This window comes from Pituophis catenifer, unplaced genomic scaffold, assembly GCF_029215685.1.
Source record: "Pituophis catenifer annectens isolate HBS135680 unplaced genomic scaffold, rPitCat1.0.hap2 SCAF_3, whole genome shotgun sequence".
NCBI lineage: Eukaryota > Metazoa > Chordata > Lepidosauria > Squamata > Colubridae > Pituophis > Pituophis catenifer.
Window position 1 is genome coordinate 47597022 of NW_027256883.1, and position 144179 is coordinate 47741200.

The window sequence follows — 144179 nt, forward strand, 5'->3', positions numbered from 1 at the left end:
TATACATCTCCACCCCAGACCACCCCAATGATGCCCTTACTGTGATGTCCTGTTGCCTGGAGGCCGTGCGGATCTGGATGGGGAGAAACAAGCTCAGACTCAACCCCTCCAAGATCGAGTGGCTGTGACTTCCGGCGTCCCGGTATAGTCGGGGATGAGACCTTACTCCCCACAGAGAGGGCTCGCAACTTGTGTGTCCTCCTAGATTCACGGCTATCTTTAGAAGAGCACATGATGGCCGTGGCCAGGGGGGCCTTTTATCAGGTTCGCCTGATCCGCCAGTTGTGTCTCTTTCTGGTTCGTTCTCACAGGGAGGGACTGCTCAGGGTACCATCAGTCAAATTATGCCGACTGGTGACTCCCAGGGGGAGGGCCTTCTCTGTGACGGCTCCAGCCCTTTGGAATGAACTGCCCCCGGAGATACGGAATATCCCTGATCTCCGTGCTTTCCACCGTGCCCTCAAGACCCTGATGTTCCAACAGGTGGGCTAAACATATGAACATGTGAATGATTTTTAAAAATGTTATCTAATTCTGGGTTTTATTTAATTGGCCAAACTAAGTAATAATTTTAATTAGCAATTTTATGATGTTTGTGTGTCTATATTTTTCTTGGCTGTACACCACCTTGAGTCCTATGGGAGAAAGGCGGTATAGAAATATAATTAATAAATAATAAATAATAAATAATAAATATGAGAAAGCTTACTATCCTGGAAGATAACTATTTTTATTGTTTGATTGCTGATTGACCTTTGTTATGATAGTAAAGTAAACATGGAATTAGCTAAAACAAGATGTACTGTACAAATAGCAAGTAAGAACATTTACAAAAGTCAGAAGGCAGACATATAATTATAATTTTATGAAAATAATTGTACAATCATATTCACTTTTCACCCCAACTGAAGACTTCAAAATAAGAGTAAACATACATGGGAAACTGCTGTAAAGCTTTGTAATCCTAGACAGATTTGCCATAAAAAAGTCACACTTGCATTAGGAAACTGGGCAGAAACTGCAGTATCTGCAGTATCAGTCACTTACATGTCCTTCTAGGTAACTGATACAGAAACAAGATCCCTCTGAAAAATAGCAATATAAAGTTTGAGGCGACGATATAAAATACTTTAGCACCATTTAATGTTGCTGTGGATGTGCATTTTTTTTCTTTTTTAAGAATTACCCTATCTTAAAATTAAAAAAAATAGTCACACTTAAAATTTGTATCTTTGACTTTATGCAAAGAAAGAATCATCAAGTTTTACTGAAAGGTGACTAATTCCAAAACAAAAAAATCCAATATCTTTATTATAATTAATTAAAATTCAGCAAATTATGAACAAGGCTTTTGCCTCAAAACTTCATCAGACTGGATGTTAAGCAAGATAGAGAGGGAGAAAGCTGGTCTGATGTTGACAATTAATTTGTTTGTTCTCATTTTGTACTATGCCATCATTGGCTTGAATTGAACTGAATTGAATCTACTGAATAAACCACAACTCAGTATTGTATATATGGGTCCATAGTAGGTCTACTATAAATAGCAATAGCACGTAGACTTATATACCGCTTCACAGTGCTTTGCAGCCCTCTCTAAGCGGTTTACAGAGTCAGCATATTGCCCCCAACAACCTGGGTCCTCATTATACTGACTTCAGGATGAAGAAAGGTTAAGTTAACCTTGATTGTTCGTGAAAAATCAAACTACCAAACTGCTGGCAGCCAGCAGTCAGCAGAAGTAGCTTGCAGTACTGCATTCTAACCACTGCCTCACCACAGCTCGTAAATCAAACATATTAGCTGATGGTTTTGTTCTGTGTTCCACTCTAGCCACTCTGATTATGCAAAAGAGTTTGAAAACCTAACTGTAATCATTATGCACTAATTGGCATATTTCTAACTGGCAGATTTCTAACTACATCAACAACAAAGACGAAAAAGCCATCCTTAACTCTCCTGTTTTCTCACTTCTTCTGCAATCAGACTGGTACTGTATACACCAAAGGATAGCTATCAGCAGATGATACCATTCTACTTTGAAGTCTGAGATTCACATCCTGTCTCCAGATTCTTGCTTCTCATGGCTATTAGAGGTCTATCTTATATGTCTAGCACCATATCTGGATACAGCTGTGACCACTGGTGAGGGCCAGTCGTCACAGCTCCTGCAGCTGCACTGGGCCAGGGCAAACAAGCAGTGGAGGAGCCCAGGCACAAAAGTTACCTGCCTCTACATCTTATAAGTGTTTCAGGGTGACATGGCTTTCAGGCTACAGGTCCACCCACAGGTTAATCCAGTTCCATGGGCAGAGCAGGCAAAGGGATTTTTGGAGGGGAAGGGACAGAAGGTCTACTACTCAATGGCTAAAATAGGTGGGGATTAGCAGACAGGAACAGACGGGTTTGATTTTACTGCCCTATTCCTCCATGTTTTGTCAATGCAAAGAACTACAGTATTTCCAAAAAAACAGACTCCTCCAGCTCATTCAACAGGATTCCACTTGCAATGATAATCTAAGGTCTGAATGTGGAGGCACCCAAAGTTGATCTTATAATTAGCTGGTAGCTCCTTTCAACTGATCGGGCAGGGAAGGCAATTGTGCACTGCACAACTTTCTTTTCTGCAGGCTGCAAACTTAGAAACTCTACCTACGTAGGCTTTCCGCCAGCCTTAAAAAAAGGGGGGGGTGGGAGAGGATCAGGCCCGGGAAGAAGACAAGGTGCGATGCAGAGAACTTTCTTGGGCGGAGAACTCAGCGCTCCTCGCGAACCGGCCGGAGACTCCTGAAAGGGAGCCGCTTGCAGAGCGGGCGGGGCAACCCATCACCACTCTGGGGAAGGAAAGGGCCGGGGCTGCCTGGCTCGCGGGTAGGTCGAGAAGTTCGCGAGGCGGGGCTCCGGCAGCCGCGCACCGAAGCAGGCAGGCTGGGGAAGTTGCACCTCGTCGCGGGAGGCGAGCGCTCCGCCACAGAAGCCTCTTTCCTGATCGGGAGTTGGGCACCTCCGCCGCGCTCCCCCTGCGAAGGAACCGCGGGGCGCCTAACCGGAGCGGGCGTGTGAGACCTGGCCCTTGCTCGCCGGTCCAAGTCCCTGCTGAAGTGCTCTTAGGATGAGGTAAAGCTGGTGGCTGCTTGGCCAACATCGCTTGCCAACAACCCATCGATTTGGGGAAACGGGGCTTCTTGGAAGACTTGGGGCGTTCGCCGGGACAGCGGCTGCTCAAGATAGGCGGTGGGCATTTTCGGCACGGTTGGCAATGCGGGACGCCTTTCCGACGGACTCTTTCGCTTCGCTCTGCTCTTGGCATGGCAATGCCCCTTCCTCTTCTACACTTACCTAGAGTTTTGTTTGCTTTGGTTTGTACTTTACAGTCAGCTTTTGGGTTCCGGGAGGCTGCCAAGACAAGTCCTTGGAGTTTTCTTGACAAGATTCCAGAAGTCGTTTGCCATTGCCAGCTTCCTAGAGCTGAGAGAGAGTGTCTGGCCCAAGCTGGCTGCGTGCCTAAGGCAACCCTAGAACTCATGGTTTTCTGGGGCCTTAAGCACTACACCAAACCGGCTCTCATTCTGTCTCGCGTTAATTCTTTTATTTATATTATTCTATCTTTTTGAATGTTAGGTTCCTACCTTCCCTCCCTCGATTTTTCACCTCAAGTGTTGGACCCTCAACTCAACCAGCTTCCTTTGAGAAGGAACCAGGGACTATAATTCGAGATTGCACCTCTGAGCCCCCCACTCCCCACCCCCGTCTGTCATTGGAGAGTATTATAATAACTTTGAATGACTTTATAGGATTACCCGACTTGCTCGAGGCTACGTCAGCAAAGCGTTTTAAATGTTGGTAACCCGCTAAATAAATTCTCTTTTTCGCTGTGAAAGTTTGAATATTAAGAAATGCTGGGTTCGTTGTTATTGACCAAGCTTTCCCCTAAATTGCCTTGACACTCTATTGCTGTTTCCCTACTCTGCAATGCAAAAGCTTCCCAAAAGCATTACCTGTGGAGCCAACTCAACACTATTCTTTATTATTTTCCTTTCATAGCATTATCTTTCCCAAGACACTTCCCCACTCCAAGAGCAGAATCCTTTAAGAAGTTGTAAAATTTCTTCATAATTATAAAAAAGCTTTTGTAGCCAAGTAAGTCACTTTTGTACTGCTTTAAAGCAAAATAACCTGAAATTGGTGGTTTTTACATATATATATAAATTTGGAGACTACCCATCTCACTCATAATGACTTTTGGTGACTTAATGGCTTTTAATGCATTTATAGTGGGTGCTTTCTAACATAGTTTGTTTTTCTATTATAAGTATGTGTGTAGCACTCATTTTATTCCAAGAGAATGCAATGATTGTGCTGTTGCCAGAAATCCATAAATTGAAGTTTTCTTTAAATGTAATAATTTTAGTCAGGAATATAAAAATTGTGAGGAAATTAAATGAAGTTTAGAATTGTTGTTAGTTGCGAAGTCGTGTCCAACCCATCCAACCCCATGGACAATGTTCCTCCAGGCCTTCCTGTCCTCTACCATCCTCTGGAGTCCATTTAAGCTCACGCCTACTGCTTCAGTGTCTCCATCCAGCCACCTCATGCTCTGTGGTCCCTTTCTTTCTTTTGCCCTCAATCTTTCCCAGCATTAGGCTCTTCTCCAGTGAGTCCTTCCTTCTCATTAAGCGCCAAAGTATTTCAGTTTCATCTTCAGGATCTGGCCTTCTAAAGAGCAGTCAGGGTTGATCTCCTCTAGGACTGACTGGTTTGATCGCCTTGCAGTCCAAGGGACTCGCAGGAGTCTTCTCCAGCACCATAGTTCAAAGGCCTCAATTCTTTGATGCTCAGCCTTCCTTATGGTCCAACTTTTACAACCATATATTGCAACTGGGAAAACCATAGCCTTGACTATATGCACTTTTGTTGGCAGAGTGATGTCTCTGCTTTTTAGTATGCTGTCTAACTTTGCCATAGCTTTCCTCCCCAGGAGCACCTTTTAATTTCTTGGCTGTAGTCCCCATGTGCGCTGATCTTGGTGCCCAGGAAAATAAAATCTGTCACTACCTCCATTTCTTCCCCATATATTTGCCAGGAATTGAGAGGGCCGGGAGCCATGATCTTAGTTTTCTTAATGTTGAGTTTCAAGCCAACTTTTGTACTCTCGTTCTTCACCAGCATCAAGAGTTCCTCTGCGCTTTCTGCCATTAGAGTGGTATCATCTGCATATCTGAGATTGTTGATATTTTTCCTGGTAACCTTAATTCCAGTTTGTGATTCATCTAGCCCTGCTTTTCTCATGATGTGCTCTGCATATAAGCTAAACAGGCAGGGTGACAGTATACAGCCTTGCTGAACAGGATAAAAACTAGATAGTCATAAAAGTAATCCCTTTGGTTCATTGTAATGGTTGCTCACTATGCAAAGATAGAAATGTAAAAAACCTTTCTTAAGGAATTGAAATATTTACATTCTATGTAAAAGTAAATTATTTTAAATATCTTATAATCCAGTTCCTTAACACTGGCTTTAATTTTTGTTTCTTTTGTGCAGATAACCTGGTTGATCTCAGTGAAGCTCATTTATAAATTGTCTGTGGCACTTCAGAGTTGCCTGAAAATTACTTTCAGAGACACTTTATTAGTCTAATGCAGCAGAAATGTGACTCTCACAAAACTTTGAAGTCTTGAAAAATTTGTTATTGTATATCCCAAAGGTGCTTTTTTCCTCCCAAATGGCAACTACACTTTTTATTTTTCTTGAAGACATTTCACTTCACCTCTGAAGAGCTTCTTCATTTCTAACTAATTTCTAACTAACTAATCATTCTAAGAAGGATTTATACTTCTTAAAAGAATTTTCGGGTCCCTTTTCCAGGACATTGCAAGCAAATAAAACTCAAGGCATAATGCTGGTAGAAAGGAGAAGATTCATTTGTTCCCAAAAGCTAAGAGGTTTGAGGGTAACTACAGAGAAAATGAGGTACAGAGAGTTTGTTCTATAGGAGGACTGGTCCTTAGTGTGAGCCTGGGAGGAGAGGGTAAGTGGTTTGTATGTGCTGGTTGTAGTGTGAGACTCTTAAAAGGTCAATCTTAATTTCCTTCCTGATACCAATTGGCTTGCCTTTTTTTGTGTAGATGGTGTTTGGGCAATCTATTTGTGGGTGTGGGGAAGTGTGACTGAACAGGTTCTTTGTCTGGTTAACTACTCTTGCTCAGGTACTTGGATTTGGTACTTGGTTTTGACTTGTTAATTGATAGCTTAGCAGAAGTGCAATTCAACAATCTATTGTGACAAGGTATTTCCAATAATTTCAATGGATCATAGATTTGTGTTAAAGGTTAAGGGACAGCTGAGACAGTGAAATAAATAAAGTTAATTTTGAATAAACAATATCCTATAGTTATTATTGATTATTAAAATAACATTCTTCTCCCAACTCTTTTCAGTCATCCAGTCATTAACACTAAGATTTGTTGACAACACCTGGGGGTTAATCTGTGTCCTCAGAGTACCTGAGTCAAAGACTGCAAACCAGTGTGGAACTATCTTGGGACTGCTGAAAGGACTGCATTGTTGACAGGAGATAAGTGGTGTGTGGTATCTCCCTGCCACCCACCCACTTATCTCCTGTTTACAATGCAATCCTTGAAACTGCTTATCTTTTAGAATAGAATAGAATAGAATAGAATAGAATAGAATAGAATAGAATAGAATAGAATAGAATAGAATAGAATAGAATTTTTTATTGGCCAAGTGTGATTGGACACACAAGGAATTTGTCTTGGTGCATATGCTCTCAGTGTACATAAAAGAAAAGATAGGTTCATCAAGAATCATAAGGTACATCACTTAATGATAGTCATAGGGTACAAATAAGCAATCAGGAAACAATATCAATATACAGTAAATCGTAAGGATACAAGCAACAATGAAGTCCTTTTAGAAGTCTCAAGACAGTTCACACTCATCTGCACTCTGATTCAGGTACTCTGAGGACACAGATTAACCCCCAGGTGGTTTCAATGACTCTCAAAGTGTTAATGACTGGCTGATTGAAAAGAGTATAAAACCTGCCTTTCCTATCAGTCAATTAGAGATGATGAAGCTTCTTGGAGGAAAAGTTAAATGTCTTCAATTTTTAAAAAAATGAAAGTCCAGTTGCTGTTTGGGGCGAAAAAAGCACCTTTGGAACAACCATAACTGAGAATCCCCATGGGCATTTATTATTGTATGTATTCAGGGGTGGGTTCTACTTACCTTTACTACTGGTTCGCAATGGGATCACATGCACAGATCGCTTCTCATGACGTTAGGGTCAGTGGGCAGAGCTCCTGCCGGTTTTACTACTGGTTCTATAGAACCAGTCCGAACTGGGGGAAACCCACCACTGTATGTATTTTAATAAATATGACAAAATGGCCTTTCTCTCTCAGTAATGTCTCTTCTGTTTCTTGTAATTTCCTTTCTCTGCCATCCAGTGTTGATTGCAATAAAGAGACATGTATTACAGAGATTTGGACCTATTTCTTGCGTAGGGATTTTGAAAGTATCCTAAGGGCTGTGTGGTAGTCTAGGACCACACACTCAACAGTTTACAAATGTCTGCATATTACCCCTGACAATCAGGGCCCTCATTTTACTGACCTTGGAAAGATGGAAGGATCAAACTCCTGGCTGTGAGCAGAGTTAGCCTGCAATACGGCATGCTATCAGCTTCGCCACCACAGCTCCTTCCTAATAGAAAGTCTAGCAGAGTCTCTTTCAGACACTATCCAGGTGAATTATAGTATTATCCAGCCATTATTGTGCTGATTTAAAGCCTGTCTTAATTCATCACAGGATTCTAAATTAGTAATGTGAAATGTTTCTTTTTCTGTCATTCAAGGTCAGTGCTTTGATCCATACTTGCACTACTCCTGAGTTTTAAGAACAGAAACCCATTTTTTATGAGTTCATCTGGATATATGAAGACTCTCTTTAAGGGAGATGTGCAAAGAGTAGAGAAGGACATTGGATATAAAACTAGAAAGTGAACAAGTTCCACTTCCTGTCATGTTTTGGTTGAACATGCCATAAGAAACCTTTTGCTAAAGATTTTATATACCAAGAGTATAAATTAAGACTAAAGCTTTCTTCTATAGCTTAAATCCAATACATTCATATAACAAAGAGAACAATTATAGGTATCTTAAATTCTACTGACATCTGCTGCAGTTGGAAACATTTACAAAAGCATATTAGGAGTTTGTTATTAGCTAAGCAGGTATTTTTCCGGTTATAAAATGGAAAGTAGTTGGTGTTCCCTTGTGAAAAGAAATGTAAACATCATTGTTTAAATATTACGCATGTGATAGTGGGAAAGGCAAATTAGGGTGTTCAGTTCTGATTGCACACTAGAATGTCTGCTCCTTAATTCCATTTGTTCATGAATGGATGGATTGGGCAATGGAACTGAACATGTGGGGTCATCCTAAATTTTCTTCCAGTGAAATGACTGTCTTCTGAAGCAGACTGGGAGGGAGGAAAGTCATTCATGTATCCTTGGTTTTAATCTAAAGAGAGAGAGGGAGAAAAGAACAGTAAACAAGCCCTTTGTCCCTTGGTCTTATCCAATCTGCCTTATTTTTCTTATCTGATTCCCCCAATCCAGCATCATTGTCTAACAAGATGAAAAAAAAACCAAACAATTTACATTATGATATATTAAATTAGAGGAACAAAGAGAAATAAAATTGTAGCAAAACAGGTTCCAGATACTTCAGTATTTGTTTACTTCAGTAAAACATTTAACATTTGAATAACAACCCCCCCCCGAAAAGGTTGTCATTTTTTATTACATTGTTTGTTATCAAATTCTTTCTTATTAGATTTATCAAAAAAAAAGGTCTTCAATTTTCTCACAATTTTAAGAGAACCAATTTTGTATATTGGTTAAGTCACTGGGGACCTGGAGGCCATGGGCTGTAGTCCAGTGGTGAGTTTCAAATTTTTTTACTACCGGTTCTGTAGGTGTGGCTTGGTGGGTGTGGCTTGGTGGGCGTGGCAGGGGAAGGTTATTGCAAAATACCCATTTCCTCCCAATCAGCTGGGACTCAGGAGGCAGAGAATAGGTGGGGGTGGGGCCAGTCAGAGGTCGTATTTACTGGTTCTCCGAACTACTCAAAATTTTGGCTACCGGTTTTCCAGAACTGGTCAGAACTTGCTGAAACGCATCTCTGCTGTAGTCCCACCTTAGGTCAGAAACCAACTAGGTGATCTTGAATTAGTCACTTTTACTAGGAAGCAGGTAATGGCAAGCCACTTACAAAATCTTGCCAAGAAAACCGCAGGGACATGTCCAAGCAGATACCAGAAATCAAGACTGACTTGAAGGCACCAAAAACAAAGGATGCACCAAAAACAAATGATGGGTGTGACATGTTGAGGCAGTCCATAGGAATGTAAACAATTCAAAATTATTAAATAAGTTACTTGAAAATCAGTTAATGACATTGTTTTAAAAAGTTGTCAGTAATTAATAATTTGATATTTTATTTCTAAGAGTTGCTTCTGAATATGTATATAGCTAATTTATTTTTATTTTATTTTGCTATTGTAAAATGTAAGAGAAACTATTCTGGATATCTGTTTTAAAAAATAATAAATGGAGCAGTTAGCAGGCTTGTTTTTGTTTCCTGCAGAATTAGAGAAGGGGTACTTAACCTTTTTATTATGCCAATTTTGCAGCTATGTTCTTCTCCCCATGTTTCTTTGCACATTTTCCAGCAAGCAGCAGTTTGAATAAATGGGAATGAGAAAACATAAGAAGCAATTTCTTATGTAATAGTAAATTTGGCCCTAAGTAATGATCAAAATCAGGGGCTATCTGAGACATCTGCATTATTGTTTTAAAGTGTTTGGAACTATAGTTTTGGGATTTGAACCCAGCTAAAATTTTAAAAATGTATCTTGACTCCAGGTTGTTCAGTTCTGATATACAAATATGGGAGTGTTGCAAGAAATATCCATCTGTGTTCAGTTCTAAGTAGGGAGAAAGACACTGGAAACATGGAGGCTGATTGGAAAGATGGTTTGTTGATGGACAAGGCCACATGGGTTTTAGGTCCTGGGCAGCTGAACACATGGAGTGGAGAGTGAGAGCTATTTATACCCTCTCTTGGGCCTTGCCCTTAACCTTCCTATTCCTGTTCCTGTGGAATTCTATTGGTTGTCAGACTCCCATGGGGCTATGCAGGGGTCATAACTAACTTTGTCTCTTTGTCAACCAAGCTCTCAGGTTTGGTTGAAAGTTGGAGGTGATGATGTAATGAAGAGGCTTGTGTTCTAAAAAGGTGTTGGCCAATTCCTATTATGGCTTAATGGCTTTGTCCTGGTTTGGATCTTGAGTGAGGACTAATCTTATCACCCTGAGGCTGAAGGTCTTTTGTTTTGTAGCTAGGATAGCTCAGTCTTTCTGGGGCTATTGACAAAGGTGGGGGCTGCTTTCCAAGAGCATGTTTCTTCTTGTTTCATCCTGGGCGATATAATAGGGCGATTTGTTAATGTTTCCTAAAATATTTCATTCTTCTAGGAGAAGGGTGGGTGCTAATTTTCTACAGGGGAAAACCGTTGAGATTTAGGATTTTTGGAGGCTGAGAAGTACATCAGGACTAAACTTTTTTGATAGTGACATATGGAAAAAGCATAACCCAGAAGTAAATAATGTGTCTTTGTCACATCAGTGTTCTATTGGTGACTACTAAGATCCTTCTGCAGCATGTGTATTCAGAAGGTTTCTTTTGCTCTACATTGCACCCAAAAGTATTCTTACTACCCATCTTTTGTTTGGAAGTCCACCCAGCTGCTCAGAAAAAAAAAGGCAAATATAAGCCAGAGCAGCATAACAGACAAATTGAAATGCAGGGAGCAACAGCACAACTTTACTTCCTAACTTAATGGTTTCTTTTAGCCAATGATAATGTGCCCATGAGCCTCATAGCATATATCGCAGCCTTCTGCCCATGGCATTTAATTTGGGAGGAAGATTAAAAATATGTGTGTTGTTACAGGTATGATCACTTTCCATTTGAGCTGCGCTGGTTACCAACTGTAATTCAAGATGTCAAGAGAAAAGCTTAGATTATGGCCTGGTTACTATGGGATCATATTTCTCCTGTTGTCTTTATTAATAAATAAGGTCTTGATGAATTGGTGAGTTCTGGGTCCCAGCTGTCAAGCAATGACATCATCTGGGACATATGATCCATTCATTCTTGGGAGCTGTGCTTGCCCTGTGGAACAGCATCTCTCTGAGACCCATATGGCTCCAAATCCAGTAGAATTTGATAAAGCTATAAAAATAATGTTTTTTCAACTGACCATAGCCTAGAATGTAGTGATAGTTTTTCTAATGGCAGTTGGTTAGGATTAGGTCTGTTCTATTTATTGTTTGCCAGTATACTTCACGTAGTGTTAATCTTATCTTCCTGTTAGCTTTTACTTTTTTAAACGTGAAACTTTAATTCTATCATGTAATTTAGAGACTCTTTCATGACTGATATGGTGTATAGGTTGATAAATAAGTAAATAAATTCTTATAAAAGTGCTTACTGTCTTAAATGCTGATGTTTTGCAAACTGAACAACAGTATCAAAAACTAATAAGATTCTAAGTAAGATTGGCAAAATCTTGTATAACTTGGCAAACTTGTGAAAAAATGGCTACTAAAATATTATGGGCAACTAACATTTACAAATAATTTATTAAAACATTTTGTTTTTCTTGTGGTAAGTGAATACTAAAATTACATCGGCATTCAGTATTAAAGGCTGCTGTGCAATGGTTTCAATTTTTTAAAACCTTCCAGTTAAAAAGAAAATAACTAAATGAAAATTACCACCAGAGAGACTAATACACACTAATTCAATTATAACCTCATAAGAAAAATCTAGGAACTATTTACGTCATTATGAAGTATCTTTATTGTTAGTTCTTTAACAGAAATTGCTAAAATAGATTTAAAAGGAATTGTATGCTATTAAAAAATTCAAGCTGCTTGATCTAAATATTCTTCCTGTATATATTTAAGGTTTTCAAGATAGCTTATTGTACAGGTCGTCCTCAACTTATGACCCCAATTGACAGTGGTGAAATCCAATTTTTTTTACTACCGGTTCTGTGAGCATGGCTTGGTAGGCATGGCAGGAGAAGGATACTGCAAAATTTCCATTCCCACCCCACTCCAGGGGAAGGATACTGCAAAATCCCCATTCTCTCCCCGCTCCAGGGGGAAGGATATTGCAAAATATCCATTCTCACCCCACTCTGGGGCCAGCCAGAGGTGGTATTTGCTGATTCTCCGAAAACTACTCAAAATTTCCACTACTGGTTCTCCAGAACCTGTCAGAATCTGCTGAATTTCACCCCTGCCAACTGAGCTCAACATTTTTGTTCCTAATTGAGACATTTGTTAAGTGAGTTTTGATCCATTTTACGACTTTTCTTACCACAGTTGTTAAGTGAATCACTGCAGTTGTTAAGTTAACAACAGAGTTGTTAATTGAATCTGGCCTCCCAAGTGATTTTGCTTGTCGAAAAGTCATAAAAGTGATCATATGAGCCCAGGACACTGTAACCATCATAAAAATGAATCAGTTGCCAAGGGTCTGAATTTTGAGCATATGACCATGGGAATATTACAACTGTTGGAAGTGTGAAAAACGATCGTAAGTCACTTATGATCTTCTTTCCAAGAATTAAAATTTCATTTGATATAGCACTTGTATTGAGATAGATTTACACTATCTTATGTTATTGGCCCTTGTCTGACCCTTTACTAAATGTTCTACTACAAAATATAATTTTTCTATTCTAATATTATTGGCCTACAATTAGTTTTCTGATTGCAAGATATGGAATTTGGAAGCTAAAAATAACATACATAGATTGAATATTGGTACAGCTATTTAAATAAATAAATAAATAAATAAAAGACCATCCTGAAGCTTTTAAGATTTCGTTTCAGTTCTCTGCTCCAAAGCATGGTTTTTGCTCTTCTCTTAAAGTCTGCAAAAATGATCACTTTTGCTGTTACCAGACCAATGCATTTCACAGAATAAAAAGAAACATGTGATACCTAATCTTTGTACTGCAATCGTGTGCATAATTGCTTAGAAGTAAGCTCCACTGATCACAAATGAGAATTTTTGCAGAAGCATGCATAACATTGGTCCTTCTTTGTTTTGTAAAACCATTTGTTTTAGCTAAACTAAGTTTGCCTATAATTGCCTCAATTAAATGAAAATTATTGTCTTAGCTGGTGGCTTTTAGATTTTGTCTCCATACTACTTTCTGCTCTATTGGTTTTACATTTTGCCAAAGGTTATAGGCTAAATCAAAGTGTGTCAATATTAACAATGTTAATAATACAGTAGTTTTCTTCTGTATATTAAAATGTTAATGGAAAGCCTTTCTTTCTGCACTGAATATTTCAACTCATACATAGTGTCTAAATAGCCAGTGTAGGAAGCTAGCATCCATCCCTTCCTAGAAGAATGAAATATTTTAGGAAATATTAAAAAAGCAGAATATTATGTTTCCCTGGATGAGAAATGGAGAAGCATGTTTTAAAGACGAAGCAGCTCCCACCTTCTTGCTCCCCCCCACCCTTTGTCAATGGGCCAGAGGCAGAAATTCAATTCCTCTCATCTTCCTCTTCCTCTCACCTCAGATGATGACCATCATCTGCAACACAATAGGACCCATCTAGCAACAGAAACTAACACAATAGGACCCATCTAGCAACAGAAACTCACCACATGGCACCTGGGAAGATTATATCAGCCAGCAAGGCTAGCTAAGACCCCCACCCCTGGGAGTCTGACAACCAATCAGGATACTCTTTCAGGGCCCCAGGAAGTTCAAAGCCACAGAGGGCAAAAAAAAACGGGGACTCGCTGCATCTCGCCCCTTTTCTGTTTAGGAGCTCAAACCATGTGATCCTGTCCACCATTAAACCATCTTTCCAAGCATTCCATGTTTCCAGTGTCTTTTTTCCCCACTTGGAACTGAACCCAGAAAGATAATTTTTCTAACACCAGTATTCTCTAATGAGATGGTATGGGAAAATAAGGAGAACAAATTCCAAAGATTGTCATGCTTTGGGAAAGCTGTCCTTAATTTTGTGTATGCTTAATACAAGTACTCCTCAACTTACAACAGTTTGCTTAGTGACTGTTCGAAATTACAATAGCACTGAAAAAAGTGAATAATGGCAGTTTTTCATACGACCGTTGCAGCATTTCCACGCTGACGTGATCAAAATTCAGGCACTTGCTAACTGACTCATATTTATGATGGTCATGTGATCCCCTTTCGTGACCTTTTGAGAAGTAAAGTCAATAGAATAGCTAGATTCATTTAACAATCATGTTACTGGTACTAACTTAACAACTGCAGTGATTCACTTAACAACCATGGCAAGAAAGGTTGTAAAATGCAGCAAAACTCACTTAACAGCTGTCTTACTTAGCAACAGAAATTTTGGGCTCAATGCTTATGGTCATAAATTGAGGACTACCTGTATGCTTAATAGAAATAATAATACCTTAAATATAGGGTTTTGTTTGCATGCTGAATTTTGGAATGGATTTTGTCAATGGTAAACAATTCTGAGATGAAGTGATTGGTTATTGGTCTACTTATTCATAAAAAGAAATCAGTGTTTTCTATAGAAGAATTTCATGCAGCTTATAAAATCCATGTCTTCAGCACAGGAGCCACCAGTGGTGAAATCTAAAATTTGTTAGGTTCTGTGGGCGTGGCTTGGTGGGGGGGGGGTAATGTGACTGGGTGGGCATGGCCAATTTTTTTTTAACTTTTAAAACCATTTTTTCTATAACCTCTTCAGCGAAGAGGTTGTAAAAAAATGCTTTCAAAAGCTCTGACAATCCCAGCTGAGTTGCCTGATCAGCAGAGGCTTTTTTTCTTTTAAATGCCTCTGACAATCCAAGCTGAATTGCCTGATTGTCAGAGGCATTTTTTTCTCTTAAAAGCCTCTGACGATCCCAGCTGAGTTGCCTGATCGTCAGAGGCATTTAAAAGAAAAAAAAGCCTCTGCCAATCAGGCAACTCAGCTGGGATCGTCAGAGCCTTTTTGAAAGCATTTTTTCTACAACCTCTGAAGATGATCCCAGTTGAGCCACGCGATCATCAGAGCCTTTTTTTTTTTTACTTTTAAAAGCATTTTTTTGGCCGAAGAGGTTGTAGAAAAAATGCTTTTAAAAGTAAAAAAAAAAGCCTCTGATGATTGTGCGGCTCAGCTGGGCATGGGGAGGGGGCAGGGATTTTTGCTACCAGTTCTCCTAACCACCCGCCTCCATCGCTACCGGATCGGGTGATCCGGTCCGAACGGGGAGCATTTCACCCCTGGGAGCCACCTCATCTAAACAGCTGACTTTCCACCTGCCTCCATCGCTACCGGATCGGGTGATCCGGTCCGAACCGGGAGCATTTCACCCCTGGGAGCAACCTCATCTAAACAGCTGACTTTCAGCTTCTTGTCATTTTGAAGTACAAAACTCAGATATTGTAATTTATACCTAAACAGGTTTAATAAATAATCAAAACCTAATGATTCTCCAAAGAATAAAATTAGAAAATCCCTGTTCTATCTATTTTGCATTCATACATAGGGTGAATCCCTGACTGATTGAACTGGAGACGATAGACATTTGAGGATTTGTGGCACAGAAAGTGATATACTTTAGTCTATTCCTAAGCAGGATGCTAAGGACATAAAAGAATTCTTACAGAGTGCTCTAATAGAAGAGTCAACCCCTGCTATGTTTGACACAGAAGGCAATGATCTATCTTGGTGTCATAGTCATGGATTTAATGAGGCTTATAAGCACAGGCTGTAGATCAGAAATCATTGCATTAACTGCTCAGATTAATCAAGATGACACTTGCTAAAATCTTATATAGAATAACAGATGCAAAACTGCATCTAATGTGCAGATAGTTTGAGCCTGAAGTGTACAACTTTTAATTAAAACTTAACAGAATAGAATTTCAAATACCACATATTTTAATTAGGATTACTGCCAAACTTCTAAAATGGAAATTGCCCTAAATTCATCACTGTTCCAAAATGACATAGTATTTTACAATAGCTGTATGTAGTAAAATCTGAATTACTTAAGTCAAAACTTTTGCTTGTTGATCTGAAAATGCTTAAGTATCACTGATTGTTTCATGCCGACAAATGTTCTGTCAGGACTAACATATCCTGAGAATAATGCTCTCTATATTGTTCTTATGGTGGCCCATTTTGGTAAGAGAATTGGAGAACAGCACCAAAAACTAGCAAAGTTGCAAAGAAGCAAGAGAAGAGTAAGCCATAAACTAGCTCTAAAAATGAAAAATTAATAAAGTAGTAAAATGAACAGCATGTTTTATAAAAACCTTACTTGGAAATGCCTAAAAACAATCCTATATAAAAAAGAAGCAAATAATAAAACAGATGGTTTATTTTCTATACATAATAGTTGCTAAATATAATTCAACATGATTTTTTTAAAATGTACCATTTGGAGGCTTTATTGATTTATGCCAAACTATTTTTACTATTGAAGTTGGTGGAGAAAACCTCTCTGCATGAGGACCAGTGGTGGGATTCAACATTTTTTACTACCGGTTCTGTGGGTGTGGCTTGGTGGGCGAGGCATGGCTTGGTGGGCGTGGCAGGAGAGGGATACTATAAAATTTCCATTCCCTCCACAGGCCAAGGGAAGGTTACTGCAAAGTCTCCATTTCTCCGATCAGCTGGGACTTGGGAGGCAGAGAATAGATGGGAGCGGGGCCAGTCAGTGGTATTTACCGGTTTTCCGAACTACTCAAAATTTCCGCTACTGGTTCTCCAGAACTGGTCAGAACCTGCTGAATACCACTTCTGATGAGGACCCATTTAACATTGTTCTATATCTCATGAAACATTGGCTAAGATGTAGAAATGTATTTGGGTGACACCTTTCTTAATTTTCAAAGAAGTTTGCCAAGCAGTATGGAGAAAATAAAGAAAGTTGCTTAAAAACAATCCAAAGGCCCGTACTTTTTGCATACTCTTTTAGATCCTGACCATTATGTAAGTGAATACAAATTAAAGTTCACACGTCATTAAAATAAAGGGTGAAATTTAGCTGATGACAATTTCCTTCAAAATCCAAAAGATTGTCAGGGCAAAGATCATCATTGATGTTACTTTAGCTTCACAAATCTATTCGAGCATCCTAACATTTCCCAGCTTTAGGGCCTGTTATGTCAAAGATAATGTCTATCATTCTAAGGAATATGGCTAAGGATAGCATGAAATCTATGCATACCTTGAGTCTAGAAGTTGGGAAAAACTGTATTAGAGAGAGAAAATAAAGATCATTTTTACCAACCTCTTTAGATATTTAGGTAATTGTAATAGAATTTTTCAGAGAAGATCCTTAAAATGGAATGCAAGAATTTTCTGTGCAAAATCACTGCCATTTCTTATATGTTATATATTTCATGGGCAGCATTTAATTATCATGCCATTTTTTCCGTGTCTCTTTACTGATGCTTAATTTATTGACCAATTTTAAAATTTTATTTTTTATTTTAATTTAAATGATGCTTATTTTTTCATCAGAAGAGGCAGCAAGTTAAATGTCAGCAACTGCAACTCTTTATTCTGGCTTCTGGCGGGCCTCAGGAATTCATCTATTGATGTTAGGCCACTGCAAAAGGCAGAATATAATTTCTTTCTGTCTTTTAAAATTATTTAGAAAGTGTTTAATAGTGAAAATGTATTCAGAAGCTTCCAAGGGGCAAACTCTTTTGATCTCCACCATTCCAAACTTCCAGACTTCCCAAAGCACTTTACACTGCCTTTGGGGGAAGCATTATTTTTTCTTACTTTTATTTTTATAAATATCTCAAGGCAGCAAGCATACCTAATATTCCTATTTTCCCCACAAAAACAACTCTATGAGGTGGGATGCACTGAGGGAGTGTGACTGGCCCAGACACCCAGCCAGCTCTCATGCCTAAGGCAGGACTAGAATTCACTGTCTCCTGCTTTCTAGCTTGGTGTCTTAACTGCTAGCTCAAGCTGGCTGTTTTGAGCAAAATTTTGGGAGTTGAGATTTTTAATGGTGAAATTGAAACTGTTTTGATTCCCAGAAGGGTTCCACTCCCATCCTTAATTTTAAAATAAAACTGTAAAAAAAAAAATCTCAACATTGTGAAATTTCAGCCGCATTATCTCAAGGTTCTGGGAAGGTGTGAATGAACAACTGGAAACTGTATTGAGTTGACAGGCCTGATAACACATTGCTTAAAAAGCTGATATTTTTGTAGATTGTATTGATCTCATGTAGTCCTAACTAATTGATTCTCAATAATGCTATAACTTGTTCACAGGCCTGTTCAATAGAAATTTCTCTATCAGGATGTCAAACAAAACAAAAAATACTTTGAAATGGTTGTTTTCAAATAGTCTCTTTATATTTTTGTTATTTTTGTCATAATCTACCAGAAAGTTCTTTAAATATAATTACTATTACACTCTGCTTCCAGAAGGGACTAAGAAGTTTAATATTCCCTCTGTAGTATAGTCAACTGAATAATAATGTGCTAGGACTGCAAACACATTGTAGTCTTAGTTTTTCATGCAGTCTACAGACCATTTTCACATTGCATTTTTGTCAGCTATAACATCCTGCTGTGTTTGATGGCAGAAGAAAGGAATTTAAATTAATAATTTCCTTCTGATGCTCTGAGTTGCAAGTAAGGTTATTCTTCAACATGCTTTCAGATTGAGCATATTTTACTTAAACCCACTGGAAAGAATCTGGCTTTTAAGAAGGTTTGTCTTAATTAGTGTCTGTGAAATTGGCTAATAGATTAATATATACTGTACACTGTATAGCTATTGATAGGAGTTACTTTTAGATTTACTTTTGGCATATAAAAGTATAGCTAAGAATGAATAACTTGTATTAGCTTCCTCTGGTATCTCCAAAAAGTTTGGTTTAGCAGTCTATCTCATTAACCTTGCAGTGCAAATTCTGTTATTTGCCTTTTCAACTAACCTAACATATGCAATCAGAGAGGTCCATAAATAAGTCCATGAAAAACTAAGCAGTGAGCCTGTGGAAAAAGTGAGTATTTAATCTGGCTGGTAGACAGGACGCAGGCACAAAATCAGATACAGGAGATTTTTTAAGATACTATTTTCAACTAAGTGGTATGTGTGAAAATAACATAATAATCATAACCAGAGTAGATGAGGATGGAATTTTCCTTGTTAGGAATCTGACTTTGATTGGATTTGTAAAACCTAAAATAAGTGTAAGAAGTTTTACATGCCTAGTTTGTTGTTTACATAGCATTTTGCTTTATTAAAAAGATACTGCTGAAATTGGCAGACTTTGAGGAGTCCAAGAGGTTTCAAAACAAGCGGCTGGGGTCTCCGAGATACCACCTGGACCAGATTTGTTCATGTTATTGTGATATATTAGGTGTTTTAGTTTTGTTTGTATTTGTACAGGCCTATAAAATGATTTATTTACTTGATATGAGGACTAAGTGGCTAACCAGCTTCTGATATTACAAGTAACTATTTTTTGATGTGATGTAGATGGAGAGCTCCAGAGAGCGCACAAAAACATCTCTTATTGTGCTATGAGCAATGGTGAAATCCTCCGTGGATTACCACCAGTTCGCCACCCATGCATGCACAGTGCACACCAAATGCAAGCTGCGTGGGCATGTGCAGTATGCACCAAACGCACACTGCATGTGCACACATGCACAGTGCATACCAAACGTGTGCTTTGCATGGGAAAAAAAAGGCTTAACAAGATAAGTAGAACAGCGAGGGGCTAACAGCTTTGCCGCACGATTTAGATTCGCTAGAAAACAGAATTTCCTGCTTTCTAGCGAATATAAATCGTACGGCACAGCTGATTGTCAGAAATACCGGTTCAGATGAACTGGTAGCTTTTTTTAACTACTGGTTCACCCGAACTGGTGAGCTTTTTTTTACTACCAGTTTGCCCAAACCGGTGGCTTTTATCATTACTGGTTCACCTGAACCGGTACAAACCGGTAGCATTTCAACCCTGGCTATGAGTAAACATGGGTACCAGTGCTCATGTTGGATCCCAAGAAGTGGGCTCTGCCTGTGTCTATAGGTGTGTTTTGCTATAAAAAAGAAAAGAAATAGGGAAGTTTCTGGGAGAAAAGCTTGAATAAGGAATAGACCACTGATAGGCTCCTGGCCTCAGCATAAACCCTCACATAGATGAGTTTTCTACTACTGTTTTACAGACTAAAATAAAAACAGAAAATATTAAAAAGACTTCATTTTTCCATAAGAGTTCATTGTTGGAGAAAGAAGGAACTAGAAGGTTGAATAATTATTGTCTTGATTAAATTTTTTGCTCACTTTTGTGTTATATTCATGCCCTTCTGAATATTTTTCCTGCTGATTCAGATGATAGCTCTTTGTTCCAGTTTCATACCTTCAATATATCTGATAAATATTGTCACAATGCTTTCAATTAAAATACTAACATAGATCTATGTGAAGTTAGTGAACATTTTATCTTACCTCCAGGCTGTATGTTGATATTGGAAGTGTGTGAAAAAAACATTTGTGGTATTGCAAATTAAACGTAATTGAAGTGGAACAAATTTCCTTTCCTTTGAAATACATATTTCTACAAAATGGCAAGTTGTTGGATACAAAGCTGTTGTTTGGTAACAGCTTCATTAAAAAATGAAGATAAATATTTTTTTTAAATCTGCCTTTGTTTTATATGTCATCCAAGCATGCACGAGCAAGCAATAGAAACTGTTGGAGCACTGTAGATTAATATGCTTCTGTGGTTCATAAATCTAAGCAATCACTCATTAGTATGTAGAGTGTTTTGATTCAGTTTCTTTTGACCTTAAGGTCCTTAAATTAAGCTTCCTAACACTGCTAGGAATATGAGAACACCTGCCTACTTTGTGAATCTTGACGTAGGAATCATAGAGGTGTTTTAAATTCTAAGGTTGATTACAGAAAGTGGTTAAAATATAATTATCTGTGCATAAAAGTTGTAGGAGAAATGGAAAATAATAGAAAATCAATTGTTTTTATTGTATCTTTCCAGATCATATTTTCTAGAAAAACCAGAGGAGAAAAAAATATGCAGAATTTCTGAAAAGTGAACTATGCCCTCTTATGGAGTTGTTCAAAAGTAGGGCCATGAATCTGAAACTAATATATGTATCTGTACTGGCGTTTGGAGTAGCAGGTCTAATTGTCTTCACATATCTGCAAAGCTGCATTGAAGATCAACGTACAGGTAAAATAAATAATACTGATATTAATAACTTTCTTAATTAAGTTACAAATGTCTGGAAATTTCTTCCACAGAGCGAAAAAAGGCATGTAGCTTTGATATTGAGGGAGGCTATATTTAAAAAAAAAAAAAAAGGTCTGGAAATACATGCTTGAATTTCAAGAAAGTTGAATTTAGTAAACTCAGATAAAATGCTAAACTATATTCTAGAAATTAAATATGTAGCAATAGAGAAAAGAATCCATAACAAGTATTGAGGAGAAATCACTGAAAATACAATAACTATTCCAAGAAAAATGAAAGACATCTAAAGTGAGTGCATCAAAAATGGGAATGGTTACAACCAAGAGGTGTTTAAGAATTTGATTGAAGGAAGACTGTTAAGCATAAGTATTGCTTAGCAATCTATGTATCCATAAAGCAGATCCAATATATTCTGGGATAACACAATTGCTACACATTCTGGGAAAAGACTCATTTGGTTGAAGAAGCTGCAAATAGATGTTATGTTTGAGCACCAAGGTATCTTTTTGCCTTTGAATCGAAAGCAGACATTTTAAAAAAAAAACCGTCACAGGCTGCAGTGGGAGTTAAACAGGGCAGTTTGTCAAAAGAGACTCAGATGAACAGCATCAATGAATGAACTCATACTATCCATCAATTCCCACTCAAAAGTTTGCATAAATCAATATCCCCCCCCCCGTCTCACCCAATCCTGTGTATTATGAAATCGTATTTTATTGGGATATACTGGAAACATGCTGAACTTCTGTGGGGAGGAAGATAACAAGGTGCCATAGATCAAATAAGAGATAATGAATAATAGACCCAATCAATAGTTATCAAACCTGGAAAAGCTGAATCTAGTCTTTAATCTCCAGAATGGAATAGTTTCCCCATTCACTATAATAATCCTTGGTTGTGTTTTTAAAGTGTCTCTTTATTTCCTGTTTCAGTGGCTTGTATCTCATGATAGAGATCCTTAGAAACATGTACATCCATATTGTACATACATGTAGCTTAAGTCTGCAGCGAGTACATAGGTGATTAAATATAAATTAGTTCATATTAAATAACATAGTCTTTTGAGAAAATCTAAATGACAACCTAGAGTATGTTCAGAAATTTAATTCACTTTCAGAGTGGAGGAAATATGCACGTTTCAGCACCATTCAGAGTGGATTGAAATCAGCAAAACGATGGACAGAGTATTGCAGCTCCTCTTTTGACCACAAATATGCAGTTGATGTTATTGGTACATTATCTCAAAATGACAGTAGAAAGACGATGAAAACCAGTAGAGACCTTTTATTATTCCAAATGATTGTTTGGAATTGGAATCTCTGTTTAATTATCTATAACTAAGAATTCATACACAGTTGAATTTCAAAGAAGTCAGATTGAATAAGTCATTTGAAATGAAATCTCTTGATTAATTAATATTTTTGTGAGCGCGCGCTCACATTTTTGGTGTTGGGCGAACCGGTAGGTAAATTATGTGAATCCCACCTCTGATCCAGATATATTTATCAAGTAAGAAGTTTAAAATTCTGAAATTTGGAACTGAGTTGCCCTATGTTCATTGGAAATAAGAGGAAAAAACTTCTGAAAGTAAAAGAGTGGGTGTTAGCTGTATTTGGGGATCTATTCAGTACATCTGATTCTTATTTATTCATTTATGCTTTTATTTATTCATTCTATTTCTATAACCACCCATCTCAGCCAAGTGACTCTGGGTGGCTTACAGCTCTAAGACTATAAAACAGTTAAGACAATTACAACATCCAAACAATAAATACATACAACAACATCAAATAAATACTAAATAGGAGAGGAGAGAAGACCAAGCCCTGAGGCACCTCACAAAGTACAGACCATATTTATTTATTTATTTATTTATTTTATCATACTTATATGCCGTCCTTCTCCCTAAGGACTTGGGGCGGCTCACAGAATTAAACGATAAGAACAATAAAATAGACTACTAAAAACAATCAATTTAAAATCTCCCAATTAAAATCACCCATCAGATCAGCAGATTTGTTGGAAAAGCCATGTCTTCAGGTCACAGCAGAAAGAGTGGAGGTCGGGGGCCGTCCGGAGCCCCGTGGGTAATCCATTCCAGAGGGTCAGTGCGCCGACAGAGAACGCCCTCATCCTAGGCACCACCAGCTGATATTGTCTGGCCGATGGCACCCAGAGGAGGGCTGTCCTATGTGAGCGCATAGGGCGGTGGGCGGCCGGCAGAAGGTGGTCCTGCAAATACCTCGGGCCCATGCCATGTAGGGCTTTATAGGTAAGTTCCAGCACCTTGAAGCTAATCCAAAGGACCACCGGTAACCAGTGCAGCTCCAGGGTCCTCTGACATTGTCACATAACCATACTGTCACCATCCTCCCCAAAAAGGAATTTTTGAACTGGATGAAAAGTGTTCAGCTTAGTTGGGTTGAGTGATAGTTCTTTGAGGAGGAGGTCTATCACCAACTCTTTAAGAGTCAGTGAGATCACTCCCTCTCTCAAGAAGGAATCATAAATCCCCTTCCACACAGCCTTAATAAGGCAGTAAGGGTATATATCAATATACAAGTGGCCAGACTAGCAGGTGAGAGGGTCCTATCCCCTTCCTCAAACTTTTCCCAGGTCATCTTGCAAGACATAGACTCCACCACCTCTGTTGATTCTGCTTTAGATCTGGAGTTCAAAGTAAAGTGAATTTAAGTGACTTTGTCCATCAGATATGGAATGTATTCTTCACAACAAGCTTAGAGGTCATCTTTGGTATTGCTCCCACCATGGAGAGACCGAAAAATAGTCACTGGATGACTATTGGTGGGTGCAATAAGGATGAAGAAATAATTGTATCTCACCACCTTACTTCTACAAGGTAGGCAATAATAGAAGCTGTAGCTGATATCTGATCATGTTCATTTAACTTGTTAACTTCTAAACTTTCTTTTCTGTTCCTGTCTCTCCCTCCTATCTCAACCTGGCTCTTTTTTCCTCCCTTTAGTTGTTCTGCTGGAAGGAGAGATATGAATGTGGCCACATTAGTATGGTTTTTTTTTTTTTTCTGTGTAAAAGAAAGCTGTTGTTACATGCAGTTAATTACTATACATGGAACAGATAGTTTAAATTTCTGCTGAGGCATCCCCCCTGTATAATTTTACAAGTTTTAATCCCAGCACCTCTTCTCTCTCTTTCTCTCTGCTCTTCCTTTGTGATCTTCCTTTTGGTTTAAATATGATAGTAGGTTTTGATACTAATTTAAGCAAGAAACTAATTCATGCTTATAGAAATGGAATCAAAACTAAATATCTTAAATTCTATACGTTGCATTATTTATCTTCTTTTGGCATGTTTTATTTCTTTGTCACTTATATATTGAAATTAATTCTATTAGATGTTTCTCTTTCTCTTTTTTGTTTTGAAATTTACTTAAAATTTATTTTGATACAATTCTCTATTTACCATTTTTTCTGTGTAATAGTATATTATTATTTTCTTTTCTTTTAATCATACAAGCTTCATTTTTATTTTCCCTTAAACTCTCTTCTTCCTTTTTTCCCCCCTTTATACAGATGGTTAAACTTGGGACAGGGATCTTAGTATTTTTTTAAAAATCTGAACAGTAGTAGACTAGAAGTAGTTTAATAAAATTATCATGAGAAGATGGAGGTTGTGGGAATATGTCCTTATAACTTTCATTTCATTTAAGAATGACTGCTGAAGCAGACCAGAGGTCCAATTTAGGCAAAGTTTATTTTTTTCAAACAGCAAGCCCTGCAGTCAGATGTCAGAGAAACCAAATTATAAGCTTTTCATAATGCCAGAGATATTGTCTGCTTGTGGGTAGAAAAACTATTGCTTTTCCTCAGGCTTCAATGTTGAAGTCAAGTGAGATTATTGCATTATCAGTCCTTTCCCACCATGTGCCTTACTATGTAAACAAGCTCTTCATTTTTCAATATGGAAGTCCCCTCCACAAGATTATTCACTTCCATCCTTAGGATCTATTTTTATTTCTTTTATTTCATTTTGCCTTTCCTGGGTGTCCCAAAGGTGCTTTTTCAAGAGTCAACTGTTGCCTTTTGAAAAAGCATCTTTGGGACAACCATGACCTGGATGACTGAGAATCTCCATAGACAATTTCCTGGGTGGATATAAGGTTAGGAATGTGAGGAAGGAGAAGGGTAGGATAAGATAATTTTTTTTACTGCTGACAATGTTGGTGTCTTACAATTTGAATTAGTTTGAACTTCTTGTAAAAATATTCATCTATTCAATATATTGTGAGGTAGCCTAAATGCATCTTTTATATACTTTCTTCCATTCATAAGAAATATTGCATTCCAGTAAAGCACCTTCTGGAATTCCTTGAATTTTTGTTCAAAGGATAAATGGTGCACAGGGAAAGCTCATATAAGATTGGAAATGCTTGCTAGTAATAATTTATATGTTATATGTTATGGCCCAATAGTGTATAACTGTTTTCTATTGGAAACAAAGATAGATGGAATATTTCTGACTATCTGCTTCAGAATCTGAGTTGCATGTGATCTTAGTATCCAGAAAAATAACAATTCACACTTTCAAGTCTTCTCCATGATCAACGTATGAGTTCATGTTAGACAAGGGAACATAATCAAAATCAGTCTTCACCGAAAGATTGTAGAGCTGTAATGGCGCTTTGATCTAGAAATAAGTTGCCAGGTACATCTGTTAAGCATTTAGCTAAAATATTCGGATCTGCTATATAATATCTGCTATCCTTGGTTATCTGAGAAGAAATGTTTTGTTGTCTAATAGAGAATTCATAATGTACTATTTCTCAGATAACATTTTATTAGCTACAGGTACTTTATTTAAAAAAAAAATAGCAGAGTATATAAATTATCATAGTTAAATTTAGTTTTCTTTGTGTGTTTCCAAAGTTCTGGGAGATTCTAAGTTGGAAACAAAAAACTTATAATCTTTGGATATCTGGAGAATTCTTTTCAGGGGAATTACTTGCAGTCAACAAGGCTTATCCAAAGATAAGATATCTTCCACTTCTTCGGTTGACATATTTTATCTTGCATGGTTGGCGTTTGATCCAAATTGCTTTAAACATGTGAAAAAGTTATTCCATATGAAAGATTACCTGAAGTATCCATATAGACTGATTTTGATAGGAGCAACATCCAAATGACAAATTCAGTGAAGGGCTGAAATGACAGTGACAAATGATAATGAATAGCCTGGATTGGGGAAAGATAATTTTGTGCCATAAAGATCATCCTTGAGTCCAACTTTTAAATGAACAATTAGCCCTTTCATTAGTGTGATAAATGAGGAAGCAAACAGTGTATTTAACACCTGTCTAAAAAAAGGGGGGGGACATAATAGCAAGAAACCTGCAAAATCTAAATCTGAAAAGACATTAACATGGGATTCGTTTCAGAAAACACATTTATAATGATATAAAATGTAAATATAACATATGAATATCAACATGTTTTCAGTACTTTACATTTATTTGCAGGAAACAGATTTATCTTAATAGTTAGAACCAAAATGCAGAACCATCTGTCTGAAAGTGGCCATTTGAGAGGCATTTCTGCATAAACAGGATTTTCCTGCCATTTAAATGATAGCAGCAGCCCATGTGTGGGTATATGTGCTTAAAGGTTAAGTTTTATTTCTAATCTTTCTTTTTACAGAATACTTTTTATAGAATACTTTTCTAAAGTATTTTGATGGCTGTTGTACCATTAATGTGTTTGCTGCATTTTAGGCTACCGTGGTTGAAAAGTCTAGTAAATCACAAAAATAATAATGTATATAGTAAGTACCAGAAGGACAGAACAGAACTGTTTAGATAAACATATTGTAGAATCAATTTTCTTCTCTGAGTGATTTATTAAACAGAAAAGGCATTTATAAATTCAGTAATTGGAAGCTTCAGTGCTATGCAGGTGCAAAATAACTTGAGTAACAGCTATGAATTCAGAATGTCTTTTGAGCTGTTGTAAGATATGAGAATCAGGATTGATTGCTATTAAAATAATGCAAGATTAAATAGATTTCTGTAAGATTTTCCATTATGAAATCCATGTATTTATCAAGCATATATTGTATGTATATAATGTATACATGTTAAAAATAATAAGAAACTTTTACTTTTCTACAATTAAAATGAAGCCATTGGAGATGAATGAACTGACCCACCATACAAATATTTATTTACTAATTGAAAATATCTGTTAAAGGAATTAATATTACACTTCCTCTCTCTCCCTGTCTTTCTCTCGCTCTCTTTATGTTATAGTAAGAATATAAGAATATAAACATATCATAATGGAACATATGCTATAGTATTGTAACCTTAGATGAATGCCTTAGCATCTGAGCGAATAAGAAGATTCTGCAATATTACATTATATGTAAGGAGGGAAAAATTTCCAGTACTTTGCAATCATGGAAAGGGGGGATTATTTGTTTTATTTTATTTTATTTTATTTTATTTTATTTTATTTTATTTTATTTTATTTTATTTTATTTATTTTAATTTTATTTTATTTTATTATTTTATTTTATTTTATTTTATTATTTTCTGGGACAATTTCAGGGGACAGAAGTTTTAAATAAAAGATACATTCATTATATAGAGTCAGACTTGTTTAATGACTAAGGCACCAGGCTAGAAATCAAGAGACTCTTGAGTTTGAATTGTCTCATAGGCACAAAGTCAGCTTAGGCCAGTTGGTTTCTCTCAGCTCTTGAAAGCACCAATGGCCAACCACTCCTGAAAAACCTTCCCAAGAAAATTGCGTGAACTTGTCCAAAAAGTTGACAAGAGTCAAGACTGACTTGAAGGCATAATAAATAAATAAATTATACTAGATAGACATTACCATTCTTTAATATCATAAAATGTTATTTTTAACTTACATATATTAATATAATTTGTAAAGTGATTTGACAAAATATTGAAAACCATTCAGGATTTTTCCCCTGGAAATGGTTTCACAAACTATCCTATGCAGAAATGAACAAAATCTATCAAGCGATAATGTTGCATACAGAGGGGAGGGAGGGAGGTTTCTGACACTCACTGCCAGCTTCCCACAAGGCTGTTCAATGGAGAAGCCAAAAGAAACTTAAAAATTGCTCCTTCCACTGGTTTTTTGCCTGTCTGTTGTTACTCTGTATTTAAGTGAAGAAATATTTGTGTTACTCTGCATTTAGGTGAAGAAATATCTCTGAAATGATGACGCAGCCCATCACAGGTTATATAATGAAAAGCAATTTAAGCCTTGGATTAGAAATTTTTTTTTGTATTCTGAAGCTTAGTTGCCAGTCACTTTCTCAGGGTCAATTGGTCATCATCTTTTAGGGTTTTGTAATGAAAAGGATTCTATCGAATCTATACAATACAAGGCTACCCATTTTAAGAACACCAGAATTAGCAGTATGAATTCACTTTTCCTGGTAGACTTGTATTAAACTGTTTAATATGTAAACCAGTTGACCACTTGGTGAAGCATACCTTTTCCTCTCTTCAACTACCCATCATATCCCATCAAGTCTCCTCTAAACATAGTGAAACAGTTTCTTTGATCCTTAGAAACACAGTTGTTATTATTGAAGTCCAACACATGCTTAGGAAAGTCTGTCATATTCATTTATATTTTATAATGTTACAATGAGCAAAATATCTTGACTAGGAAAGTATAAGCTTTCATTTTCTTGCTCACTTCAATTTTTATTTTTAAAAAAGTTTATCTTAAAAAGTTGTACAGAAAGACATAAAAACATAAGAAAAATATAATCAACAATAAGTAAGTAAAAAAAGAAAAGTAAGGGGGAATGATATATATTTCACTATATTTATTTATCAAGTTTCAAACAAGGAGATAAAACTACACTGAAGAAAGTAAATGATGATTCTGTAATGTTATAAAATGTCACAAAATCAATGCTAAAAGAATATTGAATTTTTGGGATTAGTAGATAGAATTGCCTTTTCAAAACAGGTTACACATCTCTTCAATACAATCCTAAATATCAGTAACATTACTACTTTTCAAATTTCTCAAACTAATTCTCTTAACAATCTGCCCGGTTGTTTGTTTGGTTGGTTGGTTGGTAGGTTGGTTGGTTAATTGATTGGTTAATTTATTTATTTGTTTGTTTGTTTGTTTGTATATTTATATATTTTATATTTATATACTTATATCCCACCCAAAAAAACATTTTGAAGACCTGCAACCATTAATGTTCCATTATCAGCTGTTCTAATCCTTTAATCCATTAGCCATGAATGCCTTTATTGTCAACTTTTATAATATTCTTTAACTTGTGATACAAAATGAAATGGGTTTAGTTTCAGGCATCAGTTCCATCAAATATAATAGCAAATCCGTTTTCTTAGACAAATCCCAAGAACTTGTTGCTGCTACTGTTATAAATTTTGGAAACAAATTTTTATTTGAAATAGAAAATATTTGAAAGAAAAATATTTAAAATAATTCAATATTGACAAAGAAGGATCTTTGCTCTTCATACTTCAGAACTTATCAATATGTTGAATCGTCCATATAAAAACTGACAATGAAGGCCAAATTATGGCCTTCGAAATGAAGGCCAAGATATGAAGACAATTTATAATGAAAACCCACAATAGTAACGCTAGTAGTGTCAGTAGTAAGGATTGTAAGGTTAAATCAAAAAGCAAAGGGGAAAGTGAGCAACCCTGATGGATATCAAATTTTAATTCAAACATATCTGAAATAAGTAACTTTTGCAGGCTTGCCCAGTTCAGAATGATAAACAGTGAGAATGATAATTTAACGAAGTTCAAGAACATGCTGTTAAAAGTATTAAGGATAACAGATGCCATGGCTGGTTTCTTCTTATATTTTCTTCTAGCGAACCCCACCCAAGGCCTTTTCTGCCGTAGTTGTTAAGTGAATCACTGCAGATGTTAAGTATATCACACAGTTGTTAAGTGAATCCAGCTTTCCCCCATTGACTTTGCTTGTCAGAAGCCAGTGTCAGCCCTGGAGGCCATCTTTTTCTTGGCTCTTTCATTGGGTATGACTTGGAACCCTGACAGCCAGCTGGGAAGGTGGCAAATTGTTGTAAATATATGCCAGTTGCCATGTAGCCAAATTTTGATCATGTGTCCATGGGGATGCTGTAACGATCATAAGTTGCCTTTTTTTCAGCACCACTGTTACTTTGAATGGTCACTAAAAGGATGGATGTAAGCCAAATTCACCTCTAGTGAATTTACTATCATACTAAATCATATCATTTATATATATCATTTAGAGGGAGAAATATGTTAGATTTTCTATTTTTAGAATATTTCGTTATTATTGCCAGAATTTAGGAAGGAAGGAAAGAAGGAGGAAAGGAAGGAAAGAAGGAAGGAAGGAAGGAAGGAAGGAAGGAAGGAAGGAAGGAAGGAAGGAAGGAAGGAAGGGTGGGTCTGCATTTTTAATATAACTTAACTTCACAAAGTTATTTATTTATGAATCTATAACTTTTGCCTTCTGAGGTTTCTGCCATAAGTTTAAAATTAAAGAAAATATAAAATGCTATTCATTTTCTTTCTTTGCTTTAAAAACCCTGTGCTATTTTAATGTATTGATCTAACAATATACAGTATGTTTGCTTACATTATGTTTCCTTTTAGATTTAAGAACAATCATTAAGATTTTGGGGGGGAGGGGGGAGTTCATACATCAAAAGATCTGCTATTTCTATTGTTTATAAATCCAAACACCATTCTATTTATTATTTCTATATAATTTCCTCAAACATAGCTTCCCAAAGTGTAATGACTCCCCTTGCTGGTATATCAAAGTCATGACAAAATTTATTATAGTTTAAAGAATTTCATCTCACTAATCATCAAAATATGCAGTTGCAACAAAGAGCAAAAACCTAAATATTTGAAATAAAATATTTGTAAAAAATGTGCAGTCATAAGTTATTGTCGTAATACTCAGTTTCAGTGCTGTACTGCAGTACAACAAAACACAATGAATAGAAAATACATTTTTATATTAAAAAAATAGCATTTATGCAAGACACTCCTCTTTTTGTTTTAAGTAAGTAATTAAAAAAGTAAGCACACATTTTGTCAAATGCAGTATGAAGATGAATTCATTTCAAATTTGGATGCAAATTGTAGTTTGCCTGATTCAATTTAAATATCAAATTATAATTTGTGACAGTCTAGGAAATTAGGGAGAAATTCAATTTTTTTGATCTTGAGAAAACTAAAAGAATATTAACTAAACTATTAAATATGTTTCTGTGGGAAGTTTTTCATTGAATTGAATCCCAATATGGCTTCCATAAGGAGAAGAACATTTTAATGCTAACATCTGTCAGTCTCAATTGCATTTTCACCCCAATTTATTATATCCTGAAAGCACTTCTTTAGCCCTAAGAATGGGTTTAGGGAATGGCAAAGTGCTATAATGGTATTGGATAAACAGAATTTTCCTTACGCTTCTTTAAATCAATTGTTTATAAACCACTATTCTGCAAAGAAAATCAGTATACAATATGAAGACTTGTAAAATTGGATTACAATAAACAGTATAGGGACACAGTGGCTCAGTAGCTAAGATGCTGAGCTTATCGATTGAAAGGTCGGCAGTTCAGCAGTTCGAATCCCTAGTGCCGCATAACGGGGTGAGCTCCCATTACATGTCCCAGCTTCTGCCAACCTAGCAGTTCGAAAACACATAAAAAATGCAAGTAGAAAAATAGGAACCACCTTCGGTGGGAAGGTAACAGTGTTCCGCATGCCTTTGACGTTTAGTTATGCCGGCCACATGACCATGGAGACGTCTTCAGACAGCACTGGCTCTTCACTTTGAAACGGAGATGAGCATCGCCCCCTAGAGTCAGGAATGATTAGCACATATGTACGAGGGGAATCTTTACCTTAAACAGTAATACACATTACTATAAACTACCGTATTTTTTGGAGTATAAGATGCACCGGAGTATAAGACGCACCTACCTTTTTTGGTGAGGAAAAGAAGAAAAGGAAATATCCCTCTGCCTCTGTGTCTGCCTCTGCTTCTGCCTCTGAGCAATTTTGCCTCATTGCAGCAAACAGCAAACAGCCTGCTTTACTTTCATTTTCGTTTTCAGCATAGCTTGATTAGCACAAGGGGAAAAAAATCTGCTCCAGCAATTTACCTCTTTGCAGCAAGCAGCAGAGCCCTGCACAAAACAGTTGAGAGCAAATCAGCTGAGAGTCAGGAGGCCAATCGAATCAACTTGTGCTAATTAGGCTGTGCTGAAGCTGAAAGGAGATGTTTTTCTTGCTGTTTGCTTGTAAAGAGGTAACTGCTGCAAGGCAGAGGCCAAAGGGTGTGGGCCAGTGGGTTGGTGGGGCTACATTTGGTGTATAAGATGCACCTAAATTTTCACCTCTTTTTAGGGTGGGGAAAAGGTGTGTCTTATACTCCGAAAAATATGATATGTTTTCTGTGTAGCAGAAAAGATACATTTCCTCAACTTTTCTACAATTTGAGAAAAAATAAAAATTCACACAAGTTACCTTAAAGGAAGGTCACAGTTTCAAATGATCAGGTGTGAATCTTAATTGCTTAAAAAGTCCTCTGCAATGTCACGTCCAAATTGAAGAAGGTGAGTTCTTAATGAATCATCCCTGAATGGACCTTCACGTTTAATAATTAAATAATAACAAGTAAGAACAGTCTTACTTGCACCAACAATATGATTAAGCTGCTTAAATCAAAACAGCAACAACAATCCAGAGAGTTTTGTTAAATTATCCTCAAACATTGTTCATGACAACTATAAAAGTGCTATATAATTCAACTAGGCTAATCTGTTCCTTGGCTGCATTCTTCTTGGTTATATATGCAGTTGTGTATTTTGAGAAGACATAGCCAAAATCTCTCTTAAACATGTGCAGTCAGTTGAACTTTTCTTTAGTTTTGTGCTTTTAACATCTGTTTTGTATTACTGCAAGATTAAGTAACATCTTTTTACAGAAGCTATTCATTAGGTTTATGCATATGTGACATTTGGTCATCATCAGCAAACAGGGAACCCTTCTAATGTTTACAGTTGCAAATCAGCTAATTGTGACTGGTTACAATTCATCGGGCTAATCTTATCATAGCAATTTGCTGGGGAATGGCAGCAAAATGGTGAAGGAGAAAGATGTATGCCATTTGTACTCCTACCCTAACCTGCTGCGTCAAAATCCAGAGAAGAATGGACCCACTATTAGTGCAGAAATACTGTACATTAATACATCCATACAGATTGTGAACCAGCTGGATTTTTCTTTTTTCCCTTTAGTTTAACTGATCATCATCTGCCTTTATTTTGTCACTAGAGGGCACTTCACCACACAAAATCATTTTTGTTACTAGAAAATAGCACATCTATTTTAGAGCATAAGATCTATTTTCATGCACCGAAGCATCATAAAAATAATGATTTTGTGCTATTTTAGTCTTAGATACACATGTCTTTCATGTGGTCAGTGTGATATATCAATTATAATGCAAGTTAAACATTTCAAATAGTCCAGTTTGTTTCCATGGAGAACTCTGTTCTATACACTGGCCAGCCTATTTTACAAATACAGGTAGGCCTTGGCTTACAACAGCTCATTTAGTAACTGTTCAAACTTACAACAGCACTGAAAAATGTGACTTACGACCAGAGGTGGGCTAAACTTACTTTACCAAAGGGTTTGCTGATTGTGTACGTGTGTGCACGCCCCTTTGGAAGAGAAATGGAGCTTCAAACATGCTCCTAATCAACTCAGGCAGCTCGGTGAGTACAGCAGGGGCAGCATGGATCACAGCTGGGCCAGCCAACAACCCAGAAAGTTAGTTATAAATGGAAAGCATAGCAGAAGGGCGAGAAGGCGGGCCCAGCCAGCGATCAGAGCTAAGGGTTCGCCCGAACCCTTGCGACCATGCAGCAGCCCACCACTGCTTACAACCATTTTTCACAGTTACTCCCTTTGCAGCATCCTCATGATCATAGTCATGTCCTTACAAGCAAAGTAAATGGGGAAGCTAGGTTCATTTAACAACCGGGCTACAAACTTATCAACAGTGATTCACTTAACAACTGTGGAAGAAAAGTAGTAAAATGGGGCAAAACTCACTTAACAAATGTCTCACTTAACAACAGAAATATTGGGCTCAATTGTGGTTGTAAGCTGAGAACTACCTGTATAATAAATATGTACAACCTCTGACTTATAACAAAGCCTCCATATTGATAAGTCTGTTAATAGAAAATTTAGCATCGAAAGTTAGCATTGGGATTTCTGGGGAAGAAATGGCAAATTGAAGACAATGGCAATGCAAGGAAGAGCTAGAAGTAGACAATTCTTTGTAATTTCTATCCGGACAAAAAGAGCACTTGAGATTGCCCACAAATGTTCCAGACACTTGCTTTTCATAAGGAAACTACAAAACGGTGCTCTCCAGCAGATTAGAGTTCTTGTAGATGAAGGAATAGCCATCTTGCTCAAATCATGGTTGCCTTTAAGGATATTAGTAGGTTCTGATACTTCTTTTTCTAATCACTTTAAAAAATCGCTTGTTAACTGCTTTTCAGTTGGTTTTAAAGGATAAATCCTTAGTGAAAGAAGTTTTAAATACAAGTTTAAGGATTTTTTTTTCTGAAATAAATAGCAAAAGGGTGGTTAAAACTTTTATTTTAGAAAGTTACAAATGGACTAAACCAATTTGAAATAAAAGTTTGCAATTAATTATGGAGAAACCTTGCCACAGGAAAAATTTTTTGTTTGAATTATTTAAAAAATATAATAAGGTAAGAGTTTAAAAATTGGACACTACCTTGAAGTAGAACAAATTAAAGATACAATTAAAAGAGAAGAACGTTCAGGCTGAACCGAATGAAGGAAAATATTTTAACACTGGACATAAAAGGATATTTTGGAACAAGGAACCCAGAAATTAATTAATTAATCTTAATTAAGAATGCCTCTATAGATAGACTCTATTTAAACATTGTTATGGAAGAGGAGACTTTTCTAAAATTCTATTTTCACTTTGTCATTATGGGTTACTTGAGTGTAGATTAACGAGAAAAAAATGAATTTCAACAACTGTAAAATTAAGTTGCAGCATAACAAAATTGACAAAAGTGAAGGGGATCTGAATACTTTCTGAATGCATTGTGTGTGTGTGTGTGTGTGTGTGTGTGTGTGTGTATATGTATATGTGTGTGTGTGTGTTTGTGTGTGTGTGTGTGTGTGTGTCTTCTCAAGTTTTCACTGGTGTGTGTATGTAAAAAGTTAAAATCTCGGGTGTTTTCCCGCGTCATTAAAAGTCTGTTAAAGACCCCTAGCCCACTTTCATGTCTAAGGCAAGAACTCACAGACTCCTGGTTTATAGCCTAACACCGTGATGGCACGTGTGCCGTCTCAAGCCCTCTCTGTGGGCATGCATACAAACAGCCCAGATCAGCTCCATGAAGCTGGGCACCGGTGAGGTCTGGCTTTTTGCCTAGCTTTGTTTGGCTGTCGGGTGGAAACGGACAGGAGCTTGGGGAGGAAGCCTGCATCAAACTAGACTGGGAAAGCTGGCTGTGAAAGGAAGAGAAGCCGGGTGAGCCAGACCCAGATGCTTTCTGAGTCCAGTCATCCCAGAAGAAGCAACATCACATTCTTCCCTCTCTTCTAACCCCCTTCTTCACACGGGATCGCCCAGCAGCGGGAACAGAGAGGGAGAAGGGGGCAGCAGCGGCTGTTAGCATTGAGGGGAGAGTGCCACAAGACTCAAGAAATGGGAGCACACAGGAACACCATGTTGGCACTTTGTGATAAATAAATGGGTTTTGGGTTGCAGTTTGGGCACTCAGTCCCTAAAAGGTTCATCATCACTGGCCTAGCATCTTAACCAATGGATTAAACTGTCTTCTAAACTGAATTCTTCATACTTTGATCCTGGAGTACTTATACTGGACTGTTTTAATGGGGCAATATTACATTGGTGCAATGTATGAAGAAATATCCTGTATTGCATATATGTGTATAATTCTTAATTGTAAACATTTGACATAGAATTGTGGGCACTTTCACCGCACTGAATGTGAAGTACTTATTCAAGAAGTACTTGTTTTTATCTGCTTTTATGTTTTCCAATTAAATCTCCATAATATTTCTGAAATTCTGCATTGTTACAATATTTATTGGCATAACTGAAAAGTTGTTCTTACATTTATTGCTAGATTGCATCAACTGCTAGTAACATGCAGTAGGGCAAATGGCCAAAATTAATTTTCCTCTTATTCTGCCCTGTGGGCCAACTACTTAAATTATGAGAAGACGAAAGATCCCTTGGTGGCTTATTGTTCTTTGCCAATTGGCTGCTGCTGCCAGTTACAATAGGTAAATAAAGCATATTGGGATTTGAATGCGCTTTATTGTGGTGTTGGATCAGGCAGTCAGTGTAAATGTTAATTTAGTAAGATTTGAGTCCATGCTGGGACACAGTTATAGTAATGTCTGTGTTAATTGTTCTTATCTAATTTTGTTAGCTTTTTGCCATGGAAATGTTACCCTACCAATGTTTCTTAATTAACCAAATATATAATCTCTTTTGATGGTTCTTGCAAAAATTAATTAAAAATTAGCCAGATATTTTTGAAATTCCTGTATAACTAATGATGATGTTATCCATTCAGTCATGTCCAACTCTTGGTGGTTCTATGGGCAGCTCTCTCCACATCTTCCAATCTTGCACTTCTTCTTTGAGTTGTTCTATCCTCTGGCTGGTGTCAGCTTTGATGGTGTCCAGCCATCGTGTTCTTTGGTGGCCTGGTTTCCTTTTACTGCTAACTCTTCCAGACATAATTGTTTTCTTCAGTGAATTCTCCTGCATGACATAGCCACAATAAGTGAGATGTGGTTTGGTGATTTCCCTATATAATTACTGAATAAAATTAAGATTGCTATTGGACAGGTAATTCTAGGATATACTGTATTTTTCAGAGTATAAGACACACTTTCCCCCTCCTCCCCAAAAGTGGGTGAAAATTTTGGTGCATCTTATAGACCGAAAACGAGCCCATTTTTGGGCTCCTGAACCTTCCACGTTTCGTGTTTTTGCCCTTCCCAGCTCCGAGAAGCACTCTGCAGTGCTCTGTATGTCCCGTTTTTGCCAAAAATGGGTCCATTTTGGGCTCCCAACCCCCCCTCCCCCATGTATCGTGTTTTTGCCCTCCCTGGCCCCCCAAAGCACTCTGCAGTGCTCCGCACAGCCCGTTTTTGGGCTCCCGAATCCTCCACGTATCACAATTTTGCCCCCCCAGCCCCCAGAAGCATTCTTGCAGGCCAAAAATGGGCACATTTTTGGTGAAAACAGGACACACGGACGGTTCTGGAGGCTAAAAATGGGCCTGTTTTTGGCTTGCAAAGTGCTCCTGGGGGCCAGGGACGGCAAAAACAGGATGTGCGAAAGCCGAAAACTATTTTTTTCTTCTTTTCTTCCTCTAAATCTAGGTGCGTTTTATAGTCCGGTGCATTTTATAATCCGAAAAATATGGTATTTATTACAGTTCTTTGGCTTACTTTTAAGTAAGTAGATTGCATTTTCTGTTTTATCGGTGAAATAAAAGTGGCCTCAGTTAAGAAAGCTTGAATGTCCTGAGTAATAAATGGTGCGATCTTCTGACCAAAAGTGTCCAATTCCAATCCATCTCAATTCACTGGTGTCTAAGATCCTAATTGAAGCCATCACAATTCACCTTCCCTTATATTGAACCGTCCAATGTTCATGGTTCTTACAACACCTCCTGCCATTCTATCTTTGTGCTTTCTAATTTTATTTTCCTGTATGATGACATCAGCAAAAGACATCCCAAAGGCTTTAATCTGACCGTGTGATAAACACCATTAGTACTCTGAAAGACCTTCGGCTATTCCTGAGTAGCATGAGTGCCATCTGACCCGAGGGGGCCATCATCCTGCACTATATCATCAATCATTTTATATTTTCTATCCATGTGGTTTTATTGGTAAAAATACAGAAGTGGTTTACTATTGCCTTCTCCCACACAGTACATATTGATGCCTTTGCCATTGTCACTAAAATGCTTATCTGCCTCCAGCATCTTCCTATATCATCACTGCCCAATATAAATGACTGCTTGCTTTAGCTGGGCAGCTGGAATGACCTTCACGCCTTGTGTGACCCAGCCCAGATTATATACCCTATCACCATTCTCCTCCCTCCCTCCCAGGAATACCACCTCCCACCACAATGACAATGCACGGCAGGACTTGGGGGAGAAAAATCTATGATAATTCAGTTTATTTCTTTATTTTAGCCATGATTAAAATACAATCCTGACTGATAAGATTATGCATCAAAAATATTATTTGTGAAGTTCTTCAGCACAGCACTTCTCTGTTCTTCTTTAAAGTAACATATTTTTAGTCTTCTATGCAATCCTAGGGGAGGGGGAAATGTGGCTCTGGAGAGCCATTAACTTTAATTAATAGTTTCCTTAAAGTCCCATTAAAAGTCTGGAAAAACCAGGTTACTTCAATAAACATCAGAGAGGTACTCACTCATGCAATGTCCAAAGAATTTCATTTAAATCATTTTCAGAGAATATCGCAGTGGTAATAAATATTCCACAGAATTTTATATCCTGAATAGTCCAAAAAGTATTTTCAAGAAATATAAATCGCCTGAAGTGACAGAAAAGTAATGTAGTGACCAGTATAAAAAAGTCAGAATCATAATCTGAATAGCAAATTGAGCAACATAATTTCAGGAGCATTTAGATTTATAAAATTGGTTTTCTACCCCAGGCAATACTGTGTCATATAATCATGGCAACATGTCACAATTAGTGAAGATGTTTCTTTTCTTTTTTAGTCTTGGGAGTTAGTTATCTTTGAAATCCAAAGGGAAACAGTGTTTAAAACAAGCCGGTGTAAACATGTGAATGACACAGTTTATTAAAGAAATAAGGCTGTTTATCAAGCTTACTGAAGTCATCATATTGGAGATAAATAATTAATACTGCTCATTTCTTTTTATCTTCTGTGCATAACAATAAGTGCCACATGGGCAATTTTTAAAAAAATTTCTACCAGTATAGAGAAAAATTTATGGGAACATCAAGAGTATGTATGGAAATAAATGAACAAAAAATGTTCAGTGTGGGATATATGGAAAAATAGTTTCATTCTGACTTGCTCAGCTAAGAAGGGTATGGTTGAACCAACTGCTGATTTTGATCCTGAAAAATTAGGATTTTAGGATTTTTTTTATGAGACTAAACATCATAATTGCCTTACTGTTTTTTAATTCATAGTTTGCAAAACTTAGTCAGTCATGGAATTTGAGTCTTGTGAATAGGCTTCTTAAAATTGCTTTTCAATCTCATTGATTCTCTTTTTTTTCACACATTGGTCTCATTTTTCTAACCCTTCAGGCATTTTTTTTCACATGCTTTTGCTTGCAAAATCCAGGCCTAGGCTGAAACATTTTGCTACTCCAGATAGGGAATTATCACATAGATTAGAGCATGGGTGTTAAACTCAATTGTGTCACGTGATGGGTTTCAGCAGGTTCTGACCAGTTCTGGAGAACCGGTAGCGGAAATTTTGAGTAGTTCGGAGAACCGGTAGTAAAAATTCTAACTGGCCCCGCGCCCATCTATTCTCTGCCTCCCAAATCCCAGTTGATCGGGAGGAAATGAGGATTTTACAATATCCTTCCCCTGCCATGCCCACCAAGCCACACCCACAGAACCGGTAGTAAAAAAAATTTGAAACCCACCACTGCACGTGACATATTGTGATGTATCACAATGTTTTTTGCCTTTGTGGAGCCAGGGTGGGCATGGCCTGAGTGTGAGTCATCCAGCCAGCAGGCAACCAGTTTGACAGGCCTAGAATATCTCACTCGTTCAAATGGTGTAACCTTGTTACATTCAAATCATGACCATAAGGGAGAAAATTCCTTTAACATACGTATCATAGCATTAAACATAAAACAATAACAAAGCAACCAAAACAAAACATTTAAAATGCAAATTATATTCCAAATCTTACACTGTGAAAAGTCTACAAAAAAGATATTGAGATATTAATCAGGAAAAATCCTGATCAATATCTCAACACTCATCTTCCAAGATTCAGGGAACTCAATTACTTAGTATATAAGAATTTGCCTACTGTAAACAAGCATGTTCAGACATTTTAATGTTTCTTCACCTTGGGGCCAGGAGTTCACAGTGACTCATGCAGAATTGGAAACATTAATTCCATCAAAGCAAGAAACTGTTTGGCTGGACAATTTCTAGTTGTATCACATAAATCTTAAATTTTATTCCTTGAGATATTCCAAAATGTTTCCAATTTGAAACATATCAAAATATCTCTCATATAAACTAGTTTAATAAAAATATTAAAGACAATAGAAAAGGGGGAATATCTTTTAAACCTGTTAAGATTAATATTTATGCCCTTTTCAAAGAAAAATGGCAACTAACCTGCCACGTTGTAGAACACTTCTACAATCTGTTAAGAAATTTCATTTTGCTTTGAGTATTCGTATAAGAATTAAAAGATAACCTCCAATAGCTTTGTTGCTATTTCCAAGGGGTCTTGGACATAATATAGACTTTTCTCTGCCATTTGAATAGTTTTTTTAAAAAAAATGCTGTTAAAATGCTTATTTAAAAGATACTCTTGTAAAGTTCTTTTTGTATGACTCAGGCCATTTGTTCTACATCTGATACTTGGGATATATAAAGCTTCTAATCCTGATGCTTTTCAACACAGCCTGAATGTGAAAATAGATGTAGTAGAAACTTCATGCTAACAGACATTAGTGGTGGGTTTCAAAAATTTTTACTACTGATTCTGTGGGTCTGGCTTGGTGGGCATGGCAGTAGAAGGATACTGTAAAATCTCCATTCCCAGCCCAATCCAGGGGAAGGATACTGTAAAATCTCCATTCCCTCCCAATCCAGGGAAAGGATACTGCAAAATTCCCATTTCCTCCCAATCAGCTGGGACTTGGGAGGCAGAGAATAGATGGGGGTGGGGCCAGTCAGAATTTTTACTACCGGTTCTCCAAACTACTCAAAATTTTCGCTACCAGTTCTCCAGAACTGGTCAGAACCTGCGGAAACCCACCTCTGATCTACATACTGAATCTACAGATTCAGAAATGTGCTTACTGCAAAAATACCTGATGCTAACAGACAATACAATTCTGTTATAAGTGAACTTTTTTTAAAATAACTAGTGAACTATTGGGTCCACTTTTTAAGACGTTAGTTTGTGGATTTTGTTGTTGTTTAGACTGATGCAAAAGCAACAATTCATAATGGCTTCTCTGATCTCACTCTGGATCCCTACCAAGACATCTTTAGAGATAGTTTTTCTGAATTCTAATTCCTGCCTTGTTACTTGATTTTTATCTTTTGCTTTTCAACCTGATTTTGCTTTACAAATAAATTGCATTTATAGACTTTCAGTTTCACAACTTCATGAGAGTTTCTGACTAACAACGCTAAGGAATGAAACTGCATTTGAAGTGAATGCTCTGCCACTGATTTATGGTAGCAGAATGAGATTGTAAAGAAAATATCGGACAATTTACTGGCAAAAAAGCTTGGTTCAGATTATTTCAGTTCAGTTTTTTCAATACATTTTCCAAACTGAACAAATTCTTCTATTCATTTTTAAAAGGCACTCCATCAAACTATATCATGTGCTCTTAGTCTGGCTGAGCATGCTGGGAATTGAAGTTCATACATCTTAAACTTGCCAAGGTTGAGAAACATTGTACTAATCAGTAACACTGGAGAAGAAAAATGTGAGCATCCCAGACTAATTGCTTTCTTGAAGTAATTGTTTCCTGTGGCAATTCAAATTATAATTTCTCTATTTTCATATGAAAAATAAATTTGCTTTACTTGTGATCTTCCTATATATGTCTCTGAACTTCAAAACATAAAAGAATACTGGCATGATCTCCTGCATTTACAAAACTAACGTTTCCACTCGTGAATGACCTTTAGCAAGAAATTTGCTATAAATGCAGCTGAGTCTGTGTTTCAAAAAGGTCAGAATGCAGCTATGCCAAATGTAGGTAACACTATATCTGTGCAGTAGCTGATTTGCTGAAAGTCTTTGTGTAGTGTTGGCACAATCATCATTCAAATTTATGTATTAAGAAATAATTTAAAAGTTATGCCTGGAACTGGCTTGCTTCCATTTTCTAGGCATTTGTATTTTGCAACAAATGAAACGCTTTGGATGATGCTTCTTTATTGTATATTAATAAAAACTCAGAGGCACGGAAGAAATTAAAATGTGTTTACAGCTTTTTTCACTGAGCCTGTACTTTCAATATTTTAATCTCCGCTTGCCACCTTAATCAGGGAAAGTATTTATGTTCAGTTGTACTTTTCCTACAAATGCAATTTACCATTCAGTTCAATAAAATCTCCACTGACTTTGGCAGTTTGGGTCTTTGTTTATTCCCTCTTACAAGGTTCAAACCATTGGCATTACTTATTAGGGCTGAATTCCTCACCAGCCTGTACAAGTTTGTCAAATTAAGGATTTATCCAAGTAATTAGTCAAATTGTATCCCAGCCAGATATTAGCCTTTGCAGGATGGTCCCAATGCCTGTAATCAAAGTGATACAGATAGACATACAGTCAGCCCATGTTTAGGAACTACAACTGGGACCTGCAACTCAATTGTTAAGCAAAATTAGATCCGTGATGGTGAACCTATGGCACACATGCCACAGGTGACACGCAGCGCCCTCTCTGTGGGCACACGAGCAGTAGCCCCAGTTCAGCTCTGCCGCACATGTGCGTGCGGGAGCACTGGTCGTCTGGTCTCTGCTGTGCATGGGCAGGGGGCCCGGATGCATGTGCAGGGCAGGGCACGTGCAGGGACCGTGTGTGCATGCGTGGGGGTGGGGTGCATCTGGGGTGCGCGCACATGTGCTGGGTCAGGGTGCATGCACAAAGGGCAGGCCAAATGCACAGGGCCTCACGTGCATTGCACTTTGGGGTTCAGGCACGCACATTCACGCTCACGCATTTTAGTCCTGAAAAGGTCAGCTATCACTGCACTTGGTGAAAGTGCAACTGTGCTTATTATCTTACTTCAGCTTTCCTTTGCTTTACAGATCTGCAAAGGTCATAAATGCAAGGATTGGTTGTAAAGTTACTTGTATCATTGGTGATATAGTTTGTGTGCCATTTTGATAACAGGCTTTTGGTTTCACACCGAAAAAGAACAATATATGCCTTAGTGGTCTAAGGAAGAAAGAACTATGTTCCTGAAATAGGGAGAGGCGTAAAAAGGGAAATTTGGAGGGTTGGGGTATTTTGTTTGTTTAGTTTTTAGAAACTACAGGAGTGTTACTGCATTTGAATGCCTAGAAAAACATGTAGTCCATATATACATTATTGCACAGAACTAAAAATAACCACAAAATGGCCAGAGCTTTAGAACAGATGCGGATGCTACACTTTTCAATATATAAATATATAGTGGAATATAGTGAAATATGTATATAATCCAGGCATTGGATTATGAAGAAAACTTTATAAGTGAGACCATATCTTACAAGTTTAAACTGTCAATTGAGTCATGAAACCCAAGCCCAGTCAATTGCCTCCTAAGTTCCAAAACAAAGAAGTGAAGAAAAGGAGTGGTTGAAATAGACCCATTTGTTATTTTAAATTCTATGGTCCTCCCAAATGCAGTACTAAAACTAAGGAATGCCCATTTCCTTCATAGATTGCACAGATCCCAGCTATACATATTCCCATCAGATTGCTTTCAGACATACTGAACGTTTGATAAGTATAGCCAGCAGTAAAATCAAATGGGATAACCTTTAGTGCAGTTTCTTGCATATACTGCTGTAAATAAACAGGACTCCTAGAATCATAAAATCATAGGGATGGAAGGGACAAAAGCAGGAGTCCTTGTACCATTCCAGACAAATGGATTCTCTCCATCATCATGGGCCTTGTCTTCTGCTTTCCATGGCCATGCTGGAAATGCTAAACAGGGACTAACAATGTGTAAATTGGAGTTGGGGGGCCCTGCATGAGGAAGGGGAGGCAAGAAGGAACAATAGACAACCAGAATGAATAAGTTTTTGTGTGCATTGGAACATATGGTATTATTTTCCTTTACTCCACATTTGTTCTCCCTTTCCTTTCCTCGCCCTCTATGGCTGACTCAGCAATGGGAAACCCTTATCAATATTTTCCTGGTGAAGGGGTTGATGTGACCACAGGTGCTTTCTGAAGAAGCTTTGTATGATTGTTTTACTGATATTTTATTCTAAAAGGTAGACAGTATCCATCATTTAAATTCAAGAAAATATTTTGATATTCAAATTATTAGCAACTTTTATCAGATTTTTACTGCTACCTACACTGCTACAATTGTTTTATTGGCACAATAGTAGACTAGTGTACTAGTCACTAATATTAAATACACCAGTAAAAAGTCTTTTTCTGTAGTTGCATTGGCTTGCTGTATATCATACATGCTACTGTTGATGAAATTAAGTATAGAGATTTTAAGGAAAACTTTTCTGAGCTGTGGCTAGAAAGATGCCATTAGAATTACATAAATATAGTTATAATAATGCCAAACTGAAATTCCAACTTCCAAACAATTATTTTACTTTATTAAATGATAAAAACTATTAATAAAGGGCTAGATAACAGAACAAAATGGAAACTGGCACTACTGCCTAATAACCAGGAAGGTGATCCTTTGCCTCGTTCTAGTTATACACAGTTTATTAATCAGAATAGGATAGGGATGATGATGAGGGTGTTCGCTTGGCATATATATCCAGTGAAGGAAATGCAGTTTAGATAGTTGATACGCATATCTGAATATAAACTTGCTTTATTATCCATTTTCCAGCACCAAGACATAGACTGTTACTTTAAAGACTGTGACTATATACATAGATCAGTGTGAGAGAATGTCTTCATGGACATAACGGGTGCATGATTTGATGTGCCACATTACACCACATGACACTATATGAATTACAGTAAAAGTCTTGCTAGTGGATTGTTTGGGTAGGAAAGTTGTCCTCTCTCTCTCTCTTGCCTTTATATTGAGAGTAATAGGAAGGATTTATTTGACCTGATAATATCAGGCAGGAGCTTTTGATACGTTACCTGGCTCTGGAATTCATCATGTTCCTTTGAGATCCTCTCAGTTGTATCAGCCAGGGTAAGATACCTTGGCATGTTGAAATAACAACGTTCCAAGTGGGGAAGAGCAACTGCTGTGAAAAGAAATGGGAAAACACATGTGTGAGAATCTATCTAATATTTTCTCTATGCCTTTTTCTGATGGATAGTTTGTAGCAGACAAAATGAAACTTTTAAATTAGTGAAAGTAGTTGTTGTTGTTTTTTTATTGACATGGAAAAACTGATTTATCACTCCCAAAATGCCAAATTTCATCTTACATGTTATAAATTATGAAGTACTGTTTTCAGTGCTCTCAGATTCTATCCTTCTGACTTGTGTATGATGACAAAGCTCAAGTGACTACTGATCACTTTTGGGAATACACTGTAAAAATGATTCAGCTTAGGATGTTAGTCTACTGAATTAAAAAAGGAACTAATGTAATTGTTGGCTTATGGTTGAAATTTAATTTCAATTTTACTTATTTTATTCACAAAGGCATTAGTGAATACGTACTCCAAACATCTATTCACATGAAAGCCCCTTTGGCAATCTGATAAGAACATCTTATTTTGCTCTAGATTGTAGTATATGTAATGAGTTTATTACAAACTGAACATGCACACATGGGTCAGCACAAGATATTTGGCTGCACTCACTCTTGCAAATGTTTATGTTCCCAGGACCTTTTGAACCTTTTAGGAACAGCTCTGTATCCTTATTACAATCTGACAATTAAAAGACTGTTTTCATATCAAAGATTGTCACCCCAAAATAGCCAGGAAAGACATAAGATGCTATGAAAAGTCCAACATTCTAAAATGGTCAACTCTTCTTCATTTGGTTCAATCACTGTCAACTCAAGTTTAATGTTGCTGGAATATCTGGCAAATTGCACTGTGCAGCTTTTTGGAATTATGAAATGCTAAAGAAAAGATCATTAATGCATTATGAAGCCATTTTGTCACCCCACTTCTGTTATTCACAGATAAGTTTGTGATCACAAAGTTTCACATTGAAACATGGAGCAAGATTTCAAAACCAGATATTAGCATGAAAATTGATGTTTACAATTGGGGGGGGATGTTATTCACATGGATTTCCTTGCAACTGGCAATGTTAACTCACAACAGTATACTGCAACACCGTGAAACGATTAAACAAAGTTTGAAAGTACCAGAAGGAATTTTTGATACCACATGACAAATGCTAGGCTTTATATTTAATAAGCCTCCGATCAGGCAATTGTGAAATCTGACCCCATCTATCATACAGTTCAGACTTGGTACTATATGACTTCTACTTTTTCCTCAAAATTGAAAGAGCACTTTCATGGGCATCTATGGTATTTAACTGAAATGAAGAGATGGAAAGCAATGTCAGGAACTGGTTGAAAAGACAAAGTTCTTTTGTGATGGCTTTAAGAAGCTCATCCATCCTTGGCAGATGATTATATGGAGAAGTCAATACAGGTAATATAAGAGCCCATTTCAAGAATTGTTTTTCTGTTTCATTTATTAAAGTATCCTATTTAAACTAAGTTATGGAAGTGGAGGTAATACTCTTCATTCAACCCTCACAGAAAGCTTCCACAAGAGGAAATTTTTTTTGAAGTTTATATTGATTTACAATAAATTACAAAGTGATAATATTAAAACTATAATTCTGAAACAGATTTAATAATATAGGACATAGATAATTATTTAGGTTAAGAAGGGATATTGATATTAGCACTAATAGTATCACATCAGCAAACCTGCAAATACAAATACAAGTTTCCGTATCAGCCTTGTTGCAAAATGATAGTGTACTGACACAGACATGGATCTTACAGAAATAATTTCCAAGGAATAAATTATTTTTGGCCTTCGAGGCCTTATGCCAGTGGACTTTTTATCAAAACTTAATTGTACAGTTACATCATTTCTTTGTTGGTTTGATATAAATACTATAAAGTTGATCATCTAATTTGCATTTGTAGGCATCCTGTCAAAACAACAAAATGGGAGACCCATAAACATACAAACTCTATTTTCCCTCTTGGCTGTCTTTTGAAACTCATTGATGTCACTTCCTTCCTAAGTCAGCAACTGAATTTTTCTTTAATTCTTAGTCCCAGCTGTCTATGTTGTCAACACAAAGTTATTAAAATTCCTTTAAAGTGAATAAAAATAGCCTAAAAACATATGTAGTGGGAATCAGGAAAGCATCAGTATTCAAAGTCCACAAACCTTTGAGCAAAATAGAGTTGATCCAAGTAGAGATTGAAAACATTGGTCTTTCCTCGCATCTTGTACATCATTAAAGGTTGTTTAAAATACGTTTGCCTTAATCTTTTATTACCCCCAAAAAGAGAGTGCCTTATCTGGTTAAAAAAAGTAGCCTCAAGATGTGAATTTTCACAATGATGTTCTCTGTGAACTCTATTGCCTACTGAAAGTCTGCCTGAATAATGTTGATTTTCTTTCTCAAAGCAAAAAAAAAAAAAAAAACATTTCTGCAAAACAAAATACTACGCTATTATGCAGGAAGTAATTACCATAAAGAGGCAATCCTCTGTCATAGCCTAAAGCAATGAGTAATCTTGATTTTGTTTTATTTTTTAGGAAGATTATTATTTTAGGAGATCATTAGGGAAGTTACTTTCTTACTTGTACCAGTGTAATACTTTTTATCCCATTCTATCAACTTACTTGTTGAACATAAATATTTATTTTATTTTTATTATATTTTTTTTAAAGCTCAAGTTGAATAAGATTTCTTCCTCATCTATCTTCTGAGTGGCATGGTAGATGCAACTGTCTCCATTTAATTTTCTGCCTGAATAGAAAATACAGATTTAAGCCTGATTCTATATATATATACTGAAAAGGTGGATACAGCCCTATAAACACTAGAGATCCAGATAAAGGAACCAACTTGTTCAGTAAGAAGTTGATATTCCCTCTTCCATGGTTTGCCCCACTTCTGAGTTATGGTATTATTCACCCATGTCTGAGTCATCAGAGAGTGGCATCATATATGGTGGACGTGTCCAGAAGTGAGAAATTATTGGATTAAAATTAAAACATGGTTAGAAGAAATGATACAACAACATATGGATTTAAAACCTGAACTGTTCCTACTGGGTATCTTACCAGAGAAATTTAGTAAAGAAAATACATATTTGATTATACATGTTATAACTGCAGCAAGGATAGTATTTGCACAAAGATGGAAAGCAGAGAAAATCCCTACAGAGGGAGAAGTAATTAAGCAAATATTGGATTGTGCAGAAATAAATAAATTGACTTTGACAATTAAAGAAAGAGAGGAATCTTTTAAGGTATGGGTGTAGTTTTATCATTGGTTATAGAAGATATATATATATATATATATATATATATATATATATATATATATATATATATGGTAATGTTTTAATGAAATGAGCGAAGAAAAAAGAAGAGAAAGAAGATAGATAAATGTATTAATAGAAAAGCAAGAAATGTGGGAGAAATGTTATAATAAATGAAATGATAATATTAAGATATGATAAATAGTGGAGGAGTAGGAAAAAGACACAAAAGAGTACTCAGATGATACACTGATTGATTGATTATGTATTGTATGTTTGTTTGTCTATAAAATAAAATAAAAACTTTTATAAAAAAAAGAAAGAGTGGCAAAGAATTTGCTGTTCCCATTCTCAGTTCCTATTCTTCTTTTATCCCCAACAATCACATCACCTGACCTTTCTCCAGAGTACCAATGACAAAACATAATATGTCTTAAGGTTGCTTTTAACTAGTAACAGAATAAGGCGTAGGACCTTGCTTTAACATTGGAACATTAATGACTTAAGTCTGAATCAATGCATTAAGTGGATACCACGTGTACATAAATTTATTTCCCAGGAATTGAACTGGAATATTCTAATTGAAAGCATATGCACTGTGCAAGTTAAAAATTGTTTCTTGATTGTTACTTGCTTTTGCTAATTCAAAATGCTTCTAGGAAGCCTAGGAAAGTTGATGAGCACTGATAAATGGACACTTTGGTATTCTGACTAGTTGTTCCACAATGTATTTAACAAAGCAGGAATGGATTGCCTTTGTTCTACAACCATGAATACCCAGCAACATAGAGATCTCTCTCCTGATCAACCTAAATATATTCAGAATAAAAAATATTCAAAACCTAAAAGCATCTTTATGATGGGAATGTTAACAGCGTAAAATCTGACTGCAGTGCTTTAGTTCAACTAAACAGTTCGTTTAGATATGCAAGCTTTTGAAAATACTTCATGTTTTTAAAGGTATAACTCATGAATTTTTTATAGAAATCCCTCATCAAACAAAGGAAACCAACATCTTTATTAAATACGCCACTATAGCTTATGTGAATCAGGTTAATTCATTTATTATCATGCCGAGAAAGTTGCATTTTCGCAAAGATGATGGGAAATCTTCAACATTCAGTGTTTGAACAGAAACAAAAAGAATATTTGTTTGCTGATTTAACACTGCCTCATATAGTTCCACAGCCGTCCTGTGAGCTCCACAAATTATGACACTGTCAAGCTGCAAAGGAAATGTGATCCACATATATTTAGTCCAGAATTTGTGATTGGTGGCGTTTGATTAAGAATTTCCATAGACAATATGAAAACTTTTTAGTAATGAATATAACATTGTAAACTTCAAAAAATAAAGGATAGTCCCTTTGGGTTTTTTTAATTTTGTTGTTTTCCTTTATATCATTTTAAATTGTAGAACTGTTCAGAGGTTATTGGAACAATTCTAGCCTTTTACAATCTTCATTTTTTTTTCTGAGTGAATCGGCTCGATTTTCCTTATTTTGGAAGCATAAGATGTTTTTGTAGAGGTGCAAACTCTTTAGTTACAGATCAAAATTTTTATAATTAGGCAGTGTAGATTGGTTCCAGTGGTCATACATTCCTTCTTTAATTGTTTATTTGTTAAAAGTCATAATCTTTTTTTGTAATAGTTAAATTGTGTGTTGTATTTGACACTTACACAATTGCAATATAAATATGATTATTATAGGACTGTTCAATAATCTGTTGTCCTAGTTCAGGGGTGTCAAATTCGAGGGTTGGGCATGGATCCGGTCCATGGGGTGCTTAGATCTGGCCCATGGAGCCACCCTGAAAACAATGAAGGACTGGCCCGCGGTGCCTCTGCCAGTGAAAATAGAGTTCGGGAGGGCTGCTTTCACTGGCAGAGGGTTGCAGGAGGCCACTGCAGCCAAAAATGGAGCTTGTGAGCCTGTTTTCGCTGGCAGTGCCTTGGGCCCCCACAGGCACCTCCAACACAAGTAACGTCGAGTTGGCCACACCTATCCCTGGCCCCCCAAGGTCAAACACAACCCTGATGCGGCCCTCAATGAATTGAGTTTGACACTCCTGTCCTAGTTAATCCTTTAGTAAGGCAGGCCTGTATTATTGTGAGGTGCAAAAAATCAGGTCTCCAAAAAGTCAATTAACTGACTTTTTGCAAAAGCCTATGCACAGGAATCTTTTCAGACTGACAGCACATGTTTAAAACTAGATAAGTGTCAACAGCAATCAAGGGGGGTTGGACTTAATTCACCTGTGGCAATGGAACACATCTCAACTGATGCCTTATTTAACTCCTTTCCCTCGCTATGCCAGTGCTTCTCCTACAATTATGGCACAAAAATATTCCCAGAATTCATTTTTGATTATATACTGGTGAGTGAGACTGGAAAAGTTTCTGTATTTGAAACATCCACTACTAAAATAAATAGACTGATTAAAATTAGGCTCATGTATGAAAGATTAATTCGCTATGTTATAAAATCTGAACTATAAAATTTGAATTATTTAACATTGTAGTGGTGTATTACTGTTTGACCTGTTGTGAGGTATTGTTGATGATGGCTATCTTACAGAATGAAGTTCAAGAGTTTGAACAAGCAGTGGTTCACCTATTGTAAATGGGACAAATCATTATTTCAAAACTCCTAAAAGTTGTTTTATAAAAGCCAACAGGAGTGATTCAAACACTCTTAAAAACTGTTTTTCCCCCTTAACCTTGTTTTGAAACTGTTATGATCACTTTCTCTGAAATAAAAACTTTTTTCTTTCTTTCAGGATCTGAAGAAAAAATGCAACTGCAGATGATTAATCAGGTATTTTATTTATTTATTTATTTATTTTATTGTATTAAATTTATATGCCGCCCTTCTCCCGTAGGACTCGGGGCGGCATACAGAATAAAAACATGTAACAATAAGAAATCCTAAAAACAGCCAATATAAAACCCCAAACAGAATAAAATCTCGTAGCAGATCAGGGAAATTGCTGAAACCAAACAGACTGGAGAGCATATAGCAGAAATCCAGCACTAAGATGATCAAGCAAATCATGCCTGCTTTTATGTAGCAAAAGCACCTGTTGATTATTACTTTCTTTAATAGCTGTCCAACAGAAATATGTGTTTGGTGGGGGGAACTACTCCAAAATGGACTGTTGAAACCATGGATGCATGCTGTGATTCTTTTACTGGAGGTACTCCAAGATCCACAGCCTTGGATGGAGATTGAAATGGACTCTCTGGCTCTTTTACTAGATGTAGCCAGGAATAAATTAACCATAGAAATCCATGCAATGAATGGATTTTGTAATGTGTACATAATAGGGCTAATCCTGGAAACTATGGTTAATGTGAACGGTACCATCTAGTTACTGCAAGGCTAACCAATTATGAAGATAACAACTTGTTCTGAAGGAACCATTCTTGTTGGTTTCTGAATCAAATTCAAGGCAATCTTTATGATGCAGGCCAGAAACCGGGAACATTGTAAGTTCTAGAATCGCCTTAGGCATGAAAGGCTTTTGGGTGACTTTAGCCCAATCATTCTCAGCCCAAAGCACTCCATATTGTTGTGGGGAAAATAAGAGGAGGAAGATGTTCACCGCCTTGAGTATACCTCCGGGTATTTCGCTGTGCACTGAAGACCCTGTTGTTCCGCCAGGCCGGGCTATCGACATGATAATTTTAAATTGGGGTATTTTAAATTTCTGGAGTTTTAAATGGAGCCAAATTTATTTAATAATTTTAATTTTTAATTATTGTTGTGTCTTGTGTTTTTAAATTGGCTGTACACCGCCCTGAGTCCTTCAGGAGAAGGGCGGTATAGAAATATTATTATTATTATTATTATTATTATTATTATTATTATTATTATTATTATTATTATTATTATTATTATTATTATTGAGTTACAATAATAAAAAAGGCAGGAAATTAATAAATAATATAGAAAACCTATGATAGATGGCTTAGGAACTAATAGCACATCTGGTCTCTAATATATCTGAAAAGGCTGCATCTGTCAGTGGTCTCTTACATCAGGATACAAAACCAAATTCTTGATACAAGTGGCCTGTTTTATATTTCTTTCCCTGATCCAATGCAGCTTACACCAATACATTTAAGAAACTGAACCAGCCTAAAATATAACTGATCAGCCAAATCTTCAGTTAAACCATTACTGTTCAGGTTTACCAAACTGCTCAGATATTCGCACATATATGCTTGATTTTAAGCTGCTTATAGTTATTAGCATGCTGGAGTTTTTGTTTTGTTTTTGTTTCTATTGAATTTTTATGCGTTGTTGGTTTTATTTGTTACAAATAAACATAATGGTCATCATTTTGGATCTGTATTTTTGATACTAAAAATCAAGTTTTAAAAACTTTTTAAAAATTAAATCCTTTTAAGATGACTATACAAGTTCCCTGTGAAATGTGATTTCAGAATTGGAAAAAAAAACCCTATATTATAAATAATAATGCAAATGACAGAAAACTCTTCAATTGATAGTCTCCAATTTATAACATGTCCCTTAGCAACTGTTTGAAGTTATGCTGTAATCTACCCAGTTCCAAATTTTCAACAGCTGTCCATTTTCCCCCCCCGCATAGTCACATGACCACATTTTGGGTGCTTGGCAAGTGGCCAGCATTTATGGCTTTTTGCAGTATCTCATGGTCACATAACCATGATTGATAATGTTTTTTGCTGAAATTTTTCCATGATTTATAATGTTTACTGCTGAAAACCAGTATTTGCTTCTGGTTTTCAGCAAAAACATCCCAAAGCTTAACAGCTGTGGTAGTTGCTTAGTGACTCTGGTGGTTGGTTTATGACATGGCATTTGCTTTACAACTATCGCAAGAAACGTTGTAAAAACAGGTCGTCACATGCTGATCTGCTTTATGACCATTGAGAACTATCTGTATTTTTACCGCAAGTAAGGAATAGATAAAGGAATTATTAAGATTAACTAATTAATCTAATGCTCAGTATATCTTTGATGATAAATTAACCATAAATATCAAAGTACATGAAATTATTTTAATGTCAGTAAGAAATTAAATCTTTGAATTAATTGGGAGGAGGGAGGGAGGGAGGGAGGGAGGGAGGGAAGGAAGGAAGGAAGGAAGGAAGGAAGGAAGGAAGGAAGGAAGGAAGGAAGGAAGGAAGGAAAGTTCACCAAGTTCTTGGTGAATGTTTGATTTATTCATTAAGCCTGAATGAACCATATCTGCATATATAATTTTACTTTTCTTTTCTTACTGTGGTTTTCTCTGATATGAAAAGCATTTAAAGGAGAGACTAGTGGTGAGATTGTTAGACTTAATAATTTTTCTCATAAGCTTCCATCCTTTTACAAAGCTTTATCTTACAATATGTTCTTAATTTTTTTTTTGTCCTTTCTTATTCCTGTACCATAAGTATCTATAAAGCCCAATATAAGATGGCTGGCTATATAAATCTTTTAAATAAATAAATAAATAAAATAAGATAGCTCCTTCCAATGTTAACATTCTACTACAGTGTTTGGAGATCTTATCCATTCTTTTCCATGACAACAGCTTGCTCTGATAATTCTTTATCATAGTTTGTACATATTTTCAGCCAATTATTAATATAATCACTAATGTATGCTATACAGTTTTAAAGATTCCGATCTAATAAAGAAGATATTTTCCTAGGTATAATTATCCTCAAATATTTCAACAGTCCTATTTTTATATTTCCATACAACTTGTTACTTATTTAAAAAAAAAACATTAAATTTAATTCAATTTCTGGTATATCCAGAAAATTTACAACCTCAACATGACATAAAATGCTTTTGTAATTATTAAGAAGGCACAGAATGTCATTAATGTATCTGAAGGTGTTGAAATTGGAAGAAAATGTTTTCTCATTCTCCTTCCCTATTTTTGTTAGAAATGTCCTTTGAAATAAACCAATACAGAGCAAAATATATCACTTTTATTCCTCTTTTGAATATTAGGATTTACCTAATTATAATTTATATCATTTTCTTCTGTTTCAGCAGGATTTTGGAAGCTATTCTACTGAGGAATCTGAAAAAGCAAAAGAAAATTGGATTGCAGGAAAGTATTTTCACAAAGACAGTAAAGCTTTGATTGAGAGTGAAGGTTATCAGGAGCCCAATCATTTTGAGAACAGAACAGAAGATTCTTTGACTACTAATTTTTCTGAAGACCCAAAGAAGGTTCTTAAACAGCTCAGAGGAATGAATTTTTCCTCCAACAAGCATTATTTAAATAAATTCTTTAATAGGAACAATAACTGGAAAGCCACCAATGAGATACAAGAGAGGCGGAAATTTCTTCTTCATGATATTTGCCAAAAATACGTTAAAAAAACCCAAATTCCCCTTGTGCACATGGTCTCTAGAATATATGTGGAAGATAAATACAAGGTCTTGTATTGTGAGGTTCCTAAAGCAGGCTGTTCCAACTGGAAAAGGATTCTGATGATACTTGGTGGTCTCGCAAAATCTGCTGCTAATATTTCCCATAATAGCGTACACTATGGAGGTAATCTGAATAAACTAGATAGTTATAATTTAACAGAGATACAGAAGCGTTTAAAAACATATACTAAAATTATATTTGTCCGTGATCCAATGGAAAGGTTGGTGTCTGCTTTTCGGGATAAGTTTGAACATCTAAACATTTATTACCATCCTATATTTGGGAAGGCAATTATTAAGAAATACAGACCTAATGCAGATAAAAAGGCATTGACAACTGGCTCAGGAGTGAAATTTAAAGAATTTATAAAATATCTATTAGATCCCTATCGGCCATTAGGTATGGATATACATTGGGAGCAAATCAACAAACTGTGTTATCCTTGTGATATCGATTATAATTTCATTGGCAAATTTGAAACTCTGGAAAAAGACGCCAATTATATTTTGAAAATGATAAATGCTCCAGATGAGCTCCAATTCCCTCATTTCAAAGACAGACACTCCACAGACAAAAGAACCAATGCAGAAGTTATAAGGAAATACTTGTCAGAAATTCCTGCTGCAGAGAGGCTGCAGGTTTATGGCTTTTATTACCTGGATTATCTAATGTTTAACTATACTATACCATATAAGGCATTCCAATCTGATTTAATGCATAATCAGCCTTACCTATAACTTATGAAGAAAAGTATATTTTTTTAAAATGGAGAAGCTTTTGATTTGTTAAAATTTTCATAAATGTTAGTGCCTAAAATTTAAGAAATAACGTATTACACTGTGATGTCTGGGAATAATAATTTCATATTAGAAAATTATAGAATATAATGCAATATAATTAAGATAAGAGGTATTAAAACAATTGTATTTTATTTATATCCACTGCTGCAAATGCATTTTTCTACATTCCAGGGAACAGCACTTAAAAGCTGGATTTATAAATCTGAGATAAGTTTTTTTTATTATCAACGGATAATGCTTGGAAATAATATATACTCCAACTACTGATTTTCCTACTTTTTTTTATTATTATTATTGGCCAGAATTGTAGATAAAAGCACACTAAAAATAAAAATAAATAGTAAATAGTTTACTAGATAATAAAATACCTACCTTCACTACTGTAATATCAACTATAAGACAAACAATTCTTCATTGTACACCTCACATGGTGATTTTGACAATTTAAACATACCTTTATATACATCTTTAATTACATCTTTAAATGCATCTTTATTAAATACACCTTTAAATATTAAATACATCTTTAAATACACCTTTAACATTTATTTATTTCGTATATAAATTCTTCATATTTTTATTGTATACATTCCTTGTTTAACATCAGTTACTCCAAATATAAGTTGTTTTACAATATTACTAAGATCCATTTCATTATCTGCACATTTCATTATTTGGCATCCTTGTATTTATTGCTGCAGGATCAGATAATGTTGCTTCAATTTGTTTAGAATGCATTTTAAGCATTTTTAACTTCTTAAATTAATATTTCATAATAAGGTGTTCCATATTTCATAAATGAAGGCAAATATAGGTGTCCCAGGATAATGTTGCAGGATCTAATCTGGGTTGGTCACCAGGATTGTAGGTTTAGTCTTCCAAGTTTTCAAACTCAGGCACACTTTGGGCACACATTCTGGTGAGAGAGAAGTTCCCTGACGAACACCATGAGTCCAAAAGCATGGAAGACTAAACCTGTGGTCCTCGTGACAGACCCATTTTTTTAGCATTGTTTCTAACTTAAGAAATTCGATAGAACTGGTAGTTAACTTTTTGTGCAGTTCAGTGAATCGGCTGAATAGTGTGCCTCGCCCCTCTCCTCCCAGCCACTTCTTGCCTCAACTGGCCTCTCATCACTGGGCAGCTCCCCTGGCCTTAGAAATAAGCACAACACGGAAGGCTTCCAATCTAGGAAATAAGCCCAATCAACACCTCTATCTCCACCAAAATAGGGTGACCCATCTTCACTTCTTTTCAAGTGCAGCCTCTCTTCCAAACTATCCTATGTATAAGATGAGCAATGCACACTGAACTGATCTGGAAGAGGAGGGGGAGGATTTGAGCTACCTGAGCGAGCATGAGTGAACAGTTTGGTGCAACTGTGCTCTGTACAAGCAGTGCCCTGACCGGAGTGTGGGAGTGTCCAGTGACAGATCGAAATTCATGATCGCAAAAGGCAAAAGCAACCAAGCAGCCACATCACTTCCAGGCACTTCTCCACCATTTGGGCTCTTCCCCCTCAGCCTTAATTAGGGGCAAGGCAAGGAGGGGCTGGGAGGGGAGGAGCAAATGAAGGCTGAGTGAGACGAGGCACCCCTTGACATGAGTAACATTGAGTTGGCCATGCCCACCAGTCACATGCCCACCCAGCCACACCTATCCAGCTGGCCACTAGGGCAGAGAACCAGTTGTTAAATTATTTGAATCCCACCACTGATCCCAAACCCTATTGTCACACACCTTTCAATTCTATCTCACTTGTATTTATTGTTATATCTTAATAATGATCTTTATTTATTTGAAATGATTGAATTCTGTAGGGGAAAAAAAATAACATGACTGTTGAGAATTATTCTTTCACTTCTTTCAGCTCATTCTAATAAGAGTTGCATTTTGTCAATTACAAGCACAAATTTGCCTTACTTTAATATGAATAAGAACAAAGGTTTGTGGGATGAAAACACATGTGGCTATCATGCTGATCAATACTCAAGTCAGGAATTCAGAAAAGGGCTGTGCCTATACAACATGCTGATCAGCATTTTGGATGAATCTAGCAAATAAGATTAATTGATAAAGCGTTGTTAAATAAATTATGGACAAATCGTGCAGTTTATGAATATAGCTAATTACATATGGACAGCCCAGGAATCATTCAGATATTTACAGTGCTGGGGACGTGGGATTCGAGAATGATGCTACCTCAACCTAAATATGATTGATCACTGCTCCATGTCAGATTGCAAGGTAAATGAAGGGGGAAAATTCTGAATACAAATTTCAAGCCCCACAGCAGTATCTATGACCTAAAAACCAAACCTTTCTCCATGTAGGATTTACCAACTTTGTTTTAAAGGGTCTTGTATGATTTTCAGTGAATCTGCCAAAGGGTTCTTTCAGTACATTATAGAACTATTGATTTACTCAATATTATTTACTCAATGTTATTAAGCTGGTTATTAAGACCAGCTGCCTGCAATTACTGCAGGGTTCGAATCTCGCCAAGGCTCAAGGTTGACTCAGCCTTCCATCCTTTTTAAGGTAGGTAAATTGAGGACCCAGTTGTGGGGGCAATAAGCTGACTTTGTATAAATATACAAAAGGATGAAGGCTATTGCTGAGCACATTGTCAGCCGCCCTGAGTCTCCGGAGAAGGGCGGCATATAAATCAAATAAAAAAAAAAAAACTCATTTTACAACATGTATAGCCGACTCTAGTCTAAACATTCTCTGATAAAAATACAACAAGGTCAAGAAAAGATAATACATTAAAGATCACATCTTTAATGCTAATAAAAATAATCAGTAAAAATCTAATACATCATAGTGTTACTCAATTCAACTAACCCAGTGGTGAAATCCACTTTTTTTTACTACCGGTTCTGTGGGCATGGCTTGGTGGGTGTGGCAGGAGAAGGATACTGCACAATCCCCATTCCCTCCCCACTCCTGGGGTAAGAATATTGCAAAATCTCCATTCCCACCTCACTCTGGGGCCAGCCAGAGATGGTATTTGCTGGTTCTCCCAACTACTCAAAATTTCCGCTACCAGTTTTTTTTTTTTTTTTAAATTTGATTTATATGCCGCCCTTCTCCGGAGACTCAGGGTGGCTTACAATGCGTTAAGCAATAGCCTTCATACTTTTGTATATTTATACAAAGTCAGCTTATTGCCCCCACAAACTGGGTCCTCATTTAACCTACCTTAGAAAGGATGGAAGGCTGAGTCAACCTTGAGCCTGGTAAGATTCGAACCTGCAGAAATTGCAGGCAGCTGTGTTAATTAATTAATGGGGCCAAATTTATATATGTATATTTTAACTGTATTTTAATATTTGTACTTGATGTTTTTACTTGGCTGTTCACCGCCCTGAGTCCTCAGGGAGAAGGGCGGTATACAAATTCAAAATAAAAAAAAAAAAAAAAAAAATTAAATAACAGGGTGCATTAAACCACTGTACTACCAAGGCTGCTCTCTGAACTGCTCAAAATTTCCCCTACCAATTCTCCAGAACCTGTCAGAACCTGCTGGATTTCACTCCTGAACTAACCTAAAGCCCACTGGAATAATACTGCTTTGATTGTCTTTTGAAATGCCTTTAGAGGCAGCTTGTACCTCCAAGGAAAGACCCCTCATAACCGGGGACTAGCATGTCACCTTGTCCATCCCTCACAAGCCTTCTGAAGTGGGGAGTCCTACATTAAGCTCTTTCTAGATGACCAAACCAGAAGAGCACATTTGACGTGAGCAACGTATCTCTGATTATTACCTTGAAAAGCCATGAAGAGCTTTCAAGGTAATAATCACTAGTTTGAATAGAGCCACAGAGCCTAATTCAACTAAGGAGGTGACTTCAAAATTGTTGTTATTCCTACCTGACTGGATTGGCCCATGGATTGTCTAGTTGCAATTAAGTGTAACTAACCCACTGTAGTTTCCATGTCATCTCCAATTGCAACCCTACATATAGAGCACTGGAAGGATTGAGCTGGATTGTAATCAGGGAACAAGTTGCAAGTCAGCAATGTTCCTTGACCAGGAAAGTTTAAAATTAGTTCACTAGCCAAGTCTGGGTGAAGGTTCCCTGGCAATATAGCTTTCACCCTCTGTTTAATCATCCCTACTTAATCCTCCCATCCATCAATCCCTTTGAGACCCAACAATACTCCCAATTTCCGAAGAGCTTCTTAGCCTCCACATTTTATCTCTGGGGGGTGGGAATAATGGAACTGTTCTTTTTCTTACCAGTTAATACTCTTCTTCAAGCCTGTCTAATATTTTGGGGATCCAGGGTTAATCGCTGGAACCATCAATCCTCAACAGCTGCCAGAAACTGTTCTCCAAACAGCAGCTGGGTTTCAGCAGCAGTAATTTACCACAGTTTCTTGAGTTACTCAGTTCTTTTTCTATTGTGTTTGGCATGTCCTATCACTGACCTGTCTGCTCAATCCAACTAAAATGAAGTGTTCCTTACCTGTATAAAATGAAGCCAAAGATACAACTGTAGTCTCTGCCTTTCATTCTGGATACATTTTCTGATTTAGAAGGCACTATCAAATTTAGAGTGGTGATTTCTAGCATAGTAAAAAACTGTGGAACGGTTCTGAATGAAATATCACATAATTTTATTAATTTATTTTTTTTGTAAATTTGCGAATTGATGAAAGGTAATAATTGCAAATGGTTTCCATGCCTAATAAGTTTACAAGTTGTATATAAATTAAATAAAGGTTGCTTAAGCTATTCAGATAATAACGGCTGCTTTTCTTGGATTCAAGATATACTTATTTCCAAAATCATGTCAAATTAATGTAATCCAGATATGATCCTAAAGGAGCAGTTATTCTGATGATGCTCATATTCTTTCATGGAAGAAATTTGTTTGACTTTCAGGAGTTAAAGAAAAAACAATGGAGGCAATTTCCTTTTTTTATTTGAAGCATTTTTTTTTCTCTCCTTGTTCTGTCTGGCTTGAGATTTCTGGAGGAAGATCATCTATATCTTGCAAGTAGTCTACTGTAAATGGCTCCTTTGCAATGAAAGAATGGAATTAAATTTAGAATCTTATGTGATTCAAAGGCTGCAGGTTGTCCATCTTTACCAAAGTGATTTACACTCCTACAAGGATATTCTGCACAGTTTTCTGACATTACAACAGTTTTCAGAAATGAGAAGTTCTGTTTAATATCACTTAGCTTCAATTTGCAGCTTCCAAAAATTTTCAGGTGACTTATCTTACTTAGCTAGAACATGATAGCCAATTAGGATATTGGTAAGGTTGAACACAATAACAGTTTCAGTAGAAGTTTTAAATTTCTTTAAATCTGTGTGAATCTTTTACTCAAGTTTGGGAAATTTTTACTCAACATTCATCTTCATCAACAACTATGATCATAAGCCAATGATCGTCTGCTTGAAGAAAATTCAGCATTCTTCTCTAACATATGAATAAATATGAGGCTTACCACATCACAGGGCTGAAATGTTTACAGCAAAGTTGTATTGCTTTCTGCTCCTGCAGAAGTAGTTTTTATTTAGGTCAGTTCAGGAAAATAAATGTTGGCACAGATCTCATGGCAATAAATGCATTTCACAAAACATCATGTTCTGGGAATGGCTTTCTTTTTATGTTGTTCCCCTATTTAAATTCCCCCTTTTGTAATTCCTCTTTGTTCATTTCCCCTTCTTTCAACTTTATTCTTTGCTCCCCACATTCTTGGCAGCAAGTTTAAGCAGACCAGATTTCCAACTCAAGGGAATGTAGATCTGAATAACAATGATTGGGGATGAAGATAGCATGAGATTCCATGGAGTGTTTCCTACTTGTTCCTGAAAACTGCATTATTCCTCAGAATTGTTCCAGACTACATATCCTCTCTACACAGACTTATTATTAAAGTATAGCCAAGTTGGTGCAAAGGATGGATCTATTTTATAAAATGTATTTTACCAAATATATAATTTTATAAGAATGTCATTTCAAGTTTTAAATATGGTGGTTATCTCCAACTGCTATCACAACAGGAAGAAGACAACATTTATATCACATTTGTGTTATTTTCAAATAATGAAAGAACATTTGATTGAATTTGGATGAGTTTCAAGATCATTAGTTGAGAAGAGTTATACTAGAGTTATACAAAACATAGCAGATTGGTAATTATACCAGACTTTCAAAACCTAGCTTTCTACTTTAAATCTATTTATTTCTGAAGAAGATAGATGGACTGATTTTCTTTTTTTAAGTCAGAAGTTGCTATTAACCACAGTCTTTTCTGTATGCTAAAAACCATAGAAATTAGATGGGCTTTAAAAGTCCATATCAGGCTTTTTTTTTTTTAAATGCATTTCAGAATAAACTAATACTGAAGAATTGCCAAGTCAATCAAATTTAAGAAGAGAAACATGTTTGTAAAACATTTTCCATGCAAATGTTTTAAGACCTGAGAGTTACGTGCAGAAGCCTAGTGCAAAGCAGCTACCAATTCACTTTCAGTTCTGTTTTTCTTCCAGAAGATTTTTTTTGGCCAGAGAAAACAAGATCTTCCAGAGTACATTCACACTAAACTATCCATTTTCTTTCTGCCAAATTTTTTCTGCTTGCTGAGTTGTGTTGGTATGCTGAATGAAGGGAGCTAGGCACCTGTCATTCAGAATCAGAAGTTCATTCTTGGACATTCTGTTTGCATTTATTAGATAATAACTAAACGTATTGGCTTGGAAAGAATCAATGAGTTTCTTTTTACGGTAATGAAAAATCCAGGTGATCTCATCCTCTGATGACAAAGCCAGTGTTTTAAGTTTCATTCACTACTACTTACTGTATTAGGAAAATAAAAATAAAAGACTAAGAATATTTTCCCCACTTCAATGTTAAAGGTATCCTAAATAAAACATGGACATGATATGAGCCAAGCTTTTTCAGCCATTTGGACTCTTTAACTTCCATGGTCCACTTGGTTTAAACTCATTTGGAGAGCATCAAGGTTAGAATTAGTGGAATGAATTATGGTTTCATTTACTTATTTAAGTGATTCTTTAAATACTTCCTAAGAGAAATGAGGCCAAGTGAATATTGTCAGAAAAGTGCCAGTGAAAAATATTTGAGGATTTTTAGTCATTCACTGATTCCTAGGTTTGTTTGTCATGTTGTTTCTGATAATAGTTCAGATGTCCTCCAATTTAAAAAAACAAACAAACAGAAGTCCTAGTAAAGAAAAGGACAGAAGTCTTCAAATGTTTTGCATCTTTGACAAGGAGAAGTTGAGTTTATGTGCTACCCTAAGCCTCTGTTTATTAAATTTCTTGAATAGACTACAATTTGGTAGGTTCCCAAATGGCACAAAAGTGAAAACCAAATAAGTACCAAATAAGATGTGTAAATAAGGTGTAAATTCAAACAGTATCTCTTTTTAATGGAAGATGCCTTATAGATTGTAGTCTTCCTGCTAGCCCTGCTGTTTTGTGCCAAGACTTTACAGATATTTTTAGCAGATGAATATTATCATCTATAACTCAACAGGAGTTGTGGGGATGTTTAAACAATTTGAGTGTGTGAAGGGCCTTTCTTCCTTGCTTCCTAATATAGGACTCTCTTCTAACCCCTTTCTTGCTGGATTAGGCAGTGTGAGGGGTAAAGAGAATCTTCTGAAAGGGCCCTGTAATCTCTTCATTGTCAATTCTGGAAGCCATCTTTTACTTTAGCTCTTCAGAGCTGCCATATTTAGTGCTATGGGAAACTGGGAGGGGGGATTGGAGTTGGAGAGATATCTAGCCAGAATAACATTCTTTTCTCTGAGAGTCAAGGACATTCTGCCCTGCACCTGGAGTGATGTGACTGGGAGGCATCTCCAGTTGGAACAGTGTATTGATTGGGCCACTTGATGGACATGTGGGTGCCAGGGCAGGGACTTGGACTTTCTTTTGGGTGGGGAAAACCTAGAAGCTTTCAGATTCAGGTTTTCCCAGATGTGCCAATATGACATCTCTAATACAGTGAAACTTTGAGGAACTTCTAGCCTCGGAATCTTCTTTTGTTAGGGGTGTTACTTGGAATCCTGACATTCATTACTTCTACAACAGACCCATGAGCTACAGGCCTTTTATTAACATTTCCCAGTATTTGGGTCATATGGAAATTGGAGGGCAGCAGTGGTGCTGATTACAGGAAAAGTCAAAGGAGGAAAAGGGATTTTAGGTTTCATGCATTTTTTTCTTTATTTTTTTATAATTTCAGAGACAACTTGTCCCACTTAAGCTAACTAAGACAATTTTAATTGGTTTTCATACTAACCTGTGTAGTACAGATAATTTTGGGCATGCTCACTGAATTACTAAATAAGAAGTTTTTGTTTAACTACAATCAAAGTAATAAAAATCTCTATAAATCACTGACAGGAAACGTTATATTCTGTGGAACATATATAACATTTTAGAGCTGAATCGGTATACTCATAGATTCCTGGTAATTTCTTTGTTAAAAGAGAAATATGCCTATGCCTAACTGATGTCTGCCTGCCCCCCCCCCCCGTGGTGTTTAGATAGGGGAGAGAGAGAAGGAGGGAGAGAGAGAGAGAGAGAGAGAAACATATGTATACATTTGCTTTTGTGCCTACAGTACTCCTTTGAATTCCCACTTCCAGTTTTAAAAGTTTCACAACTGGAGGCTTATGGATAATTGCTTCAACGATGCGTGTAGCTGAAAAGAATTTTATTTTGGATTTAATGGTAATAGAAACTCAACACTGGCAGTGAAATAACAAATCTGAAGCTTCAGCTGGAGAGGAACTACACATAGTGAATGACTGGCATGTGAAATCCAATGTTTCTCATCAGTATAGATTTTCTTCAGACAACTTTCTTGCATCCCCAGGGATTTTAGCAATCCCAATTGCTAACAATGTGACTGAGTGAAAGCATTATTATAAAATTGTACTATAGGTATTCTTTCTGTCATGCTTTCACTACAGTCCCCCCTCCCCCCAAAAAACAATAACAACAACACCAATGATGTCTGGCTATAGAATGAGAATCTCATTTTTGAAGACGGATATGGGACTGAAAAAAATTGAGCCCTAACCTCAACCTTTTTGTCCAGAAGCAATGCTTCTTCCCCTACTCAAAAATTAGGGTTTAAACATACCTAAATTTATCTAATGCGTTTTTTTAAAAAAAAATTGATTGTAGATTAGGGTCACATCACTGAGACTTAGATGTTGTTATCCCTCAGATACCAATTAGATTTTAGAATATCTACCAAAGTTATAAAATAGTATTTGCTTTTCTAATAATCTCTTTCAACATAGATCTCTTCTAAGGTCAGATCATATTTTAAGTCTTTCTTAGAAAAGTTCCCTAAGACTTCCCAAAAAATGTGTCAACTGTGTAAAATGAAATATGTATGAGACATGTACAGTTCTGCACATTGGAGAAACAAAACAACCACTTGAGCCTTGATAGTACAGTGGTATAAGCACCCTGTTATTAACACAGCTGCCTGCAATTTACTGCTGGTTCGAATCTCTCCAAGGCTCAAGGTTGACTCAACCTTCCATCCTTTCTAAGGTAGGTTAAATGAGGACCCAGTTTGTGGGGGCAATAAGCTGACTTTGTATAAATATACAAAAGTATGAAGGCTATTGCTTAACGCATTGTAAGCCGTCCTGAGTCTCCGGAGAAGGGCGGCATATAAATCAATTAAAAAAAAAAAAAACCTTCACAAATGCATGACACAACATAGGAGAACAAACCCACCAGGACAAGATTCAACAGTCAATCTGCATTTGAAAGACAAAGGTCACTCTTTGGAAAACAGCAAAGTCCACCACATTCAGGACAGGGAAGACTACTGATTTGAAAGAGGGGTCAAAGAGACTATCTACAATAAGATTGGACAGCCCCATCTCAACAGAGAGTGAGGGATACAACACCTCCTATCCAGAGGTGGGTTTCAGCAGGTTCTGACCAGTTCTGGAGAACTGATAGTGGAAATTTTGAGTAGTTCAGAGAACCAGTAGTAAAAATTCTAACTGGCCCCACCCCTATCTATTCTCTGCTTCCCAAGTTCCAACTGATTGGGAGGAAATGGGGATTTTGCAGTAACCTTCCCCTGAATTGGGGAGGGAATGGAGATTTTACAGTATCCTTCCCCTGCCATGTCCATCAAGCCATGCCCATCATGCCATGTCACGCCCACCAAGCCACACCCACAGAACTGGTGGTAAAAAATTTTGAAACCCACACTGGTTCTATCTCCTGTTTACAACACAGTCCTTTCAGCAATTCCAAGAAGGCTTCACAGCATTTGAACTATTCAGGTGACCCTAAAGGCACAGATAAACCTCCAAGTGTCCTCAACCACTATCAGAATGAGTGTCAATGACAAGATGACTGCAAGGATTACAAATCCTTCCATCTTCCAACATTCAATCAGAACTGAAGAAGCGTCTTGGATGAGAAGCAAAAGGTCTTCAAGGAAAAACAAAGTCCAGCTGCCTTTTTTGAAAAAGAACCTTTGGAACAAACATGACCTGAATAACTGAGAAAATCCATAGACATCAGCTTGAAAGATCGTTATATTAAAGGGTTGTCCACAAAATGTAATTGATATTATTCAGTCATTAATTGCATTATAGCCAAGTACCACTTTTGCTATAAACTTCCTAACTAGAAAAGTAATGCCATTCCTTCTTTGTTTTTCATGACCTGAATAATAAACTGCAATCTGATTGAAACTGTGCAATCTTAGTCTATTTACTGGTGGCCTGTCAATTTGTAGTTATTTCATTTATTTTTTCATTGGACTGAGCTTTTCTATGAACATAGATCATTTCTATGATCTATGTTCTAGATCAGTGGTCCCCAACCTTTTTATCGCCGCGGCCCGCTGAGCGCGCGCAGGGGTGGGGGCACGGCCCAGGAGCTTTTGCGCACGGCCCATTGCGCATGGCCAGGAGCTTTTGCGCACGGCCCAGGAGCCTTTGCGCTGCAGCGTTTATGTCCCCCGGCCGCTGTGCGGCCCGGTGCCAGGTACTCCACGGCCCGGCACCGGTCCGCGGACCGGGGGTTGGGGACCACTGTTCTAGATCCCATGTTCCCATAATCTTAGTAGCTTCAGATTTTATTTTATTTTATTTATTTTATGTTATGTTATTATTTTCTTTTATTTATTTATTTATTTATTTTTTGCTTGATGACAACATCAATAGCTAGATGTCCCAAAGGCTTTAGTCCAGCTATGTCATAAACATATTTAGTACAGTGGCCCTTGTCACACATCGTTAATTGGTTCTAGGATGTGTGACTAAAAAGGATGAGTCCCAAAATCAAACCATATGATTTAATATTTCTAGGTTCTTGTTGCAAGAGGAAGGAATTATGGCTAAGTACCACAGCCAGAGATATGAAGTCAGCTGAACTTGCACTTGTGCACCAATGCACAATTTCTGTTTTATTTACCATTGTTATATATCACTGTTTTTCCTTGTAGCAAATTATTACCTAATTATTTAAGTAAAACATAAGGAAACAAGCTATTTTTTGTATGTTTCCATAAAAGCCAAAAGAAACTCTAAAATGTTCAAATCAATTAAGTTTCCTTGTCTACTTTCTCAGCAGACGACTGTCTTCTCTGGCAACATGAGAATTCTTCTCTGCTGGAAAAGTATAGTCCTAGTAAACTCCTGGGACTGCAGCCTGCAGCAATGGAGCAAAACCTTGACTGATTTCTTGTGGGAGTTTTTGATATAAATTTCAAGGGATGAAGCATTTCTTAAGACTTAATGAACTGGCCAACATTGGATCAAAATGTTCAAAGTCTGAAACTTGTACACTACCATTACACTTTCCAGTCTGGAAAGCCAAAATTAAATAGAAAATCAGGATTACACTGGATATGTTTCAGAGTGGGAAACGGAAGAGTATACATCTTTGTTCTCGGATGTCTTTGCAGATTGCATTTGTTTTTATTAAAAATAAGGACAAAATTGTTTTTGTACTATTGGCCAATTTAGGGCAATATTGTCTGCTTTGTTTTCCAGTAAACCTTCAAAGAATCTTGAAAGTCTTATGCACAGTATGCATTCCAATTCTTAAGACAGGTTGTTCATGGAAACCTTACTATAAGCAGCATGGGATAAGCATCAGGTGATCAACAAAGCCACAGGAAAACCTGTCTAATGGGTTTAATGTGCTTTCAAAGACGAGCCTCACTTTAATTTTCAACTTGTCTTTTGCAATTTTTAATGCCTAATTTGTACTAAATGTTGGATACAAAAGTTGCATATCTGCTGTCTATAGATGAGGGAAGAAACAGCTATAGGATAGAAACATCATGAGTAGGTTCACACACAGTCTACATGATAAGGCTTAGAACAGCCCATGGCCCCAATTTAGGGGCAGGTTTGTCCCAATTCCCATACATCAAATCACATCAAATCACATCAACCTTTATTAGGGCCAAAGACCAGTATAAGAAAGGTGGCGTACAAAAAAATATAAACAATACAAATATAAAACCACATAAAAAGCTAAAAAAAAAATATAAACACAAAAATATTTAAACAATCTAAAAGGAGGGATAAAAACAATAAAAGGACATAAAACACGGTAAATTGAAACTAATATAAATAATTAAAAACTCCATAATGGTCATTAAAACTGACTTCTGACACAGGTCATTTTCTGACATATTTCAAGTATTGCAACACAGAACCTGGCTACATTGTACATTGTAGCAGGGTTTGTATGAATGCATCAGGGAAGTGTAGAATTATCCTGTAAGCCCTGGATATATATGTACCGTAATAATGCTGAAATAAAGCTATTATGAATATCTCTAAACATTGAAGAAGCCGATACTCTATTGTTCCTGTACATCCATTGTCTCTCTGGATGGGGAATCTTCACATATCAGCTATCAAGGAGAGCTGAGGGGAAGAAGCAAGACACCCCGCCAGAATGAAGGCCCTTGGATACTTCAAGGTCTGTTAAGTCTGCCGTAAGGGAGACAGAGTACCTGCTGGGTTCACACAGCGAAGAGTTCAATTCTATGTGTGGTGTGCAGCGATTAAAATAAGATGATGGGACAATATTTTTCAATCAAAACAAAAACATTAATCTATTAAACTGTAACTCTTATAGTCATTTCAGTATTTTGGGCTTTCTCTTCATACTTATAATCATGATTTGTCACTTGTTGCTTGTATGCACTTATGCACCGGAGACAAATTCCTTGTATGTCCAATCACACTTGGCCAATAACGAATTCTCTTCTCTTCTCTTCTCTTCTCTTCTCTTCTCTTCTCTTCTCTTCTCTTCTCTTCTCTTCTCTTCTCTTCTCTTCTCTTCTCTTCTCTTCTCTTCCCTTCCCTTCTCTTCTCTTCTCTTCTCTTCTCCTATTCTATTCTATTCTATTCTATTCTATTCTATTCTATTCTATCCTATCCTATCCTATCCTATCCTATCCTATCCTATCCTATCCTATCCTATCCCACTCCACTCCACTCTATATCTTTTATTGGGCCACTGACCTAAATGAAAAGAAAATAATAGAGGAAAATTTATGTTGTCCTAGGATGCAGGCAGGAGAAAGTCAGGTGGAGATCCAATGAATCTCCTGCTGCTGGACTTCTCAGAGTCTTGAGAAAGGTCAGACCCAACTCATGGCTTGCCTGATCCCAGGCAATTGTGCTTACATCATGATTAAACAAAGCAGAGTTTAGGGCGAGGGAGGTCCAGATAAAGAGGCCGAGCACTTCGTTTGCGTGCAGCGAGCGTGCTACTTCTGGGTCAAGCCGTTCCGCTTTGCCACGAGCCAGACGGGAGTGGGGGCGGGGGGACTCCCCAGCTCAGGCACAACAAGCTTCCCTTTGGACTCCACTCATGGCAAGGGCTGGCAAGTCCCGGGAAGCCTTTTCTGCCGGCTGTTCCAGCCCAGAGCCTGAGATCGCGGGCCAAGTGTCGGCGCGCTCCGTTCCTCTCCCTTCCTCGGCAGCAGGCGCTCGGGCTGCGGGAGGCGGCTCCACCCCTTTCGGGTTGATCAGGTATGGGAAAGTTATTCGGAGTTCAAATATAACCCAACGCCTGGCCAGCTGGTCGGCCCACAGCCTCCACTTGGAAAAGTCCACCGGGCCAGAGAGAAGCAGTAACCCGATTCCCCCAAGCACCCCGGGCTCCGCCACTCCCCCTCTCGCGGCTCGGGCTCTAGCCAGGCGCGCCACACGCGAGAAGGCATGAGCGAGGAAGCGGCGCCCAGAGCTTGGGGGTGAGTCGAATGATCGGGCGGGGTGGGGGATGGTGGGGATCGCTTGGGGTACCTCGGTTGGAAAGATGCGCCTTGGCTGCCTTCCTTCCCCCGATTGTCCCCTGGCCCTTTGTCCGATTCCTTCGGCCTCCCTCGGCCAAGAGGTACCCACGGAAGAGACCCAACCTTTCTTGGGTCGGGGGACTGGCCAGGTCTACTGAGAGATGGGAGAGGCCCCCACGCGAGTCCCTCCTCCGAAATTTGAGGGACCGTCGCGAGAAGTTTTGGAAGAGGGGAGTAAACGCGAGTCGGGATAAGGCTCTCTGCGAAGGGTCCTCAGAGGTAACCGGCCCAGTCAATAAGGGGCAGAGGCGTTGCGGGACACGGTCTTGGCTTAGATCCCCTTGCCTTTTGGAGCCCTTCCCTCTCCCGCTCCCGTTTTCCCTCCCAACCAGTCCCCCCTCCCCAAAAAACCAGCGAGCCGAGGCCGGAACCCCTGCCCGTTGGATTGTGCCACTGTGCTTTTATTGACCTAGAATACAATAGGAAGGAATTTGTCTTGGAGCATATGCTCTCAGTGTACATAAAAGGACAAGATACATTCGTGAAGAATCATAAGGTACAACACTTGATGATAGTCACAGGGTACAAATAAGCAATCAGGAAACAATGAATATCAATATAAATCGTAAGGATACAAGCAACAAAGTTACAGCCATGCAGTCATAAGTGGGAGGAGATGGGTGATAGGAAAGGTGAGAAGACTAATAGTAATAGTAATGCAGCCTTAGGGAATAGTATAGAATAGAATCCTGTTGGAAATTGTTGGAAATTACACACGACTTTCTGATTAGCTTTGGTTCCTTTACCGCTTCCTACCTCAAGTACCGTTGCACCTTGCCTTGTTGTTTAATCTAATGGTTCTTTACTTTTTTAAAAAAAAAAAGAGATGTTTTTTAAAGAAAGACACTTGCGTGCGTTTTTCGTACCGTTGGCACCGTGTCTGGTGTGTGTGTGTGTGTGTGTGTGTGTGTGTGTGTGTGTGTGAGAGAGAGAGAGAGAGAGAGAGAGAGAGAGAGAGAGAGAGAGAGAGCTTGTGGAAGCTCGGTGAGCGTATAACGGTATGAAACGTTAAACCTGGGAGATTTGTAATAGCTAAATGTCAAGGGCAGTTCCCGTCCTTTTCACCTATGTATTTGGAAAGGATCCTAGAAAAAACTCCTTTGCCAGCAGTTTGCGCTGCCTCGTAAACAGATCGCAGCGCCTCTGGACGCGGAGCCCGTTAGAAGCTGCATCCGCGGCGCGCTACAAATCTTGCCCAGCTCGGCTCCCCGGGGATGCCCCGCGCGCTCCCTTGGCCTTCCAGTGCTTTTCTTTCTAGCCTTCTAGACTGGCGCTGCCTTCCTCTTCGGTCTCTGCTGACCTGCCGAAACCCGGAGCCTCTTCGCGCCGGGATAAAAGGCTTTCATTTCCGTGCCTGCAAAGACTGTCTGGGGGTGTCTTCCTTTCCCTTCCCCTCTCCATCCCCCAAGCTCCCGACTGAAAGGCTCGGGCTGGAAAGTAGGTCGCTCAAAACTTGTCAGAAGAAACGCGGCTCGGGTGCTTCTGTTTGGGGGAAAAGGAAATCTAGGAGTTGCAGCCGGTGCGGGATGGAAATGTCTCTTGGTGCGAAGTTCTTGTTAGGTAGAGAAGTTGCCTTCCCTTCCCTTTCAAAGCCCGCCTGATGCAGAGACCAGATCCCGCGAGGAGCAAGTGGACTTTGGATCTCCTGAAAGCTTTCCTGAAGCAGTTAAAGAAAAGGCCCTTTGTGCTGGACTTCACTCCTCCTCAGTTGAGAGTGAGACCATCCATCTAGACCAGGGGTCTCCAACCTTGGGAACTTTAAGCCTGGAGGACTTCAACTCAGGGGTGAAATCCAGCAGGTGCTGACAGGTTCTGGAGAACCGGTAGCAGAAATTTTGACTAGTTTGGAGAACCCGCAAATACCACCTTTGCCTTGCCCCAGAGTGGGGTGGGAATGGAGATTTTGCAATATCCTTCCCTAGGAGTGGGGAGGGAATGGGGATTCTGCAGTATCCTTCTCCTGCCAGGTCTACCAAGCCAGCCCACCAAGCCACACCATGCCCACCAAGCCATGCCCACAAAACCGGTAGCAAAAAAATTTGGATTTCACCACTGCTTCAGAATTCCCCAGCCAGCTTTCTTTTGAATTCTGAATTTTGAATTCTGAGAATTGAAGTTCTCCAGGCTTAAAGTTCCCAAGGTTGGAGACCTCTGATCTACACTAATATATCTACCCCATCCAGTCTAGGAGGTCAAGGAAGCTGAAGTCTAACTGATTTGAAGAACACAGTTGGGAGGAGGCAGGCCTAAAATCTGGATGGTGGTTCACTTTGGGCTGAGATTCAAACCATGCAATATTGGCATCAAGCAATGGACAAGGTAATGAGTGGTTTTGCGCTTAAAGCCATCCTTTTGAGGCATGTTGCTCTTCTGAGGTGGCTTTAAGAACTCTAAACCACACACAGAAATAATGTCAACAAGAAAAAACCTTAGAGTTGACATTTTCCAGCCAAGTGCAGCACAATTTTTTTTGCTAAACTGTGTTTGCAGAGTATTTTGGTTTGTTTTTTCAAGGAAGAAACCAGCAGCAATGGGCTTATATTTATCTCTTTGAAGAGAGAATTTGAAAAGGGGCACTTGGCACTCAGGCCAGAAACAAATAGCCTGTTTAAGTATTCATGGTACTGGACATATGTACTGTAATCTGAGGACCTACATCCCATAAATCTTCAGGCTGCCATAGTTCATTCACATTGCAGTTGTGAAATACTTTCACGTTGCCAACAGCCCATAATATGGGCTGATGCCATAATAGCATTTTGGATGTGCTGGTATGCAGGATATTGAATATATCTGTACAACATTTGGATAATTGGGACCACAGCTTTGGGTACTGATAACAAGAGACAGACAAAAAGAAAGCCTCTTTTGCTATCTTTAAATTTTAGCATTCTCTAATATAGATTACATGATCAGTGAAATCAATTGTTGGTTGTAGCTTATTCTGATCAAGTTTCATCATTTCACAAGTTTCTCACTTATTCCAAGCATGTTTCGCAAAAGTATTTTTGGAATTCACAAATATCCAGTATGATTTGGGAATACCAATTCTTCACCATTACAAAAGATGACAACTTTGAGCAGATAAATAAAAAATTTCCCTTTACTTCATTTCTGGTCCAGATAAATTATCACTTGCTAATTTAGCTGTCTTTCAGGATGATTTTAATGTTTCAGGAATGCTGCACAAAGAGAAATTTGGAAGACTTGTGTGGTGTTTCTGACTCCCACCCTTTCACTGTATGTCACTTGTTTTATGCTCTTGTTTAAATAGAAGCATATCTATTTTTTCTATTATGTAGTCCTAAAACAAAAACATTTCATTTTAAAACTCAAAGTATAGTTATTGGAAGCTTTTAAAGTGTATCACGTACCCTGTAAACTTTTGAAAACTTCATTTAAATACTAATATTTAAAATTAAATATATATCAGCTCCTGCTGACCTAGCAGCTCGAAATCATGCAAATGTAAGTAGATAAATAGGCATCATTTTGATGGGAAAGTAACCGCATTCCATGTGCCTCTGCGTATAGTCATACTGGACATTGAAATGTCTTTGGACAACACTGGATCCTCAGCTAGGAAACGGAGATGAGCACCACCTCCTAGATTCGGACATAACTGGACAGGAGAAACCCTTACCTTTATATGAGCAAAGTCTTGATTCTATTCCATAAAAGCATTATGTAGAATAACCTTCCCCAATTTGTGCTTTCTAGATATACTGTCCTTGCTAACCCAGGGTCTACATGATTGTGGAATGATGGATACACATTCAGTGCATAACTTGAAGTTATAAAAGATTGAAATAAAAGTAACTGTTTAGCTTTAGTTCTGAAGAAATGTGACCACAGATAGAAGACAACAGATGGAAAAAATAAAATCCAAAGGATATAATTGACATGTAGCTTTGCATTGTTAGCCTAGCTGGTCTTTGAGAGGCAAAATAGGATTCTATTAGAATCTATTAGATTCTATTATCTATGCTTATAGATAGAAGCAGTGGATGGAACAATGCTGGGTAGTAGTAAGCAGTGGGAGGAAGAAGAGATAGTATGGAAAACTAAATCAACATCAAAGCAGAAATGTAGGACCCGTAGAACAGAAGTCATATCACAAAAGAACAAAAGCCAGAAGACATGCATTGTCCAGATGTCTTAATGAGCAGACATCCATATAGAATAATGCTCACCTTACTCAGATACTTGCATTTAACCATGGAATAAACCATGGCAATATCTTTTTTTTTTCTGCTGTATCCTCAGGATGTTGCCTTCATCTCACCTCAGCCCATGAATGAAACAAACTGAAATATTTTATCACTGTTAAAGTGTCATTTCTTCCCATTGTTCTAACATTATCCAAAGGCAGACTCAAAATATAAAAAAATCTAATAGGCTGTGACACCCATTATATTGGGGAAAAATCAGGTGGTTGTCAGTAATTGGGAACAGAGGCAATGGACACTGCACATTTCATGCTGGCTTCATTTTCTGCTGTCTCAAGGAGATCACACTTTAAGCAACAGGGAAGACTTGAAATATCCAGGCTGAACTTGCAGCACCTTGGATAGCTCTAAAGAGACAATTTACTGGAGCTCTTGAGACCTAGGATAGCATTGAGTGTCAATCTTATTTTTTCATGGCAAGTATCCCTAGTTTTCCTGATTCAGGTAATTCTTCCCTCAGAGGTGGAGAGTATCAATAAAAGTATGACAATGTAGAATAGAAATGATCAGATGGGATCTCTCCCCTCCCCCCCCATTCTTCATTCCATGCAGATGTGGGACTGTTATTGGCTAATTACAGGTCTGTGATAGATTCTTACAAGCTGTTCCTGTTATTAGTTCTTTGCAAATGATATCATGTTCATTTTTAAAGCATTTCTTAAATGATAGGATCACATCCTTATGCTGCTTTGTTTTCCTTTTCAGTAAGTGTGGCCGATGGTGTAATTGCGAGGCCGTCATGGCAGCATTTAAAGGCATCTGGACCAAGTCCTTCTGGAAGTCTGTGTCAGCAGAATTCTTAGCCATGCTCATTTTTGTCTTCCTCAGCCTTGGCTCTACAATCAACTGGGGTGGGATTGAAAAACCCTTGCCTGTGGACATGGTCCTTATTTCTCTGTGTTTTGGACTCAGCATTGCAACAATGGTCCAGTGCATTGGACATATCAGTGGTGGCCATATTAACCCTGCAGTGACCATTGCAATGGTTTGCACTCGGAAGATCAGCCTTGCCAAGTCAGTTTTCTATATTGTAGCCCAATGCCTGGGTGCCATTGCAGGGGCAGGCATACTCTATCTGGTCACACCATCAAGTGTAATTGGGGGATTGGGAGTTACCCAGGTAGGTTGAAAGAATGGAGAATTACCCTTTCTAATAAGACAGAATCCAAGCCTTGCAAACAGATTTTAGCATTTGCTGAATGGGGAAAAGCAATTTCTTTTTGAAAATGGCTGAAGAACCTCTTCCCAGTTGAGAGGGTGACTGATCCAAAGTCAGGCAATCAATTTGCATAGCTAAAGGTGGACTTGAAATTAAGTTCTCCTCCCCAGGCTTAGTCCAATATCTTCACTAGACATTTTCTTTTCATATCAAAGACACTGTGCAGTAGCAATAGCAATAGCAATAGCACTTAGACTTATATACTGCTTCACAGTGCTTTTAGCCCTCTCTAAGCAGTTTACAGTGTCAGCATATTGCCCCCAACAATCTGGGTCCTCATTTTACCAACCTCAGAAGGATGGAAGGTTGAATCAACTTTGAGCTGGTGGGACTTGAACTGCCGAACTGCTGGCAATCGGCAGTCAGCAAATGTAGCCTGCAGTACTGCACTTTAACCACTGCGCCACCACAGCTCTTTGGTTGTGGGCCATGGTTGTGGGAGCAAACCACACCCACAGATATTAGATTGGGGATCCCAGAAAATGGTTTTAATTGATCTCTGTATTGGGGAACAATGCCCGGTTAATAAATTCAGAATAAAAATTGACACACATACCTCCGTGCTTTTATAAGTTTACAAAACAAATGATTTTCCAATGTGAACTCACATTCAGGTGAGTCACATTAATATACAAACAAACATTCTAAATCTCATTCATATTTTAGCATGGATTTTTGAACACGATCTGGATAACTTAAATTCATTCAGCATCTTTTTATTATTATAGATGATGATGATGTGGATGCCAAGGGCTAAAATGAATATAAGGTGTTTAGAATTATATAAATCTAATGAAAGTATTTTGAGAAACTGCTTTAAAATTTGAATAGCAGTTTCTCAAGTGGTTCATGTGATTATTTTTTAATTCAAAAGTGACCTTTTGATAAAACTCCAGGCCCACATGGAATGTATTTCTTTGAACGGATTTAGAATGCCTTAAAGAAAAATGTTAATAAGAAACTTTGATAGGCAGGGTGCCCTGTGCCCCATAAATCCATTCTTTACTGTAAACTAACTGCTAAATATTTCACAACAGTTATATGCATGTATCAGGTCCTAATAAACTGTGGGGGGCATATACAGTTTAACTTAAAGCAAGGAACTGTTTTTATTCGAATACATTTGAAATAGCTTATTTGCAGTTTTTTTTTATTCTGTACTTAAGAATTGTTCCTTAGTAGATATTTCTAACTAAAAAAAGAATTGATATAAGGTATAATATCCAGGCATGAAATATTTTAAGAGAAAAGTATAAATATATTAAAACAAAAAAAGTGTATATTTAAGGTAATGTTTTTTTAAAAATAGACTTTGCTTTTGGTTCTAGCTTTGTTCTCTTCTATCAATTAACCTCACTGCAGGATATGAAACTGCACTTACATTCTGTCAATTTTTATTTGAAACTGAAATTAATTGAATAAGAGCTAATTAATGGGTTTATAACAGAAAACTAAATCATGGATCTGCTGAAGAAAAAAAAATAGAAAAATAGCTGTATTCTTAAGAATCTTGTTTGAAATTCCCATCAAAACCCAAGAAAGGAAGGGGGCTATTTTATACATATACACATATAAATATAAATAAGGGCCAGAGCTGATGTTAGGTTGCGTGTAAGGCTGTTGGTGGGTGTATGCATCACACAAACATATGTTCATCATGGTTTGGAGAATACATCACATTGGCTTAATTTACTACTGTCACCTACAATATATAATGCAATGTGTCTATGGAGATTCTCAGTCATTCAGGACATTTAGCTTCTCATCTAAGAAGCTTCTTCAATTCAGATGTGAAGAAGCTTTTTGGATGAGAAGCAAAATGTCTTCAAAGAAAAACAAGAAAGTCCAGTTGCCTCTTGAAAAAGCACCTTTGGGGCACAATATAGAAGCCATATTAGCTAGATCTACACTACAATCAGGCAAACAAACCATCTCATGTTTAGAGCAGGGCTGTTTCATGTGAAGACACAAAATACACATCTCAGTATCCCAACAATCCAATGGCTAATGAGCCTTTCAGAGCCACCTGTCAAGGAAGCCCAGATTACCCAAGAGGCTGTTACTTAAAAGGCTTTTAACAGTGTATTATTTCCTTGCCTTATTCTATTTTCTTTCTTTCCACAACACTTATTTACTTTGAAACTGTTTTAATTAGCGGGTTGGTAATTACAATTTCACACTTTATTTATGCTGCCTGGCTCCCTGTGTGTTTCCTCTTCTAGATACATGCAGAACTTTCCAGTGGACATGGACTCTTGGTGGAGCTGATAATTACCTTCCAGCTGGTTTTTACTATTTTTGCCAGCTGTGATTCTAAGCGAAATGATGTCACTGGTTCTGTGGCATTGGCAATTGGACTATCGGTTGCAATAGGACATCTATTTGCTGTAAGTTGCTTCTTTCATTAGCTTTTTTTAGCTAGGTACTTATAAATTATGTAGAGTAGCAATGTTCTAAGTAGCCTATTAGCTTATTATTGTGAAACCCATTTATGGTCAGAGGCTGTAACTTTCAGTTAATTATATTTAAAATATTTATACCCAAGCAAGTATATTTGGAATCATTTGAGTCAAATCAATATTAAAATTTATAATATTCTTATATGTTTCTCTTGCTCTTTGGATGTGTGTATAAATATACACAAAATATGTGTGTATGTATAAATATATAATTAATTTTATTTTATATTAATTTTTTTAGCTTACTTAGTATATGACTTGAAATAATGCTGGTTCACTTCATTGTTTAACAAACACCTAAAGTAAATAAATGAAAAAATATTATTTTTAATAATAATAATAATAATAATAATAACAACTACTACTACTACTATTTATTTATTTATTTATTTATTTATTTATTTATTTATTTATTTATTTATTTATTTATTTATTTAACCTGTATGCCACCGAACTCCTAATGATTCTGGGCAACTCTCTGTAATTACAATGGTATCAATCAAAGGGCAATGATGGCAATCACAACAGACCAGAGGGAATGTGGCAAAGTCTTCAATACTTTTTCTGAACAACAACAGAATGGAGGCAATCCAGATCTTGCGGAAAACCTCATTTCAGACAGCAGGCATTGCAGATAGAAGGCATTGTACTTCTGGGAACCCAATGGATGACATTGTTTAATTGAAGGACCCTAGAGCATCCTAACCCACCCAGATTGAAGGGATTGGGAAGATACTATAGGGAACAGGCCAGTGGTGGGTTTAAAAATTTTTTACTACCGGTTCTGTGAGTGTGGCTTGATGGACGTGGCATGGCTTGGTGGGCGTGGCAGGGGAAAGATACTGTAAAATCTCCATTCCCTCCCCACTCCAGGGGAAGTTTACTGCAAAATCCCCATTTCCTCCCGATCAGCTGGGACTTGGGAGGCAGAGAATAGATGGGGGCGGGGCCAATCAGAATTTTTACTACCGGTTCTCCTAATTACTCAAAATTTCCGCTACTAGTTCTCCAGAACTGGTCAGAACCTACTGAAACCCACCTCTGGAATAGGCAGTCACTCAAGTAACTAGTATCCTTATGCTATATAAGGATATACTTGTGTGTGTGTATGTCTGCGTGCGTGCATACACATGCATATTTTGAAATTTATTTATTTATAATATTTATTTATTTATAGTATTTGAATCTGATGAGCTGTGGCTCAGGTGCTATTCTATCAGACTGTTTAATTCACAGAACAATAACATGCTCATTTTTAACAGTGCAATGTATGAATCTACTTGTTGTCATTTAATGTCCCAATAGCCATATTTTTTATTGTTTTTTATTGTTTTAAAATGTTGTGAGTGTTTTAACTGTAGTATATTTTTTGAATTGTACACTGCCCAGAGTCATTAACTGAAATGAGTAGCTATAGAAACTGAATGAATCAATGGGAAGGTAGCTAGGTAATAGGTAGGTTGGTAGGTAGGTAGGAAGGGAGGAAGGAAGGAAGGAAGGAAGGAAAACAGATGTCCCTTTCCAAAGCTGTAGAGAAAGCACAGTTCTTGGAAATGATCTGTCTCTTTCTAAGCCCCTACAAAAATGTACATTTTGTCAAAGGTACTCTATCATCAAAACCTACGCTTATAAAATGAAGAAAGAATTAGAAAATGTGTTGCCAGTCAAATGGGAAGGGCTCAAAGGGCATTATCAGACATGAGTTCAGATGTCAAGTGTATTATGTAAAAAAAATGGTCCCTCATTTTACCTGCTCCAATAGAAAGAGCCCAGCAATGCCATCAACAGATCAGCAAGTTTCTTTTCCAAGCAGGTGAAAACCACACCTGGTAACCTTTTTCATCCACAAATATGCCCCTAAGGAAGGAGATGTATAAGAGTCCTAGAATTGGCATCCCTCATTTCAGTGCCACTGGAAAAGGATGATTCTATAACAGCATGTTTGCTTATGGTTAATAATATTCTTCCTTTCCAAATATTAATATATTTCTTTGTGTATACCTACTGCAGATCAGTTACACAGGGGCCAGCATGAACCCTGCTCGTTCATTTGGGCCTGCAGTTATCATGGGTAACTGGAAAGATCACTGGGTAAGTTATTATACTTTAGTATTCCTTATTTTTCCAGAGCACTTAATATCTGTAACTGTTATTTTGTTTGATTATTTTATAAAAAGGTAATAAATTATAAAGTGGCTTTTGTGTAAAAAAGCACAACCAGATTTTTTTCTTTTTGTTTTGTAGATACCTTTCAATTTTTTAAGATTGGTAAATCAAGATTATTTTGGGGGTACTGCGCCTGTGGAGAAGGGGTCAAAAAGTCAAGATTGAAGCTCCACTGCTTGTTTACATTCACCATGCATGGGGCATATTAAAAAGAAGGCTTAGATTCCATAGTTGCAGTTTTCAGCTTGACTTTTTTGGGGGGGAAATCCCACAGGTCTCTTTCCTATATTTGTAGTTTTCCATTATGAATCATAGACTTCATGATTAAGAAAACAGATTATGGTCCAATCAAAATTCTGAACACAAGTCATTCTTCATCCAATACATTTAACACATTTTCATCGAGGAAAGGCACAAGCAGTGGTGGGTTGCCCCCAGTTTAGACCAGTTCGCAAGAACCAGTAGTAAAACTGGCGGAAGGCTCCACCCACCGCCCCGGATGTCATCATAGGCGATCTGCACATGCGCAGAAGCTTCTAGTAAAGCTTCTAGTAAAGGTAAGTAGAACCCACCCCTGGGCACAACATATCATTGTGGAACAACATGGCAAGGACATCTTAAAAATGTGGTTAGTTTGTCTGGGTTTGAGTATTTGTGCAGAAAGTATAGAAAAGATATCTACTGCTAAACCATAAATGTTGGCTTTTGTATTTCCTTGTAGAAGTATAGGAGACGGTAACCAATCATGTTATTGCAAGCCATTTGCCAAAGGAACTTTACTATCTACCCTTTCATTTATTAGTCAGTTTTTAATCCGCCTGTATCAAATTTCCTCTCCTTCTGATTTTGAACAGGTATATTGGCTGGGACCAATTATAGGAGCTGTCCTGGCAGGTGCTCTTTATCAATACGTCTATTGCCCTGATGATGACCTTAAGCACACGTTCAAGGAAACCCTTAGTAAGACAACCCAGCAATCCAAAGGAAAATACATTGAAGTAGAAGATCCCAAGAGCCAGAGGGAAACAGATGATCTACTCCAGAAACCTGGAATGGTCCACTTCATTGATCTTGAAAGGGGTGATGATAAGAAAGGAAGAGATCCTACCAATGAGGTGCTATCATCCGTATGACTAGCAAGAAGCACTGAAAGCAGAGACCAGCCTGCCAGTATATCTACAGATGGTTTTCTACTTATAAAAGAAACAGATCTGTTGTGAGTTTGTCACTTGAGATAACTTTAAATGTTGGACAATATCATCAGTGAATTAGCTGTTTAATCAGATCGTATGTGAGATGATAGCATACATATATAACTAACAAGAACTAATGTTTAGAATGAAGAGAGAAGACAAAAGAAATAAGAAAAAAAGACATCCATTTTATGAAATTTGCTCCAAAATTCATATCTTCCAAAATTTTAAAAAATAGTTCAATTCTAATTTCTTCTTGGGAATCCTATGTCCTTTATACAAAATAGAATAATATTGATGTATTTTTTTGTGCATGTTGCCATATTATCCATTAATACAGTGTTCCCCTTTTGAAATTTCCATATTGTTTTCTTTTTCATTTCTTGATTTATATGCTAAATGTTTCCCTGATTTATTTGCAAATTCATTTTTTTTGCTTTGCATAATTCATTTTATATCCATTTCTTTTATTAACATCAACAGCTATTGTTGTAAAAAATTTAATTTGATGAGAAATATTTATCTTCCTTGGAAATTTAATTGTTCTTTTTTTATCTCAAGATAGCCTATATTTTCCTTTTTGAGTATTATATTGTATGCTATCCTCCCATAAAAACTTTACTTGCATCCCACACCATTCTTAAATCCATGGCCACAGTTAAATTATGTTCAAAAAATCTGTTAAATTCTTTTTATAATCCATTATTCTCTTTATAATAGTATTTCATTTAATCTCCATCTAAAAGTAGTAGCTTTCTCTTTATAAACCTAACTCATGAGATTATGATCAGGTTTTGGCAAGATCCCTACTTTAGAAATCATAGTAGCTAGATTCTTTGAAATCCAAAACTTATCTACTGGATCAAAATTGTGCTTCCCATGCAAAATATCTCACAAAGTATAGCTGCTCATCATATAACTGATAAAATGTATAGGGATGAGAAAAAGGTGGAAGCTGATCTGTTTTCAGTGCACTTATTCAAACAAATGAAGCATTACTGTGCCAATTTTATATACATGAAATGTTTAATCTCATCCATTTTGCATACACTGTGATTTTTTTAAAAAAGTAATTATAATAAAGAGGTTTATTTATTAATTGTTTAAAATACTACTGGAATATTTTTTGGTAACTGATGTTTTGCATTCAAATATTCTTTGACTAACAAAGAGCTACTTCTAATTGCCTGTTTGAAAGCATACATGGGAAGGAAAAATTATTCAGGAGAGCATACAGAGTGTTACTTTGGATAGTCACTGCTGTTTATGGCTTAAGCTGCTCACCCTCAACATGTATATATTGGAAAGTCACCATTAGCAAAGGCCTAATGCAGGGGTATCAAACTCATGGCCCGCAAGCCAGATGTGTCATACACTGGCCACCCCCAGCTTAGCAAAGGGGGAAAAGTCACAATACATCATATGACGACGACATGACGATGCAAGTTTGACACCCCTGTGCTATGTGGATTTTACAGGAGTAAAATCAATGCAATTAAGTGGTGTCTGCAATCTCTCCATATATCAATTTAGAGAAGGCCAAAAAAAAATCAAGATTGTGTCCCTTCCTCTGGAGTTGCATGCATGATTCATACAAAAATGGTGGGGCTTGAATTATATGTCATAAACAGCATCCTGACTTTTCTGATATTGCCAACATACCCTGAATCAATCAACTGGAATAGTGTTTGGCAGCCTTGGGAACTTTAAAACATATGGACTTCAGCTGTCAGGTCTTAAGGTTGCTAAGATCAACAAACATTGAACTAGAGCATGGAATGGTATGTGATAGTATGTGGTGAATTGTATGTGGTGAATTGTACGCATGCGTTTATATGCTACAAGTGCTTTTGGTTGAAAAGTAATAATATTTACATTTGCTAACTATAGCCAGTATTATAATTTCAGTAGAGATATGGCTCTTTCGTTCAGAACTCATCAGTCTCCATTAATGGCTGATTAGTGAAAAGGGATAAATATATAGTCCCACTCTGGCAACACACATTCTTACAAGAAATGATGATTGGGACTACCTTACTAATAATGGATATTTATATGCTGGAAAAAGTATTCAATGTCCAGTATAAGGTTTTTTTCCCTTCCTATGTAAATTATTTCTTAACACATCTATCAGGTCTGAAATACTTAATTGAGTCAATTAAAAGTGAGATTGTCAGGATTTCTGAAAAAAAGAACAATAAAAATAGCAGTAAACTGATTCTTCAATGCATTTTGTGTCTTGAAAATATTTCTTGCAAATAAAAATCCAGATAAATGTATATGTAAATAAACACATAATTTAGCCCTCTAAATGAGCAAATATAGATTGTCTAATTTGCTACCAATTAATCTTCATCCCAAAACCAAATTTCCTACATTTTTACAGACTTTAACATGTAATTTTCATTAATTGTCACTGATGGGGCAGTTTTGCTAATAAATATATGGATAGACCTTTTTCTTCTGATGAGGAAAAATATGATATCAATTGAGCTACATTAAAGTTATTGATCCAAGATCATGTATTGTTGCATAGACAAAATTCAAAATAAGTAATATATGTGAAATAATCTTGATAAAACCTTTGAAAAGCTTGTAAAAAGTTGTTTTAAACATAACAAATGTTGTTTAAAACATAACAAATACCAAGTCTCAATGTCTTTCAAACCCATAAAAATCAGAAAAATCATACAGCCTTTTATTGATATGAAAAAGATGAATTTATTGAGCCTTAAAAATTACAATGTGATATAGTTGCATGTGATACTTCTGAATTGTTTTGCATAAGTAATAATTATTTTATTAAACATTAAAGGTTCACTTTTCATACACAACTATATATTTGACTTGAGATTTTTTTCTTTAAATGTGTATTTTTTAATGTTTTATCACAGCATATTTATACTGTACATTTTGTTCTCATAAACTATGATAGAATCAAATCAAATGGAATTCAGCTCATTTGGTATACCAAAGCTGACTAGTAGGAAAGCTTGGAAAATTGTCTGAAAGGAATGTTTGCATCCTTCCTGCTTTCTAATTTTCCTGTCTTTTGTCTGTTATTTAAAAACTTTTTTGCATGGCAAAGGATTCCAAATCAGAGGAAGAGGAAAGTACTGGACCAACAAAATTCTAGAAACATTTTTTTAATGCAATTCTATTAATGTCAGTGGAAGGAAATGCTGATGCTCAGTTGATATAATTTGGGGACATTAAGGAAAGGAGATCTTGAAACTGAACCCTATAAATCTTGGGTGTGCAACATTTAACCCTTGGGCAAAAATTGTGAAGCCCATGGCTTCATTTCAAACTTAATGAACTATGGAGATCTCTGACCAGATAATTATGATAATAGCTATGTATCTCTTCCCTCGAGTCTAATGTCTTGCAAAGGAGGGGAGATGGTGGGGAGAGAGATAGAAGGATGTCAGCAGGGAAAAAATGGAAATGTTACAGTGGTGGTAATTCCTCCACTTTTGCTCCTATGTCTAAGTAAAGTTTGCTTCAAGCTTACCAACATGTGGCAGCCAATAATGTACCTGTGAAGGGAATGTACTGTACTTATCAAAATATAAAACATTGCCAATTTTTAAATAGATCAATGGCATAGCCAGTGTATTCCGTTTAGGCAAACTCCTAAAAAATCCATCACAAAGTTTTTATAGGAAACCCTTGGGGCTCTCTGGGAGGGCATCTGCTTGTATTGGTCTTAATCAGTAGACCTGCATTTCAAACTAGTTCCTAAGTCCTGTTGTAGCATTGTTTATCAAACTAAAATAATTTGAGTAACTGAGTTTAGAATTGTAATCAGCAGAATTTTTATATGTTGGTATCTCTACTATATATATATATACAACTTTCATTGCTTTTCCAATTTAAGCTTGTTATCTACCAGATACCAGCATTTTTATTTAGTCTTGTGATCTATGAAAGGAGAACCAGTTTGGTGAACGGGTTAGGTGCTGGCCCGGAAACTAGGAAACAAGCCAGCTGGGCTCCAGCCACTCCATTTCTCATCCCAACCCACCTCACAGGGTTGCTGTTATAGGCAGGACGAGTACAGGTAGTCCTCGACTTATGATCACAATTGAGCCCAACATTTTGGTTGCTAAGTGAAACATTTGTCAGTTTTGCCTAATTTTACAATTTTTCTTGCCACAGTTGTTAAGTAAATCATTGCAGTGTTAGAAGGGTAATATAGTTGTTAAATGACTCTGGCTTCCCCATTGCTTTTGCTGATGAGAAGATTGCAAAAGGTGATCACATGACCCTTGGATATTGCAACAGTCATACGTATGAGTCAGTTGCCAAGCATCTGAATTTTGATCATGTGACCATGGGGATGCTGCAAAGGTTGTAAGTATGAAAAGTAATCATATGTCACTTTTTTCAGTACTGTTCTAACTTCGTATGGTCACTAAACAAACTATTGCAAATCAAGGACTACCTGTAGATACGCTAGCTTGAGTTCTATACAGTATATAAAAATGGCAGGAAGAAGAAGAAGGAGAAGGAGAAGGAGAAGGAGAAGGAGAAGGAGAAGGAGAAGAAGAAGAAGAAGAAGAAGAAGAAGAAGAAGAAGAAGAAGAAGAAGAAGAAGAAGAAGAAGAAGAAGAAGAAGAAGAAGAAGAAGAAGAAGAAGAAGAAGCATATAAATTTCTTCATCATTTGAAAGATGTCCCATTTTGAAAGATACTCCATCTGAAGCTAGAATAATGCTTTGCTAGTGTTTGAAAGATGTGGACTGGGGTCATAGGAGAGAATGTAGCATTCTGTTTTGACATATGCCTCAAAGGGAATAAACATCAAAGCAAGCATAAAAAGCTGCAATAAATAAAATGAATGTTACATAGTAGACCAATTTCATGTCAGATTCTTATTCCAAAACTATTTTTAAAATATTTATTCCTTCTAGGATTCATAATTTGAGATGAGCTGAATATAAAAGGATTGAATATATGCCTATTACCATAATTAAAATGAATATATTATTGAATCACAAATGTGTTCCCTTTGAAATAATCTATGTAATTCAGATATACTACCATCATAATAGATTCTTATCTCCTTTGTGTTCGGCTGTATCCTAAAATATAATGTGTTGGAAATTAAATATTCAATATTTTGAATCAATTCTTGGCTTACATTCAACATACAATATTAGATAAAACAATGTTATATTATGTGCAGCACCATTTTTTGGTAAGAAATGAAGGAACCAGTTGAGTTTATTAGCATTCTTTCAGAAGTATGTTGTTTCCTTTTCAAAGACACTAACTGTGTCTTTGAAGTGTGTCTTTATAGTTGACATATTAGTCAACTTGTACATGAATTCAGTTAATGTTAACTAGTTGCTACCATTTGTATGACATGTAAACTGAACCACAAAAAAAGTGTTTTAAAATGAGAAAGGGAAATTTTTGAATAAGAATACAAAAATGGCAACTTTATCCTTCCATAAAATTTATCACTTAATTTGGGTAGGATAGAGATACAAAAGTTGTTTTTCAAAGGCAAATTAGAAATTAGAATTAGAACCCTTCCTTTATTAATCAGGTAATAAGTGATAAAGAACTTTAATAACAACAAATACTTAGAAGAAGGATTTAGGAATTTTAGAAGCATTTCATGAAAATCTTAATCTCATATATGCTTATGTTATTTAATAACACTTTAATCAGTAATAGTTTTCCAAAACATTGGAAAAAATTCAGAATGTATTCCTGTTTGAAATCAATGCATCAATAATGCATCAATTGATCACAATACTAGGATTATTACTAGCATTCTTAAACGGAAATTAAGAAACATACATCAAACAGGTTATAAAATCTATGCTTTGATGTCACTAGATGCTGCTAAAGCCTTTGACATGGTGGAATGGGAATATCTAAATAAATTAGCTGCCATTCTATACATGGGAGAGAATTTTATCCCTGTGTTGCATTGATTATATAATCAGAATTATGTCACAACTGATGTTAATGGTTAGTAGCAAGAGATACAGTACAAATCAAGGTACTACAATAAATAGGGTTGCCTATTATCATCCTTCTTGTTTGCATTTCTAAAAGAATTCTTAGAAAACAATCAAATATAAACGATATAAAAACTGATTAATATATTCTTCTTTGGAAATCCAAATTTCTAAATCTCTGAAGATGGCACTACATGTAACTCATGTTTTCATTGTTATGTATAAATTTACAAAACCACAGGTGTTATTTTCATTTAACAAAATACTGAAATAGAATGCTGAGGTAATGATAGACCCTTGTATCATTGACAATTAACAGGATAATTGTATCTTATTTAGGGGTAAAGCTTCCCAAGGTGATCAATAAGACTACAAGACTGTTAACTATTCCCTGTTGACTAAATAAATGTATAATGACCTTAACAAGCAGTCTAGATTATGGATGAGTAGCATAGCTGCAATGAAAATGTTCCACCTCTAGACTGACTTATCTAGTCCAAGAAATACTAAGTTATAGAACAGAATAAAATAACAGAATTGGAATATGCTAGAAAGGATGGAGGAAAATATTATTTTATACAAAGAGGCAAGAAATCACGGTTCAATCAGATAATTATCCATGTGCAGAGAAAGTAGGAGACCTGGGTGTGCTTAACTTAAGAGGGCAATTGAAGGCTTTCCAGTAATTTATTTATTATGATCCAACAACTCTATGGCTCACTATGCAAATTGAGACATGTATTACAGAATCTACAAAACCACCATTTTTTTAAAGAATGTAAAGCTAAGCTATTTCTTCAGACAAGCATTCAAGCAGTCTAAGAAGAGGAGTGAATGATGCCTTGGTGATTTTTCTTTTACAATAACAGTGTTTAGTTCAAAGAATAGGACAGAGCAAATGTCTACCAACTAGGGCAGGGGTGCAAAACTCGATTTCATTGAGGGTCGCATCAGGATTGTGTTTGACCTTGAGGGCCCAGGGTGGGCATGGCCAGCTCGACGTCACTCATGTCAGGGACGCCTGTGGTGGCTGGAGTGCTCTGCCAATAAAAACGGGCTCCCAAACTCTGTTTTCGGCTGCCACGGCCTCCTGCAACCCTCTGCCAGAAAAAAAGGAGCTTGAGAGGGCCACACACAGCCCTCCTGAGCTCCATTTTCACTGGCAAAGCACCATGGGCTGGTCCTTTGCAGGCTGATTTGCAGGCATTCCAGTGGGCCAGATCTAAGTACCCTGCAGGCCAGATCCAGCCTTGAGTTTGACACCCCTGGACTAGGGCATCTGTATAATAAAGAACAACCCTAAAGAGAGAAAAGGTTGATTATGTATCTGAGGTAGGTTAATTATAGGGTTTTTTTACAAATACTTCAAATATCTTATTTCTAATTTGAAGTAAGTTAGTGATCATAGAGAAACTCATGCTATAATTTATTTCAAAGATTTGTTAGTGCATTGGGGTTAGGTTTTAGAAAAAATGACTGAAGTCAAGTTAGTTGTAGAATTATTTCTTTCAAAAAAGGCAATTCCAGTTACAAATTGGCTCTTTTATTAGCATCTGATTACTTACATACAGAGTTACTAGATACTACACAGAGCTACTATGCTAGAACCAGTGGTGATGACGTTACCTAGTTTGGTAATGAAATGTCTGCAAGAAAACCAACTCTACCAGATTCTGATTTTATTTCTGACAACCACCACTTTACTTATAACTTTTTCAAGAAAGAATGCAAAAGGATATTCATATTAGTCAATCATATAAAAGGTTATGAAATTTAGATTTAGATTAATGTTTAACTAGCCAGGAGAAGTTGAGCAGAAATAATAATTATAGAGATATTACTTCCTTAACATGGTCTATATCAGAGTTCCACAACTTTCCTAGGTTTGCAGCCTGGATGGGGGCCAAGAGGAGATGGTTCCATGCGAGCAGGAGACATGCAAACCACAAATGGAGTGTGCGCGCTTGCACTCACCCGCTGCTCGTTCAAATGGGGATGCATGCGTATGTGTTTACCCACCACTTCCATGGCCCAGTTCTAAACAGCTCAAGGCCAGGGGTGAAATCCAGTAGGTTCTGACAGGTTCTGGAGAACCGGTAGCGGAAATTGTGAGTATTTCGGAGAACTGACAAATACCACCTCTGGCTGGCCCCAGAGTGGGGTGGGAGTGGAGAGTTTGTAATATCCTTTCCCGAGAAGTGGGGAGGGAATGGGGATTTTGCAGTATCCTTCCCCTGCCATGCCCACCAAGCCACAGCCACCAAACCACACCACGCCCACAGAACCAGTAGTAAAAAAATTTGGATTTCACCACTACTCAAGGCCCAGTAGTGGGCCACAGCTGGGGGTTGGGGACCCTTGGTCTATATTTAAAGTGAAGCTGTTAATATCCATGTATAATCCTCAGTAACCCATCAGGTGATAGTAATGGACAAGGGGCCTATTGGTAGCAATACAGAGGTGGGTTTCAGCAGGTTCTGACCAGTTCTAGAGAACTGGTAGTGGAAATTTTGAGTAGTTTGGAGAACCAGTAGTAAAAATTGTAACTGGCCCCACCCCCCATCCATTCTCTGCCTCTGAAGTCCCAGCTAATCGGGAGGAAATGGGTGGGGATTTTGCAGTAACATTCCCCTGGATTGGGGAGGAAATTGAGATTTTACAGTATCCTTCCCCTGGAGTGGGGTGGGAATGGAGATTTTACAATATCCTTCCCCTGCCATGCCCACCAAGCCATACTCACAGAACCAGTAGTAAAAAATTTTGAAACCCACCACTGTAGCAATCAGTAATTTTTATACAGTGTACTGTGCCATCAACAGATGTATGGTTTCCATTATTTTTCTATCTTTCTTTTTAGTGTGTATTTAAGCACTAAAACATAATTTTACAATTATGAGTTTACGAGTTTACAATTTACGAGTTTACAATTAAAGGAATTGTCATCTTTCATTAGACTGATCTTCTATTTATCTTAATAGGTTATTCACAAATAATCAGGTGATTCAAAGCTAGTTAAGTAACCATTAGCTAATTTTGCCCCCATGAGTCAAATATGCCCAAGTGAAATCTGTGGGGCTTTTATGCATCTAACTCTCCTATGTTATGTGTGTCAGAGTAACATAATTTTGTTAACTTTCTAAAACTTATCTATTTTTGCTTTATACATACAGACCCTTTTCTATTTATGCTGCAGTGAACCCAAGCTATTCTGTGTGAGTTCTAAAAAAATTTATTTGATATTACATCCTTTAATCTAGGAAAGTCAAGCTTACTCAAGGTTCATTTGTTTTTTGTTGTTTTTTAAAAACTTGTTAATTCAGATCATAAGTCTATTCTGCTCTGTCCAGGATTACATAAATTCAAGTCTTGTGATCTTGGAGATGTTTAACAGCAGATCTCTTTGTACCGACAAGAAATAACTTATTTGACAGACAATCAAGTTTGATCATCACAAGACACAAATGTACATGAAGTAGAAATTAGTTGCTTTTGATGTAACTTTTTATGAGTTCAGCTATAGTATCTGCAGTTAATTGAACTTCAGACAATAGTAATAAATAATTTCATACAGAAGAACGAAGCTAAGCAACATTCTGGAAATTATTACAGAATGTAAATCTTTATTTATCTCAAAAATTATTCACTTTATTCAAATTATAGACACAGGTACTCACATTATGGAAACATTGTAATATAGTTTTAGTAGTTCTTACAACACTTCTGTAACCCATGGGTGTCAACTGATGGCCTGTGGGCCAGATGTGTCACACGCAGGCCACGCTCACCCCAGCTCCACAAATGGGAAAAATGTCGTGAAACATCACATGATGGCAATGTGACGTGGCAAGTTTTACACCTGTGCTGTAACCCAGCCACTTTGTAGCACATAGAAGATCTTGGCTGATTCCACAAACCTGAGCTGGGTCTAACCCGATCAGTTTTTAGATGGAGAAAAACCCTAGGACTATGGGTTGGATTGAGATGTAAAAAAAAAATCCTGAATCACCAGGGGATGAGCTCACCTTTTTCAACAAGTCTGAAGCTTTTGCAGGTATAACATCCTAATATTGCAAATACGGTTTAAGCCAAGTCTTAAGGTTTGCTTAAGAATCTTGGACTTAAGGCAAATTGAATTCTACTTCAAACTAAAAAACAGTAACAGTATTTGGAGTCTGAAGATTTCAGTATATAGCCACACTCATGAAATGTAATATTCTGAACTTTAGGACCAATGCTCTAAAATATATTAGGGCATCATTCATATATAGTATATGAATAGTACAGTGTACATGTATTCACACACACATGAAATACAAGAAATGAGTAGAACTATTCTTATTAGCCTTACTATGTTCTTAAATTATCCATATGTCCCACAGTCAGAACTAGTCTTCTGCTATAAGCATCTTCAACCATTCCAATTTGGTTTGAATCGAGGTTTGAACTCTCCCATGTTACCCGTGCAGCAAAAAAAAAGAACAACAGCATGTGTGTTACATCAACTCACAACACTAAAGGAAGCTCTGTAGCAGTACTGATGGCAGGCACACTGTAGCACTGTGAATGAGGCATTTTTCAGAAGAAAACTTCCAAAAGTGAAAGACTGATTTTTCACATTGTGTTATTCTGACTACAATAAACTTCACACAGGACTGCTGAAACTCTACTGCCCCAACCAGCAAAGCAAATAAAGAGACATGTAACTCTGAAGCCAGATAGCATGTTTGATCAATTTACTATTTCACATGAATCCCATATGATAATCAGGTAGAAAGACCAAGCAGGATGTGTTACTAAATTGAGCCAACAGGTTATTCTTGTATTTCATATCTATTGATATGTCACTGTTTATCTGATCCCAGATTGTTAGTGAGAAGGAGCAAAATAATGACAACATTGTGTTTTCAGGATGCAAGATTCATCCTTTTTGCACATGTTTTGCAATGTTTTTGCCCATCCAGACCCAAAGCAGATTGACCTTGCAGTGCAACCTCACAATTTGAGGGCAGCCGGAAGTTTCTGTGAAGGCTCTTGAATTTTTTTTTAATTTGATTTATAGCTGTTCTGTTTTAACAGAACAGCTGTGCAATTGATAAGGAAACACATCTTTCATATAGGTCAAGAAGGGTAAATTATTGTTATCTATAGGTCATTCATTTAGATGGTATCGTCTATTCCAGAGGTCTTCAAACTTGGCAGCTTTAAGTCCACAAGTCTTAAAGCTGCCAAGTTTGAAGACCTCTAGTTTATTCCCCTCAGGATACTGATTCTTTTGTTTAATTGGAAGCAGTGGTATCCATGATGATTTGAAATGGTATATTCACATTGTATTTCATTATGTCAACACCACATCTCCATATGTTAGTCACAATCTCTGACGCAAGTACATAACTTGAAGTATTTGTGAAGGCCCAATCATTGAAGTATTGTCATTCACTTCCCATTTTCCTTTATGTTTAGGAGGAATGCAAAATGCTAAGATTTTAAAACATACATAGTTCCTGTGAACTTTTGACTACATGCCCAAAGACAATACTTTAAAATAAACACTTAATGTGTTGAAATGAAATATGACAGAGTAGAGATAAAAAAATTAACAAGTTACAGAGATCAGGAGATGCTAGGGCCATTTGCCTGTTAGTGATGCTTCAGAGAAACAGCTGCGTGACATGTTCTCAGAGCTAATGTGAACCAGCTGCACTACAAACAGAAGGCACACAACCAAGGACAAATGTTTTCAAAAGCACTTATTTTTCACTCTTCACAGCTGTCCAGAGCAGTTCAAGTTTACTGACTGGCATGCCCTGCCAGAGGTAAAGTGACAAGCTTTTGTAGCCTGAAGAATAAAATTGGAGTATGTGACTCTGTGGCCTACAACCTTTTCTAGTTAAAAATGCCTAAAAGAGAAACAGGGGAGATCTGTCCACAGGAGAAGGTAGAGGTCAAAGAGCCCATCTAGAAATGTCCCTCGAAGTCACTAAGTCCTCAAGCTACCCATGTAAATGATGCCAGAGACAAAGCTCTGCTTATCTGAAAGGAGAGAAGTCCTGTTATTACTAAGACTGCTATAGATTATTTCTTATGCAAGAAAATATTTATGCACTTGTAACTCTTTCAGAAGTGAGATCAGATGTTTCCTGTCATTGTGCCCGTTTTAAAAACTGGGGAATCAATTTTCCTAAAATTCAAGCTACAGTCTGAACATACCATTATTAAAATTATTATTAAAATTTCTATGAATAATGTGTTTTGGCTTATCAAGACATATCTGATTAGCAAACTAATCGTGTGATAGGATGGCTACAAGTACATACAAATCATACTCAGAATGATTCTTTATCATCGAAATGAATGCAGAAAAGATAGTTGAAAAACATTAAGGGAAGTGAGGATGTTTAACTTAAAGAAGAGAAGGTGAAGGATACATGATAACAATTTTCCAATACTTGAAGGACTGTCTTTGAAAAGAAACTGTGGACTTATAAGGTGTGGAGAGTGGAATAAGAATCAAAATCTTTGGAAAGAAAAATCCAAACTCAAAATAAGGAGAACTTCTGAGAGCTGTTAAGCAGTGGAAGAGCCTAGCTTTGGAATCATGGGTACTTGATCACTGGAGGGATCGTATGGGGATTGCTGCCTTGGGGGAAGAGTAGGAGATTTTTCAAGGTCCCTTGCAACCCTATGATTCTATGAAGGATAATTTCTTGGTCCTCAACTTTTCAATATGTTTATTGATGTCTTGAATTAAAAAGAGGAAGAAACACATCAAATATTAAGTGCCATAAAACTGAATAGATAGCAACCCAATTATCTAAAATATAGAAACAATGGTGGGCTAGTTGGTGAGTCAGTATGTAATGTGAACATAACCTATGAGATAAGTCAGGCTGAAAGGTTGAAAAGCCCTACAGTGAGGTTAATAAACCTAGTACTTGCCCAATACTTGCCCTAGTACTTGCCCAGATGGCAGATGGCAACTGAATAAAACTATAGGCTGGATCTAATTTACAACCAAAATTCCAGGCCTTAAGTTGAAGACTATCTGTAATTCAATTAAACTAGGGAGATGTCTCTCTGTGTCCCTTCCAAATGTTATCTGGCTATTCTTTAAAAATGCTTTAGCCATTTTGCCTAAGCAACACTTCTGCATATCTATATCAAGATCATCTTCCTTACCCTCTACACTTCCTGTGTTCTTGCTAAGTCTCTAAAAACATCTCTAAACTATTTTTATAAGTCATTAAATTATTTAGTCTAGGTCAGGGGTCAGCAACCTATGGCTCTGGAGCCACATGCGGCTCTTTGGGCCCTCTGCTGTGGCTCCCTGTCAGGTGATCTCTCCATTGGCTGGCCCCGCCTCTCGCTTTCCCCTCCCAGTCACTCCTCGCCTGGCCTGAGAAGGTAAAGGTGACAGCAGGGGATGGAGAAGTAGCCAGGGCAGAGACAGAGAGATACAGAGAGAGGGGGAAAGAGAGAGAGAAACATAGAGAGATACAGAGAGAGGGAGGGGAGAGAGAGAGATGTCAAAAGGATTTTGTGGTTCCTGGTGTTTTTTAACAACTGGTTCTCTGCCCTAATGACCGGCTGGGTAGGCATGGCTAGGGGGGGTCATGTGGAAGTGAGTGACATCGAATTGGCCATGCCCACCCAGGTTTTGTGGCTCCCGGTGTTTTCTTTTATGTGGGAAACAGGTCCAAATGGCTCTTTGAGTATTTAAGGTTGCAAACCCTTGGTCTAGGTATTGGTAGCCAATGTCCTGCCATACTATGTTCAGTGAAAACTCCCAGGATTCTCACCATTGGCTAGCTCACTGAACTAGTATTACTGGGAATTGCAGCTGAGCAATATCTAGCGATATACCCACCTCTATATAAATTAGTCAGATATTAATATTGAACGTTGTTTTAGTGTCAGTAGTAATAGCTATACTATTTTATTTTGTCCAAGCAAGACTACAGAAGAGAAGAATTGTTTACTGAATTAAACTGTCTGGGAAAACCCTCAATTTCAGTAGCTAACAGAAATCACCTCAACTTGCTATGATATCAATTTCTAAAGCATGACAATCTTTGAGGGTTTCAAAGTGTTTTTCCTATATGAAAAGGACTATAGCTTCCATGCACCATTTTAAATTAAATTGCCTTTATCTGAGGGGAAAGGATTCAAGTGACTTTTGAAGAACTGTAATCTGTATATATAAAAACGAAATACCACTTACACATCATCACGAAATCTCCAGAACCGTAAAGCCTACAAACTTGAAATTTGGCACGGATGTTCCTCTTGGCTTCTAGGTGCTCACTACGAAATGATTTTTCGAAATGACCATCAGATCATTAGTATTTCTTATATTATTATTAACATGCTCTGATGCAAAGGAGTTAGACGTTCTACTCCCCCGCCCCACCTTGGGCGTGGCCAGTGCGTGACTCATCCGGCCTGTGGGCTGGGAGTTTAGACATTCTACTCCCAACCTGAAAGGGATAGAAGTGGATAAGATAGGAGAGGCCTCTGTGGGGCAAGCCTGAGGGAGAGAAGGGGATAGGAGATGACCATTGGGGCCAGCCTGAGGAAGAGAAGGAGATAAGATAGGAGAGGCCTCTGTGGGGCAAGACTGAGGGAGAGAAGGGGATAGGAGAGATAATTGGGGCCAGCCTGAGGGAGAGAAGGGGATAGGAGACAATCATTGGGGCCAGCCTGAGGGAGGGAAGGGGATAAGATAGGAGAGGCCTCTGTGTGGCAAGACTGAGGGAGAGGAGGGGATAGGAGAGGATCAATGGGGCCAGCCGCAGGGAGAGAAGGGAATAAGATAGGAGAGGCCTCTGTGGGGCAAGACTGAGGGAGAGAAGGGGATAGGAGAGGATCAATGGGGCCAGCCTAAGGGAGAGAAGGGGGATAGGAGAGGCTTCTGTGGGGCAAGCCTGACGGAGAGAAGGGGAGAGGAGAGGCTTCTGTGGGGCAAGCCTGAGGGAGACAAGGGGAAAGGAGAGACTTCTGTGGGGCAAGCCTGAGGGAGAGGAGAGGAGAGGAGAGGAGAGGAGAGGAGAGGAGAGGAGAGGAGAGGAGAGGAGAGGAGAGGAGAGCTATAAAGTGTCAATTTATCAAGCCCGATCACATAGTTTCGTAGTGGAGCACGGGTATCCAGCTAGTCCTAAATAAACTTCAGGCAGGAAGATCAGTTGTAATCAATAGAACGGGCATTTCTAAGTAAATGAATTGATAGTAATTGTGCACACTTCAGTTTGTGTGTGTTTGCTGAGTGTTTCTTGTACTCCGTTAAAAGTGAGCCTCGTGGGAAGCCAGAAGGATGAGAAGTTGTTTGCGTTGCTAATTAGAAAGACTGACTTGGAGATGAGCTCATGGTCCCAAGATGACTACAATTTCCTCCAACCTCTTTGGAGAATGAGTAATTATCTTGCTGAAAGATATCACCTGGTTTATGACACGTAGCTGTAATAATCCACTGAAATGAAATGTTAATTTCTCTTGAAAGGATAATTTAATTGCAAGTAATAGAAGATGGAAAATACATTGAAAGAAATAATGAAATGCACCAACTAATTAATTTCATTGATGGCTGGCCAGTTATATTTTTGCTCATTTAAGAAGCAGAAACCATGTAGTATCCATCATCCAGTGTTCTGGTGATTCATATTGTTGCTTTTGCAGAGAAATATCAGGAGTGTAAAATATTTATTTTTTTAAATACCTTTGCAATATGTTCTCCTTCTGTTTCAAGCCGGGTCACCTGACCACCAAGCCACGCCCACCAATTAAGACATACCCACAGAACCAGTAGAGAAAATTTTTAGATTTCACCCCTGCCTCAGCCTATTTTTTTACATATTTACATCAACGAATGCACACAAAAAATGATGCAGGGCTTTGATTGCATTCTTGTGGCTGCCATCTTGGGTTGTTGTCGTTTTTAAACAAATACAGTCACCCCAGGAGTAAAATCCAGCATGTTCTGACAGGTTCTGGAGAACCGGTAGCGGAAATTTTGAGTAGTTCAGAGAACTGGTAGCAGAAATTTTGCAGTAGCAGAAATTTTGAGTAGTTCAGAGAACCGGCAAATACCCCCTCTGGCTGGCCCCAGAGTGGGGTTGAAATGGAGTTTTTGTAATATCCTTCCCTCAGGAGTGGGGAGGGAATGGGATTTTGCAGTATCCTTCCCCTGGAGTGGGATAGGAATGGAGATTTTGCAGTATCCTTCCCGTGCCATGCCCACCAAGCCACGCCCACCAAGCCATACTATGTCCAAACCACGCCCACAGAACCAGTAGTTAAAAAAATTGGATTTCACCACTGACTCACCCCCAAGACCCCCCTGCATTAACCCCTATTTAAGGCTGTTTTAATGATTCAAAAAGAGATGCTTTGTTCATGCAATGCTTCTTTCACACTTTTGTGGAGCTTTGTTAAGCAATTGTTTGGCTCTTTAAGAGGGCAAAAATGTCTCCTTCCATGGTGAAGGAGGCCGACTAGGCCATGCCCATCATGCCCACGCCCACCCAGCAACCAGGCAGAGAATCCCTTGCTAAAATTTTTGAAGCCCACCCCTGGTCTCAACCAGAACAATATGTTTTATGATAAGTCAATCCCTTCCCTAAACAGAACTACTAATCCCTTCCATATAACTTAGTTTAAACTTTAGGGCATTTTTTTTTTTCAGCTAAGACATTTCTGGTGACATAACTTTAATTTTTTTTATCAAAACTTGCTTAAGTTGTAATGATCTCGATTTTAAGACCACTACCATTTCAGTTGCATATGGACATATTTATATCATTTTCAACTATTATCATTTGTTACTGATATCTCAATTTATGGCCTACCTTTCATAGCAAGATAACCAATGAGATAACCAGTGACTGAAAAATTAAAAGGACATCAATAGAATTACTGATAGACTATAGTATTTGTCACTTCTTCAGTATTATAGTACTGGGAACAGAATTAACTAAAAATAAAATCTATTTATGAATAAGGAAAACAATCCAAACAAATTATTTTTGTGAATCTTCAAATTTTAATAAAAATATTACAGAAAATTTGATAGTTATGAAATATATACTTAAAAGTAAGGATAATGTTCTCTTTTCTTTAGTATGAAGTGATACAGCAAATGCCAACTGGAATTCCAAAGCAGAGGCATTATTTAGTAAAATAATAGTGGTAAGACTTTTACGTCAAGAAACAGATTCCCAAATATGATTCTACAATAACCAATAACAGTGTGTATTGTTTCTTTCAATGTGCTATTGGAAGATGAACTCCTGAAGGTGGGTGCTTCTTCAGAAGTATCTAGTTCCTGAGCTGTTATACTTTCACATAATTAAAAGATTAAAGGGCACTTTTTCTTAATGTTTACATTCTCTCAGGTTCGCTTGATGTCATGTAGCTTCAGGTTTTCCTCTTCACACTGTTGGTCTTTGCTGATCCAAGTGATTTGAGGGCAGCTATATATTTTATTGGAAATAGGAAGGTGGCATGATATAAAACAAAACAAAAAATCCTTACTACTTGCAAATAATAACATGTTTAATAACATCCAGCAGGCAGTTTGTATTGTTTTCTGAAGATTTACAATTACATTTGACTTAATGTTTGATTCTAAACTGGATTACATCACTCATATTTTATATGTCTATATGTATATTCACTACAAGGCTACCCAGACCATGGTATTTATAATTCTTTCTCTTGTTTTGATACAAAAAGCATACAATCAGAGTGCACATTATCCATCATTTGAAACTGGGCACAGCAGAGGCAAGGCCATTAAGCTGGTACATGAGCCAATGTGATAAACCAATGTATTTTGAAGTCACCTATAACGGGAGACACAGGCTGTGTTTGCCTTGTGGTTGATGGAAGAAGAAAAAACCCCCAAAGTAAACTATAGAGACCCATAGAGGAAACTGATGAAGCTACTTCCCACTCAGTTTTCTTCAGAAAATTGTGCTAGTACATCAAGGTCCCAAACTTGCTTAAGGCTCTACTATTTCATACCCTGCTTAGCACCATCGTTAATTTGGCCCAAGAATATCTGCTAGCAAGTATTGTCCCTCTGAACGGATATGGAACTTTAAAATTTCAAGACAGTTCAAATTTTTTAACGTAAGAGAAAGTTTCATTTCACAATGCCACAAGCATTGAGAAAAGCGCCATTTTAGAGCCACAAAAATATACTAACAGGGCTGAAAAGGTGGTGGGTGGGGGAACAGGGAGAGGATGTAACAGAGATGGAGATAGGAATCTGAAGAAATAACTGTTTAAGAATCCATGCTGTCACTAAGAAAGAAAGAAAAGCAATTTTGGGAAAGTTAATTGAAGGCCTACACAAAATGAGCAACTTCAGCTACAAAACAAAAGTTTTATTTCTGGCATAGCTTCACTCGGTTGAAATTATAGTACTCTAACCGCTTTATCATTATTCTGTTTGCTTGGTTTTGAATTTCAAACAATGATGAACTAATGTGATTACTTTTAATAGTTTGCACAGCATTTACAGATGGTTTGAAAGGACTTTGGGTCTCCATCACCACTTGCTTGAGTTAATGCTATGCATTTTAAATGGGGCTAGACTGGAAGACCTCTTAAAAGAAGATACAAGCAGTTTCCTGGGTTGGCTCTCTATTGACTTTATTGTAATTCAAAGTGCTGTTTTTCACCTATCAGCTATTTATGCCTTGGCACTGTAGGACCATCCTTTGCATCTGGATTCAACGCAACTAATCAATTTATTCCAGGTGAACCTACTAGAGATTTCCCATTTCTATACTTAGGGCTTACCTGTAGAAAGTAGGCTTACATGTGTTGATTCTCCACAGGGGCATTTATGTTATGGAACAGCCTCCTGCTGGAAATAAGACTGACCCTACCTTGCATATACTTTAAACCGGAGCTCCCTAATCCCCGGGCTGCAGCCCACTACTAGGATGTGGCCTATTTAGAATCAGGCTGCATGGTAATCAAGTCGGGCTGCTCAAGTTAGAACTGCACACTGCACAAGTAGAACTGCACACGTGTGCACGTCTGCACCAGCTTTCCCCTCTCCCACACAGCTAGGGCCTCAAGCTTCAAAGGTTGGGAACCGCTGCTTTAAACAACCAAATTATTTCAAACACCTTTTGAGAATTTCCTAACCAATTTCTCCACAGCACACAGAATTCTCTCTATCTGTATCATGTCCCCACGTACCTTTTTTTTAAAGTTGCAGTCCTTCTAAATTGGAAACTTTGCTCACTGGGCAGCAGTCCCAGCCCTTTGAACATTTTGTTTGCTCTTCCATTCATCTTCTCCATCTCGATAGTACTTTTTCTCAAAATGCAGTGACTAAAATCATAGACAGAATTTTGCATATTGCTGTACTATGTTTTTATAGAAGGCTATAATAATTTCAATTTTATTTTTTGTTTTTTTTCTTACTAATTCCAGCTTATATTTATCCTTTTCATAACAGTTACATACTAAGTAAATACATTTATCAACTGTCTTCCATTGCAAGCTCTTCTTCCTGATCAGCCTGCTAGTTGAGCTCCCATCAGGTTGGGAATTTTTTCCCCTTTTATGGATTTTTCACTATTCACTTTGCTCAACTACTTAAATGTGATGTAATAAGAAAAACTGGTGATTGTTCACTTTCATCTTTAGGTCTTTTATCCAAAATTTTAAAGTTCTAATTCTTCAGGAAATATATTGCAAGATTTAACTACATTCTGCTTTCTGGTTTGTTCATTTTTAACTGGTTACCAGTTCACAAGGTAGTTTCTTCTCTTATTTCAAGGTTGCTAAATTTGCTCATAGATTTTCAGGGAAAGATTTTGTTACACATTTTCTAAGAAATTTAAACAAATAGTGTCATGTTGCCTTTTAAATGATTTTAAACATTAACAGTTTAAATATTACAATTTTAAACAAGAAGTCTATGGAACTCAGCTGAAATCTTAATTTCTAGAATAACATTGTAAAAACCTGCCATCTTCCATTTAGCTTCCTATTCGCACTTTTGATCACTTTGTCATAAAATAACAAGATTTATGCAATACAAGATTTGTGCTATACAAATCTATGCCAAGCATAGATTTGTTGCCAGAGTAACTTGCCATCTCAGTATACATGATAATAGCCCTAAAGCCATAAGACTATGCCACAAGAGTATTCCTGGTATTTGTTACTAAAATTTATTTGTGTATGCATTTTACCTTTGGCAATACCATTCCCCTAGAACTCCAGCTCACCTACGTTTTCTATATTGGTATGCAAGTATGTGTTTAAGTCACTAACAGAACATTTATTTTTCAGTTAGCAAGCAAACTTCAGAAGATGCTCAATGCTTGTATCTTTGTTGGCTGAGGAATAACTGACCAGCCTTCATATAATTAACATATGGCGCATGGGTTGATTTTGTTTTTCTCAAACCTTTGTTTAATAAAGATTTTATTTTAGAAATATCACATTCAAGTTTAATTTGCTGATCAGTTGTTGTTTTCTTAGAACTATCTAATTATGGTATCAAAAAATAATTGGCCATTAATTAGTGCCATAAAATGTGTAACTTCCTCACTTTTGCATTTTTGTATCTAGCTTTGTCTAGAATTGCCCTTTTGAAAAAAAAAAAATCTTACCATTTGTTTGGTAGCTCTCTAACAGTGAATTTGCTGATTTTAAGGCTATTAGCTAATATTACAAGTCAGCACAGAAATGAATAATTGCATCAGCTGATGGAAATGGTCAGATTTGGTGTTGAGAAAAGCAATCTTTTAGCTGTATGGTTTTACACGAGCCTTGATGTTATCATAGTAACTATAAGTTTGTTTCAAGGATAAGTAATTTGGCTCCAGATGTTTTGAACTACTTACTACCAATCCTTTGCTGCTGTCCATCCCGGTTGGAGTTTTGGGAACTGAATTCTAAAACAACTAGAAGATGTGAGGCTATCTGTCCTGCCCTACTTCAACACAATTCTCAGCTGCAACTTATATTTACTTACTCAGTAAAGGGAATATTACTTAACACACACTGCTAGAGAGAAGTTCCCTGAAGATGGGCTCCAGCATGAGTCCAAAAGCTTGGAAGACTAAACTTGGAAGACTAAACTGGTGACCGACCCAGATGAGGATATGTATATTCGCCTTACTTAACTCATCTGTTATTCCTAAATTTTATTAATATGAAAGGAGGAAATAATATATACCAGTAAGGTACCCTATAAAATATGTAGTATTACATGTAGATATGATAGTTTTTGAGACTTCCTCTATCTCTGCATTTGGTCATCTTTTACAAGTGACCAGGTAACTTCTTCAGATCATCTTGCTATTCAGGCTATAGAGGCAGATCCTTCAATATTAATTTTGATGCTTTAGCACTGCTTGTTGCAGGGAAAAAAAATGCTTCTATTTCTAGTCAGATAAATTCCATGGTAATCACAGGATCAGTGTTAAAAATAATTGATTCACTCACTGATTTTTTTTCTTCTTCTTTGTTAGATGCCTTTCAGCTTGGATGCAGACAAGTTGCTTGGGGTGGAAAGAATTTTAATTCAGTTTTTGCCTTCTGGTCCTTGTATATCGTAATTGCTAAAGGCTGCCAGCAGGGGGAAGAGATTGAAGTCTTGGACCCAGAGGTGGTAAATGTCTATCTGTAACTTGGTCTTTTTTAAAAAAAAAAAGCCCCTCGAGGAATAAATTGTGCAATGTAAACTGAAGAAATTTATCTCAGTCTCTCAACCCACATAGACTCTCCTATAAGGAAACGTTGAAACATCTACCATTCATTGACAGTTTTTCTTTTGTTTTTCCTTTACTTCTAACACTGTTTCTTCTTTCTAATGACCCCAGACAATCATAAATGGCCATTCAATCCTGGAAATTATGTAACATCCATGAACAAAGTAAATTTGGTTAATAGAGAACTGACATGTACAAAAGACATTGAAATTACTTTGCTCTAGCATGGTTTAATTTTTTCAAATATTCTGATCACTATGTAGATGTCCCATTCTAACTCCTTATGTTAACAAAAGAAGAGGTTGGGAAGATAAAACCCACAACCAAATTAAGTTTCATATATGATGTGCTAAACTAGAGTCACTTTATGGTTAACAGTCAAGTCAGGTTGCATTCATCTTAACTCTGAATCTTAGTTTTTTCTTTTTTAAAGGAAATACCTCTGTAACCCCCAAATTTCACATATTCAGCTATTTGATCCAATTAGCCTAATTTACACTAATAAAGAAGTGGCACCAATTTCCATAAAATAAGGTCAGTGAAGGCTGGGGTTCTGTCAGAACTGAGAAGACATTTTATAAGATTCCTCTGGATACTCTGATTTTCTCTCCTGTCCCTCTCATCATTACTGCTCCTTTTTTCTTCCTAAGACATTTCCACTGTATGTTTTTTGTCAATATGAAATTAGCTCCAGACTGGATTATTGTGTGGTACTCAGAGGTGGGTTTCAACAGATTCTGATCAGTTCTGGAGAACCAGTAGCGAAAATTTTGAGTAGTTTGGTGAACCAGTAAATACCACCTCTGACTGGCCCCGCTCCCATCTATTCTCTGCCTCCCAAGTCCAGATGATTGGGAGGAAGTGGGGATTTTGCAGTAACCTTCCCCTAGAGTGGGGTGGGAACAGAGATTTACAGTATCCTTTCTCTGCCATGCCCACCAAGCCATGCCCACCAAGCCATGCCACGCCCACCAAGCCATACCCACAGAACAGGTAGTAAAAAATTTTGAAACCCACCACTGCTGGTACTGGAAATCAAAACAATGTATTGCTGTCTCAGCTGTTGTGCATCTGGAATTGTATTTTTACATAAATCACTGCACACTTGTGCAAGTGTGGGTGATCCATTCTCTATTACTGGGAATCCCTGAACACATTTCTTTTGTCTCTTATAAGGTTCCTTCACCAGCGCATTGTTCTCAAAGTTTTGAGATACCAGAAATGAAGATGTCAAAGGTTTTTGCATTTGTGTTATCACTTGTTATATACAGTTTATAGCTTTGATCTCTAATGTTTGTTTTGGGCAAGAATTTGCAAATAAAAGTCTTCCAGTTTAGCTCATTAGAAAGCTAAATGAAAATGAGAGTTGCACGTAGCAGGGATATAAATGAAGCATTATGTTATCATTTATGCCTGCATAAATACTTTCATGAAATAGTCTGAAGAACTGTGTTATCATTAATAACATAAGTGTACATAGGTCATAAAAAGAATGTATACAGAATAAAAAGTGCCTGAAGCAAAAAAAGATAAACACTGCATTTATTAAGGAGTGAAATAATGTAGTTCATATTTTGTTATTTATTTCAAGACAATGTCAAGTGCTCATTCTCCTTGAATGATCTTCTGGGGGCAAGGAGGCAAGATTTTAATATATTCCACACCCAAGTTTGATTCCCATGATAGATGTTCTTATCTTAAGCGGATGTGATCAGAAAAATGAAGATCCACTCGAAGTCCCACTGGCTTTAGTGACCCTATACTAGGAGATTACTGAGAAATAATACAACACTATACCTAGGGGTAAATCTACCCTGACAATTACTAGAGATATCCAATGTTGCCTTTGTAAAGTTTTTTTAACCCAACAATCCCAGTCCTGCTCTGTTGCATGATATAGCCTGTCAATTGGTGCTAGCACACATCATAGTTAGGGGAAATTATTGCACCAACATCTAGTAATTTAAAATAATGAGATATGGTCCAAAAAAGACAAGCTGGTAGCCAGAACAATGTGATCAAACTGTGGTGGGATTTTTATGTTCAATCCTATTGCAGTCACCCGACTTGATTTTTGGGGCCCCATCTAAATATTGTGCTCTGCAGTCCTTCCCATAACTCTGTGGTGGTTAGACCCAGAAAGCTGTGCTGAAAGTAAACAAACATCCCCATGTTTAACTGGGTGCATCTCATCTCTAACATCGGGGGTATTTCATTGTGGCCTGACACTGCAGAATTATTATCCTTGCTATCTTTTATCTTGCTCACTAGGGACAGGGGACCACCAGGAAACACAAAAAAAGTCATCTGCAAGGAAGGGGAAGAGGAAAACTGTTGGTACATTTCATCCTGGCTCATTAAAAAGAACTCTAGGCATTACAAAGTGCATGCTATCAATATGCATAGATATGGTCTCTGAGGCAGAGCTGCCCGTAAGGTATATTTTCAGTAGGACATCTTTTTCCCATGTGAGGCCAGGAACAACAATGAATCATATGTGTGGGAGGGAAAGAGCTGCAGGCTATGTACAGGATATATTCCCCTTTGTGTTTTGCTTCCCTCCCTTTTTCTCCCCTCCCTTTACTAATGGTTTTTGCAATTACTGGAAACAAGGCTTTGCTAGCTGGCAGAAAATGGGGGCTTTCTGGCAGCTTATTTCAATGGATTTGTCACTAATGTGAAATGAAAAGAGTGTTTGTTGCTCTCCTGTGAAGAAGCTCGGTGAACATTTAAACAGCAGACTGGTACATGTGAAAGCCTAGTGTAGCTTAGAAAAAAGCTTGGGATGCACAAGTTTTGCTTGAAAAATATATGAAAGGCAGAGATCTCAGTGCATCTCAGAATAGTGGGATGTGCACAGTCTGGTTTTTCTCCGTGTGCCTAAAAGAATGTGAAAGTAAGTAAGATAAGAACATCTGAAAGGCATTAGAACATGAAAAACAGCAGTGTTTCCTCGGCAGTGGTTACAACTGCCAACACCAGGTAGAAAATCTGTCTTGTGCAGATTATGAAAGTAAAACCCATCCTAAAACATCAGCAGACACCAATTTATTATGAATAATTTCTGCATGACTTGTATTTGGTTTCTCTATCTTAATTTATCCTCACAGCCATTATAAGACGTCTTTGGCCCACAACCAATAAATCTTATGACTGTGGATGGATTTCAGTCTGAGCTTCTTGCATCGCAAGTCCAACTTCTTTATTAATTAGAAAGGACAGATTAGCTGAACTTCTTTCATTCCATTATTTGAAATATTTCTCTACTATCTATCATAGCAGAGAATAAAATAAAGTTTTTTTTAAAAAAAAAATCACAAAAGAATCAAAAACTTAGGAACCATTACTAAAGAATGTCAAAAGCGTAAAAGATAAGAGTGAAGCCCGGGGGTCAAAATTGAACCCCTCTTTTCCAATTGTGTTTGGAAGTGATTATGTTTGACCAGTGATTCCCTGCAAGTAGGGATTTCCTCAAAAGAACTCTCAACAGATTGAAAAATCTGGAAATGCTTGTTAATAGTATGTTTCTTGAGCAGCATGACCCATAAAGTATTTAGGTATTTAGTAGACAAACTAAATTATCCTGAATGAAACCCAGCTAACAATGACAACCATTGTAACTCTTTCTGTTATATCATAAGGATGTCAAATGTCTGATTATCTTCAGAATTCCATGTGTGGAAATCAATCTGCCTGCCAAGATTTCCACCAATTGCATGGATGGATGTTCTTTAAGAATAGCTTCAATTAGAGTCCTTAGTTTATCTGAGATAAAATCAAGGTTGAAATAAGTGTATAATCAGATCAAACTGACTTGAATTTCACAACATTCTGAATGGAGATGTGTGCACACTCATAATATTATCTTGGACCATGTCCATGATTAAAGTGAATGCTAAAATCAATCCTAATGGAAACAGAATTGAGTATTTTGATCCCAGTGGATCCTAGGTGAGATAGAGACTAGTTATAATGATTTTCAACTAGTACTAGTTTTCCTCAGAGGAAAAAATTAACAGAATGCATTATTTCACAATTTTTTAAAACATATTTTATTTTATTCAAGACAAAGTTAAAATACAAAACTCTCCCCCCCAAAAAAAAGTAAAAAAGAAAGAAAAGAAGAAAAAAAAACCCACAAAAAACACAAAACAACTAAACATTAAAAAGAAGACTTCTGAAACAAGACTCAGAAGCTCCATTCAGGCTTGAAAGACCTTTTATTGAGTACATTGTATTGACACTTAGAAAGGTGAATGGGAGGCACTAGTTGAATCCTGATTAACACATTACTTCAACATTAGTTCCCACCTCTTGAGCACCTCGTTTGCGGAGTGCCTCAGGGCTCGGTCCTCTCTTCCCTCCTATTTAACATCTACATGAAGCCGCTGGGTGAAATCATCCGACGACACGGGGTGAGGTATCAGCAATACACAGATGATACCCAGCTGTATATCTCTACCCCGCGTCAATTCAGTGATGCGGTGTATGTGATGTGCCGGTGCCTGGAGGCTGTGAGGGTCTGGATGGGAGTCAACAGGCTCAAATTTAACCCAGACAAGACTGAGTGGCTGTGGGTATTGCCTCCTAAAGACTATGTTGATTGTCCATCCTTGGTTCTGGGGGGAGGAGAAATTGTCCCCCTCAGAACGGGTTCGCAATTTGGGTGTCCTCCTAGACTCACAGCTAAGATTAGAGCAACATCTGACAGCTGTGGCTAGGGGGACCTTTGCACAGGTTCGCCTGGTGCACCAATTGCAACCCTACTTGGATCAGGAGGCTCTCCTCACAGTCACTCATGCCCTCACGGTTAGATTATTGCAACACACTCTACATGGGGCTAAAGTGTTCGGAGGGGGCGTGTTCGGAGACTACAGTTGATCCAGAACACAGCCGCACCAGCTGTCATGGGTGCAGATACACCCACATTACACCAATTCTCGGCGAGCTGCACTGGCTCCCTTTTGGTCTCCGGTCACAATTCAAGGTGTTGGTTATTACCTTTAAAGCCCTACATGGCTCAGGGCCAGGTTATCTTCAAAACTGCCTTCTGCCGCATAGCTCCCAGGGACCAGTAAGATCCCACAGAGTTGGTCTCCTCCGGGTCCTGTCAGCTAAACAATGCCAGATGGCGGGCCCGCGGGGAAGGGCCTTCTCTGTGGCTGCCCCAGCTCTCTGGAACCAGTTACCTCCTGAGGTCCGGACCATCCCCCCACTGCCTTCTGAAAAGCAGTGAAGACCTGGCTTTTCCGGCAGGCCTGGGGCCGTTGATCTTGCTCTTATGATCTGGCGAGATCTGGCCATGAATGGCGTGAATGAGTTTTTAATGTTTTTAATGTTTTTAATTTTTAAATGTTTTTTATAATGATTTTTTAAAATGTATTGTGAGCCGCCTTGAGTCTTCGGAGAGGGGCAGCATATAAATTGAATTAATTAAATAATTAAATTAAATTAAATTAAATTAAATTAAATTAAATTAAATTAAATTATTAAATTAAATTAAATTAAATTAAATTAAATTAAATTAAATTAAATTAAATTAAATTAAATTAAATTAAATTGGCCCTCCCCAAATTTTTAAACTACTTAAATCTGTTTGCAAACTATTGACCTGTATTCTATATGTTATATTAGTGAAAAAGTAGTTAATAGCAAAAATAATACTAAAACAAAACAAAATTAAAGTTTCAAAACTCTCTGTTAACAACTGTTATTCACTCACATAAAGTTGCCAGAGCATCTTATCTATCCCTCATTATTTCACAAATTTTAATGATATTTACAAGGAAAATTGGCAAATTCGGTTCTTTGAAGACAAGTGGCTTTTTTCTAGTGCTTTCTAGAATGGCTATGAGTGTGTGATCACATGGCATTGAAGAAACACTGGTGAAAAGGACTATATTTCAGTTGCCAGGCACTCTGATTTTCAAATAAAATTTTGAGTTAGCTTGAAAAGGCAGACTACAAAATATTTGGCCCTGATAAAGAAATAAATACTTTATTTCTTTATTTCTATCACATAAATCATATATTATGCACATAAGACAATGTTTATAGATAAGAGTAAGATAAATATTCCCATTTTAAGAAGTGCTCACATTTTAAACTTAGCTGATTATATATTCAAAGTTCGGCTCAAAGAAGTTCATTTATAAGGACACTGTTCCTTACCAGTACTTACCATACTGTTAAAATATAAGTTCAATACTTTATCCCCACTAAAATGGAAACTATTATGCACATGTACCCAAAGAGTTAAATTTAAGAATGTTCTTTTCACTTCTCATTTTAGTATATTTGATTTAGGACAGAGATATATTATGGTCTCCACTGTAATTTTTTGTTAAAAATTAACAATTTAAGCATGGCTGTCACTGATAGTTTTCTCTTATGAGTAAATAGAATTAATTGCAAAGGCCACAAGTTGAAGAAGTTACAGCATCATAAAATATAATTAGGGAGATATATAAATTATGAATCTACTGAAGATATAGAATATAACAATGGAATTAATCCATAAACTTCTTGTTTCTAATGACTTTTACAAGTGTCAAACTTAAATTTTATTTTCATATCTCTGTTCTTATTTTGGCACTATGAAAACACTATCTGAATTCTTAATGCAAGCCCTGATCCAATTATCTGAACATCAGTGACACTAATTTCTGAAAGAAGGGTTGTTTATGTTAAAACAATAGTAGGATAACATTTTAAAGTGTGGAATCTATTATATTCCTAATTATCCATTATTTTTCCCAGAGGAAAAAATTATTTGCTTTTAATTAAGAGGGTTCATTCCCAATTGTACTAATAGAAAATAATTTTCTGAAATACAGAGCATTCAAAAGGAGCACCAGTCCTTAGTGAGAAGAAATTCTTAACTATGTGACTATTTTAGTACGCAATCTGCTCATGTAATATTTCTTTAGATTAAGACAATTTTTATTGTTTACAACTATATTGTTAGGTCAGGCTGCCTACTGTGTGACCTCATCCAACATTAATCAATATTCCTTTATTTCAGTTAATGACCAGGTCATTGGTCTTTCCCTAGATTTAAACCAAATAGCAAAACAATTATACTTTTTCTATTTGCTTTGTTTATTTAAATCCTGCTGTGATTATGATCTGCAATATCCAGTTCTACTCTTGACCCTAGAATAACTCAAGTAAGATCAGAGTAAAGATATCAGTAACATCAATAAATATTTCTGTGACCTTTGAAATACTCCAGGGAAATTAGATATTGATTTTTTGGAGAATAGGTGTGAAGATGGCTCAAGGGACAATGGAAGATGGCCAGTGGATGCTCTTGTCATTAATCCATATGACTGTCTGGTTGGGAATGGATGGTAAAAATCACAGTGTGAATGCTGCTTTGTTAAGCTACAATTTGAAAAAGTGCTGTTCGGCAAACGCAAAATATACATTCTCTGTTTCTGCGGCTGATTACATCTGCTCAGTTCATGCTGTGTATAAAACTATCCTAGTGCAAAACAGAAATGGCTGCAAATGTATTCAAAGGGGCCCTTCCAAAAAAAATGTGCTCAATACAACAGCTTAATTTATAAGGATTCCACTTGCGTTGCAAATAAGCCACCGTAGACAATTGTTCTGTAGAAATGCAGACATTATAAAAAGGATGGGTTGATTAACAAATATATGCAGTTGTATAAACTTTACCTTTATCTGTACTATATGCGTTGCTCTTTATCAACAGTGCGTAAGGGTTCTGTTGATGGTACTTAATAATATTTCATTTAGAAATGTTTCCCTTGTTTAGAAACATATCTTGCAAGGTGGCTGATTAGAGAAATGTGCCACTAAATTATCCCACTCAGGTCCCACATGCATTTCTCCTTTGCTTGAAACAGCAACCTTAGAATGCAGTGGAATTTGGGGGCCTTTTTTATTATTCTGCTGCAAATTAGTTACGGTTTCAGAAAGCAAATTAAAAAAATGATATTGAATAAGTTGAAGAATTTATCCTTTGTTTTTAAAATGAGTAAGTTGTTAGGTTTTTACCTGATTATTGCAGTATTTTGTGCTAATAAGTTTCCCGGTGAAATTTTAAAATGCTACCAAATATATTACCCCATATAAGCAAACAAATATATGAACTGATATTGAACCAAGAATAGCATCCTATGTTCAAAACAAAGGAAACACTTTTTGAAGGTGATTAAAAACAATTCAACTTTCTAACCAGCAGGAGGAGAAAGAGCTCATTTAATGAGTTGGGATTCATTTTCTCTCTCTCTCTCTCTCTCTCTCTCTCTCTCTCTCTCTCTCTCCTAACCAGGGCTCCCTCACACTTCTTCAACCAAAAGTTGTATTTCTTCTTTAGTCCTTGCACAAGGTCAGTTTGCTCTATCTAAACATTGTACTATATGCCTCCTCTAATAGGAAAATTAATTTTTGTTTCATGTGTTACATTTTTTCTTCTGACACTGAGATAAAAGAACACAAAATGCAATTCTGCTTTCTGTGTACTGCTACAACAATGGAATAAATCAGGCTGAACTTACAGGAAAAAAAATCAGAAAGTGAATGGAAGACTGTATCTGCTTTTGTTACTGAAGATCTAACAGTCTGTAAAAAAAGGGGGGGAGTAAAGGCTGTACAAATGGAGGAGGAATTAAAGATCTAACATGAGAAATAAGAAATAATTTCGAACCTAAGAAAAACTGAAAGGATTTATGTGTTGCCACATAGCGCCTCTGAACATTATCTTTTGAATTTCAGCAATAATATTTTAAATAAAACATAGTCCTTCCCATGCATGAAAGAATCTTTAGGGTTATATTTTCGGTCTGAGATTGCAAACAAATGTAACATTCAGAAAGCTAAGTAAAATTGGGTTACTCCCAATTAAGGAAACTGGGATTACATGAGAATAACATGTATAGGTTCAGCAGGTCTAGCTACTACTGGCAGATCCGTAATAAATTGTATTTCTCAATTGACATCAAAATCTTTACTTGAGCTGTGCACAAAGAAAAGACACACAAGGCCTTAAGTCATACTGTGTCTGTAGGCATAGCCCTCGGCCAAGAGAGTGGTATGTGCTCTGTGCAATCAGAAGGCATTCTGCCTGAGAGGCAATCTTTCCCCTAATCATTTTTTAATCAGGAGATTAGTCTACTAGAGGGTGTTATCCCTTGGCCTTTAAGAAGACTAAATTACTGAAACCTTGCTTTCAGGCCACTCACCTTCACTGACTTCCAAAATCTTTGGTGTTACATTTACCTATCAAAACACCCCTTCCTTTAACCTTTAAAAGCACTATGGCTGTACGAAAAGTTGATTCAGGAATCAGAGTAACTGTGACAAAGGCCCTTCCTCCAAGTGTTAAAGTAGCCACAATTTTGCAAGCCTCACAGTATGCATGCATATGTGCAGCAAAGAAGTAAAGCAAATATATTTTCAATCAAAGGATAACAAGGATAACCATCAAAGCAACTGAGCAAGACTTGCAAAGAATGTTTTAATGCTTTAAAGATGTACTCTGATATTTCTAACATACTTTTTGCAAAGCAAAGATTAAGCACTAGTACAGAGATAAGTATAACCTGCATTTTGGATCCTCGTTAGTTAAGATCTCCCAGGATGTGGCATGTGGTTGGGCCCAAGCAGTGATTAATATCTCTTTGTGAAAGGGTGTGGTATCACCTGCCCTGAAAGAAGCAGTGGTATGCCTCTTTCTCAAGAAGGACTTTGACCCCAAAGTATTAAACAGTTTTTGCCACTCTCCAATCTTGCCATTTTAGGGAAAAGTGGATAAGAGGGTGGTTGGTGCACAGACCAACTTGATAAATCAGATTATCTGAACCCTTTCCAAATTCAAGTTGGAGCATAGCACTGAGAGGTTATACTTGTTGAGGATCTATGGAGACCTCAGGATGGGGGATGGTGCAATTATTCTGACCCATCTGGAGAGTGACTTTTAATATCATTGTCCATTGTATCCTCCTGAACCAACTTTGGGGTTTGGGAATGGGAGGCACTGTGTCACCTTCTTCCATGAGTGGGTCCCGATCAGTGTGGTAGGAGAGGAGAAGTACAGTCCTGCAATGTTATGTGCCTCAAGGTTGCATTTCCTTTTTAACATCTACATGAATACACTGGTGGAGGTCATCTGTCAGTATGAGGTGTGGTATCAGCAGTATACTGATGAAATCCAATTATATGATGAGATCCAATTATAAATCTCCACTATTAGCCAGACATTAGGTGATGCTGTCATGGTACTAGCTGAGTTCTAGGAGGCTGTAAGGGTATGGATGGAGAGGAACTGGTTTTGACTCTGGATCTTTATTTATTTATATTCCAATATTACTATTTTTATAATTAACACAAGGTGGCACATGTACCTAATACTTTTTCCTTTTCCTATTTCCTTCACAATAACGACTCTCTGAGATAAGTTAAGCTTGGTCACCCAGGCCCATATGATATTTTATCTTGGACTCTGGATTGGGTGGCATTATAAAAACCAGACTGAATGGGTATGCAATTTGGCAGTCCTCCTAGACTCATGGCTCCTGCTCAAGGAGCTGGTAGTAGCCATGGCTAGTGGGGGTGGGTTGCACAGATTTATCTGGTACACCAGTTGTGCCCTTTTCTGGACCAGGAGGCCTTGTTCACAGTCCCTCATGCCTTGGTCATCTCTTGTTTGGATTACTGCAATGCGGTCTACATAGGGCTGCCTTTGAAGATCATCTAGTAGCTACAACTGGTTCAGAACATGGTGGCACATGCAGTGGTGGGTGTTCCTAGATTTAGCATGTAATGCCTCTGAGCTCCACTGAGTACAATTATAGATGGTGGTTAAAGCTTTAAAGATCTATACAGCACAGGGCCAGGTTATCTGCAGGATGCCTTTCCCTAAGGACATCCATCCATCCTACCAAATAAGGTAGGCCTGCTTCTAGTCCTTTTCCTTAAACATTGCCACCTTATGGGAACTAGGAAACATCCTTGTCTGTGACAGTTCCTGCTCTGTGGAACATCCTTTCCCCTGAAGTTCGGCAGGCTTCTACCCTCCTAGCCTTCCGAAAAGCACTGAAGACCTGACTTTCCTCCCAAGCACTGGGATAGGAAGCTTGATTGGGAGCCACCCAGAGTTTGATATAAGATGGACAGTTACTGTATTTTTTGGAGTATAAGATGGACCTTTTTCCCCAAAAAAGAGGGTGAAAATCTGGGTGTGTCTTATACTCAGAATTTAGCCCTGCCCAGTCTCTCAAACAGAGGTTTCAGAGGCTGAAAACAGCCTCTGAAACAGAGCTTCAGAAAAAAAGCATCTGAAAGGGAGGTTTCAGAGGCTGAAAAAGAAGCAAGGTACAGAGCTCACAACCAATGAACGTGTTGCTAAAATCCACGTCTGGGAACAGCTTATTGGGGGTATTCCAGGAGGCCGATCTACCCGCTAATCAGCTTTTTTCTTATTTTCCTCCCCAAAAACTAAGGTGTGTCTTATACTCCAGTGCATCTTATAGTCCGAAAAATACGGGTACATAAATATTTAAAACAAACAAACAAACAAACAAACAAACAAACAGACAGACAGACAGACAGACAAAGAAACAAACATATGGACTCACTGGGGTGGAGTGGAGAAAAGCAGCTCAGGAAAAGATAGCTTGCATGGGCAATCTCTGCTCTGTGAGGAGGGGGGAAAATAATGGGTCAGGCACAGGACAATACATACCAAACTGACAGAAATGAACATATGACAGAGAGCAGAGATGCTGCAAAGGCAACACATGTGAGCACTGGTCACAAAATTACTTTTCCATAATCATCATAATTGTGAACCATCACTATTCAAGACAGTCACTAAATGAGAACTGCCTGTAGTGTGTGTATTTGCATACAGAAAATCCCAGGTTCAATCCCTTTTAATATTTCTGGCTGAAGAATCTCAGGGAATAGGAATAGGAAATTCTAGTTTTGTGATTTTAAGTTCCATAGAATAATTTTAGGATAACTGGATCAACAGTCTGATCAGTAAGACTGCTTTGAAAATGATCTGTCATTTGCCTACTCAAAATTTCTGTGGTTTCAGACAAGTAGAAATACTATGCTTCGATGCATGGCTACAAGGCAGCCTTCATCTTCCAGTTGTGTTTCAACTGCAAATCCCAGAATTCCCAGCTAACATGGCTAAGGAAAAGTTGCCTTAAGGCTGTGTTCCAGTTTCTCAAAAATCCAAAACAAACTGAAGGTAGCTTCTAGATATTCACAGCAGTCAAGACTGAAAGAAATGTAAAGTGTATATGTGTGTAATTGTTTACTTATTTAAAATTACAGGCATCCGTTGAATGTAAGAGCTTATGGCCCATTCTTTATGGAAGGTTTTATGCTTCATTATTTACAGCACACTACAAAATACAACTGTTAACACTGTTAAATAATAGCAGGGAGAGGAAAATTAAGAGCTATAGGCAAGGGAGAAAAGATGCATTTTCTGATGAGATTTGAAAAGAAGTGGAAAGTCAATGAGGCAGGCAAATACAGAGAAGGCTATTCTGAAGGGGGGAAATGACAGTCTCTGGTACCACGAGTGCCATGTGGAGCACATAAACTTGGAAGAAACATATAAAGAACATTAGAGGTAGAGCGCCAGGGCAAAAATTCCCTGTGACTTTGTTTCATTCAGCAGGCTGTATCTTCCCCTCCTTAGCATGTAATTCAGTACCATGAACAAAATAATCAGTTCCTTCAAAATGATCATTCTGGCATGCAATCTATGGAGTCCTAAAAAAATACCACTCTAATATGTTTGAATCTTCCTGTTTTTAACATGTCTTGTGGCTTTGTCACACTGGAACATTCATTATTTGGTGCTTCGTGTGATAGTTCTCTTGTGTCCAGAAAGGACCATCACAGACAAAACACAACAGGTGGAACATTGGTGTAATGGGTTTTCTCACAGATTTAGATATCAAGGTAATTTCTCTGCTGCTAGAAAAAGCAGATGTGATTACATTTGTAGCCCTCTATTTATTTATTTTATTTTATTTTATTCAATTTATATACTGCCCTACTCCCGAAGGACTCAGGGTGGTGAACAGGCACAAGATAAAAATACATCATACAAAAGTTAAAAACCAATTAAAAGTACATTAAATAATTTTGGCCCCAAAAAAATAATTTAAAAACACCCGATTTGTATAAAAACTTAAAAGCAAATTAAAAGGGAGAGTCAAGCCAGACCAGCCTGCTGGAATAAAAATGTTTTGAGGGCGCGGCAGAAAGTGCACAAATCTGGGATCCTCCATATCCCCGGGGGGAGCTCATTCCAGATGGCAGGTGCCCCCACAGAGAAGGCTCTCCCCCTGGGGGCCGCCAGTCAACATTGTTTGGCCGACAGCACCCTGAGGAGCCCCTCTCTATGGGAGCGTACTGGTCGGTGAGAGGCTACTGGTGGCAGAAGGCGGTCTCGTAAGTATCCTGGTCCTAAGCCATGGAGCGCTCTAAAGGTGGTGACCAAAACCTTGAAGCGCACCTGGAAGACCACCGGGAGCCAGTGCAGCTTGCGCAGGAGGGGAGTCTCATGGGAGCACCACGTCACTCCCATAACCACCCACATGGCTGCATTTTGGACCAGCTGGAGCCTCCGGGTGCTCCTCAAGAGGAGCCCCATGTAGCCTCTGTGTGCCCATACAGTCAGCTTTACTTTAGATGGCTGCAGGCCATTTAGAAAAGAATTTTAAGGCATTTGGAAATTCAACAGATAAGCTTGATATATTTAGAAACTTATTTTAAAGTTTTAATATTAAACATTAGAAACATTATCCATGGTGGCGCAGTGGTTAGAGTGCAGTACTGCAGGCTACTTCTGCTGACTGCCGGCTGACTGCAATTTGGCAGATTGAATTTCACTAGGCTCAAGATTGACTCAGCCTTCCATCCTTCTGAGGTCGATAAAATGAGGACCCAGATTGTTGGGGGCAATATGCTGACTCTGTAAACCGCTTACAGAGGGCTGTAAAAGCACTGTGAAGCGGTATATAAGTCTAAGTGCTATTGCTATTGCTATTGCTATTCATTTGAAACATATTAACGGTGATATATAATTATTTACAAGTTACAAGGTTATGTATTGTGCACTACTTACTTAAAAGTATCCTTGAGGAAGAATATATCCCTGGCCAGGTTAATTCATTTGCCTTTATTCTAACTTCTCCTCAGAAGCACTTATTGATAATTTTAAGTCTTCGTTGTATGTCAAATTGATATTCCTCAAAAATCAATTAATGTATTCACATTGTTTAAAAAACAGACTTTATTCTGCAGATTTTTATCATTTTGCTTATGGATGTGCATCTTAATTAGTTTGGCTAATGAATTCTGCAAAATGGTTACATTATTCAAGTTACATTATTTGAAGTGATATTTCTATGGAAAATAGTGTTATTGGTTCCAGCCAATAGGCAAAGAAAAATTTGAGATATAAATTGTTATATGTTTATTAATGAAGTATTGTGTAACAATAAAAGAGGATCTTCCTATATCCAAAATGTACTTCTATCTCCTGAATTTTTCTGCAGTTCTTCAAAATGAGTGTCTTCTTTTTTGAGCTTTCCTCAAACAAAAGCTTCCTTTTTTCCACTGTGCAAAAACAACAATTAATGTCTTAAATCCCAACAGCAGCTACACATGTACTAGTCTCAACTATGTATGCACCAGCACTAAGTGAATTTTGGCTCACATTAAACACAACCTGTTATCAATTTGCAAATCACATTAAATCAAATGTTGTACTATTTTTAATTTTCACTAACTGGAACCTATCTGTATATAGGGAAGAAACTCACACTTTGGTATAAAAGTAACACTACATCAACAAAATCTCAAAAGCTTGCAAAGTGCATGTCCCAAGCCATCACTTGGGTGATTCATCACCATCTATACGCAACTCAGTAGCACTGGAAGTATTGTATATGAAGCATAGTAGTGCATTTCCACAAGCACATCGGTGCATAATTTGCCCATGAAAAATAATAATAATAAAAAATAGTGGATGTCCACTACCCACAGGACTTGTTTGGTTTAGTTTCCTTGTTTTAAGCAGTAAATGTATTAAAGAGTCTGGCAGGCTTGCAGTTGTGAACTGTCATCTTCTGCCTGGCCCTGGGCGTCACAGCTTCTTTCCTCTCAACCTGCATCATTCCGAATACTCTAAGCCAAAGCAATAGGGACATAACTAGTCCAATCTCAAGCCATAGAACAATCCAATTACAGCTTCCAAAATCAAGCATTCATCAACTCCCTTTGAAGCAGACAGCTTTGTTTAAGGTTTGGGACAAAACAGTGTTTTTGTATCATCTTTTTAAAAGCATCTCAAATTACAAAATTTTGTTTCATGGTCAAAGTATTTGAAGTAGCCATTTTTAATTAAACTCTTTCAAAATCTAAATACTTTGCATGTCCCTACAATTATATATCATACATAGAGATGGCTTTGAAGGGTATCTGGAATCTTTGGCTGCTTCTAAATATTCCTCTAAGGTCTGAAAATAGGATACGTTATTTGGGAGATGCATGACACCCTATTGTAATATCAGATTTATTAACTTCTGTTTAAAGCTCTAGTAGTTTCAGAACAGCTTTCAGAACAGTCTACTGCAAAATGTATGTTTTTCACTCAGTTAGAATAGATCGTTTAGGAAATATCATCATGCATCTTATCACCTTTTCAACTTCACTAGGTAGATAGGGCAGAGACTAGCAAAGTGGTACGGCAGAGCATCACAACATTCTTTGTGATACCAGAAGGGATCAGCGGAGAACTGAAATTAAATGTTATTTTAATGAATGAAATCTCATGAGATCATCAGCTTTCATATCTCTGATTCTTCTCTTTCCAGTTCGCTTGCTGTTTTACTAGGCACTTTGAAGACAAAGGAATCCCCTCTAACGTGAGTCAAAGATTGATGCCACTTACTTCTTTCATCTCTGCTGCAATTTCAACAGCACAGTAGTTAAAATACCTGTCTGATGCATAGAATATCACTTGTTCCAATATAAGTAAAAAATGTTGTTGTTGTTAAAGTACTACTATTTTTATTTACCTGACCAGTTTTCCTGTGGTCATTTTTTTAAAATAAGTCTGCCATGCACTACTTCATAATTTTTCTAGTTTCAGGAAAAACATGTGACTGGAAAAATGAAACAATGCCTTACTGGACTTTTTAAAAACAGCCCAATAGAAAGAAAAACAAAATAGGTATAGAATCCAAGCAGGCTTTGACCTAATATCTTTTATGTTTATATAATGCTAACAGACACACACATATAACTTTGTATATTTAATTTATAATTTCATATGTCTCTCTCTATATCCACTAAGACCCACCCACAGAAATAAAGGAAAATGTAGTGGACATTCTGGAATGGCAATTTGGGACTGTCCAATATCAAGGATAGGTTCAGTGGGGAGTCTAGGGTAACCTGCAATCCAGACTGAATACCTTGCCAGCTGTGTCAATGCGTCACAGATCAAATGGGTTTTTCTGAAACTGTCTTAGAATTAAGACAGCAGCTGCCTTAAGAGTGTAGATATGTTCAGTGTTAAAAGACTTTATGCTGCTTTTCCCTTCTTTTTGACCTGCTAGTTGTTGGTGTGTGTGGGTGTGGGTGTGCGGTTTGATTCTTTGCATTTCTTTCTTCCCTGTTATCTGCCCTTTATTCCTTGTATTTTTATTTTATTGTTGGTTTGATGCAAGATTCATTGGAGTCAGTCAAACAGAAAAGATTATTGTGAATGTTTTTATAATTAAAACAGGCAGTGTATGGGACAAAAGGAACCATATTATTATTAAATTTCTAAAATGGCACAATCATACAAAGCCTGGAAGGTTGCAGAAAATAAAATATCCATAGTGAAATAAGGTAATAATATAAATCTACACATTTGACTGCACTTAAAACAATATACCGGTAGTCTCTATGTTGCTAGCTAACCTAAGTGGTTAAAAGAAACCTTCCAGAAGAGGGCATTACTCAAACATTACATCATGGCTAGAGCTTTATATGTTTGGAGATCTCAGGAAATAATTTAATTTTTGCCCAATCCTACTGGTTTCTTCATGTATATTTGCTATAAAACATATTTAATTAAGAACTATAACTGGAGGATATCACAGACTCAGACTCCTTCTTGAATCAACTTCTGAAAATATGTTTAGCAATCCATTTGGCAGAATTACATTCCTGGGAGGTTATAGAAAGCTTCATTATTTTCTCCTTAACAGAAGCTTAATATCCCATGCTATTTAAATTAAAATAACACATCGACCCTCTACTTCATGTTGTTATATGGATGAATGATGCAATTCAGCAGAATCTATGGGGAGGGGGGCAAACAATTCAGACTGATGAACCAATGTTGTGGCATTGTGATGTAAGGCCCACACCTTTCTGATGTACTTTGTGATAACACATACACACCCAAAAAGTGTGTACAATTCAGTACAATGTATCATGATGAAGTTTTCATCTAATGAAAGCATCTAATTCTAATGAAAGCAGAAAGGTCCTGCAGACTGTGGATTGAATTCCTGAAATGGAATTAATTAAATAGGAGAGTTTGATACAGATCACATCTTTTTGACACTCAACATTTTTGGTATATTACAGATTCAGTTTTTATGTATATGTTTTGATAGTTATTTTCAGTGGTTGTTGGACATTCATCCTCGATTCAATATAATTGAGAAATAAATTAATGCTACAACTGTATATTCCAGATACTGTATTAATTTTGGCAATATTTAGATGAGGTAAATCTAAAGACTCCCTTGAATCAAGCTGGTCCTTTTCTTTCATGATAATATTAGCAAACACCAACATTCCTTAACTTTTAAAAGATGAGTCAAAATCTTCTAGATTCGACCACCTACTATGATATATAAGAGAAATATATATTCTACAATCAAGTGATTCTGGTTCACTATGAACAATTTCTACCAGTCAGCTCGCATTGTTGCAGGTTGTATGATAAAAGCTGGGGGGAGCCAGATTTGCTTAATGACTGTGGTGATTCATTTAACAATTAAGGCAAAAAGGTTGTAAAATTGTGTGCAACTCGCTTAATGACTGCCTCACTTAACAATGGAAGATTCAATCCCAATTGTGATTGTAAGTAGAGTACTGCCTATAATATAATTAAATGAAATCTGTCTCTCTCTATCTGTGTTTGTTTATTGCAAAACAAAACAAAACCACAAGGCCTTTTGCTCTCACATGGGCATTAGACTCTTTAAAGCAGGAAATGTCTATTATTCTAACAAGTCTCAGAGCACAAATCTGTTCCAAAGATGTATTGCAGCAATACTTCAGTAAAGTGAGATGCCAATAACCTGAGTAGAAAGACTTGATGATCAGATTTATTACTTACAGCCAGATGCTCATGAGAAAAGAGTGCAGGTGCAGCTACAATAGATAAGATTTGGAGATGAAGTTCAAACATTGTATAGATGTCTGGAACAGCCGTTCACTAGGAAACTATAGGCAGTTCATATAAATTAGAACAGTGTCACTTTGTACATAAAGCTAGTGATATAAAATGTGTGATTCTACATAACATTGTACTGCGCAGGCTTTATATTTTTGAAAATGACATATTAGAAACCTATTTAGTATTTTTATTTTGTATGCTCTTATATCTAAGCACAATGGAAGCTCTACTTTATTTTATTTTTATTGACTGGCACTTTCAATAACATCACAGAATAGCAGTTGTCAAGTATTTTACTTAAAACACACACTGCTTAGAAGCTGGATACAATTTTAGGGGCAATGAGTTATTCATGCCACCGACAATTTTATTTCTTTCTTTCTTTCTTTCTTTCTTTCTTTCTTTCTTTCTTTCTTTCTTTCTTTCTTTCTTTCTTTCTTTCATTTATTGGGTTTAAGTGCTGCCCAACTTGTCTGGAGGCAACTCTGAATGGGTCACAAACACAAAAACCAGAAACGTTAAAGAGCTAAAACAGTTATAACAATACTCATAGTTGTACTTAAAATTTATCATTAAAAAGTTAAAAGCGGGGGTGGGAGAGAAAGGGAGCATGAAGACAATGGGGAGAAGTTTGGTCTTTTTTTTCTTGATGATGTTCCAAAAGGCAGGAGCCACAGCAAAGAAGCCTCTTTTCCTGGACCCCAACCCACCAGAATTCATTGGCTGATAGGATCTGTAGCATGCTGTCTATTGTGGCATGCGTGGGGCAAGCCAATCCCATTAGAGTGAGATTCCTCAGATAGCCTGTACACTTGCTATATGGGCTTTAAAGGTAATAATCAGCACCTTGAATTGGACTGGAAGCAACAGGGTATATATACAGTATTAATCATAGCAACTACATGATTAGAACTATCATATGGGGAGGGCCTGGACAGCCTTTTAATTATGTTACCAACACATAATTCAAGACTGCTGAGGATCTAAGAAATGCTACTTCAGATGCTAATAATTGGAAAAATGTAAGGAATGCCAAATAATTCTAAAATGGCCTGAATGCTTTAGGAATAACTAAAAGCTCAAGAAAAGTCTGAGGAAATTCAGGACACATTGCCTCACCACAGCTGTCAATAAGAAAAGAAATCTATATGAAGGGCTAAGATGAAACAAGTAAATAGAGGATGGAGTCATGGAAAAGATATATGACAAACAAATTAAGTCCACCAGGGAATGAAATAATTGCAAAACTTAGGGGTTTTTTCTTCTTCCTTTTACTTACCTCCTAAAAGAAGACATTACACCAATAAAGATTGGCTAATGCAACAGGCAAACATTTTCCCATAAATCAGGGGTAGGAACCAAACAGGACAGTAAGACTTTCTTAGGTAAGAGAAGACAGGAGGCAGCAAGCCAGAACAAACAGAAGGTGTGAATTCCCTTTTACCCATCATCTCTAGAAGCCCTTCATGTGTATTCTCCTATTTAACATATGCGAAAGCTGAATTCTGGCATTTACAATTCAGTTGTATCAGTTTAACTTTGATGCATTAGGAAGAGAGCCTTTTCTTCCATTGCCCCCTCCTTATGGAAAATTCTTCCCCCAGAGGTGAAGCAGGCACCCACTGTCCTGGTCTTCAGAGAAGGACTTGAAATATGGCTCTGTGGCCATGTGTGGGGAGCCCAGAAGGAGAAGCATGCAGCTATGGGACTGGTTAGTCTCCTGAAAGCTCTCCTTTCACCTTTTAACTAATAGTAATTTCTTGCCTGGTCTTATTTCTTTTTAACTTTGATATATACTGTTTTATACACTACTCAAAAAAATAAAGGGAACACAAGCAGAAGACATCCGAGATCTGAATGAATGAAATAGCCTTATTAAATACTTTGTTCGTTACATACAGTAGCTTTGTGTTCCCTTTGTTTGAGCAGTATATAAACTACTGTATGTAAAGAAACAAAATATTTAATAAGGCTATTTCATTCATTCAGATCTTGGATGTCTTCTGCTTGTGTTCCCTTTATTTTTTTGAGCAGTATTTCAATGAGTCCTATCATCTTCACTAACCATTCCTCCATTGTGGGAGGTTATAATCTCACCTTTTTTTGTCTCCTTGGAGCACGTATGCCATGCATGCTGAAGCAAAGCATGGACCAAATTAGCTGAGCCAGCATTTCTGAGGGATGTTAGTAATTTACTGTTGGCAAATACCAAGCTCTCCACACCCTTAATAAGGAGGGAGATGGCAAAGCAGGATTGCCCGTGGGGCAAAATGCTTCCTAGAGCAATTCCCAAGGTAGTGTAAATTATGCACCACCTTCTTCTGACGCCTGTGCTAAAGTGGCTCAATTCTCTACTTTTTACGTAATAAAAGGATTTTTTTTTCCCTGTTGGTGTTTTTAAAAAAAAACCTAGAGAAACAGTGCTATACCAGAATAGCTTGAATTTTCGCCTTCTTCCCTTGTAAAGAAAATGTGTGTTTTTAGTTTTAGCAGGCGCTAAAGAGAAAGGGAAGAATTCCTACCTGGAATGAAACATCTAACACAGAGCAAGCCTAAAGGGAGCTTGTGTGAAGCTCAAGATCTCTTCTTGAATTTGATTCTCAAACATTAGGAATATTTTGTTTTATTGTGTCCTTTAAGAAATCTAATAGTGGAGCACATTTTTATTTGTAGCTCCAGGGGCCTCTGTTTTGGCATGAAGGGGCCTTAAAGTTACCCACAAGAATCAGGCATATAATTTTCTCCCCATAGATGTGTTCTTTTTGTGCCTTCTGAAGCCTCTAAAAAGTCTGGAATCTAGATGACCCATAGAATATTTGAGCATCATACCGGCAAGAGAAATATTGCAATACATATTCACTGCTATTACTATATAGGATTGCTGTGTTGAACTGACAGTATACATGACAAGCAGATATGAGTGCTTTTCTCCAAAAGCTCTTTTTCAGAGGAAATGCTTCTGGAGGAATGATCAGGCAGGATCAGTGTCAGAGAAGGATTTCCTTATTACATTTTCTGTTTCTAGTTTCGGCAGGAGGTCTTTGCCAAAAAATACCTCAGGTTTCTGTTTCTCTTTCTGACCCGAATCACTTTCTCATGCAGGCTTTCCTTTATGTCTATCCATATTTGGTGCTTCAGGAGGAGGGAAGGAAAAATTGGAAACATAAAATAACACATAGGGTTGTTTCTTCTCCTCCACACTTTTTTCTAATACTAATTTCTCCTCTGGAAATAATTTGCCCTGGTTTTTAAAAAAATCACTAGCATAACCATTTTTCAGCTGTAAAAACAAATGTGGTAATTAGAAAATAGAATGGCAGACATGGCCTTACATTTTCAGATGTGTTGTATGGATTTCATTGCATCCCTTTCATTTATTGCTTTTAAAGAGTGCAGAGCCATTTCTGCCATAATCATAATATGCATTCTTTATTTAGGCTGCTGATTTTAAGCACTGGTTTCATATTGTGACAACAAATCTTGACATGAGGTTCAAGCTTAATTCTCATTGCAAGAAAGGTTTTACGCATACAATAGCCAGCACAGAGGGGAAAAAGTTTTGGAGTATAAGACGTGCCGGAGTATAAGACACACTGGAGTATAAGACGCACCTTAATTTTTGGGGAGGAAAATAAGAAAAAAGCTGATTGGCAGGTGGGTCGACTTTCCGGAATACCCCCAATCAGCTGTTCCCAGAGATAAAGTTTAGCAACAGGTTCCTTGGTTGTGAGCTCTGTGCCTTGCTCTTTGTTTTGCTTTTTTTTCTGCCTCTGAAACTTCTGAAACTCCATTTCAGAAAAAACTTTTTTTCCTGCCTCTGAAAGCCTCTGAAACAGAGCTTCAGAAAAAAAGCATCTGAAGCTCTGTTTGGGGGCTTCTTTTCTGAAGCTTCTTTTCTGATGCTTTTTTCAGCCTCTGAAACCTCCATTTGAGAAACTGGGCGGTACTACATTCGGAGTATAAGACACACCCAGATTTTCAACCTCTTTTTTGGGGGGGGAAAGGTGCGTCTTATACTCCAAAAAATATGGTATATCAGAAAACACGAGGAGCTTAGTTCTCTTGCTGTTTGTAGGACAACAGTTCTCAAAGGGTGTGGAGGATCAGATGAGCAGCATTGAGATTGGATGGCAATTTTTTTTTTAAAAAAACTATTTTGGTATTAAAGTTGAACTTTAATACCAACTTTAAAGTTGGATTTGAGATACTACTGAGCTTACAAATTGGTTTTCCATCTTCTTACTTTTCAATGTGTTCTATGAAATTGCAGTCAAACTGGATTCTTAAATTATTATTTAGACTATACAATGTTGTTTAGAATTAATTTTTAACACTTAAAGGTGATTTTATAAACATTTAAATTTGTTAAAATCTGAAAAATGTAAGCTCAAAAATTTTGATAAATCAAGTTGCTTTGATTAAACTCTGATGAGGGAGAAAAAATAGGCTCTATTCTTTTTGTAGAATAGAGCATCTGATATACAATAACACTACTATTGTATAGCGGGAATCCATTAAAAATAAGAACTGAAAGTTGGATTCAGCTTCTGTGAGAAATAATAGTGTCTTTCTAGTGGCATTGAAGTAATCTTTGGATGTCTATAAAAGTAAGTGTCCTAGAGAAATTCACCACTTTTATCCATTCTTTTTAATTCTATCATGAAAGTGCCAAATACAAAAGGGTTGTTTTTTGTCTTGGGATGGTTGTGACATGATCTAGTAATGGAGGGTATTAACACCAGTCTTTTGCCATGGACAGAATACACTCCAATTGCCTTTCAGTTCACAAGTATTATCCCCTCCCTACAGGAAGTTAGGGCCCTTTCAAAAGTCCCACCTCAGAGGATTGATTGACCAAGTCAAGAGGTTCCAGGAAGAGTTTGAGTTTTCCACAAGGATTTCAGCCAAAACTTTTGTCACTTCCTTACAGCCATGGATGAAATGCTGCTGGACAGACCAGTTTAGATGAACCAGTAGTGGGTATTGGGGCTGGTTCGCCGAACTGGTAGCAACCGCTGGCTGGCCATGCCCCCGAACCGGTCTGCGGCCCGCAGTCCTGCCATGCTTGCCTGCCTTCCACGTGGCCTTCCCAGCATCCCCATGGCCAGCTTGCGAAGGCAGGCAAGCGGAAGGCCATGTGGAAGGCAGGCAAGCATGGCAGGGCTGCATGGAAGGAAGCTAGCAGCCTACTCCCTTCCCCCTCAGCCCTGCCATACTTGCCTGCCTTCCACACTGCCTTCCTGGCATCCCCGTGGCCAGCTTGCGAATGCAAGCAAACAGAAGACCAGGTGGAAGGCAGGCAAGCATGGCAGAGCTGTAGGGAAGGGAGCTAGCAGCCTACTCCCTTCCCCGTGGCCCTGCCATGCTTGCCTACCTACCACACTGCTTTCCTGGTGGTCCCCCATGCCCGCTTGCCTTCCAAGGTCAGTGTCCAGCTAACCCTAACCTCCATGCCATGGGGGAGATGCAGCAGCTGCTACCTTTGCCTGAAATACCTCTCACGTCTTTTGGAAGCAATTGGGGGGAGCAGGAGAGCATCCAACAAAGGCCAGGAAGACCCACGGCTTCTGTGGGGCAGACCACGGCAGCTGCAAGGTCAAGATGTTGCCCATGCAAGGGGTGGAGAATGCAGGCATCACACCAAGCAGCCCTCCTCCTCCTCCTCTTCTCCTCCACCAGCTTCGAGGCTGGTTAGGGCTTGGAGTGGCAAGAGGGAAGGAAAGACGAACACAACTTTCTCCTCCTTCTCCTTGCGGGGTTCATGAGTTTGTTTTGCAAGCTCGCCTGAGGTTTGCAACTTTGCACGGCCTTTGGACTTTTGTACAGCAAGAACCCCTCTTCCTCGTCCTCCTCCTCCAAGCTCTAACATGGGTTTTTAATTCACGAGGAAGGAAGAGAAACCCTCCCCATCCCACCAGAGGACTGATTAGATTTTCTTGTCTCTCGTGGCGGGAATCCAGCCTTTGTGTGGGAGAGAGATGCTTCCCACTGGACCACCGGCCCTTGGAGGAGATGCAACCATTGCGCTGGGACTGAGAGGGGCAGTGGCGCCAGTGCTGAGAAGGGCCACTCACTTTCTTCCTTCTCCCACCACTGCCACTGGAGCCAAGACTGCTGCTTCACTGGGGTGTGCATGGGCATGAGAGGGAGGGAAGATGTAAGGCCAATGTTGACGGTGGGGAAGGGAGACCTGCTGCGCTCAGCTGAAGAGCTGCCTCGGGGTAACATGGCAAGGCTCACTTGCCTTTTAGGCCTGGCGCACTCGGCTTCCTTGGGGCCTTTGAGCAACTGCCGCCTGCTTGCCTTCCCCTCCTCCTCAGGTCCCGTTGCCTGCATCCAGCCCATGATGGGGGGACCTGACCGCCCACCCTCGCAGAGCACTTTCTTCCTTTTCCTGCAGCAGCTGCTGCTCAGATCAGGTGTGTGTGCGTGTGTGTGTGTGTGTGTGTGTGTGTGTGTGTGTGTGAGAGAGAGAGAGAGAGAGAGAGAGAGAGAGAGAGAGAGAGAGAGAGAAAGAAAGAGAAAGAGAGAGAAAAGAAAGAAAGAAAGAAAGAAAGAAAGAAAGAAAGAAAGAAAGAAAGAAAGAAAGAAAGAAGAAAGGAGAGAGAGAGCAGAAAGAAAGAAAGAGTGACATGAGTGACATCATGTTGGCCACACCCACCCAGTCACCAGGCCATGTCCACCAAGCCATGCCCACAGAACCTGTGGCAAAAAAAAATAGATTTCACCACTGCTTGCAGTCCCTGTGCAGACCTGCACCTCAATTTAAGGAAAAGTTTCAAAACATGAAACACCAGAAGATGTGCAGAGAGTGTTATTGGAGGAGACTCAAAGTCTGATTGAACACAGTGAGTTGAGCCCATATTAGATATTACCTCCTGCCAATAAGGGCAATGAATTAGAAATATCACTCTCCTTTATTGCATCTACTGACAATCATGCAGCAGTCTAGTTTAGCATGAACTAGTAGGGAGTGCCCTAGGATCATCTACAGGGTCACCATGAGGAATTCGGCATTTAAACTCACTGAGATCCACACGAACTTAGACTATGATTGGGCAGATTTAGCAGAATTACCGTGTTGTGTTATGGTTGAATTAGAATTAATGACTCTTCAGAAAGTGAACAGGATTCTCAATGCTGTAAGCATCAGCTGCCTATTGATTGGACACAAACCTTTCACTGAGTGAAAATAGTCAGGGAGGTAACCTGAGGTTGGTTCCATCTTATGGTGTTGGCATCTATGAGGAAGAGATGATGAAGCCCACCCACAAGAGATTGCCCTTGTAGTCAACAATTTTAGATAACTATAGTCCTGTCTTCAATTTTTCCTTTTCAGGGAAGTGTGAGAAGATGGTTAATCTGGAGTTGATGAGAACTCTGGAAGAAATAGATTACCTAGACCATTTTTCAGGTTACGATTTAATATAGAGACAGCCTTGGTTATATTTCTGGACAATCTGTACTATAGCCAGAATGAAGGTGAAACATTCATCCTTGATCTCTCTGCAGCTTTTGATTCTGTTGACCAAATCTGGGAGGTGGGAATAAAGAGCATCATTTTATGATGATCTTCTTTCCTCTGGTGCCAGTTTTACCCAGTGCTGGGGATGGGATTACCTGTCTCTAGGGCTCTTTTTTATGTGGTGTCATAAGATTCAACTCTATCCCTTTTATTCAACATCTGCATGATAATCACTAGGTGATGTTATCTATTGATTTGGAGTTAGATAGCATTAATATGCTGATTATACCAATTTATATCTTTCAATTCCAGGCTGCTCAAGTGATGCTTTCGAAGTTCTGTACAATGCCTGGAGGCTATGCAGGTTTGGATGGGAAGGAATTGTTTCTGACTCAATCCTACAAAGACCAAGTGGCTGTAGATGTTAGGGCCATCTATATAGGAGATTTTCCATCTTTAACTTTGGATGGGTAACACACACACCCCAATTCAAGAGTGGTGTGCATTCTGGGGATCTTTTTGAACTCACAGCTCCCATTCTATGAGAGCTTCATTTTGTGAATCAGTTGTACCCTTTCTTAGATCAGGATGCCCTTTACTTACAATCTAGTCACCTTATTACTTGACTATTTCAATCCATTCAACATAGGGATGCCCTTAAAAACCACTCAAAAGTTTCAACTGGTCCTGAATGCAGTAGCTGGGGCAGTGACAGGCATGTCTTGGTTGTCAATTTGGTTACATGTGTAATTTAAGGTGCTAGTTATGACCTCTAGACATCTGCATGGCATAGGACATAGATACTTGAAGGACCAAATATCTATCATGATACAGCCCAACCAATTTGATCCAACAGGTCTGGGGGCATTCCAGGTGCCATCAATCAGAACTCTGGAAACATGCCTTCTGTGTCATGGTACTTACTCTCTGGAATGAGGTACCCCCTGAGATCCAAGTGGCTGTCATCCTGATGAAAGACCTGGCTCTTTTCCCAGACCTTAAGCTAAAATAGCTGGATTGTTATTGTTGACATTTATACAAGATTCACCATCTTGTTTCATTGTTTATTTTATCTTTATTGCATATTTGTGTTGATTTTTAATGCTATGCACCAACAAGAATTGACTGGATTTGGGTGATGTCCAAGTTGAATAAAATAAAATAAATTTGCTTAAGGACTAACTCTTAATAATATTTAACCTCCATTCTGCCTCTCCAGATCTGAGATGCAGTTTAAAATTTCCTCAATTACTGAGATGCTATCATATTTGAGAAGTAATATTTTAACTTTATCAGCAAGAAATAAAAAGAATTCATAAAGTGACAGACAGTGTCTCATTATATCTGTCATCTCCTGTTTCCCACTATGGCATGAAAAAAATGCCATCTGACTTTAATGCATTATGACATGACACATAACACTAGTTATTCAATTTGTAACTCATTAGAGAAAACATTGAAGACATAAGACAGCAATAAAGTGGGCTTTATTTATCTCCTTGTTCCTTTTGCTATTTTTATTAGTTCCATCCTTTCTCTTTCTCTCTCCCCCAAATTCCAAATAATTTCCTATTTCAAATGGAGGAAAAGATTGATAAGCCACCTTGCTCTTCCTTTCATAGCAAAGTAGACTTGGGGTAGATCATTATTCTCGCCATAAAAATCCAGATTTAATGGGCAGCAGGCCTTGGTATCTTGATTGCAGGGGAAAAACAGCAGGGGAGAAATACGTCATCATCCCTTTCTTGTAAATGAAAGTATATGGTTGGCTTCACTAACAAAATGCTCAAAATGATCAGTAAGACTATCCTGTACTTATTACCAGTTTTAACATCAAATACTTTTATTTAGCTTCTCCAGCTCTAAAGTTATATTTATTCATTCATTCTAGAATCCAGAAATTAAAGCCAGGGGTATTTTTAAAAACAAGAAACAACTGTTTTGGGCTACTATCATCTAAAGACTCACAGCTAGATACCCTTAAATATCAATAGTGTAATTTTTTATGAATGAAATATTAAAATTAAAGAAATATCAAACATGCCTGATCATTTTCATTCTGCTCCTAGAAGAGAATCATGCTCAGGGGTTCTAGAAAAATAAAATAAACAAAATAAAATAAAGCAAAACTATCTGTCCTCTTTTAAGATCTTAGTCTGTTCAGTTTGGCACATTTCTGCAAGAAAAAACCTCCATTCCAACTCTGTTCCAAACAGAAAAGTTAGGCAGTGTGTGTTTACATAATGTTCCAGGTCAGTGAGTGGGAGTGGAGGCAACCCTAACTCCCAGATTCTAAAAATTGTTAGTGTTAGGATAGACAGATTATCTAGAAAGACAAACTATGGAGATTAAGCCATCAAAGTATCCAAATCACAAGAGCATCTGCAGAGAAGCTCCAAAAGAGTCAAGATGGCAACTATGATTATGCGATTGAAGCCCTGTTCTTTTTCATATATAATGCAAATAAAACACACTGGAGCTTTAATCAGACACTCACAGATACCATTTTGACATTTTTAAAATCCGGTATCCTTACATACACTATAATCTGAGGACCCAGATTGTTAGGGGGCAATATGCTATTTAATATACTGTCTGGTGTAAGCCGCCCAGAGTCCTCGGAGAGTGGGCGGCATAGAAATATGACTAATAAATAAATAAATAATAAATCTAGTTAGGCTCTCTAGACGCATGGGAAATTTCTAAATTATTTTCTCAAGTAAAAGCAAATAAAATGTTTCAGAGGAAGAAAGAAATATAATTAATTAATTAATTAAATTGATTATATACCGTATGTTTATTATTTTAAACATTTTTACTCAGCTCTTCAGCTAATAAATCTCACAGGAAGCTTTCACAATAACATATTAAATTGCTGCAACAGGCGATTCAAAGAGTGAGTAATTCTATGTGTTCATTTTTTTTCTCTTCTGCTCACAAGATAGTTTTTATTATCTTGAAGAGTAGAAACAGGGCAGTGCAAGACCAAAGAATGATAGGCAAAGTAGAAAAAAGATGTGTGAGGAGATGGAAAAAAAAAAGATAGGTGTGTGGAATCTTCATGTACACAACATTCTAAATGAAACAATGTCAATGTAACTTGGGTAATATGTCTTACCAGAGGCAGTTTAGTGTAATGGTTAAACATCAGATTAGCAACTGGAAGACTGTGATTTCTAATCCTGCCTTAGACACAAAGCCAACTGGCAACCTTGGGCCAATCACTCTGTCTCAACACTAGGGAGAAGGCAAGGGCAAGCCATTTCAGAAAATCTTGCCAAGAAAACTGCAAAGAGGCAGTCACTAGAAGTTAACACTGACTTGAAGGCACACATGCACTCACACACACATGCACACACATAAAATGCTCATTACCTGCTTGAATATACTGAGAATATTGTTCTAACATGTGGCCTGTTTCCCTCTAAATAAAGTTACAGGCACTATTCCCAAGAAGTCTGTCATTTTTGTGCCCCCGAATGTTAATCAAATATGTGCCATTTGCAAAAGTTTCTAACTGCAGCCAAGGCAATTTGCTCTGGAGGCTAAATAAAGATCCCCAAGATTTCACAACAATAGCAGATCACAGCGGCTGAAGAAAGCAAGGAAGACATGGTCAAGGCATTACGCTTAAAGGATGTCCATTAGATGCAGCTCTACAGTAACCAAGAGTGACATTCTTCATGTTGTATCAGTTTAAAAATCCCAATAGATATAGATATAGATGTCAGCTATCAGGACAACTAGGCTTCCATTGCCCATAGACATCCACACAGCCAGCACCTGTCTACTCAGCAGGTTGTTTGCCTTGTAGTGAAGGAATCAGTACAGTCTGCATGCCGCAGCTTTCTCCTCCTCCCTAGGCAAATGTACCAGTCACACACAGTGGAAGACGTGTGCCCCACCAGTAAGGAAGGCAATTTTATCATAATTTGCTGCGAGTTATGGATTTCAGTTCATCACAGCCAAATCTACTATATGTATTCCTGATTTAATGTATATTTTTAATATTCCTTTATTAATTTTGAATTCACACAATGGAATGTTAGGCAGATTTAGCCTCATGCTAAATGCAGGAAGACATGCAGTTGATATACTGCTGTGTTCTTAGCAGCTGCATGTATCAAAGTATTTTCAAAAAAGCGAGGAAGAAAAGAAATCAGTACCTCTATGTTGTTGTTTTTTAAGAAGCATTGCTTCACTATACTAAAAGATGATGTAAAATAAAGAAAATAAAGAAAACAAAACTCAAGTAAAATACATTGTATTTTATAGCACTATAGAAATAGCTCAATTTTTCTCTGCAACATTAAACTTTGGTCACACAGAATATTACGGCATTACTCATTTTTTCCATTGTTACCAATAAAGAGCTAGTTCATAAGCAAAAACCAAATATACTTACATCATTAATCCAAGACTCTAAATTTTGAGCCATACTTTTTTTTCATTGTAGAAGAGTTTGTTTATTTGATAATCCATATTTGGTAAATCAATAGTCCTTCCTTCCTTCCCTCCCTCCCTTCCTCAAACTAGAGCCGTGATGGCAAACCTATGGCACGTGTGCCACAGGTGGCATGTGGAGTCATATCTGTGAGCACGCAAACGTTGCCCTAGCTCAGCTCCAGTATGCATGCGCAAACTGGCCAGCTGATTTTCGGGCCTTCCAGGCCCACTGGAAGTCGGAAAACGAGCCATTTCCAGCCTCCAGGGGTATGGGGAAGGCTGTTTTCACCCTTCCCAGGCTCCTAGAAAGCCTTTGGAGCCTGGGGAGGGCGAAAAACAGACCTACTGGGCCCACCAGTAATATTTTTGCCGTCATGTGCCAAAAGTGGGGGGAGCACAGGGGGGAGCACAGGAGGGTCGCGTGCACATGCGCAGGGGGGCATTGAATTATGGGTGTGGGTACACACACACGACCCCCCCGCACTCCCACCGTGGCACATGGCAGCAAAAAGGTTAGCCATCACTGATCTAGAGGGACTCCAGGTAGCTTACCATTACAGGTATATAGTGATACATTCCAAATTTTTAATACCAAAGTCACATTGACTTTTAAAAATTGTATTTTTTCCCCAAAATCATATTAACAAACTTAAGGATATTAAAACAAAATTCCCCTCTGAGTTTAAGAGGCAATAATTGTCTGTGTATGTATGTGTGTTTGTGTGTGTGTTGAGTGAGAGAGAGGTGGGTGGAAGGGGGGAGGAAGGAATGGAACAAGCCCATATCATATACTGAAATATCCCCCCTATTCATTTTACACTTCCAGCATAATGAAGTAGATAGACAACTTGTAAGATACCTGGTAAACATGAAAAAAATATTGAATTAGTTAATTCTTAAATTCCTAAGAAATATACTTAATGAAGTTACATTGCACAGGATGGACATTCAAGTATAATATTGTTTGCAATCTGCATGCCAGGGTGTCTGTCAAAATCTATATTTCAAAATGGACAATAGCTCACAGTTACACACCTCAAAGCAATTGACAAGAAAAGTCCTTTTGTGAAATTGAGACCAAATAGCGGTCTCAGGTTCATAGAGAATTCAAGTGATTATAGTGACAGAAGTAATCTTTTGCACTTTCTGTTTAATTGTTTTAATTAGACAATACTTAGAAGGGTATGAGAAAGGAAGGTGAGAAAGTTCTTTTTTTATTATTTCAAAGATACAGCAAATGAATAAAAATTAAGAGATAGTGTAATGGTCCCATAAAGAAAAACCAGTAACCATCATAGCTACATAAAGTAACGGAATTAACTAGGAATGTGTTATGTGAACAGTCCAGCATTTGTTTACTTGTTAACTCCCTGTCTTTTTATTCAGTCTAGCTTCTTGGATTCTTTCACCAGTCAAGTCAACATTACTGTCCTTTTAAAACAGCTGTAAATCTCTTTGATTGGGACTTGAGGCTGGAATCATTCAAGTTGTGTTAAACTAAACTGTCTTATCTCCTTGAGTGCCATGAAGCCACTGGCATGTCCAGAGTTGTGTATGTACATGGCCTAGGGATGCCAACATTTGAAAGCTATTAGGAGAGACATTTGAGAAGGAAACAGAAACATGACTGCTATTCCTCTCTCTGCCTTCCCCACACAGTGCATTTTGTTCACATAAATGCACACATGAAGCCATACATGCATGTGTATGTATGTATATGTGTGTGTGTGTATACACACACACACACACACACACATACTATATACTATACTATATATCTATACTACTCTCCCTTTATTTTCCCTTATATTTCTTTATCAGCGAAATATAAATTTTGGTGTGTATATATATATATAGACACCAAATTTATATTTCGCTGATAAAGAAATAAAGGGAGACTAGTATAGATCTATTTCAAGCTATTTAGCTTTCATCAGCTAGCCATACCCTTACTTGAATTTGAACTTGGGCTGCCTTCATGTTAGGCAGTTGTATTAACCTCTGAGCCACAAGTTCTCCTCCCTTCATCAGTTTAAGCCAGGGGAGAGATTAAGTGTTTTCCTATCAAGACACCTGGCTTACCCCGGCTTCTGGGAGGGAGCGTACTGCATCCCTTTCGCCTAGTATATTTATAGTATTCCAGGCTACCAAACTGAAATGCAATAGGTTTTATTTCTTGTTCTGTAGCTATATTTTTTTTTTATTTCATGCAAAGCAAACAAATATAAATGTCAGTGTCTCTTTTTATGTTACTGTATTGGACATATAAAGAGAGGCATGCATACACCCCACCCTCAAAATGCTACTTCGTAGTCTGAAAGTTAAATTACTCAATCTTGAAGTTAAATTACGTCTATTTTATCTTTTTGTGTGTGTGTGTTTGTGCACTGTGTTATATTGCAAAGCAGACAAATGTAAGTTAAAGGCTTGCTTTTCAAAACCTCAATTTGCTTTTTCTATGCAACAGATTTTGGCAATGGAGAAGTATATGGACTCAAATAACTGCTTTTTGGTGTTGTGGCTATGAAACAGAAGTGGGGACACAATGACCTTTCTAATGCTATTGAATGGTTCCCCACACCACTAATCATGCTGATTGGGGATGACTGGAAGTTCACTTTTGCAATCTGTGAAATTACACAAGTTTGTGGCAATTACCCACATTTTTTTCCACATTGGAATCAAATTGGACAACACACAAATATTCCAACTCAAAGCATATTGTCAGCCCTGGAGCTATCTTTAATGGGAGTCTTCAGGGCTGCCACAGTGGTGGACAGACAAGTTGTAGGAACGGGAGGGGGAAGGTGAAGACAGTGTGGGGTGTGTAATCATAAAAACATTTTTCCCTTGGGAATCAAGGACGTTCAGCCTGCACCTGAGGAGGCGTGACTGGAAGTCAACCAAAGTTGGGACAGTGATCTGATTGGACCATGTGATACACATGTGGATGGAGGGGAACTTTGACTGGGAAAACCCAGGGGCTTTCAGATTCGGGTTTTCCCAGATGTGCCAATATGACATCTCTAATAAATTCATGCCTTGAAAAAGATGCCTGCCTTGAAGTTTTGATTCTGTTGGGGGTGTTACTTGAAACCCTGACACATATACTATATATTCAAAGTATATATACTGCTCAAAAAAATAAAGGGAATACAAGCAGAAGACATCCGAGATCTGAATGAATGAAATACCTTATTAAATACTTTGTTCTTTACATACAGTAGTTTATACACTGCTCAAACAACTAAAGGGAACACAAAACTACTGTATGTAACGAACAAAGTATTTAATAAGGCTATTTCATTCATTCAGATCTTGGATGTCTTCTGCTGTGTTCCCTTTATTTTTTTGAGCAGTGTATATTATATACTATTTTTTGGTGTGGTTAGATGCTATATAACTAATACACGGAAGACAAATGCTTGAGGGGGAAGATGATAGGGAACTGTATTTAGGTGGCTTTGTCTATTGTGAGTCTTGGTGCCCCTTGGCTTTGGATTTGGCCCTTAGTTCTGTCAACCATTAAGGAGGCACAATGGCACAGCAGTTAAAGACACTGAGTTTGTCAACTGGAAAGCTGGCAGCCTCGTTTCAAGATCCAAGCACCATGTGACGGGGTGAGCTCCTGTTATTTGCCCCAGCTCCTGCCATCCTAGTGGTTCAAAAGCATGTCAATGAGAGTAGATAAATAGGTATCCCTTCAATGGAAAGATAAGCATGTTCCGTGCATCTCAGCATATAATCATGCTGACATGATCACAGAAGTGTCTTCGGACAACGCAGATTCCCTGGCTTAAAAACAGAGATAAGCACCGCCCCCTAGAGTCAGAAACAACTGGATAGGGGAAATCTTTACCTTTTCTGTCAACTATTAGTTTTCCCAAGTCCTTTGGGAAACCATTGACTTTCCCAAGTCAATCTATACTTTATAGGAGATAGGATGAATTTAACTCACAAGTTGTAGAGACTTACTGGAAATCAAAATACTATGTTGGTCACCAATTAATTTGTTTTCTGTTTCTAATGTGTCTACCGCAAGATCATCCAGGCACTCTAGAATGAATAGAAGTCCAATGATTATCACATCCATTAAGCTGGGTTATTCGTCACTTGTGTGGATGTCTATATCTATTCCAAATACATTTAGAGAGACACCTTATTGATTTCAATTGCAATTAATAGCTGTCTCAGACTTCAATTCTGATGGAAAGGCAGAGTATAATTTTAAAAAAATAAATAATTCAAAGTAACAGAATCCATTGTTGTCAAATCGATTAGACAGCTGGAACTGGAAGAAGCAGCTCATCACCCCACATCTGCTATAGGACCATTAATGTAAAAGTGTTTAACTAGTCTTTTTTCTACATCTTGGTTCTGAGCAATAAAATGAAGATTATTGCCTGCTTCCTAAAGCTGTCACTTGCAAACAGTTTAAATAATCTTTCAGGTTTTTTTTAAAAAAAGATGCTCTACAATTTATAAGTGGTAATATTGAAAATAAAGAGAAGCCTTTCATGCTGTAACCTTCAAAGATCTAAAATTAGCTATTAGGCACAAGTGATATGTGGATTATTTAGTAGAATGTTATAAATTTAAAGTATTCATTAATGGCAGTGTGATCATTCTCTGAACTTCTCACAGTCTCAAAATAACAGTAAAAATATAATAGATAAAAATGAAGAGAGAAAGACAAAATAATGTCATTTTCACCCTTCTTTTTTCAAGTTATATTTCCAAAGAAGACTTGAATATTTACTATAAACAGTCTCAATGCCAATTACAGCAGCCAAAGAAAACTCCTTTTAGAGATCAGGTAATTGTTTCAAAACGTGAAGCTTTTCTGGAAAGCTTTAGAGTTGCCTTCAAATCAATATCAGAATCAAAGAGAAATTCTATGCCTTAATTTTAAAGTTAAGCTACTAAATTATTTTGGCACTCTTGCTGAAATTCAAACAGTGGAAAAGCTAACAAGCTGTGAACCAAAACACACTTAGGAATATACTTGATCCATTTTCACAAAACAGAATTTAAAATAAGATAGGTTGAATAAAGAAATGACATGCTTTGGTTTGTTTTTAAGCGGTAGATATCTGACAACTATTTTACTGATTGCAAATACTAAATTTTGGTGTAGGAGTTAAGACACCAGAGCAGAAAATGAGACATCGTATGTTGTAGTCCCATTGTAGGCATAAAGCCAAGTCAGTCACTCTCTCTCTCTCAGCTCTAAGAAGCAGGGCCTAGTCAGGAAGTCACCTGGAGTCAATAATGAGAGCAGGAGGGAGGGAAGGAGAGAGAGAGCGCGCAAATCAGAACAATAGAAATGTAAAATGGACTGTTTTAAACAAGGATGTCTGGGGAATGCTGAATGTGCCTCTCCCCCCAAAAAAATCAAAATGGCATCAAACCTTTGCTCCTTTTTGCATATGTTGCATACATTTAAAAAGGGGCAGAGATGTTATCCCATAGTTACATCTACCAGCTTGACTTTTTGGATTTACTGCTGAACAATACAAAAGATAAAAAGATGGGAAAAGCTATAGTAACTGTATTTTTAAAAGAATAAATAATGGAAGATTAATAAAGGAGGACTGATTTACAGTATGTTTCTTATAAAAAATTAATCATTTAAAGTCCTCTGGTTTTGTGAATTATTTATTCACAAATAATTTCACTAAGCAAATCAAAGAATTTATACCTGGTATACAAGGGATTTGAGGATGAGGTTTTTTTTAAAATCTGACTGTCAAACTCCTTTAAAACAAGTATCCATTTCTTCATGATATAAAAAATCTTACTGGTTAAGATGTCATGTTTTAAATGAGCTTTCTTCCTCATATAAAAAGACTTCCAGAATATTGATCATGTTTTATCTATTTTATGATAACAACCAAAAAGATTCTTTTCAAAATATAAGCACATTTCCCTCAAAGTAATTTCTGGGAAGCATTTGCTTGTGTGTTATTCTTTCTTCACTGCTTTCACTCTGTTATCTATAGCCTAAAAGTATTGCTTGATTCCCAACTAATTTGGGCTCTTCAGGTGGCATCAACAAACAATGAGTTAGTACACCAATTCTTGTGAGCCAGTTATGACTGCTCCTGAACAACTCAGACCTATCATAAGTTATCTGTGACTTGATTACATTACAATTAAATTCAACGGGATTTTTTCAGATATTTCAATGAGTGCACAACATGCTAATTTGAATACATAAATACCTATCTTTTTTTTAAAAAAAAGCCCGCATTGCTTACTAACTAGTATTTTTTGTAGTTGCTTAATCTCATTAGCTAAACAGTTTAAGACTGTTTGAAAGTTAAGGTTATGGTTCTTCCTTGTTTGTAGTTGAGATATTAGTGCTAGACCTTAAAATCAATCAGGAAGTTCTTTCAAAAACCCCTTTCTAAGTCTGATTGTAAAGCATTAAACCTATGAAGTAATTTCTCTTGAAATTTATAGTCAACATTTTTCCAACTTCAGTGAAATTTATCCAATTTAGAGAATTAGAGAAGTGCATGGAGGACAATCTGTTAAGGCTTTTCTTTAAGATGCCATGTTTCTCTGACTTGGGGCTTCATTCCTGCAAATATCAGCTGCAAGGAACCAATGATGGATGACATAGGTATATCTTCATCTCCTGTTTATGAACGTAATCTTTGTGGGGGGTGGGGGGGTGGAAATAGAGCCAAGATGAGCCTTGGTCTGATTAGTCTGGGACATGCTTATGTTATTATTATGTAGTAATCAAGACCTTTCTCTTCAGGCAGACCATTTCAATCAGATTTACGTTAATGATTACTTTAACAGTTTGGGGGATTATAGGTGCTTTTTAAAAATTGCTACTCACCTTGAGTGCCTATAGGCAAAAGAAGGGGTATAAATTGTAAACTAAATAAATGAACCCTTTATATCATTTCTCATCCTATTCCAGAGAATCCCTACTTTTCAAGGGTACATCTACTGAGCATGGCGGAACAGAAGAAACTGCATAGTTTGCATATACGCGTGCACACATTTGTGTATGTGCACAAAAAACACACACAATAAATGTATACAATGTACTGGTCCTTTTTTCTAATGCAGCTGAAAATTTGTTAAGCATTATTCTGGTTAATCAATAAATAACAGAAACAATCAAGAGACAGTTTATAAGCCAAAGGGGATGTCTATATTTTTAAAAAAGGGTTAGAGTGATTTGATAATCTGACTGTTATCACAAAGAATTTAGAAATAATATTCTAATATTCTCTATTAATTGTGAATTGTAGTTCAATTAGCCTAAATTAGCATATCATAGTTTAACTCAGTTAGGTTTTTACTAGTTTCTAATTTATTTTTATATGTATTACATTTATTAGAATATTTTTCATGCTATATTTATTTGAAAAGAAAAATAATTTTTTCCCAAATAGTTTATTTTCTAAAGAGGAGGCTCTTCTTAGATTCACTAGTAACAGAATAAAGGATGAAATTTTTTTTCTGCCTAATTTTCTATTAGGGAATAGGGCAGGAATTATTTTACATAATTCCAGATAAATAATGTATTGTGATTTTTTCCCCTCTCAACTATTTTTGCCGTAATAATCACAAACACACCACATAATATGCAGAAATAATTCTGAGCATTTATGTTCTGTTGTACACTGTCATATGTTTTTATATATGCTGCTTTCTTCTGCATAAGTAGATTCAGCAGCAAATGCCTGAAGGCATGTAACACATGTTCAGGTTTTGTGGCACACAACAGGATAAAGGAAGGCTAGTAATATCAACTAAGAGAACATTACATCCCACAAGGGACTAGAATTTCTTTTGTGTCCCCTTTCTACACATGGTCTAACCCCTTCACTGACAAGAAAACATTGATTCCTATAAGGTAGGAACTATCAAGACACATAATCTATCAAGTGGAAGCATTTGCTTCCCCGTTGACTTTCAGTTAGGAACAGAAGCATTCTGTTCTGCAGTTCCTGTGCTCTGAGTTTACATTCAAAGTCATCTGTCTGATCAAAGGAAAATATACCATAATCTAATACTGTACATTTTGTTTGAGAGCTTCTGCACTGGAGACAAATTCCTTGTATGTCCAATCACACTTGGCCAATAAAGAACTATTCTATTCTATTCTATTCTATTCTATTCTATTCTATTCTATTCTATTCTATTCTATTCTATTCTATTCTATTCTACCCTACTTTACCCTACCCTACCCTATCCTACCCTACCCTAAATTGCAGCCTTGGAGTACAGTTAGTAATATCCAGTAGTGGGCAGTGCAGTGTTCAAAATACAGCAATTTAAAGCTCAGCTATTTACCTTCTAAGACAGCCCAGGTAAGTAGAACAACGGAGGTGCAGAAATCAGCTGTGCCATGTGAATCAGTTGAGCCAGAAAGAAGGAAATATAGGACAGAATAGAGCAGGGGCGGGTGGGCAGGGGCCAGTTGATTGTCGGAACTACCGGTTCTCTTGAACCAGTCTGAACTGGCAGCAGCCCACCACTGTTAATACCAATTAAGCTAGAATCATTGTAATTAAACTTTAGGGCAGGTTAAATTTCTGGAGAATCATATTTGTTTATATTAATCCATCTTGAGGGTTACAAAGTAATGGGATAATATTACTTTTAAAACAATATTTGTTTTATCCTGCAATTTTGTAGATCATGGAGCAGCATAAAGGCATTATGTGTATTTTTATAAATACACATAAATGTAACTTAATAAAAATTCATTGAACCCTTGTTCTGAAACTTCAGATTATATTTGTTTAGAAAGAGCTATCTGAGAGCTAAAAAAAATCTGAATATATCTCAATTTTGCCAAAAACCAAATATCAAAATAATAAGAGTTTATTTACTTGTTAATAAAACTTTATATTTTTGAAGTAAGGTTCATATTTAGATTTGAATCAAAGCAGATAGCTTTCAAAATGGCCCAATCATACCTCTTTCAAAAATTCAAAAACACAGTCAGAACCAGATAATATTTCTGATATGTCCAACTAGTTGGAATGAAAGACAACTAGAGAAATAGCAGCTGAAGAAAGGAACAAAAATAGTTAGGTTGAATCATGACCTTGCAATCAAATTGCCTACTAAAATATATTAGAGGAAAGGCTTTTCAAAAGATAACAGCTTCTAAGATGTTGAAACAAATTTTTATCTCAAAAGAGATCAAATGAACCAACTTATAATGGAAAAAAATCTAAATTATTCCCATCCATCCTGAAAAGGCAAAATACAAGTGAATAAGAATGAATTCTTATCTTGGCAAATACTTCCTTTTGCATGTGATTCCATAGTTCATTAGATGTCATGTCTTCTGATGGAATAACATTTTTTCTTGCTACACGATGGAGCTGGTCCAGTCTCACTGATGCATTTGGTAATTCCTGAGATGTAACACCTATGCTAGATTTATGCCAGGAAAATTCTTACACATTTAGACAAAAGTGCTTTCGCTCTTGCTCTCTCTTTCTGTCTCTCTCTCTCTCTCTCCCTCCCTCCCTCTCTTTCTCTCTCCCTCTTTCCCTCTTTCCCTCTCTCTCTCTCTTTCTTTCTCAACTAACCTCACATCTGTACCTACATCCTTAGCAAAGGGAATGCCAACCATTTGCCTATGTTGCTGTCATAATTAGCACTGCTGAAGTTGGTTGATACTTTAAAGAACATATTGACATATTGATCCTTTAAGGCACAAGTTTCAAACTTAATCGCATCACATCACATATTGTGACATATCGTGACGTTTTTTGCCTCTGCGGAGCTGGGGTGGGCATGGCCTGCATGTAACGCATCCAGCTCGCAGGCCGCCATTTTGACATCCCTGCAGGTATCAATGAAGCATCTCTCACAATAATCAGGATTCAACTGATATGCTCTTCCAATCTTCCAACAACAACAATAAAAGAGTCGCTGTCTGCTGAGAAAACATTCTTAGTAATTTCTCATTAATACTGTAGTGCCCATTGCAATGTATTTGCCTGTTTTGGAAATGTTCCTTTTAATCACCCAAATATTTCTTTTCCTTTGTGATGGTGTATTGTGATGCCAAACCAAAGGCAGGGCCAGTTTTTCTGCTTTTTTCTGGATTTGGAAGAAGATCCTTTGTTCGATTTTTAAAGAATTCTGAAGCCGGTGTTGTTATCTTTAGTTTTGTGCCTCCTCTGAACCGTATTGACAATTTTTGTCAGTTAAACAGTTGAAAGTTTTTTCCATCCCATTTTAAGGTTATGGTATGTAAAGAAAGAAAAAATTGATAGTATA

At 37.4% G+C, this 144179-nt stretch overlaps 2 protein-coding genes across 2 annotated transcripts; both read left to right on the forward strand.

Moving 5' to 3' along the window:
- The first annotated feature begins 21256 nt into the window (after positions 1 to 21256).
- On the forward strand, positions 21257 to 56118 carry CHST9 (carbohydrate sulfotransferase 9). Its single transcript, XM_070942332.1, has 3 exons — positions 21257 to 21356; positions 51734 to 51771; positions 54994 to 56118. Exons 1-3 carry the CDS (start codon positions 21257 to 21259, stop codon positions 56116 to 56118), a joined length of 1263 nt encoding a protein of 420 aa, XP_070798433.1.
- A 14284-nt stretch (positions 56119 to 70402) lies between these two features.
- AQP4 (aquaporin 4) lies at positions 70403 to 81929 on the forward strand. The gene is made up of 5 exons (XM_070942333.1): positions 70403 to 70445; positions 75482 to 75896; positions 78218 to 78382; positions 80465 to 80545; positions 81475 to 81929. The coding sequence occupies exons 1-5, from the start codon at positions 70414 to 70416 to the stop codon at positions 81751 to 81753; spliced, it is 972 nt and encodes a 323-aa protein (XP_070798434.1). The 5' UTR covers positions 70403 to 70413; the 3' UTR covers positions 81754 to 81929.
- The last annotated feature ends 62250 nt before the right edge of the window (positions 81930 to 144179 follow it).

Coding starts and splice junctions, on each gene's coding strand:
- CHST9 (XM_070942332.1), top strand. CDS start 21,257: ATGAATCTGAAACTAATATATGTATCTGTACTGGCGTTTGGAGTAGCA. Junction 21,357..51,733: donor CATTGAAGATCAACGTACAG/GTAAAATAAATA, acceptor TCTTTCTTTCAG/GATCTGAAGAAAAAATGCAA. Junction 51,772..54,993: donor AACTGCAGATGATTAATCAG/GTATTTTATTTA, acceptor CTTCTGTTTCAG/CAGGATTTTGGAAGCTATTC.
- AQP4 (XM_070942333.1), top strand. CDS start 70,414: ATGAGCGAGGAAGCGGCGCCCAGAGCTTGGGG. Junction 75,897..78,217: donor GGGGATTGGGAGTTACCCAG/GTAGGTTGAAAG, acceptor TTCCTCTTCTAG/ATACATGCAGAACTTTCCAG. Junction 78,383..80,464: donor CAATAGGACATCTATTTGCT/GTAAGTTGCTTC, acceptor TACCTACTGCAG/ATCAGTTACACAGGGGCCAG.